Source organism: Coptis chinensis, chromosome 4, assembly GCF_015680905.1.
Source record: "Coptis chinensis isolate HL-2020 chromosome 4, ASM1568090v1, whole genome shotgun sequence".
Classification (NCBI taxonomy): Eukaryota; Viridiplantae; Streptophyta; class Magnoliopsida; order Ranunculales; family Ranunculaceae; genus Coptis; species Coptis chinensis.
The window spans coordinates 6,567,192-6,683,019 of NC_141459.1; the positions used below are offsets into that span (position 1 = coordinate 6,567,192).

Genomic DNA, 115,828 nt, shown 5'->3' on the forward strand with positions numbered 1-115,828 from the left:
ACTGACGTGGGTCACTGGGAGCATTCTCAACTACTCAGTATTAATGGTCTTTGATTATTTCTTAGAACACTTTTGGCTAGTTTAGGCTGTTCGTATTGTTTATTTCCTTCCCAATTGCAACAAGAGTTGGGTTGCTACATTTTCCAATTCCTGAGGTAAAAAAACAAAACTAAAAGTCTAAAACCCAATTAAAGTGTCTATGCTACTTAGTTAATCACAATGACCTACTCATCCTGTGGGCTTAAGTTGTGTGGCCTGCGCTTAAGTTGGACAGTCTTGTTAACTACAGTAACTAAACTTTTAAGATGGTGTAAGTACCTGACCAAATGGCAATATAAAATGGAAGTGAATTCACGGTTCAATCTTTCCTTATGTTTCGTAGCACAAAAATGTGGTTGGGGCTTGGTACGTATATACAAAACATAAGAGTAATACTATACGTACCAACAACTCCACCAACAAATTATACCAACAGACACGTGGATATCCATTTCACCTTTGGTTACAATTCTCTCTCATTTTAGTTTCAAATTACGAAAATAACCTTAGATAAGCAATCAAGCTCTGAAATTCTAATCCCCAAAATGAATTAGTCCCGTCTTCTATATTTTTTTGCCGCTGAACCATTTTCTATATTCTTCACCTATCTTTTCTTGCTTCTTTTATTTTAGCATCCCAAATCAATTGTTAAGAACTAATTAGCATATATGCAATTGTTAAATTTGATTGTACAATATTCCATTAGTTGATTTGTGATTTAGTGAGATAGTTTGAACCAAGGACCAAAATATCGAATTCGGACAATATATCGTGTACCCCAAAAAACGAGATATATCGGAAATATCTTTTTTTTTTACCAGTCAAAATTTTGTTTTGTATGTCAATATATTAGAAAATATCATAAATATCATTGATTATATTATAAATATAGTCGATCATATCAGAAATATCGTTGATATATTAATAAAAATAAGTCGAAGTCAACAATTTATAACGGATATATCGTATATATCGGTCGATATATCTTGATATATCAGAAATTATGATATATATCGAAACAAACAATATTCAATATTTGGTGGAGATATATCAAATATTTCCATCTCGTGTATCCCAAAAAATGAGATATATCGGCGATATCTTAGATATCTTGGCGATATTTTGGGCCTTGGTTTGAACAAACCCAAAATAACCCAAAAGAAAATAAGAATTGTGAGCCATTGTATACACAAGCACACATTGTATACACATTGTATAAATAATGGAGTAGTTTTTTTAGCAACTGACCATAGTTTTCTCCTACCACGGATGGATGAATTGGTTTTTTGAATTAATCATTTGCATCTCTCAACACATATCTAATAGACTAATAAGAATTGTGAACCAATTCTAAAAATCTATTATATGATTAATTCTGTTTGCCTTGCTATAGTTGTGACTTGTGTCTCTTTAATGCTAGTTTAATAAAACTTTGCTGGTGTAGAAGAAAAAAAATAAAATGTGTTGAAGATTCATTGAAGAGTAAAAAAGCGAGAATTTTTTTGAGAGAAAATAGTAATCATAGGACTAGCATTTTTGGATAATTTCTCAATTAGACCATGATAATGTCACTGTGTTCCCAATTTGAACATTGTCAGCAACTCAGTGCAAAAAATTGCTGACATTACCCCACTAGTTGCTAGCAAAATGCGCCGAGTAGCAATTTATGGTCTAATTGAGAAGGAATTGACATTATATCACCCAGTATTTTTTATATAAACAATTTAAGTTAAAGTGGTAATAGAATTTGCAAGTAAGTGTGTGTTTTAAAACTAAAATGAAAGAGAATTCTAACCAAAGGTAAAATGGATATCCACGTGTTTGTTGGTGTAATTTGTTGGTGGAGTTGTTGGTGTTGGGAGATTTCACTAGAAAGTCACACCTCAATCTAGATACTTTCTATCCCAAATGATTTTAACTTGGAGATCACACCAAGGAAATCACCCACCCAAGACTTTGGTAGTTATCACAACAAACTCAAACAAACAAAGCCACTAATTTATCATCACCCATTACAAACAAACAATAAATAAGAAAGTAAATAATGCAAAGAGACACAAAGATTTAGGTGGTTCGGTAAATGTTACCTACATCCACACAAGAGCCGAGTTTCCTTTATAGCAAAGATTGGAGAGTTTACAAGAGATATCAAGATTCAGAATAAGAGGCCTCACTCAAACCCTAGCTCAATAGAGCTCCCACAATACCCAAGAAATGAATCTCTCAAAGTTGTCTCAAAACCCTATTCTATTTTCTTTATATAGGTACACATAGAAAAAGGTGAGAAAATGGGTTTTGGGCCAAAATATCGAAAATCAGTGAAAATTTCGGAAGGCATGGCTGGTCGGCCCTCGGCCAAAGGCTAATCCGGCGTGGGTCGCGCTGACTTCGATAACTTTTTCACGGCATGGCGGGTGGCGCCTCGGCCCAAAGGCTAATCCGGCGGCGGGTAAGCCCCCAGCTCCGATAACTTCGGTTGCATGGCGCGCCTTGTCCAAAGCATGGTTGAGCGCGGGTCGCGCCCTCTTAAACTGAAAACTAAAGGTAACAGGTCGGACACCGGAGCAAAGCTCGACGGTTCCACAAACCCAACAATCTCCCACTTGGAACCTTCGAGATTCTCCATGCACATCACATCTCAATTATAACAACTCAATCCAAATCCAATTTACTAATGAAACACTCAGCTCATCCATCACGGTCTTCAAGCAAGAAGACCCACCGAAGTTGAACACAACTTCAGTTTCTCAGTAGGCACGGTCTTGGTCAACATATCCGCCGGATTCTCACTCCCTTTGATCTTCTCAAGTGCCAAAATCTCATCCTCCAATAGAGATCGGATAAAATGATACCGGAGACCAATGTGTTTGGTCCTAGAATGAAAGGTGGAATTCTTAGCAAGATGTATAGCACTCTGACTGTCACTGTGTAACACACTCCTCTCTTGCTTCATCCCAAGCTCTTCCATCAATCCCTATAACCAAATCATCTCTTTGTTTGCCTCTGTAACGGCCACATACTCTGCTTCTGTGGTAGACAAAGCAACGATCTTTTGTAACTGAGAAATCCAACTCACTGCAGTAGCACGTACTGTAAAGACATAACCAGTAGTGCTTATTCTGCAATTTACCTCACCTACAAAATCAACATCCACATACCCTTGCAGGTTCACAACACCCCTTCTATAACATAGGCATTTCTCTGGGGTACCTCTCAGATATCTCAATATCCACTTCACGACTTCCCAATGTTGCTTGCCAGGATTAGACATAAATCTACTAACAGCTCCCACTGCTTGGGCTATATCCGGACGCGTGCAAACCATGACATACATAAGACTTCCAATGGCAGAGGCGTATGGTACCTTAGCCATGAAGTTGCTTTCCTCAGTAGTCTTGGGAGAGTGTTCCTTGGACAACTTGAAGTGGACTGCCAAAGGTGTGCAAACTGGTTTCGCACCACCCATGTTGAACCTCTTCAATACCTTCTCAACATACTCAACCTGAGACAACTACATAATACCTTTCTGCCTATCTCTTATGATCCTCATCCCTAGAATCTGTTTCGCTGCACCTAAGTCCTCCATAGAGAACTCACTTGCCAACTTCTCTTTCAATCTCCCAATTTCTGACATATCATAACTCGCTACTAACATATCATCAACATATAACAATAGGATGACGTAGCTGGAGTCGAACCTCTTGAAGTAGCAACAATGGTCAGCGTTGCACTTATAGTAGCTATTTCCTTGCATGAAGTTATCAAACTTCCTGTACCCTTTGCCCTAGGGGGCTTGTTTCAAACCATACAAGCTCTTTCTGAGCCTGCATACCATATTCTCTTTACCCTTCTTGATGAAACCCTCTGGTTGCTGCATGTAAATTTTCTCAACTAGGTCACCATGGAGGAAGGCAATTTTAACATCCAATTGCTCAAGATACAAATCTTCCGCTGCAACAATACTCAACACTGACCGAATAGTATTTAGTTTCACCACTGGGGAGAATATCTCTGTGAAGTCAATGCCTGCTTTCTGCCGAAAACCCTTGACTACTAGCCTCGCTTTGTATCTCTAGGAACCATCATGTTCCTCTTTGACTCTAAACACCCATTTGTTCTGTAGAGCCTTCTTGCCCATGGGTAGTTTGGCTAACTCCCACGTGCCATTAGAGGTGAGGGACTTCATCTCATCTTGCATAGCAAGCTCCCACTTACTTGCATCACTCGCCTCCAATGCTTCATCATAGCATTGAGGCTCGCCACCATCAATAAGTAGCAAGTAATTCACATAGGTGGAGGGCGGATATCTCGTACTCGGTACATGTGGCCTGGATGTCTTCCTTGGGGCACGAGGTGGAGATGGACTCGATGGTGTAGTATCCTCATTATTCTCTGAGTTACTACTACTGTCATCCTCTGACTATGGGGCTCCCACTATACCACGACTTACATCGAAGTCTTCCAACTCAACATATTATGTGCCGCTCTCTGTACCCTGATTCCTTGGTTTGTGCTTCATCTCTGTCCTTGTACATCACCTTCTCATTCAACACAACATCTCTACTACGTATGATTTTCCAATTTTGATCATCCCAAAGCGATACCCAAAATCATCACCGCCATAGTCGATGAAGGTGCACTTTAGTGACTTAGCATCAAGCTTGCTTCTAGCTTGGTCACTAATGTGGAGATAGCCACACAACCAAACACCTTTAAATGGGAAAGGTTCACATCCTTCCCGCTCCACACTCCCTCTGGAATCTTAAAATCCAAAGGTACTGATGGTCCTCTATTGATCAGGTAAGCTGCTGTGCTAACACTTTCTTCCCAGAACTGCTTGGGCAAGCCTGCTAGTGTACGCATACACCTAGCTCTCTCTGTCAGTGTTCTATTCATCCGCTTTGCAACCCCATTCTATTGAGGTGTCCTTGGCAAAATCTTTTCCATCTTGATGCCATTGTCAGCACAGTACTTCTTAAAACCTAAATCCTCATACTCTCCACCGTTGTCGGATCTCAGCTTCTTTACTTTCAAGCTTGTCTCATTCTCAACCATGGCCTTCCAAGTCTTGAACACTTCAAATACTTCTGACTTGTGTCTCAAGAAATAGACTCACACCTTCCTAGTATGGTCATCAATGAAAGTCACAAAATATAACTTTCTGCCAAGTGAAGACACATTAGTTGGCCCCCAGACATCTGTATGAATTAACTCAAGCCTTCTAGCTTTTGGAGTATGACCCATTCTATGAAAACTCACCCACCATACGCTTTCCAAATCGCGGTTCTCCACGAAGTCAATTTCGGTCACCCCATGTAACTTTGGGAGTTTACCGGAAAAGTGAAGGATTTTCATTCCTTTCTCACTCATGTGACCAAGTCTGCGGTGCCAAACATTCGGATCCTCTTTGCCATGTGCCACGGCAATCGACTCACACCCATGTGTAGTCATGTAGAGAGTACCATCTTTCTTACCATTTGCAACAACCAATGAACCCTTTCAGACCTTCCAAGTGTTACCGGTGAAGACTGTAACAAATCCTTCACTCACCAATTGCCCCACAGAAATCAAATTCTTCCTCAAATCCGGAACGTGTCTGACGTCCCTCAATAACCATGACGAGCCATTCATCTTGACATGCACGTTACCCTTGCCGACAATGTCACAAGGTTTGTCATCGCCGAGAAAGATCGTTCCAAGGTTACCTTCGGCGTAGTTCTCAAAGAACTCTCGATGTGAGGTAACATGGAAAGATGCGCCGGAATCAAGTACCCAAGACTCTTTCTTTTGCTCCATCGAACATATTAAGGCATCATCTACCATCTCAACAACATTAGCTTCTTGATTCTTTTTCTTGTTCTTGTTAATGTTGTTGTTGTTTCTTGATGCCGGGCAATTAGGACTATAGTGGTCAGGCCTACCACAGTTGTAGCATACAACTTCACTTAAGTCTCGAGGTTTGTGTTCAACGCTGTGCAATCGGGGGGATTGAGATTTCGATCTCCCCCTCCACTTTTTCTTACCATGACTTATGTTTGAATTTCTTCTTCTACTTTCAGTGCTCAATGCCGACCCCGAAATTGACCCCAAAATGAAGGACAATCCTGTCTCCGGATTTCCTAGGTTAGTATTATACTAACAACGTGCTCAAACTTCAATTTGGTCATTCCACATAGCCACTAATAGCCGCCATCGTCACCTTCCAACTTGGAGGCAATTGTCCAAGTATCGCCAAAGCTAACACCTCATTACTAAATGTAATCTCAACCGACTCCAATTGGTCCTTAATTTGGTTGAATTCATTTAGGTGATCCTTGAAGGAGGTCCCTTCCGACATTCTTAAACTAAATAGCTTGGTGATCAAATAGACTTTGTTCGCGGCCGAGGGTTGTTCATACATCGTAGTAAGTGCCTCCATGAGAGACTTCGTCGTCTTCTCAGTCTTAATGTTGAAGGCTACCGACTTCGAAAAACTCAATCGGATTGTGGCCAAGGCCTTTCTATCTTGCAAATTCCATATGCCTTGCGAAATCTCATCGGGCTTCTCACTTATCAATGTTTCCATCAAATCCTTTTGATAGAGTACGTCGTCCTCGATTTGCATCTTCCAATAGCCGAAGTTTGTTATGTCAAACTTTTCTATCTTATAGCTTTATTTTTCGGTCGTCATGACTTCCACTAAACCAAAACAACAGTGGAGAACCTCTCAGAGGAATTTCTTCAAACACTTAGCTCTCAATGCTAAAGGTGGAGTCTTTCCTCATACACCTTGTTCAATGATTCAAAACCGTGCTCTGATACCACTTGTTGGGAGATTTCACTAGAAAGTCACACCTCAATCTAGCTACTTTCTATCCCAAATAATTTCAACTTGGAGATCACACCAAGAAAATCACTTACCCAAGACTTTGGTAGTTATCACAACAAACTCAAACAAGCAAAGCCACTAATTTATCGTCACCCATTACAAGCAAACAATAAATAAGAAAGTAAATAATACAAAGAGACACAAAGATTTAGATGGTTCGGTAAATGTTACCTACATCCACACAAGAGCCGAGTTTCCTTTATAGCAAAGATTGGAGAGTTTACAAGAGATATCAAGAATCAAGAACAAGAGGCCTCACTCAAACCCTAGCTCAATAGAGCTCCCACAATACCTAAGAAATGAATCTCTCAAAGTTGTCTCAAAACCCTATTCTATTTTCTTTATATAGGTACACATAGAAAAAGGTGAGAAAATACACTTTAGGCCCAAATATCGAAAATTAGTGAAAATTTCGGAAGGCATGAGCGCAGGTTGCGCCTCGGCCAAGGCTAATCCGAGCACCGTCGGCGCTCGTAACTCGATAACTTTCTCCAAAGATGGCGCTGGTCGCTTCCGAAATCGATAACCGGTAGCATGACCGCCTTGTCCAAAACATGGTTGAGCGTGGGTCACACCCTCTTCTCCAAACTGAAAACGGAAGGTAACAGGTCGGACACCGGAGCAAAGCTCGACGGTTCCACAAACCCAACAGTTGGTACGTATAGTATTACTCCTGTTAGTTCTACTACATACATTACAGAAGGTCCGAAACGTGACATAATGATATTTACGTCTAGATCAAACTAGTCAGCTCTAGGGAAGTACTAAGGGGTGCGGCATTGCCAAAAAATTACGAGTCCATATTTCACACGGATAGAAATATATGTAACACAAGTTATTAATATTTAACAGGTACAACACACGAACAATGTGAATGTCAAATGTGTTAATGCAATTCAGCGAATAGTGCACTCCAACTCGAGAACAAGTGCAGGTCTTATCTAAATTAGATAATGACCAACCAAGTTATACAATATCCGACAACATTTTATTATTACATTTATCCATAAAAACAAATATGTGAAAAACTGGAAAAGTAAACATTCCACAGTCAACGGTCAAAGTCAACACATCATGGTCAAGGTCAAAGTCAACATGCCATGGTCAAAGGTCAAAGTCAACCGTCAAAGTCAAAGTCAAAGGTCAAAGTTAAAGGTCAAAGTCAACACGTCATTGTCAAAGTCAAACTGTCGTTCCATGTTCGACAAGTTCAGGGTCATAGCCATGGTTCATGGTTAAGGTCAATGTGCATGGCTCATGGGCTCATGACCAAGGAAATGGTTTGGACCCAACTAGCCAAGCCCAAACCTTAGAACCCGAAAGTCTAAAAGTTTAAAAAACCCAAATAGATCTATTTTAAGTCCTATGGATGGCCCCAAAATATTAGAACTGCCCAAAAACTTTAGATCGAATCGCCTCTTGAACAAACCGAAAAAAAATTGAACTGAAACCGCCCACAAAACAAATGAAACCGCCCAACAAAACAAATGAAGCGGGCCATAGACTACTATTAGAACTGGTCCAACAATTTATAACATAATCGGACCCAAAACAAAAGGTTAAATTCGCCCAAAACAAACCAAATAAGGCCCAACTAATCCTGACTAAAACCGGGCCCAAAGAACCAAGCCCAAGATCGAAATGGGTTCTTGTTCATCTTCTCCAATTTTCCTCCACCACCAAAAAACGACCACCACTAATCCCTTTCCCCTCATATCGGTTTGACTCATTGCAACAACCCCTACCACTTTGTCAAACACCAAAAACTCAATTCTTAAATCTAACCTTCCCCAAAACTAGATCTGGACACAAATTTCGGCCACCATTAAAGCTTGTTCCAAGCTCCAATCGACAGCCCCACACAATCCAACATCAACAACCCACCAAATCCAAACAAAAACAGTTCAAACGATTTTAAAAGCGCGTAAACCCCGAGTCCCAAGATCCAAGTAATGGCGTGCGCCATTAACAAGTCTTGGGGAGCTTCCACCGAAGCTTCCCATCACCCATTCGACAGCCATACATACTACACTATCCCACTTCAACCCATCATCACTCAACCAAATGAAACCAACCCAAAAAAAAGCCCAACCGGGCCATTAAGCGCCTCTCGAAGCTTCGAGAATTTCGACACGGCCGACGTCAACCAACGACCCCAAACAAGTTTTAATGTATCCACAGTGTTAAAAACTACAAACACTGAACCACTGCTTGTTGTGGCTCGCCGCCATTAACGAGCTCAGTTCCAACAGTTCAATAAAACTTGGTAATTAAGAACAACAACCAATATACAACAGGTTTTAACAATGCTTCACGGAGGGCCGGAAAATGAGCGGTAAAAATTTAGTGAAAACATTGGACAATAAAACGGTTTCTGTATTCCGGTGAAATAGCAAAATAGCTACTCACCTGTATGAACAGCTCCTACGAATCCTCCTAGCCCGAATCGTCGCGCTCCACTCTCCAGCAAACGAGCTTCTAGCTCTGCCTCCATTTTTAATATTTTATTATCTTCAAAAGCCCTATTCTCTAGAACAATGTGTTTATATACTTGGGTTCGAAACCCAAGCCCAACACAGACTCGGGCCCAAAAACCAGGCCCACATATCCCGAGTCCAATCCAACCAATTTTTTTAAAATAAATTATTTAATTAATTAATAAATAAATAAAAATGTATTTTAAAATCACGAAAAAACGTTCTGATTATACACATCTCAAAAGGATCTCGCGTCGAGATTGAGAAGTAAAAATACTATCTGAACAAATACGTTGGTTATTAACTTAGAACCTATACAAGAATGCCGTTGATTAAACTTAAACAAGATAACATTGATATTAATTATTTTTCGAATATATGTCCTCATGCCATTACAAAACCTATTACAGTTTAATTGTCTATATTAAAACAAATTATTACTGTCACTTAAACGCAATATAAATATATCATTTCTCATGAGCATGCAGTTTCTTAACACGTAGCAAACTCTATGAAAAATAATATTCTACTTAAATTAATCAATAATGTGAGGTAAGTTCATCCATGCATAAAACATTATGGAGTCTTTCATTATCATGCATAAAAGAAAATTAGTGTCCTAACGCACTTAAAACAAAATGTTAAGTTACTCATGTCATTGATACTACAATAAAACTTTATATTTACTTTAGTCATGCTCTCAGAAATATTAAATTTAAAACAACCTTTGAATCCTAATTCATGCTTGCAACTGGATCAAATATAACACGTATTCAAAAAAAAAATTTCATATTCATCTATCAAAACCATATATACTGAAACAAAATAATTCAGAATGAATACTCGACGCTCATTGCTATTATTATTATTACTAATTATTTTAAACGGTGAAAAGATTCAACAATTAATCTCCATATACAATGACAATTAACATAAGACTTGCTACCGTATAACACGAATTTTAAAAAATTTAGGATAATATAAACTCACTTCTAATATATCACCCATAACAAGTTATATTCTCACGGTAATATTTATGAACCATAAATCAAGGTATATATGTAAGAATACTCGAATATGCAAAATCAATGTGAAACTAATTTAATAATATTAAACTATCATGCCATGTTGGTGAAACACTATTATCATCATATACCCGGTAATAGTTTCTCTATATACAATAATATAAAACGTGTATACGCAAGTATACACATCTCAAAAAGAATACTGCGTGTATCATAAGTATACACATCTCAAAAAAATACCGCATATATTTTATTATTATTTTTCTATTTATAATTAATCACATCTAACAAATTAATCTCTTATACTTCAAAATACTATTCATCCATTAAAGTTAATGCGAGTGGTGAGATAGTTCCTCCAACACCGAGGCAATTAGTTCCTTTTCGATCGTCACAAAGCCACCGATGATAATACAACTCATTCAATATAGATAAAATATCTCCTTGTTTCTTAAATAATAACACAACATTCCAATACAAAGTTCACAGACATGTAATTAAATGATCTTAATCCATATTCCACGAAAATGATCACCAACAACAAAACCACACTATAGCGGCACACATCATTTTGATCAAATCCATCAATAATTAACATATTACACATATAACCACTCCTCATATGATAAGAAAAAAATAAAAATCATTCCATATTCACTCCACAAGTAACTAATATAAATATACATTGTTACGTACAAACAAATCAAAGAAAAATATTGACTCTCTTTATTTATATATCTCTTTCATTTTCTTTGTAAAAATAAAACAACTAGCGGAAATAGTTTTGAAAATAAAACTCCTTAAACACTTACTGCCCATAAACCCGCGATCCGAGAATCACCTAGACTCACCTAAGTCTAAGCTAACCAAATGCTCGATACCAAACCATTTTGGTTAGCTTGAAACTTCAGGTGAGTCTAGGTGATTCTCGGATCGTGGTTTATGGGTGTTTTATGAAGTATTTTTTCAAAACTATTTCCTATTTTTTTATTTTTTTAAAAGATAAAGAAAAGAGATACAGAAATAAAGAGAGTCAATATTTTCGTGATTTGTTTATATGTGTAATGTGTATATTTATATTAGTTACTCTTGTGGAGTGGATATGAAATGATTTTTATTTCCTTATTATATGAGGAGTAATTACATTTATTATATATACTTTATCGAAAAAAAAAAAACATTTATTATATATTAATTATTAAGGGATTTGATCAAAATGATGTGTGCTACTATAATGATGTTTTGTTGTTGGTGATCATTTTCACGTAGAGTATGGATTAAGTATGACGACCTGTCTGTGAACTTTGTATTTGGGTGTTATGTGATTGTTCAAGAAGCAAGGAGATATTTTATCTATATTGAATGAGTTAGTTATATCTGGTGGCTTTGTGACGCATCTTGAGTAAGGAACCAATTGCCTCGTGTTGAACTATCTCTACCACCACTGCATTAATTTTAATGGATGAATAGTATTTTGAAGTATAAGAGATTAATTTGTTAGATGTGATTAATAATAATAATAAATAAAATATCACGTGTATTTTTTTTTGAGATGTGTATACTTTATGTATACACGTGTATTCTTTTTTAGAGGTGTATACTTGCGTATACACGTATTTTCCTTTTGAGATGTGTATATTTATGCGATACACGCTTTTCTTATATTATTGTATATGGATGAACTATTACCGTATATATGATGATAATATGATTTCACCAATAAGACATGCATGTGTAGGTTGTTTTCTTAATGCTGCGTTATTAATGATTAATTAAACTAGTCGTGATACTTGGTAGTTGTAAACCATAATTGGATTAATTGTTCTTAATTAATATATTGAACTTTGTTCATGCCGATATAAATTGTTGTTGCTGATATATTAGAAGTGAGTTTATATTATCCTAAAATTTTTAAAAATAGGTGTTATCATGGTAACAAGCCTTATGTTAATTGTCATTGTATATGGAGATTAATTTTTGAATCTTTTCACCGTTTAAAATAATTAGTAATAATAATAATAGCAATGAGCCGCGTCGATATTCATTCTTAATTGTTTTGTTTTGAGTCTATATGATTTTAATAGATGAATATGAAAAATTATTTTTTGGATACGTGCTATATTTGATCCAGTTGCAAGCATGAATTAGGATTCAAGGGTTGTTTTAAATTTAATATTTCTGAGAGCATGACTAAAGTAAATATAAAGTTTTATTGTAGTATCAATGACATGAGTAACCTTTTGTTTTAAGTGTGTTAGGACACTAATTTTCTTTTATGCATGATAATGAAAGACTCCATAATATTTTAGGCAGGGATGAACTTACCCTATATTATTGATTAGTCAAGTAGAATATTTTATTTTCGTAGAGTTTGCTACGTGTCAAAAACTGCATGCTAATGAGAAATGATATGTTTATCTTGCATTTAAGTGACAGTAATAATTTGTTTTAATATAGACAGTTAAATTGTAATAGGTTTTGTAATGGCATGAGGACATATATTCTAGAATTAATTAAAATAATTAATATCAATGTTATCTTGTTTAAGTTTAATCAACGTGCATTCTTGTATAGGTTCTAAGTTAATAACCAACGTATTTGTTCGTATAGCTTTTACTTCCTAATCTCGGGGCCCTGAGATTCTTTTTGAATATGTATAGGCTATGAATAACTCCCGTATTTAAAATACGTATTTATTTTATTTATTTATTAATTAATTAAATTATTTATTTAAAAATCGGTTGGATTGGATTTGGATATGTGGACCTGATTTCTGGGCCCGAGTATGTGTTGGGCTTGGGTTTAGAACCCAAGTATATAAACACATTGTTATGGAAAATAGGGTTTATGGAAAATAAAATATTAAAAAAATGGAGGCAGAGCTAGAAACTCGTTGGCTGGAGCGTGGAGCGCGACGGCTTGGACTATGAGGGAGTTTGTCGGGTTTTAATACAGGTGAGTAGCTATTTTGCTATATCACCGGATTTATAGTTTTCGAATATCGGTGTAAACTGTCTAATGTTTCTTTTTTTTATACTGCTCATTATATTGTTTTTATTCGGCGTCCTAGTGTCGTGTTGTTAAAACTCGAACTCGAAAAGATTAGATATTGAACTGTCGGAACTGTTGGGACTCGGAAGTCGTCAATGGCGGCGTCGCGAGTCCAACAGCAAGGAATCGTCCAGTTTTTCCATTTGAACCTTTATGTTTATGTTTACTGTGATACTGTGGGGGCAGTGAAGCTCGGAGAAGAAGCGTCAATGGCGTCGGACAAATCGTCCTGAGGGATTTGTTTAAACCCTTTTTTTTTTTATACTGTGATGTTAAAATTAATTGGTTGTTGATGTGTGATGGACGTCGGGATTGAAGAGTGGGGCTGATGTAAGAAATCGTTAATGGCAGCTCAAACTCGAAATTCGTTTTATTGGGTGGATCGGTTTGTTGGCTGGAGGCAGATGGAATTGTGTACTGGAAAGGGGGATCGAGTGGTTGGTTTACTGGGCTGTTGGGAGCTTGGGGTAACCATTAATGGCGGCCAGAGAATCGCCAGTAGAACTGTGATGGTTGTGTTTTATTTTGTATTTTGGTTGATTTGTTTTGTTGATTGTTTTGTTGAAGTGTGGTTGGATTAAGGGTGGTTATTGGTTGTGTGTGGGGCTGTCGAGTGAAGCTTGAAACAAGCCATTAATGGCGGCATGAAAACTTCAGATCCAGTTTTGGTTGAGTTTTCGCAGTATGAAGGAATCGGTTTTTGTGGGTATGGGAAGATGGGGTTTTTATGGGGGTTCAAAACCGAACCGTTTTGGGTTAGATTGGAGTGCCGGTGGGTGGTAGCGGTGGCCGGACGCGAGCTGGTGAGCTGAGAGAGAAGGGGGAAGACGACCTGATCTTTCTCTTGGGCTTGGGCCTAATTGGTTGGGCCAAAATGTTATTTGTATGTTGGGCCGGATTCTATTTTAGTTGGGTTGGGCCATTTTTCTTTTAAGTCTTTGGGGCCATTTCATTTTAAGTGTGTTGGGCCCATTTCCTTTTAAGTTGTTTTGGGCCGGTTTCAAATAAATTTTAGGCCGAACCCATTTGTGTTTCGGGCCAGTTCAGTTGAAGTTTTTGGGCCTAAACACTAGTTAGTTATTGGGCCGGATTAATCCTTTGTTTCGGACCAGTTTAGTTTAAGGTGTGGACCAGTTTTAGTTTAAGTGTTGGGGGGTTTTAGTTAAATTCTCCGGAGGCAGATCCTTTGTGTTTTCAACCAGTTTCTAATTTTGGTTTTTGGGCTGGTCATATAACTTAAAATATATCTAATTGGGTCTTTAAATGTTCAGACTTTCGGGTTTTAAGGTTTGGGCTTGGCCAGTTGGGTCCGAACCATTACCTTAGCCATGACATGAACTTTGACCTTAGCCATGAACCATGGTTATGACCCTGAACCAGTCGAACATGGAAACGACAGTTTGACTTTGACCATGCCAGTTTGACTTTGACCGTTGACATTGGACTTTGACTTTGACCATGATGGGTTGACTTTGATTTTGACCATGATGGGTTGACTTTGACTATGATGGGTTGACTTTGATTTTGACCATGATAGGTTGACTTTGACTTTGACCATGATGTGTTGACTTTGACCATGATGGATTGACTTTGATTTTGACCATGATGTGTTAACTTTGACCATGATGGATTTTGACCATGATGTATTGACTTTGACTTTGACCATGATGTGTTGACTTTGACTTTGACCGTCGACTTTGACTTTTGACCGTTGACTGTGGAATGTTGACTTTTTCCAGTTTTTCACATATTTAAGAATATGGACAAATATAGTAATAAAATATAGTCGAACATTATATAACGTTGTTTGTCATTATCTAATTATGATTTGACGTGAGTAGTGTATAAAACATATATATATTGGGCTTTGATTGTGGGTATGTAGATCGCTTAATTGTCTTTTACATTTTATGTTGTAAATTGTATGGACAAATCAAATGTTGAAATCTTTGTGGAAGCCGATATAAATTTGGTTGTCGTTATCTAATTAAGATTTGACGTTGATATTGTGACATTATATAATATATTGGGATATATATATATTAAATCTGATAGTTTTGGATGAATAAATGTATAAACCCTCCATTATTATATATGTGAGATGCTACTTATGAGGTAGATAGTATTGATGAATCACATGCCCACCTGAGTGTGGTGTAGTCTGATAATATATATTAAGACGCGTGAAAAATAATGAAATTGGTTATGAGATATAATTAAGATATTTCTAAATATGGTGGTTTAGTCTTAATAAGGTATTTGACCGCAAGCGTGATATAGTGGAATGTTTATGAGTCATAAATGTATGACACCGAATAAATTACGTAATCGAAAATCAATCATTCACTCCTAATTTTCGACAATTCAAAAACATTATTTGTTTCCGACTCTTCGATCTCCGAGGTGTGACGACTCAACAACTCCAAAACCCATAAACAGTTTTAAATATGGATAATTAAAACCAATAAAAATTTCAATTAAACAAATGTCCTCTTCATTACAAAAAATTTACAAATAAGATTAGGTTACAAATCTCTTTTCAATAACTTTTATTTAAAATTACAAATGAAAGTACAAATACATCGTTATCAGACCGAAAATCTATATCACCTTAAGGAAAACAAAATACATCCCGAAATGCAATGCTAACGCAAACCCAAAGCGGCCACTAACCTTCTTCAACACTAAACTCGGCAAAAACTTATCAACTATGTTCATTGAATGAACACACCCGATAAGCAAAAATGCAAATCGGGTTAAGATTATAAACAATCTTTGGTGTGAGTAGTCCTAAAATACAACATATAATATACATATATATACAATAATCCATAACTAGCTAGTTCCTCCACCGGCGCCTTTAACTTTCAAATCCACTAATACAACATTCTTAAGATATAATCTAGGCAGTAGTTCCTTCCATCGGAGGCTTGACTTCCAACAACTAATAATACAACATACCATACGCATCTTGAAAAGGCATTTAGTTCCTCCACAAGGCGCTTTAGGTTCTAACTAAAAATACTTAACCAAACCCAAATCATATACAATCATCTATCTAAAGATATATCATTTACCAACATATTACCATAATTATATTAATTAAAGCTTTTTTGTGTGTCCCTAAAATCATCGTCAGATCTATGTCTTACCTAGTTTCCCAGCTACTACAATCGCTACCCAACTGCCGAACATGTACATCCACATGTCTCCCTTTACATAATGAACCACTCCGCGGTGCGAACCACCCCGAAGCGGGATGCCGCGACACCGATAAATCCTCTCACGGAAGCCAAATATATCTAAGTATCGCCACTATTCGGAAAAATATTATGCGATCTCGCTCTATATTGCGAACGAATAATAAAGCCACTATTCGGGCTTACGCTTAGAGGGCCATTCAAATTTTTGAAAACACCGGGGGAGGCCAATTACATTACTTATAAACCGGGCCATTCGGATTAACTGAACGCCGGAAGGGGCCAATCACATTACTTACGCCGGGCCATTCGGATTAATCGAATGCCGGGAAGGGCCAATCACATGAGTTCCTGGTAAATTTGGGTTCTGTGGATTTTCGTTCGTAATTTATTCAAATTGTCATACATTAGTGACTCATAATAAAATTCCACTATATCACGTCTTGGTCGATTACCTTATTGCACTAAGCCACAATATTTAGACATATCTCAATTATTTCACATAACCACTTTCATTCTTTCACGTGTCAATATATTATTGCACTTCACCACACTCCCGGGCAAATTTCATCAATACTATACTTACTTCATAAGAAGATCTCACATATATAATAATGGAAAGTTTATATACATTTCTCAAAGATATTGCATTAATATATATACTCCAACATATTATATCATGTCACAATTACTTCAACGTGATCGCATACATTTTAGTATAAATATTAGGAATATAACGCCTCCTAACATCTCAATATCGTCACGTGTCAAAAAATACACAACATCAATGTCCAAACTTTCTTAGATCATCGACAACCAAATTTATACAAACTTCCACAAAGATTTTATTACTACATGTGTCCATATAATATACAACATAAAAACGTAACACAATTAGGGACCACCCAAATCCACAATCAAATCCCAATATATATGTGTTTTACACACTACTCACGTCAAATCTAAATTAGATAATGACCAACCAAATTATACAATATCCGACAACGTTTTATTATTACATTTATCCATAAAAACAAATATGTGAAAAACTGGAAAAGTCAACATTCCACAGTCAACGGTCAAAGGTCAAAGTCAAAGTCAACACATCATGGTCAAGGTCAAAGTCAACATGTCATGGTCAAAGGTCAAAGTCAACCGTCAATGGTCAACGGTCAAAGTCAACCGTCATTGGTCAAAGTCAACGGTCAACGGTCAAAGTCAACACGTCATTGTCAAAGTCAAACTGTCGTTCCATGTTCGACAGGTTCAGGGTCATAGCCATGGTTCATGGTTAAAGGTCGCGTGCGTGGCTCGTGGGCTCATGACCAAGGAAATGGTTTGGACCCAACTAGCCAAGCCCAAACCTTAGAACCCGAAAGTCTAAAAGTTTAAAAAACCCAAATAGATCTATTTTAAGTCCTATGGACTGGCCCCAAGAAATATTAGAACTGGCCCAAAAACTTTAGACTGAACTGGCCCAAAACACAACTGAGTTCGGCCCGAAAATTGAAATGAAATCGGTCCAACAAAACAAATGAAACTGGCCCAACAAAACAAATGAAACGGGTCATAGACTAATATTAGAACTGGTCCAACAATTTAGAACATAATCGGGCCCAAAACAAAAGGTTAAATTCGGCCCAAAACAAACCAAATAAAGCCCAACTAATCACAACTAAAACCGGGCTCAAAGAACCAAGCCCAAGCCCGAAATGGGTTACTGTTCATCTTCTCCAATTTTCCTCCACCAGCCACCAAAACGCCGGCCACCACTAATCCTTTCTCCCTCATATCGGTTTGACTCATTGCAACAACCCCTACCACTTTGTCAAACACCAAAAACTCAATTCTTAAATCTAACCTTCCCCAAAACTAGATCTAGACACAAATTTCGGCCACCATTAAAGCTTGTTCCAAGCTCCAATCGACAGCCCCACACAATCCAACATCAACAACCCACCAAATCCAAACAAAAATCAGTTCAAACGATTTTAAAACGATAAACCCCCGAGTCCCATCCAAGAATGGCGGTGAACGCCATTAACAAGTCTTAGGAGCTTCCACCGAAGCTTCCCAAAGACCCATTCGACAAACCATATAATCATACACTATCCCACTTCAACCCATCATCACTCAACCAAATGAAACCAACCCAAAAATAGCCCAACCGCCGGCTCCATTAACGCCTCTCGAAGCTTCGACAGAGCTTCGACAGCCCGACGTCAACCAACGACCCCAAACAAGTTTTAATGTATCCACAGTGTTAAAAACTACAAACACTGAACCACTGCTTGTTGTGGCTCGCCGCCATTAACGAGCTCAGTTCCAACAGTTCAATAAAACTTGGTAATTAAGAACAACAACCAATATACAACAGGTTTTAACAATGCTACAGGACGTCGAGTAATGAACAATAAAAATTTAGTGAAAACATTGGACAATAAAACGGTTTCTGTATTCCGGTGAAATAGCAAAATAGCTACTCACCTGTATGAACAGCTCCTACGAATCCTCCTAGCCCGAATCGTCATCCACTTCCAAAGAAACGAAGCTTCTAGCCTCCATTTTTAATATTTTATTATCTTCAAAAGCCCTATTCTCTAGAACAATGTGTTTATATACTTGGGTTCGAAACCCAAGCCCAACACAGACTCGGGCCCAAAAACCAGGCCCACATGTCCCGAGTCCAATCCAACCAATTTTTTTAAAATAAATTATTTAATTAATTAATAAATAAATAAAAACGTATTTTAAAAATACGGGCGTTACAGCTATACATTTTTATCTATTTAATTAATTAATTTAATTATTTATTTTCAAAATTCGTTGGATTGGGTTCGGGATACGTGGGCCTGGTTTTTGGGCCCGAGTCTGTGTTGGGCTTGGGTTTCGAACCCAAGTATATAAACACATTGTTCTAGAGAATAGGGCTTTTGAAGATAATAAAATATTAAAAATGGAGGCAGAGCTAGAAGCTCGCTTTTGGAGAGTGAGCCGCCGACGATTCGGCTAGAGGATTCGTAGAGTCGCTCATACAGCGAGTAGCTATTTTGCTATTTCACCTAATACGTAAACCGCTTTATTGTCTAATGTTTTCACTAAATTTTTATTGTTCATTACTCTACGGCCCCTGAAGATTGTTAAAACCTCGTTGTATATTGGTTGTTGTTCTTAATTACCAAGTTTTATTGAATCATTGAACCGAAAGCTCGTTAATGGCGGCGCAGCCACAACAAGCGAAAGTGGTTCGTTTGTAGTTTTTAACATCGTGGATACATTAAAACTTGTTTGGGGTCGCTGGTTGACGTCGGGCGGCCGCCGGGCTCATCCGGCTTCGAAGAGGTTAAAATGCGCTTAATGGGTCGGGCTTTTTTTGTTGGTTTCATTTGGTCGAAAGTGATGACGGGTTGAAGTGGGATAGTGTAGTATGATGAAATCGTCGAACGGGTGCCGGAAGCTCGGGGAAGCTCCTAAGACTTGTTAATGGCGCACATTGCCATTACCGCGGATAATCGACTTCGGGTTTATCGCTTTTAAAATCGTTTGAACTATTTTTGTTTGGATTTGGGCGGGTTGTTGATGTTGATTGTGTGGGTCGTCGATCGAGCTTGGAACAAGCTTTAATAATGGCCAAATTTGTGTCTAGATCTAGTTTTGGAGAAGGTTAGATTTAAGAATCGAGTTTTGGTGTTTGACAAAATGGTAGGGGTTGCAGAATGAGTCAAACCGATACGAGGGGAGAAAGGATTAGTGGTGGCCTGGGCGCCAGGGCCGGTGGAGGAAAATTGAGAAGATGAACAAGAACCCATTTTGGGCTTGGTTGGTTCTTTGGGGCGGCTTTTAGTTGTGATTAGTGGGCCTTATTTGGTTTGTTTTGGGCAATTTAACTTTTTGTTTTGGGTCCGATTATGTTATAAATTGTCGGACTAGTTCTAATATTAGTCTATGACCCGTTTCATTTGTTTTGTTGGGCGATTTTTGTTTTGTTGGCCCTTTCATTTCAATTTTCGGTAACTCTTCGGTGTTGTGTTTTTTGCGATTAGACCTAAAGTTTTGGGCCGCCTAATATTGCTGGGGCGATCCATAGACTTAAAATAGATCTATCTATTCGGTTTTTAAACTTTTAGACTTTCTCGGTTCTAAGGTTTGGCTGGCTAGTTAGGGTCCAAACCATTTCCTGGTCATGAGCCCATGAGCCACGATTATCGACCTTAACCACGAACTACCACACATGAACTTTCGAGCGTAACAAACGAATCCATTTTTTGACTTTGACAATGACGTGTTAACTTTGACCGTTGACTTTGACCACTGACGGTTGACTTTGACCGTTGACCATTGATGGTTGACATTGACCTTTGACCTTTGACCATGGCATGTTGACTTTGACCTTGACCATGATGTGTTGACTTTGACTTTGACCTTTGACCGTTGACTGTGGAATGTTGACTTTTCGGTTTTCACATATTTGTTTTATGGATAAATGTAATAATAAAACGCGTTGTCGGATATTGATAAACTTGGTTGGTCATTATCTAATTTAGATTTGACGTGAGTAGTGTGTAAAATACATATATATTGGGCTTTGATTGTGGATTGCGGACGCCAGAATTGTGCTCACGCTTTATGTTGTATATTATATGGACACATGTAGTAATAAAATGTCGGAAGAAGCTTGTATAAATTTGGTTGTCGATTCTAAGAAAGTTTGGACATTGATGTTGTGTATTTTTGACACGCGTGACGATATTGAGATGTTAGAGACGTTATATTCTAATACGCTATACTAAAAATGTATGCGATACGTTGAAGTAATTGTGACATGATATAATATGTTGGAGTATATATATTAATGCAATATCTTTGAGAAATGTATATAAACGCCCATTATTATATATATATGAGATGCTACTATGAGGTAGTATAGTATTGATGAATATTTACCCACCTGAGTGTGGTGAAGTAAATAATATATTGACACGTGAAAGAATGAAAGTGGTTATGTGAAATAATTGAGATATGTCTAAATATTGTGGCTTAGTCTGATAAGGTAATTGACCGCGACGTGATATAGTGGAATTTTATTATGAGTCATTAATGTATGACACTTGAATAAATTACGAACGAAAATCCTAGAACCTAGCTACCACAACTCATGTGATTGGCCCTTCCGGCGCTTTGCTTAATCCGAATGGCCTTCGGGCATAAGTAATGTGATTGGCCCTCCGGCGTTCAAGAAAGTTGAATGGCCCTCCCCGGCGAATTTAATAGTGGCTTGATTATTCCGCTTTGCAATATAGAACGAGATGCAATATTTTATGCCGAATAGTGGCGATGCCTTTACATATATTTGGCTTCCGTGTGAGGATTTACCTGGTGTGCGGCATCCCACTCAGGGTGGTTACGCACGAAGTGGTTCATTATGTAAGGGGAGGCATGTGGATGTACATGTTCGGCGCCGGGTAATGATTGTGGTAGCCAGGAAAACTAGGTAAGACATAGATACGACGTGATTTTAGGAACACACAAAGAAAGCTTTAATTAATATAATTATGGTAATATGTTGGTAAATGATATATCTTTAGATATATGATTGTATATGATTTGGCTGGTTAATATTTTAGTTAGAACCTAAGACATAGATACGACGTGATTTTAGGAACACACAAAGAAAGCTTTAATTAATATAATTATGGTAATATGTTGGTAAATGATATATCTTTAGATAGATGATTGTATATGATTTGGCTGGTTAATATTTTAGTTAGAACCTAAGGCGCCTTGTGGAGGAACTAAATGCCTTTTTAGTATGCGTATGGTATGTTGTATTAGTTGTTAGAAGTCAAGGCGTCTCAGTGGAGGAACTACCTGCTTAGATTATTGTACTTAAGAATGTTGTATTAGTCGTTGAAAGTTAAAGGCGCCGATTGGAGGAAACTAACTGCCATTATGATTGTGTATATATATATGTATATTATATGTTGTATTTTAGAATTACTCACACCAGCATTGTTTATAATGCTGACCCGATTTGCATGTTTGCTTATCGGTGTAGAGTAACAGACTAACAGGCATAGCACACCTTGCTCCTTAGAATGAAACAGACAATACAAGAGAAACATAACACAGCTTTAAAAAGGTCATAGCCGTGGGAATTCCCTGCCCACAAGTTTGGTTGGCGCCTTGGCTCTTTGGGTAATACAATGCGTGGAACAAAAATAACGCTCCTTATTAACAGATGCAAACCACCCTCAACAAGTCCAAACAAATCGAAGAACAAAGAAACAGAGTTATCTGCACTGCGAAGGAAATAGACAATAAGAGAAGCCTAAACAAGTTTAGTCAACATTATATTACAAAGAGATTCTTTGTCCAAATGCTTGGCTCATGGTACCATATCTGCAATTAATCCCGTCGCAATATATTAGCCTTTAGCACAGGATCCTTCTTCTTTATTAGTTCAAAGACACAGATGTCTCCAATTTTAACATTGCATTCCAACATAAAATGAGCCACGCCATTATTCAATCTCATATGACCACAATTTGGAAAGCATTGTACGAGCCATTTCCTTCTCCCATCAGAAGCTTGGATTCTTATTCGGTCTAACCCTTCTGGCAGATATCTCCTGTAGAATGAGACTGGCATAGGCTGCAAAATAAATAATTGGAATTTTAATGGAAAAAGAAAAGAAGATGAATCAGACAAACTTCACTCATTCTAATCATGTTTACTGTAAATGAGGTGTAGCATATAACTTGAAGTGTACCCAGTCTTAACTGTATACGTACATGGCAGACTAAGAAGAGATGGAATGAATGCTGTTAAAGAAGTCTGTTTTGAGCTCCACATGGAGGGAAGCCAATTTCTCAAAAGACGAGACAGCTAAACAGGCTACTAGAATGCATAATGAAGTACTTTTCCAGTTTGGCAATTTCCCCATGGCCATATGAATGGGAGGGTTGCCTTAGCACCTACTATAGGTTCGACTGAGAAGAGATGTGCACATTATATAGGTTTATTACATTACTATGATGATGCTAGCGTCTAAGAAGTTCTTGTAGGGTACTTCTGGCCAAGCCTTAATCATCGTATCCAACGAGTTTATGGGAAAAATTACAGGGAAACTTTTCTCTATGACTATATTCCTCCGCTATCAAACCAAGCATTATTCTTTTCTCTTATGTTTTTTCCTCCAATCTTTGTTTTTTTTCTACAAAATGAAAACGTTAACTACATACAACTGCGAAGTAAAGAGCTCACCACATATCTACCCTTCATATATGATGGTTGCATTGAAACTTTGAAGAAAGGAAACTTTGACTTGAATGAACTAGCTTTCTGAATAACTCCATCTTTTTCTTCAGTGTTCACAGGTATCCTAGTCACTGAAGCTCTTTTAGATGATCTTCTTTTAGAAATTGAATCATCTCCATCTGCATTGGATCGATACAATATATATAGGTGAAACTCGGAAGCATGTGAACAACAAGTTAGTTGAAGACTCACTAGAAGACACGTCCAGCAATGCCACATCAGTGCCATATTCACCTTGTTTTTCGGGCACACAGCATTTTTCACCATGATTATGAAGTCCTTTAGGTAAGTAGTCTATCTCATTACCGCTCATATCAAATATAAGAACATAAAACTGCAATTTGCCATCATATTTAAAAATGAGAAAGTGCCCAGCACAAATAGAATGATGCTCTATAAATTCTTGCCAGCCACTCCTGATCCAAACATCACCATCAACATTTTTAAGTTCAACATGCCAAACTGCATCACTGGGATCTTTTAGGGCAACAACATCAGGCAGATACTTGCCATACTTGCAGACAAACTTTTTTGGGATCCTCTGCATGGTGCATGTATCAAAGTTAGTTTTCGATGAATAGAATAATCCATAATATAAATCCTCGAAGTTACTCATGAATCCTGAAAGCAAAACTCCAGGTATAATCTTAATCCAACAGATAAATATCGTCCACATTCCTCCTTAATGGTAGTTTCATAATTACGGTTCCTCAATATCCATTTGGAGTTTCATAACACCAAAACAATTCACTATTCAAACCCCCTACTAGCAACGATTTCAAGTTTCATTAATACCGAAAATTCAAAGCCATGTGTACAAATTATTGCAGAACAGTTAAAATTGCAGCATCATCTTTCTGCTCTCTTGGATTCACAGCAAGTAAATATAAGTTAATGCTACCCAAACAAATTTTACTGACGCTCAAAATGCCACTTATTATTAAGCTTCAATTTCTTATACAATCATACTACATACACTTAATTCACAAATTACATTTTCTGTTAATCAAATGCACTTGGGAATCACGTGCATGTAAATTGGACTATTCAAAAATTAATGGAAATGTACTAACTACCAAAACACTTTAATAACTAACAAAAAAATAAAAGGTAATACGAGGAAGGGGTCATTATTTCTTACTATTTGCTGACTTTGAAGTATGGTGGTGTTGATTATTTTGAAGAATGAGTAGGATTTCTCCTTTTTAAGGCGCCGCATTCTCTCTCGAGAGAGTGGGAAACATAACAGAATGCCCAACTGTATATCAGTTACTACTTTTTTTTATGGACTTACTAGGCCTATAACTGAAATAGTGGATAAGTAACTAGTGAGTGTGCATGGGGGTACTTTAGACATTTTCACTTTGCATTATTCTGAACTGCGTTCTCATTTGACAACTTAAGAACGGACAACTTCAGTTTGATGTTCTCCTCATCGATGAGCTCAAAGGAACATATGTCATTAGGTTTCAAACCAGCTTGTGACACTACTGTACTCCAACCATTATGAAAGTAAGCTCTGCTGCTATTGATGCTGTACTTCACAAACCATGTTCTTTGCTTCTTTGAATCCACAATTCTGGCGTCACACCTTTTCTTTGTTGGAAGATATGTCCGGGCAAAGCTTGTCGGCAGAAACTGCAAAATTTGGCAGTAGGAAAATGAGCTAGGAATATAATGGTGTAAACAAAAAGGTCCTCTGGTAGAAAATTTATTCGGGAGAACTGTACTTAGTATTAGAATATGTCCTATATAAAGTCTCACGTTTCTATAAGCGTGGACATCCATATCTAATAGTTTCTATTATCATGTTTTGGGTTATTTCACAACCCAAAGTAGATTAATATAAATATGTAATTTTGGATAAAGAACAAAAATACTCTAATCACTCTAATCCTAATCTCTCCAACCCAAGTCTCTCAATCAATCAATTTTTCTATTGTTCTTCATCTTGGTTTCTCTTAATATATCAATATCACAACTCTCCTAGCATCACCACTAACATAGAATTTAACAGTTAGTTAGATATGTAGTGAAGTTCTACTTAGTTTTTAGAAGATTACCATAAATCCACTCTGCACTTTACTTAGTTTTTTAGAAGATTACCATAAATCCACTCTGCAAAGAGGTTTTCGCCATCGTAACTATGAACAAAGGATAATCAGACTTTGATTGTAGTTCTGCTTCAAACAATCTTTTTTCTTTGAATGTCACAGGCCTCCTCTTTATCATAACAGAACTCAAACATCCTTTACTTGATTGCTTGCCTGACCACCCCTTTTTATTGGAACAACCAGATCCAGCTGCATGTATTCATGTTAATATGGGTAAGATATAACAAATTTCATAAAAAGCATTACAATTACATACGTTGCCTGATTTTCAAGCATAACCATATTTCTACAAAAGATAATAGTAGTGTTAGTGTTCAAAAGCCTTATACTCTAAAGCAACTCACTGTCACGGGGTTCAGCACTTTGACACTTACTATCAACTGAAACTTCATCTACTCCATGACCCTGTTGTTCAAAACCCTGTGACTGAACCTCATGGGATTCACTGTTATCACTGCCTGTCACTGTTTTTTCATTTGCAGTAGCACATTTACCTGCAACATGAATTAGAAAAAATTAATTTGATAGATAAATTATTTGTTTTGATCAAGAGAATAGCTAGAAGTTTGCCTTTGTGATGCTTGGGCAGAGCAGACTTCTCCGTAACGTTTTCTTGTTTTTCTTTACGCTCACAAGAAATGGACTCACCGATACTTCTCCTACCAATAATTGTCTCCTTTTCACAGGCAGTTTTTTCGTATATTCTCACATACAACTTTGCATCATCAATTAGTCTAAAAACTAAAAGGTCTCCAATTTCTATAGAATTATCATTCAAAAAGCCATCCCAACCTTTACCGAAAAACAAATACTCGTTAACCTTTTCCAGTTTTACAATCCAACGGGCGGCACTGCTAGAAGTTTTGAGGATTAGTTTTTTAGGCAATGTCACATTGAAGTGCTTTACAAAGGCTGGTGGTATTCGCTACAAAATAAAAATAATAATAGACACGAGTTAAAAGGTATAAAAGATTAAGAAAAAAACATATGTTAAGTACTTAGACTTACGAGTTTGTCTGTACTAATCATGATCTTGAAGAATGAGGGTTTGTGCTTTGGCTTTCTACCCATTTGGATTTTGTAATTGTAAATAAAAAATTGAAACAGAATGATACGTATATGTATGAGATCAAAGCCAATTACATATGAAAGCATGTTGAGAAGCTTCATGGCTTTTAAATGCAGCTCTAGACGTTACTGTGGAATATTGAGCGCACAAGCCACTAGCTTAATTCATAAGTAACAGGCGAGACACTTGACCTTCAACTTAATCATATCTTAAGAGACTATTTGCTTCCAATCAACGTTCATAATTTATTGATTCATGTAGATGTTTTCCAATTAATCCATTAACTACTGGGCGAAGTAACAGTAATTGTTTTGGAGAAACGGCTGATCAAAAGTTAAGAAGGAATCCAAAGAAAGAAAATACCATATATATATATGCTTACGTCAGTGAATGTCCCGTAATTGAGTTGATGGTATATTCTGCCACCAGTTTAACTGTTACGAATCATGATAAGTCATAGATAGACATAAGGGCAGTAAGCTACAGAGTTGCACGAAATAAGGTGCCAAGCTTAGCACCAACACTGCACCCATATATATCAACGTGATTCAAACCAGAACGAGTTTTACATACACTTGGACTACTCTGCTGCTTGAAGTGACTTTGCTAAACTCAGGTGGGGTGATGACAGACTCAACGTGAAATTTAATTATTGGTAATAAGAACGATTATACATAAAAGTGATGTACGTCCATCGGTCTATGTTTATTGAGTGTTGTCAGGTTAGTTTGGAGGAAGGGAGGGGGTCTACTGGTCCTCTAGTTCTCTCCAATTTACACTAGTAGTGTGGAAGCCAGATGCTCCCCCTCCCTTAAGCCTACTTCGATCCACAACGGTTTACTGTTTCCAGGTTCATAGCATATGTAGTCTTACTGCAGGACATTTTGTTTATCACTCAAGATGTCGATCAATCTGAAGGTTCTGTTGCTAAATGATCTGAAAGATATACAGTCAATTAGAGCTACGAATTTAAAACTAGTATTTACAGATACTTACAAACACAACAGCAGTATACCTCAACAGAGTGAGAACCTACATTTACCCTGTAAGTACATTTTGACCAACATGAAATTTAAGAAAACGAACCAGACTCACACATGCAAAGTTTTGTCATTTAACTTTTTAAGAAAAAAAAAGGAAAAAAGTGATTATCATTGTAGGTGATGTAATGTGATATACAACAATGTGCATATACGTGATTACAGACTCACATACTAGACAAGATCACTGCACTTCAGTTCAAAACAACTAAAATGCACATATTTGTGAGGGAAAGAACTCAATTCAGTCCTATAAACATCTTTATATCTTTCCAGGAACCAAAAAGTATGATAACATTTTAAAAATGACAAGCTTAAACCAGCTTGCTAAAAAAAATTCCACACTCCACAGCTTAAATAACTAAATTGAGTGGATATAAACACATAATTCAAGACCCCAAGCTTGAATACGTACCATTTCATATAATCAAAACCATCTTAGGAAGGATCATCCCAAGATAGTGAAGGAAATCATGACTAGGAAGTAGGATTTTTGTCTCTACTTTCTTAGGTTCTATTGTGGCATGACTAGTGTGTTATCGATCTCATACATGTTAGGCTTGAAGTTTGTCAATCTTGTGTCTTTGTGTGCCTCCTTTTAATGATCCAACTCTTAGGGAGGCCTGTAAGGTTTACCTTTTTGCTATAAAAACAGGTGGAGGTCTGCCTTAATTAACCCCAATAACCTTTTCAAAAAAACACAAACATCCAAGTACTAAACCATCTAAGGAAAGAACTTTTCATCAGTTAAGTCTTCAGAAGAAATGAAAGAAAAGAGGTTGAAGCTAAGGAGTGGCTAATAAGTAGAAGAAGTACAGGGAGTTCATGTGGCATTGAACTCTTTCAGATGTTACGCACACCCCAAAAGATAAAAGTGAAAAGAGCAGAAGCAAAGAACAGGTGAGAATTCAACACTCTCACTTTTCCAAAACAAAGTAACAAGCAAGTGATTGTTATTGATATTGTCGAAATACATCACAATTTTTCATAATAGATTGCGGAATATTGTAAGATGGATACCAGTGAACAATTCTTGGTGCAATCGATGGCAAACCTGGTCTCAGATTCTCAGAACATTAAAACGAATTCTCAAGAGAGCAGCAGGTCAATGTCGGATATACTTTGAAAGGAATATATACTGTTCTGATTAGCAATGGAGGAAGGCAGTGAACATAGTCACATAGACGACACAAAATGTGTACTGTCCCCAAGGGCAAGGCCACCGTCTCATCAAAGACCATTAATACTGAGTAGTTGAGAATGTTCCCAGTGACCCACGTCAGCCCCCCTTTTTTCTCTCAGACTGACACATCAGATTTTATCTAAAAAAATGAATTCTACGCCCTTTTTTGGCGATTTCAATTGTTCGTAGTCCAAAATACATAAAAACCCAAAATAGATAAGTAGATAAAAACCTCATTCTTAAATCTTATCTCCATTCTTCTTATATCTTATCTCCATTCTTAAAACCTGGAATTTTTATATCATCGGGCGATCATCGAGAATGAGCAGATGGTTCCCAACAGCGTCCGCACATGGCTCAAGCGAGCGAATCCCATGGGTATCAACCGTTACCTCTCCATTATATACATCGACTTCAACCCCTAATGATTCGAGAACTAATATCATAGTTCTAATGTCAGAAACATTAGGAATGTTATGAAGTTTTGAATTTCCAGAACAACAAAGAGTTCCGGCAAGAACTGCCAATGCTGAGTTCATCACAAAGAAACTACCAGCCCCAAGCAAGCCTAACAGCAAGAGAAGGTAAGATAGCTGAATACCCAATTCAAATAATTCACCAATCTCAAAACCGGTCGAATCTGATCTTTTCACTTGACTGTGCAGTTTGTGCAGAACCCAACCACGACATTGCTCCCCAAGAGAGTGCAGATACCCAAGGTAATGGCTCATTGACTTTAATACTATCCTCAATAGTCAACATATTCAAAGAAAATTCTGCAATAAGATGACAATAATCATTAGTATCATTGTCTGTCCCTTTAAGCATTCGAGAAAATTCGCACTTTCGGAATACTAAAGTATAAAGCATTGCTTTGAGAACCAAGCTATGAGACTATGGCATTAAAATTACAACGAATGTGTCTATGACAGAAACGCTATGGAATCTCAGAATTTCCATTAAGGTTGTGCCTATGTCTTTGCTTTTGGAAGATAGTAATGCTAAGTCTTATTTGTGTAATGTTATGGATACTCTTGGTCATGTTAATTTCTCGGATGAGATGACTGCTGCTTTACGACTTGCTGATGGTGCGGTTTTGGTTGATGATGCTGCTGAAGGAGTTATGGTGAGTGGAGTTTTATCTGTTTATGTTATACACACACACGCCACTTTTGTGTTTAGCAACTTAAACAGGAAGAGTAAGTAGGTATTTGCAGTTGTAAACATGGAATACGCAGAAGCAAAAACTTTGGGGGGTTTGCAAATGGGTGAGACAACTCCAACTTCCACCACCAAACGGCTTATAGTGAGATTAAAACTTCGGAAGAAGAGTGTGAACAATGGTAATCCTCAAGAAGAAAATGGTTCGGTTAAGGATGTTTATGAGCGTGTGAAACCGTCGTCAAACAAGGGAAAAGGCTGTGAAGGGGGTTCCATTGATCATAGAAAAAGAGGTAAAGAAGAGGATGAAGAAATAAAGGATCTATTTAACATGGGTAAGAAACAAAAAAAAAGTTGAGAAGACGGCTGGGGAGATAGCTTTGTGGGTGGAGAAAGTGATGGCCGAGCTTGAACTTACAGTCAAAGAAGATGGAGAATTGAACAGAAAGTCGATGCCTGCTGTGAATAAACTTATGAAGCTACCACTACTAAAGCAAGTTCTTTCAAAGAAACAGTACCAACTTGAGTTCTTAGATCATGGAGTGTTGGCGCTTCTAAAATATTGGCTTGAACCCTTACCCGATGGAAGTCTACCCAACATCGCCATCTGAACTGCGATACTGGAGATATTATCTGATTATCCAATAGGTCTAGAGGAATCCCATAAAAGGGAGGAACTGAGGAAAAGTAGTATTGGCAAGGTTATTATGTTTCTCTCCAAGTATAACGAAGAGAGTACTGGAAACAAAATGCTTGCGCGGAATCTGGTTTACAAGTGGAGTCGGTTCATATTCTGTAATAGTACACGTTATGATGACATGATACATGATGATAATGAGGAAAGACTACTCTACAAGAAGCCAGTGAAAAGACCAGCAACCGGACCTGCTAGATTGGAATACAGAGATGATGATTTTGGCTTGGCTAATTTCCAGCAGAGGCGAAAATCTAGCCAACCTTCCTCAACGCAATGCGTTGTGAGGCCAGAAGCATTGCCACTGGACTTTGTTGAGCGTCCTGAATCCAAGATAAACCCAGCAGAATTTTGAGCAAGGGCAGCACAAATGGTCCATGACCAGATGCGCCTCAGAGTGGGTAAGAAGCTGCAGAATTTGAAAGCTAAAAACAAAAGGCCGCTCCAAGCTATGAATCTCAGCGTTGAAGGTCGGCACAGCTTGCTTTGCATCTAATTAGGCAATTTAGGAAATCTGTACTTTTTGATCATGCTGGGAAAAAATGTTGTAAGCAACCTTCATTGGATCAATTTATATACAGTTATGTTTTATCAACTTAAATTTGTCTTCAGCCAAGTTTTATATATCTTTAATATCTTTGAACAGGTTCAGATCAACACTAGAACTGATTTAGATATATATATCTAAAAGGATCAACGAAGTGGTGCATACCTCCAGAGTCCTCCAAAGTATTATCTGCTCTGTACCACTCTGTAACTGAGAACCAAATCATCGGGTTTCTTCCATATATAAGCTCGAACTGTGGCTAAGCTCATTTCTGGGGACAAGACCTGGAGAAGCAAAATGAGACACATATGACCTTCAGCTTACAGACAGTGAATGTCCAGATACACGGCAGCTAGATAATATTTACTAGCAACAAACAAACCTAAAACTGTCTATCAATACTGAAGTCTGCTTTCAACAGTTACCTATTAAAGTAAACTCAGAGGTTTTCTGCAGCAGCGAACTACTTAAAATTTTCATTTAGACATTAAAAATCAGAAATGAAGTCTCATACACATCATATAGCACACAAAAAGGTGAACTCATATACAAGAGGTCAACTGTTTTTTTTTCCGGATCCCACCCTACATTGCTCTCAGTCGTTACCCATAGAAACATTTTGCAACAAACATTGGTGCAGCTTCAGCACACCCTGCACCATATGCACATGAGTATGTCACTTCAGCATGGCTCTGGCATGTATATTCGTATTTTAGATTATGGTAGTAAGGTCTCAACCGCACACTACGTATCTGCAGTCTATGGGAGTGGGCGAGTGAGCACAACCACAAAGTTTTAAGATCACACTTTTTTCTTCGAGAATCTAACCCTATTTCGTGCATATCAATTTCGATTTACTCCTTTACCTCAGCTGTAAACAACCTTTTAGCAAAATTGTGCCCTTCCTTGACTTCACTATTGATTTTTTTTTTTTTTTTTTTCAAGTGTAGCTCTGAGTGTTTTATATTTCTACAACTCCTCAGATTCCTTCTGTTGGAGTATTAGACACTCATACAGTGAACATACAAAAAAAAAAAGGTGTGGGATTGAACACAATTAGGTTTTGATGTTCAATCTTCAGTGACGTACAAAATTGCACCTATATCGTGTTAAGATTTCATTTTGCAGTGAAATCTTAACACGAGCTAGCACAAACATGAACAGAGCTATTATATAGGATCTAGGAATAGGATCCTGTTTTATCTTGATGAAACTAGGAATTTGATTTTGTTTCACACTCTTTATTCAAATAAGTAAATAACCTAATAAATTACTACAACTCAAATGTCCAAGGATAAATTTAAGAAGTCTTATACAATTAAAATTCTAAAGCTAACTCAGTTCTTACACAATTACAAATCCTATACAATTAAAAGTTTAAAGGTAACACAACACTAACAAAAGCTGTAAGCAAATTGTTTTTTCTGCCGCTCAAGATCCTCTTCAGTGTCACATATCTTACGGTAAACAAATTGCCTGCCGAAGTAGTAAACTCCCCAACGCCCTTAGCACCTCCAAGAGTTTTAACACCCCAAGCACAGCTGTCAATATAAATAATTCCCCCAAACACCTGCAACTTAATCATAGCACTGATTATATCCTAAGGCTTCCAATATAATATTTATACTAACACCATAAAATCAGCAAGAAGGGCACTAGAAGCCAACCCAAACTTAAAACAAATCAGCGTCAAAATCGGCAAAGCAACACAACAAGCAATCACTCTACAGTAACAAAGTAATCCATCGGGTCAAGCACCAAGAACTCTCAATGTATCGGGCCACCGCTCCAAAACCTACATTGTTCCCAACCCCGATGCAAATGCACTTCCTATAATGCCCAAAGGAGGCCATCCAAGAAGACAATTTCTAAATCATTATTAGCTGCAGTGAATAAGAGCAAAGAGCTATAAGAAGAGTTAAAGCTTTAGCCAAAGAGAGGAAGGATTGTTCAGTTTACCTTATGGATGACGAAAAAATATATACCTCCGCATTGCTCGGTACAATAGACGATGTATTCTTGCACCTTGAAAAGAATAATGGTACAAAGTGTTAATTTTATTTTACACACTTGATAAATATTCTAACAAAATAATATATTGAAGGGTCTAACCTTATGCGAATATATTGAAGGTTCTAACCTTATCGTCATAGAAGAATTATGATGTCCGCAAATACAAAGAGCAACCATAGAGAAAAAGTGTTAAAAGAGCATAGAAGAAAACATCCACAACTAATGGAATATCAAAGTCACACCGGGTATGTAACTTGAGAAATAAAAAAATACCGCTTTTATACTCTCATTTGATTTTAAGATATTGTATAGATGTAAGTAACTCGATATCTATATTTTTCTTTATGCCTTTATTACAGAGGAATTGATACACGCATTGTGAATTAAATGAGCAACAGAGCAATCATTTAAGCAATAGTACTGGTATGAACTTACTGATTTTATAATGACACAACAATTTTAATCTCTTTTCCACAAGAAATGGCTAAAGTTGACCCTTTTTGGTAAAATTCTCAAACAAATAATGTTGAATCTACAAAGGAACAGATCGCTAAAATAGCTCGCCTTTAATCAAGTCGCTTGTTGGCTTTAAAGAAACGTAATCGTTTGTTGGCATCCAAGGAAAACAACTTGCATTCAAATAAAGGTAAAATTGTATTTTATATTCCGTTGAGGATTAATTAGAGTTTTTGAAATTTCATATTTTTTATTACACAGGCCAAATAGGTACTTTGAATCTTACAGATGCTATGCGCCGTATAATGACTTCAATATCTCAAATCACAAATATCAGTGAAAGGAATAAACATTTGCAAAAGCAAAAAAAAAATTCATCGCGGATCTAAGCAAGTATACTAACAATGATGGTATGTGTTTTCTTCTTCAATTTTGATATTTTATTCAAAATGTTTGCCAAATTCACAACAACTTTTTATATTTTAGGAGTTCATGACTTTGGACCACCAATTGAAGAGTGTATGTACTGTGGAGCAATTCTTTGGGAAGAAGAAAGAAATAACAAAGGAAAATCATCCTGCTCCAACATTCTCTATATGTTGTGGAGAAGGAAAAGTTCAACTTCCACTATTTGAGACTGCTCCTGAGTTTCTTAATAAACTCTTAGACTTGCAAGGAGGAATAAGATCTACTAAATTTAAAAGATATATACGGACATACAACTCCATGTTTCAATTTACTTCTGCAGGAGGGAAGATAGATAAGACTATCAATGATGGAGGAGGTCCTTTCGTTTTCAGAATAAGTGGGCAAAATCATCATAAAATTGGATCTCTTCTTCCATTCGAAAATAAGCCTCCTCAATTTGCCCAGTTATATGTATACGATACTCAAAATGAATTGAAGAATATGATGCAAATATTCAATAAATATAATGAACTTCCTGATCCTGCAATTGTTGATGGATTGATCAAAATGTTTGATCAACACAATAAAGTTGTACAGTCTTTTAGGATGGCTAGAGACAGATTTAAAGAAGATGAAATGATTGATGTCCGCCTAAGACTTATTAATTCTCGGCAGAGTGATGGAAGACAATACAATCTGCCAACTGGCAATGAAGTTGCAGCTTTAATTGAAGGGGATGGGTTTAATGTTAATGATTTTAGGGACATAATTGTTGAAACTAGAGGAGGTTTGGAGAGAATAAATGAATTGCATCCTAAATTCATGGCTTTGCAATATCCTTTAATGTTTCCCCGTGGTGAAGATGGCTATAGACACAGGATTCCTTATAGAAGATTTCCTAATAGTGAGGAAAATGAAAGAGTTTTTAATATAGATGATCATAAAAGAGATACGGTTAGTATGAGACAATATTGGGCTTTTAGACTGCAAAGAAGGACACTAGAAAGTCGCCTACTCTGGATAGGTGGACGTTTACGCCAAACAGTCATTGTTGATGGTTATACATGTATAGAAGATCAAAGAATGTGTTGGTATCGAACACACCAAGAAGAAATTAGGGCTGATTTATACAAAGAATGTGATGGATGCAAAGGGTCGCGAGGTATATAAGTAATATTATTTAATTTTTAAATTTTATTTCCATTAGCTTATAATTTGTTTTAATCTATCAATAACCCGCTTTAAAATAAACACAGGTGATACTACAAAGAAGAGATCAATTGGTAAACGCTTGATCCTTCCATCAACATTTACAGGAGGCCCTAGATACATGATACGCACCTACCAATATGCTATTGCCATATATGGGCGGACCACCGATCTTTTTATTACCGTGACTTGCAATCCAAATTGGAATGAAATTCTTAGTTATCTACAAAAAGACCCTGGACTATTGCCTAATGATGTTCCTGACGTTGTGTGTCGAGTATTCAAAATGAAGTTGGAGTGCATTATGAAAAGATTGCATTATGGAAATCATTTCGGCAGAGTCATTGTAGGTTATAATCACATACCTTTTTTTTTTTTTTTAGAATAGATAATGTCCAGTAAGACTATAAATTGACGTAGAGGAAAAACCTACAAAATGTGAAACAATAGTTAATAATTTATTCATAAATGTGGAATTCATGTTTGCTATTAACTGTAAAATGTAAATTTATGTGTTTTAACATCCTATATTTAGACAGGGGAGAACACACATACTTTGAAGTCCGAAAGCACCAATTGAGCTATGTGTTTTTATGGAAAACAGTGCATTGTGGCTAAGATAATATATAGTCAAAGTTGTTAGAAACCGATAATGTAATGAAGAGGAGATGGGAGGAAAAAAGAAGGAAGCTACCTTCACCGTGAAAAAACACACTAATCAAGTATTATTTTGAAGTCCAAGCACCAAATTTTAGAAGTAAGAAGTCCGAGCACCCACTCTGGGCATAGTTGGTAAATGCTTCAGAGATACTCAAGAATAACTCCCCAATGAAATGAAAACTGTCCTCATAGAACTCAGCCACAAAAGCAGAACTAGCATTCATCTAACATAAAACTACCCATTTTTTTGTTGTGTCCAGTGTCATTTACTTAGTTAATGTACTTTTAGTACCCTTTTAAATTCAATTTGTTAAGATTGATGCTTACGGTTTGTCTCATTTTCTCGAAAGTGATCCATCTATTTCACTTCTTAATAGGAAGATATATTTCTTACTTATTGATAAGATCATATACCTTTATAATTATTTAAAGACTGCTACTAAATAAATTTTTCTTTGTTGTGTATAGTATTGTATGTTATTGAATTTCAAAAACGAGGGACTGCCACATGCTCACATTTTATTGTTTTACATCCGGAAGATAAATAAATTTTTCTTTTTGTGTGCAGTATTGTATGTTATTGAATTTCAAAAACGAGGACTGCCACATGCTCACATTTTATTGTTTTACATCCGAAGATAAAGCTAAAAGTGCTTCGATATAGACAAGATGATATCACCTGAATTGCCGGACAAAGCCGCTGAACCTCTCTTCAGATGATATTGTAGTCCAAACAATGATTCACGGTCCGTGTGGTGAGAAGAAAAAGGGTTCTCCATGTATGGACACTAAGAAGAAGAAATGTACAAGGAAATTTCCAAAGGATTTTTGCAGTGAAACGACATTTGATGAGAAAGGTTTTGCAGTTTATCGAAGGCGAGATAATAAAAGAACTGCAGTGGTGGGCCGTCAAAATCCGGTTGAAATTGACAATCAGTGGGTTGTTCCTTAAAACCCTGAACTTACCAAAGAATTTCAGTGTCACATCAATGTTGAACATTGTAACCGCTCACGGATGATTAAGTACTTATTCAAGTACATTTCAAAAGGGCAAGATTGAGCTACAGGTATTGTTGAAGAAAATAATGTCTATGACCAAGATAACCGTAAGCCGGGTCGCATACATTAAGTTGATGAGATTAAGCACTATCTAGACTTCAGCTTATGTATCTGCATCGGGCAAGTTGGAGGATTTATGAATTTGACATCCAAGAGAGATCCTTCCGTTGAAAGAATGAGTTTCCATCTTGAAAATCAACGTAATATTGTTTTTCGTGCAAATGGGGATCCAAATGAAAAAGACAAAAACTATGTTCACCGAAAGTGGATGCGATTAATGAAAAAGACCCGAAAGGAAGACATCTTACATATGTTGACTTCCCTTTACAATTTGTGTGGGACGAAATGCAAAGGTTTCAATACATTACAATTTCCAAAGAAAAATTTATATTTGAAATTACATATAAAATTTATATTTATTCATAACATACATATTTTTAATTTTTTCAGGAATGGAAAAGAAGAAGCCAAGGATTGAAGATTGGAAGAATATTCTATGCTCACCAACACAAGGGGAAAGATATTATATCGTATGCTTCTAAACATTGTAAAGGGAGCTAGAAATTTTGAAGAAATCGAACATTAATGGTACTCTCTATGATGATTACAAGTCACTTTGCCGCGGCGCTTTGGTCTTTTACAAGATGACAATGAATGGCATCTTGCCATTAAAGAAGCAAATTGAATGGTCTTCCAAATCATTATTACGCCAGTTATTTGTAACACTCTTAGTGTTTTGTGAGTTATCCAATGCTATTGATATGTGGAACTGCCATTGGGAGTTACTATCGATGATATCTTAAGGGCTAATCCAAATTTATCCTAATCGAACCGGAAAGGAAAACACTTCTTGAAGTTGAAATTCTAATGAACGAGAATGGGTGGAGTCTAAAAGATTATAAGTTTGATATCCCAGAAGCAGATGAAGCTGAGAACATAATGATACAAGAGGAACTAAATTATAATTGCAATTTACTTTCCTCACAAAGATTTACAAAATTTCATGGTGGATTGAATGTCGAACAAAAAACTGTTTTTGATGCTGTCATTAGCGCTGTTGAAAGTAATGTTGGAAGTCTCTTCTTTGTATATGGAAGTGGAGGAACAGGAAAAACTTATCTATGGAATACAATAATTGCAAAGTTGCGCTCTGAAAGAAAAATAGTTCTACCTGTAGCATCATCAGGCATAGCATCTCTTTTATTACCAGGTGGTCGAACTGCCCACTCGAGGTTCAAAATTCCCATTCGATCAGATGAATCTACAACTTGCAATGTTACACTAAAGATGCACTTGGCAAAACTCATTCAGAAAACATATTTGGTCATATGGGACGAAGCACCAATGAGTAAGAAAAATGACTTTGAGTCTGTTGACAAGACATTTAGAGACATAATGTCCGTGGATTGATAAAAGCTTGAAAGATAAACCATTTGGCGGAAAACAGTTGTTTTGGGAGGTGACTTCAAAGCAGACGCCGAGTTATAGAAAAAGGCTCAAGAGAAGCTATTGTATCGCCTTCGATAAACGATCCTACTTATGGCGCCACTTCAAGGTTTTTCGTCTTTCCATAAACATGCGTTTGAGTATAATAGATTCTACATCACCAAGTACCCAATCCGATGTAGAATTTAACAATTGGATATTAGCTATTGGTGAAGGAAAACTGCCCGACCAATCATTATGCGAAGGGGAAGAACCATCATGGATTGAAATACCGAAGATCTAATTATTCGCTTCGTATGAGATGGGATAGAAGAGATTGTAAATACTGTTTATACGAACTTTCAAGGAACTACAAAGATGTAGAATACTTGAGAAGTCGATGCATTCGACACCTACGAATGCTTCGCAGATGAGTTAAACAAATACGTTCTCTCATTAATTCCGTGAAATACATGAATACTTGAGTGCATTACACATTAAGTCGCGCATCCGATAAAATCGCAGATCAAGACATTTTGTATCCTACGAGTTCCTTAACACTCTTCAAATATCGTGGGATTGCAAATCATCAAATTCAACTAAAAGAGGGAGCTCTTATCATGCTTATTAGAAACATAAACCGAGTAAAGGGACTTTGCAATGGTACTCGGATGAAAGTGACAAAAATAACAGATTATGGATTAGAAACCCAGATAAAGGAACCATTTATTGCAGTTGTTGCAACAGGGAGAAGGGGAAGTAATCCGTCTATCCATTCCAGTCACACAACGCAGCAAGATTTCACACAGGAGTCGGGTTCTCTTCTTGAAGGCTTCTTTGATGGCATGGATATCGATGCAACAACTATTGATGGTTCTAATGTCAAGCAAATGGAGAGAACTCTTCCTGATGGTTACTTTGCCAATATGGATTTTGTGACTTACCAAAAGGTGGATGGTTCAGAAATCAAGCAAGTGAAGGATCCTCTTCCGAAGGTTTCTTTGAGAAGGATGATGCCCACACAAAGAGGGGCGTTGTTGGTTCGTAAGTCAAGCAAGTGAAGGGTGCTCTTCCCGAAGGCTTCTTTGATAACAAAGATGCAGATCAACATGCACGCGGCATTGAGCCCATTAAAATTGATATCAATGAAGTTCTTCTTCTTAGTCTCGAATCTCCTACATGCGTGTCCGATGTTTGTAATTACAATTTGCTCATTCAATTGTGTAGCACTTTGAAGTAACAAAGACTTATTGTAACGCGGTAAAAAGTCGAATATTAACTTCCATTAATAATTTTACTTGTGATCATGAGTTTTAGCCCGGCTTAAAGCCTTTAGGACTATTTTTAAAGGTTAAGTATTTATGTATCTTATTTTGTATAGTCATGTCTTTTTTTTTTCGTTATTCTATCCGGTATTATTTTTAGAATTGTAGTTCATTTGATTCTCTATTGCACTTTGTGTTTGTGTGTGTATGTGTATGTGTATGTGTATCTCACCGAATATTCACCCGATTATGTATGCACTATGTTAACTTTAAAAGGGCGATCTGTTACATAGTGTCTTGATCTGTTTTCATTTAGTATATATCGTTGTTATTTGCTTAACTGTATAATGCCATTAACTTTGGAACTATTTGGTGTCTAACATTGTGTCTCTATAATATTATTATATTGATATCAATATATCAAATTAGCAAAGTCTGCCTTTCCGCTTCAATTAGTTGCTTCCCTGAATCCCTAAGCTTTGACACTTCAATTTTTATTAGTTACTTTATTCTCTTTTTTCTTAGTTACTCTATTCTCTTTTTAAAAAAATGTTTTGCAAATAAGTGCATCCAATCTATGTATGTAAGGTATCGTGTTGAAGTCGATCATATTTTATATTGTGTTAATTTATCTGGCATTGAACTTTTATATCTGTTTCTTCTTAACTTTATCATGTTCTCAATGAGTTGGGCGTTTATGTGTTTGTCAAATTAATTGTGGTATAAGTTATCAATTTCTTTTTCTATTAGCCTTTTTAGATCCTCAGCTTTTCCTTTGAACAACATGAGAAGTCCATATTAGATATAGTCATGTCTCAAATAAATATTGAAATTTTCTAATGTTTCCCATCTTTTTTAAACCTCATATGCAAGTTCAACCATTGCTTTCATTATAATAGATATATACATTTCAAAAAAAAAATCCTCATGTAGGATTGAACAACAATTCTACAAATCCTATCAGGATGCGTCTTTCACATATTCGCCGGCAAGCAAGGAATAAGAGTTCTCAAGCTACAAACATATTACACAATGTTAATATTGTGTAGCAAAACAATTTATTCACGAAACATAAATTTGTTGTTCTAAAGATAGAATAAATCTTCCAAGCCCAACAACACCTAATGAACTAAAATAGTTGTTTCTTGATCAAGATGAATGTGGACAACATTTTAGAGAAAATATACGTTCTTTATCAGGTATTTGATGATTTTGAAAAACCAATAATTCTCAAGTTTGGTGAGAATGCTCCCAAGAAGCCATATTACCCCACATTACCCCGTTTTATCAATATAAATATATTATTTATTCAAGTGGATTTTAGGCTTTTGAGTTTTTAGCTATCTATGTAGCAAGTCCGGCCATAGGCCGGGCCAAATGGCTAGTCAAATCAGATTATACACACTTACTTCACTCTCCAAGCAACTACAAGCTGCCTCGAGACACGCTTCAAGCGGGACGAATTCAAAAGGGAGAACCTTAGGCCCATCTTTATTTTCAATGCCATTCTTCCCATCCAACTTAACGACTACTTCAGTCTGCTGAGTCTGTGGAAACCCACTAGTCTGACTCGGTGAATGATCCAGTCTAACGGGCCTTTCTTCCGAGTAGTACAAATTAGTCGAGTCAACATCATCACCACTACTTAGTCTACTTTCATGGTTAGTGGTAGTAGCGTGATGGAAATGCAAAAGGCGGCATTGAAGTTCATCACCGAAAAGAGTAACAGAAGGATCTTTAGAATTAAGAAGAAGAACTTCGTGAGCAGTTATAATTGCTTTTATATGTTCCAGATTGATAACAATTGCTTTCTCTCTACCCAGAACTGTTGATGGGTAAGATAGAATAGGATCGAGAATACGTAAGTCACGCCCCGGGACCTCAGACGGGCGATGATTGAGTGTTTTCCTACTTCTACTACTTGTGCTTGACCTGCTGAATCTAGGAGAAGCCATGCTCTGACGCCTGCCCCTTTTTTCCTAATTCCACTAGGCGTGGTTCGAACTGGGTCTGATTCTTCTTCGACCGGACTAGTCACCCCTAGTTTCGGTGATGGACAAGGTGCTCTCATTGTTCGCTGCTAGTATAACCAGTTATGGAATGAATTTGCAGATGAGAAATCACCCGTGGTTGACTACAAAGTAGATATATTGCTGAGAGTGGATGACTTTTTTTATCACTTAGTGGGGAAGAATTGGTGCATACTTGCATTTAAATAGTTGAGTTGAGAATCGGGACTTGGGAAGGCTGGACTGGTGATACACTTGTACCGGGAAGAGTGATATTTGGGTGGTACATGCGGTCACGTCGTTGCCCAACTTACCGAAAAGTCGAAAACAACCATAGCATATCAGCAGATTCTATCAATACGTTGGAATTTAGACTATAAAAACCTCATAGTAGTGGTGGCGTGAGCGGAGCAAAAAGTGTGTTGAGAGAGGAGTTATATGAGGAGAACGTGAGAGATAATAGGAAAATAGGAGTTATGTGAGGAAAGTTTTATTTTGGTGAAGAGATAAGAGGTTGGAGAAAAAGAGAGAGAGAGAGAAGTGAAACGTACGTCGCATCAATTGACACTCTAGACCTGTACACCCTGGCGCACCTCGCTTCTAGAGAAAAAAATAATGATGTGCTCGAAAGTCGAAACCGAAAAAACCGTTCCGTAACCTTAGCATACATCGTCGCATTGGTAACGTCCGTGGCCAATTTAACCCGTTAGTCGCAAAACTATTGAAAATAGAGTCGATATGAAGAATTCGTATTCAAAACCTCCTCCTCCACTTGCGAATTCAGCATATTTCAATCCATTTAACGGTGACTTTGAGGACCCTAAGGAGTACCTTAGTGAAGAAAGAAAATTTAATATAAAAAGGAGTTTGCAATTTTTTTTTCCTGTGTTAGATGTATATCAATCACCTGAAGATGGATCAATTAGTTTGAAGGAATTAGATGGTTGGAATGTACAACTAGCAATTGACCAATTATTTTATAGGACTCAAAAGGAGATAAATGAACACAATAAGGATAACGATGGAGCCATTATTTTCACTGAATATTTCTCACGTTTTCCGATAAAGATATAGGTAGGTACTAGGTGCATTTGCGTGCTCTATTATTTGTAAAATTTATCTTAGAATCCATGGTAAATGACCCATTAGATGGTAGAAGAGAAACTGATAAAAATTGTAATTAGTGTATTTTTGCCTAAATGAATTTTTTGGAAACCAACTAGTTAAAAAAAAAAAAGATTTTTTTTTTTTTTTTTATATATTTGGTTGTGGGGGTTGGCTCACCTTCACTCAATTTTCTGGCTGATCGTACTCTTTATTAGGGCTGTCAATAGATCGGTTTGGGTCGGATTTTGGAAAATTCGAACACAAACTGATAAAAAAATTAGAAACCCGAAACCAAACCGAACCAATAATATTATATTTAATCCGAAACCGAATCGAACCAATAAGATATATTGCAAACTAAATCCAAACCAAAAAATATAAAACCAATTAAATTTTAAATTAAATTAATTAATTTTAACTACACAATTGATAAATATATACAAAATTAATCATAAATATTATTAAAATGCTATCTAATCGGTTCGATGGATGGCAAATCCAAACCAAACCAATATCAGTTCGGTTTTGGATAGGTAGAGGGCAAACTAAATTATCAAAATCCAAACTGTTTTTTATCGATTTGGTTCGGATTGGTTATCGGATTATCGAAACCCATTAACAGCCCTACTCATTATACCCAACTCAGTGAATAAGACTAATGATGCACCATTTCACAAAAATAATCAAATAAAATTACGGTGATACCGAACGCCTCTCAAAGTTTGCATATAAGTTATAACAACGCATATATTTTAGAAACATACAATGGGATTGTCTTTGTCTCTTTGAATTAGTAATTATCAAGTGATGCCAAAAAATAAATATCCACAATTTTGATAGCCGCCGTATTTTGTTTTTTTGGATATTTTGAAACATCGCCCGTATACATGCAAACACTGGATTGTACAAAGTACAAACACTGTAAAACACTAAACATAAATCCACAAATTCGGAGTGTGACAATTCGTGGGAATGTGTAAAGTTCCTGCAAAATTTCGAGTTCGATCCAATCTGAATGTTACACATTAAAATATAACTTTTTTTTTTTTCACGAAATGAATCACACCTTCAGCGAACGTACTCCATTGCGTACTCACTCATCAAACTCTCAGGGCTCTCTCGCAAACTGAAATTTTGCGCACCAAACTCGTGCCCACTGCCCAGCTACTCACGCAATTTACACATATATCCCCGAATCAGTTCATATATTCGTCGAAACGTGAAGGTACCGCAAAGTGCGCGCCGTTAAAGTTGGTAAAAACAAAGTTTGTATTTATTATTATTAAACAGTCAACAAGATTCACTCTCTCTCTATCTGTGTAACAAAATTCTATGGAAGACGCTTATGCTCGATCCGTTACAGAAGTACGTGCTCATTTTTTCAAATTATTGACGATCTTGGTAATTAGATATCAGTTCCTAACGTTTGATTGTTTTTTTTTATTAGGTTTTGGATTTCTTTAGAGTGGACCCGACTAGAGGACTCGATGATTCTCAGGTGCGAACTCTTTTTTTTTTTATAGCTTTCAATCAAAATGTTAATTGGTTGGTCAATGTAGCTTGATTTTCACTTTTTTATTTTCAGGTCGCGGAAAATGCTAGAATATATGGAAGAAATGGCATGCTTCTTGTTTTTTTTATCCATCGTTAATTATGTAGTTGGACTTTTATTTTAGAATTAATTGAAACAACATGATGACTATAACTATTACTGTATTGTTCCATATTTGATTTGCAACGAACGTAATCATCTTTTGTGGAAGTGTCTGTGTTCAATTTAAATGCCTGATCCTCTTTTCTTTTGCTGTGCATAATTTGCTTGGAATATGCAGTTCTGCCTCAAGAGGAAAGTAAGTAACTTGTGAACCTTTTTATTATACATAATCATCAAGTTTTTCTTATTTGACTAAACGTCATCATAGTTATAGCAGTTTTGGCGTTTTGTGAGTCTGTGTTATTGCCTTAATAATGGCCTCGATGCATACATGTGGTAAATGTTTCAGTGTGCTTGCACAGGGAGTTATTATATATACAAACCTGAGGTTTCATCGGAAGGCCCCAGGCTTTCAGTAGCAATTCACTTGAACTATTTGATGTACTTGATTTGTAGATTGGATTATTCTTCAAGTACACCTATATATTTTCTTTTTTTCTGGGATTGAGATATTGATAGAACTCACAGAAGAGATGTGTGATCCCAACGTTGCTCAGAAATAGAGCCTAAGTCTCTTTCAGGACAACCTCACACAGCTACGTTTGTAGTGTCCCACTTCAACCAGGGAAAGGGACATTTTCTCTCTCTTTTTTGTTTTGTTTTTATTGATTCAAGAGGTGTGGGTGTGAGTGAGGTTTTTGAACATATTTCACAGAAGATAGGAGTTAGGTAGTAGGATATGATCAGCAACGTACACAAGCACATTGTCCACATAATAGATAGATAGAAGAAAACTTTAACCAGTTAATACATGAAATTATAGCCTTACAATGAAGTTTATCAGGACCACACAGGCATATTATCTGCATTATACGTACAGCATCCCATTCGAAGTTTTCTAGGTTACTTGGCTTCTTCTGTTCGAACAGTTCACACACATAACTTCGAATATGATGTCATGTCAGAACTCATTTTACTTTTACAGAATTACAGCACAAACAGATTTTTATTTACATACCAGAACACTGACGCAGGTTCCATGTCCCAAACAGTAAATCCGTGGGCCTAAGACCAGAAGGCACCTGGAAAACTGGAGTGACCAGCTTCTTTCCCTGTTTAGAGGAAGCCTTGCTACAGTCGATTGCATACCAGTTGTGAAATTTTTCTTTCCCACTCAGGACGAGTATATACGTGCCAAAACCTTTGGTGGCATTTGCTCATTATCCCTATCCATCCTCCTATTGCTTGCTTGCTTGCTTCTCCTGTACCTCTTATCAAGAAAACTTAGAAAGTTAGAACAACATTTAAACCTTACTTGCTAATCAAGTAATTACACAATTACTGAATAATAAATATGCCAAGTATATTGATGTGCTAGAATTATTGGTAGACTTCACGAGTGCAGTTTCCCATGTTAACTTGGCACGACTTCTTAATCTCATTTTCTGGAAAAAAAAAAACTTGGTTCTGTACTTCTGTGAGTCTGACACTTCCAGATATAGTCTGAAACCAAAAACACTGAGCAAAACACAAGACAAAATCTTCCACTCCAGTAAATTGTAAGGTTAAAATGGTAGCTCCCGAGCAGTAAAGAGAAATCAAACAGAACTTTTCTGTTATTCATGTGTATTACTCCCTCACCCTAAATGTAGTAACGGCCAAAATTTAGTCTGTAGCTGACAGGCTATGAAAGGGCCATATAATTCTGGATTTTGGCTGAAATAGTCACAAGGAAGATTTCTACCCATGTTACCCCACCCCAATACTCTGCAACATTTATCTATCACTCTCTCTTTCTTCTATCTCATTTATCTTCTACACCCTTCTCTTTCTTATGAAATTAGCATGCCTCAAACATCCATCCAGAGGAAAGAATATCCAGGCTGCAGAGTTCTGAAAGAATGCTTCAAGTTCCAGCACTGGTTGAAGAACACGGCAGCACAGGAGGGATTCAAAACCAATACCTGATTTGCTGCTCCTACTTTTACCTCTCCCACGAACCACAAGATGGGAGGAAAAAAGAAGGAAGCTACCTTCACCAATTAAAAAACACACTAACTGTTATTATTTTGAAGTCCGAGCACCAAATTTTAGAAGTAAAAAGTCCGAGCACCCACTCAAGAATAACTCCCCAATGAAATGAAAACTGTCCTCATAGAACTCAGCCACAAAAGCAGAACTAGCATCCATCTAACAGAAAACTACCCATTTTTTTTGTTGTGTCCAGGTGTCATTTACTTAGTTAATGTACTTTAGTACCCTTTTAAATTCAATTTGTTAAGATTGATGCTTACGGTTTGTACTTGATTTGTAGATTGGATTATTCTTCAAGTACACCTATATATTTTCTTTTTTTCTGGGATTGAGATATTGATAGAACTCACAGAAGAGATGTGTGATCCCAACGTTGCTCAGAAATAGAGCCTAAGTCTCTTTCAGGACAACCTCGCAAGATGACGATGATTCAATCACAGCAGATTTGGTAAGAAAATGGTCTTCGCTCTTTTTTATGTACGTATTTATGTTTTCTCTCTATTAACACGTGCATTTAGTTAGGTCTTATGTTTGGAATTTGTAATGTGCAGATTGCGAGAAATATTTGTTATACTCTGAGCTCTCAATGGTCAAGTAAATATTTACTTATTGTTGATATGTTGAAGTGTTTGATGGACTTTATTAGAAATGACTGCGAGGTAACCTGGCATTTTATTTAACTACTCTATCTCTTGAAGTGTGCAAAGTTTCAACCGTTTTATGGATGCAGAACATGAAGCATAACATTTTCTTACAATTTTTCAGGTTGGGGTGGAAGACAGTGTAAATGAATGAGTTGATATTGTAGATTATTGTCTAAGAAGGTGTCGATTTGCAAGCATAGATTATTGTAAAGATGTTGGTAGCAGTCTTCACAAAATAGCAAGTGATTTTAGTAAGGTAAATGATCCTGATATCTGAATGTTTTATCTTCTTTATGTATATGCATGTGCAACAGAGTCCAGAATTGCAACCATATTTGACGTTTATAGACTGGAGGGTGGTGTACCGTTGTGATTACCTCCCCCCTTTCAAAATGCAAACAGTATTTCCAACCGTTGGGTGAAAATCATATGCAGTTAGGATTTTGGGTGAATAGTAAAAGGTTGATTTTTTTTTAGTGCTCGATCCCATCTTAGGAAACGATTAGATTCTTCATTTTTGTTTCTATAGGTGGATAATTATGCAGCTCGAATCTAATCTAATCTGTAAAACTATCAGCCAGGTTTTGGTACCTGTTGATTAAATTCCCCGAGGCTTTATGCAGTTGGCATGTGTTTTATGGAGACAAATTTTCATCCGAAATGTAACAAATCTGAAAGTTCAGGCTTACTAATTCACCGCTCCAACTTTCAACCGGTAGTGCGGATCTGCTATACTTAGCTGACGTGCTTCATCGTTTGGAAACTTATTTGCACAAGTGTTCTAGAAGTTGCAAAAGTGAGCAGGCGAGGTCTTCTTTCCCATCATACTTGAATGCTTTAGCATTCGTCTGTCATCCATTGGCCGAAATAGTCAATAAAGCAAGCCAACTTATTCTTGCTGAAGAGAAATTCAATCCGCTTTCGACTAAGCTAATGTTTATTCTGGATGCATTCCAACAATTTTGTGACGTGTTCTTTATTTGTTACAGGTAGTCTCATTCAATCAGTTTCCACTAAGTACTGTAGTTTGTACTTTTATTTTAACAGTGGCGACCTTTGTTAATGAATCCATGCTCATAGGCTAAATGTGTGAATGCAAAATATTTTTATTCTTGGTGAATAATTGCAGCTGTGCATCTGAAAAGGAGAGAGAGAAGTTTAGAGAGAGTAGAAACACATTGGTGCTGCCCATAAAAAAAAAACACATTGCTGCTTTCACAATATCCCTCAGGACAGATAAAAAACTTGAGGTTGTTCTTATTTTGTTAATTGAAATGCTTTGTAAGTAGAAATTCAGTTGTTATCGGTTGGTCATATGTGTAATTCTATTTCATTTATTTCATAAAAGTGTACGTCAGGCTAAACTCATTAGACAATACCCCGAGTACTTCCGGATCAGTAGAAGATGTTCCTTCACTTGAAAGTACCTCTCCGAGATCTGAGGATTGTTCACTTCTTTCTGATGTTAAATCGTTGGCGTGGGGCCATTATGGGGATGCAAACGATCGGCACAAGGATGCTTCTTTTAGAGAATTTCTATTTGTTTATGGAGACCGTGGCATCCCAGTCCATGTCTTTTGTCATATGGATGGAACTCATAAACGAAATTAGAATGTTAAGTCTTTGCCTGAGGACGAGGTTGGACAAGGGAGATGGGTGGGGAGTGGGGTCCTGAAACACTTCACAAGACACATGCAAATAGAAGGACCAACTTTTATAGAAATGATTCTGATAATTTCTTGAAAGGGAAAACAACTCCTAAAAGTGAGGGAAGGTCTCATGACCTTATTAAGATTAATTGATGAGACAGATAAAAAAAAAAATAGAAGAGAAGGTATCATCAATTTTGCTCCAGTAAAGTGGCAGAGTGATATAAATCTTTTAACCATTTTGTTAGGTAATATACAACACACGGAAGCGTAATGTGCTTAGGTCTGTAGGTTGACTAGCAAGTTCACTATTTTTAATTAGTTGTTTTTATTTAGTGCTTCACAGGTAAGGTGTTAGCTAGAATCGTCGAATATAGGGGCTACTGGTAACATGTCTTTTCTCCAAGAGTAGTGAATGTACGGTCTGATCAATAACTATTTAATTTCCTTTCTAAATATTCATTGTCTATTTCCTTTTTAACTTTGGTTATGTTGCAGATTGGCATTTTAAAGTGGATATTTAGCTCAATGGAAGAGCACTTGAATGTGAAATACATCCCAAGAGATGGTGGTTCAAATCCACCAAGGTCCTGTACTATTGTCTATAATTTGAGTAGTATATTAAGTAAGATTTGTCAGTGGTTTTTAACGGATATTATGTTGCAGTGTGTATAGTATTTTGATTGCAATCTCTTAAAAAAAAAAAAAAAAAAACCATTCAAACAAAGTATGTAGTGAATTATTAGCTATCAATATACATATATTATTTATTCAAATGGACTTTAAGCTTTTGAGTCATTAGCTATCCATGTAGCAAGTCCGGAAAAATACATAAAAACCCAAAATAGATAAGTAGATAAAAACCTCATTCTTAAATCTTATCTCCATTCTTCTTATATCTTATCTCCATTCTTAAAACCTGGAATTTTTATATCATCGAATTGGACGAAAGAAAATCTCCGCGCGATCATCGAGAATGAGCGGATGGTTCCCAACAAACCGCCACATGGCTCAAGCGAGCCCGAATCCCATGGGTATCAACCGTTACCTCTCCATTATATACATCGACTTCAACCCCTAATGATTCGAGAACTAATATCATAGTTCTAATGTCAAAACATTAGGAATGTTATGAAGTTTTGAATTTCCGAACAACAAAGAGTTCCTCCGCAAGAACCGCCAATGCCGAAGTTCATCACAAAGAAACTACCAGCCCCAAGCAAGCCTAAAGAAGAGAAGGTAAGATAGCTGAATACCCAATTCAAATCATTCACCAATCTCAAAAACCGGTCGAATCGATCTTTTCACTTGATCATGGCAGTTTTGTGTAACCCAACCACCGACATTGCTCCCCAAGAGAGTGCAGATACCCAAGGTAATGGCTCATTGACTTTTAATACTATCCTCAATAGTCAACATATTCAAAGAAAATTCTGCAATAAGATGACAATAATCATTAGTATCATTGTTCCGTCCCTTAAGCATTCGAAAAATTCGCGACTTTCGAATACTAAAGTATAAAGCATTGCTTTGAGAACCAAGCTATGAGACTATGGCATTAAAATTACAACTAATGTGTCTATGACGTAAACGCTTATGGAATCTCGAAAGGCATGTTTTTTTAATCGAGTGCATAGCTACAAAACAAAGACAAGTAGCCAACCGAACCATAATTTTTGATCGAGAACCAAACTTAGAATGACCAAACTCATAATACAAGGATTCGTTAGCATCTTACATCTAAAATATTCTTATTCATTCTCCGTCATTGATATTCCGACCATCAACGCTACATTATGTACTCTATAAGAAATTACTAATATATGCTCCTCATCCAACTCAAGATTCAAACTATTAAGATTAATAATACGTAGATCATGTGTGTTATGCATTATGTATTATATAAACTAATGTAATTGAGATCCTCCAAGTAGCAAAAAGATAAACAAGACAAGATGGCTTATATAGGCATTAACACCACGTTAAACCAAAATGAAAGAAAACCATGAATTATTATTACCTTCATGGTGTCTTGATATCAAGCCTTTCATCTTAATTTCCTTCAATATCCGCCTTCCTCCAAATGAAAACAAAAAGTAAATTAGTGACTATCTTTGCCAATAAAACAATCGAGACTCAACATTTTCAGTTTTACTAACAACTACAACAAGATATATATAATGAAGAAAATTATGCATGAAGACTTACATGAGAAGTGAAACTCTTATTAAACAATCCTTTCCTTTTAAGATGGGGAAAGAAAATGTCATTTGGAAAGTTGAAGAAGAAACAGTAACATTGTATTCTTTGAAGAAAATGAAGAGAAGAGAATTACAGAGTTGGTATTGAGGTTTCGTGGACCGGATAGCTTGGAACCACCAACGATAATGAACTTGTCATCCGAGCTTTGGGTTTGATTTGGGGACCGGGGAAGCCGAAGCAGGATATTGAGTGTTCGGATGAACTTCCTGAGGTCCTTTTGTTACCACCAGCTATGATTATGATGCTCCCATAGATGAATATGGTGAGATAAGATTCTTCCCGAGAAGTCCGCATGCATTGGTTGCTCATGAATTTTTGGTTTTGATTGCTTTAAACTTCACGACTTGCGGTTTGGTAAGGCAACCTAAATTTGGGCATCCAAAAATCTTCATATGGGCTATTAAGCTCGTGAGGGTGCTTTAATTTTTGTCAACCCCGTGCTACTACTTCTTTAGGAAGCTTCCAACAGTAACAATTTTTCTAATATCACGAAGTTTTCCACCTGTTCTATCTTGGTAACTCAGTTGCCTTAATCAATCATATATATATTTCAGGAAAGTGTATTCTCTTCCAACTCCGGAGGTTGTGCAGCCTTTCTCGCGAACTACAATTCCAAGTCTGCTGCCAAAGTTGTGTTCAGTAACAAGCACTATAACTTGCTTCCTTGGTCAATCAGCATCCTTCCTGATGGTGAGAATGTAGTCTGTAAGTAGTGTAAGCTATAAAGAAGCTCTGTATAAACCTATTTTAATATCTTAACCAATCAATATATATATATATAACATAATCAGAAGGTAACTAAATCCTAGCTGTTTAAAGATGTATTTTTGGCAGGCTTTTCCACCTGCTCCGATGCCCTTGGCGGCTTGGCCCCTATCTTTCTCTCTTCGGTAGATTGACCGGATATTTCCTTTAAGTTCTTTCCCTTCTCTTTATATGGTAGATGTATAATGATTTTAAGTATATGTCTTTCCCCTTTTCTTTCAATTCTATATATATATATTTTTTAAACCCATGATGGCATGATATACCCTTGCTTCTCTTGCATTTAATTCTTTTACCTACTTGAATGTTTATTCTTTTGGAATAGCTCCATCTCCTTTTGAGGCGCAAACTCTGTTTTTCCGAAGCAAAGACAATTGCAACCAAGGCAGTCCACCAAAGACACCTTTTAGTGCTTCAGCAAAGTATCATTGAGTTTTGATACCGGTTTCCACTTCCCACGGACTACTCAAAACCAGACACGGACCTACTGTTTTAGTAGCCACAAGTGGAGAAACCAACAAACAACAATTGAATTAATCTACTTCACTTTTGATTTTATGCTTTGACCATGAATTGATCTTGATGCTTTCTTGCCAAAAACACAGTTTTGATCCATTTTCTTAGAGATTTCCCCATTCCAAGAAGTAAAGATCCAGATAACCAAGTTGTTTCGAAAGCAACAAGCTCGCCCATAAGAGTGTTGTAATGACTTTGATCCAATTGCAATAGCGGTTTGAGAGTCCCGGTTTTCATACACGATACCATGAATCAAGAAAGTCCATACTTAACTACTTTTAAAAGTAGAAATGTTGACCATCTTCATTCTTAGATATGGAACAAACTTCATCAGTGAAGCAGAGTAAACCTTTTTTCTTTTTTTGGGGGCAACCTTGGTAAACGAGGAAGCCTATGTATAATATTATCCAAAGAATAAGTAGACAATGCACAAGTTGCAATATGTGCATGCATCATAAAACATAAATGTAGATTTGATTGTCATCAAATAGAGGTATTGAGAAAATGCATACTACAACAATAAAAATATTCAAGTATAATATAGATGCTCAGCATGAACCAGTATGTTACATACTCACATCTTCCTTTTTCGGTTCCAAAAAAACTAAAATGTGCTTGCATCGCAATTGTAAAAAGTTACAAACACACTCATAACTTTTCAAGGACATAGAACATACTAAAACACCTATGAAGGGTTGGAACTATACCCGCACTAAACAAAGATTTTTGAAGATTATAGATCATCATATGCAGGCCAAACCCCATTTCGATAAGACATCAAAAACAAAATGGCTTTGAGCTTTTCAGTTAGAAAATTCCGTACAAGCAGAATTTTTCGCATTTTTCAGCCCAATTTCAGGTTTGTGACCCTCCACATCGAGCTATACCACTCTCATGCCCCTCTTGTTTCTCTCAATATTTTTAATAATCAACTGAGATGAGTTTAAGGTAGCCACATGGATCAACTCATCGATACCTCATCGACAAACAATTTTCCAAATATAGTATTTTCTATGTCCAAAGAAGAGATATATGTACAAGATATTACTAAAAATTGACTTTTGCCCAATTGGTGAAGTATGAGTACCACATGCTAGGACCCGAAACCCAGAATCACATGGACCATCCCAATTGCATGTTTGTGCCCCCCACGTTGAGCAACACCATTCTAATGCCCTACTGTTTTTTAGCAATCAATTGAGATAGGCTTGATGTAGGTACCAAAAAAAAAAAAAAATCGATGGCTATAAATTTCCCAATGTTGTAATTTGGTTTGTATGTTCCCCAAAGGATTTATGTACAGTATACTACTAAAAATGACTTTTGCCCAGTTGGTGAAGTACGAGTACCACATGCCTGGATTCAATGCTTTACAACATCAGCATCATCAAACAAGTTATCTAGCAATGTAACGAAAGAAATAGCTTGATGGAAGGCAAGAAAAAAAAACGATTATGCACTTGAACTCATCTTGCTTAATCAGGGATTTACTAACTACTCACCTTTACTAAGGTGGTATTAGAAGCAACATTTAGTAGAAGTGCTGAAGTAATTTACAATAATAAGTTTACACTGATTCGGAAAATGATACACCAAATAGAAAGGATTGGTGCGAGAAGAGTAGTAAAATCTATATCTCAGTGTTTCACAAATTTTACTTGAGTAGTTGAGTCCATTTTTTTTTTTTTTTTCATGGGGAGGTGTGACCCATGACCCAAGGCCGTATCCCCACTATATGACTAATAATTTCATCATTTGTTGGAAGATGAATAGAAGAAGAAGATACTACGAGGGTCATGAAACATGCATGATAATATCAAGTTACCAAAGAGAGCAATAACAATAACCGTGAAAGGAAGGTGATCCTGATGAAATAAAGTTTACCAAACAAAATAGAAAAATAATAATAGTAATTTAGAACAAGGCAACTTCCCAAGAACCGTTCATTTTCCTACTTATTAGAAGCTCCAAACTATTGAAGTAAATGGTGAAATCCAACACTATATCTCTGGCAAGATAGAAAATTTTGGAAGCAATAAACAACATTTACTGAAAAACAAATTTCAGATTGAGAAAAATAGTCGTCTTGGTGAAAATCTTTCATTACTTATCTTTGTTTACTGTAAATAATCTCTGAAAGGCAATACTTAATTATTTTGATAGAATCTACTCTATTCATCTTCTTAGGCACCAATTCATCTAAAAAGATATGGTAGAAACTGCATGACCCCACAAATGAATGAAGATATTAGTAGTACTTGTGAACGAGAAGATAATGGACGATGGGGGGCGTGTCCAATGTGCAAGAGCAAGGGATTGTTGAGTCCCACAATCGGGGTACTTTTGGTTCTTCTTCTTACTTTTAATGTCATTTACAAGTTTATATTGCATGATGTGGCTATGTGTAGTTGTGGAAATTTAAGTTAGTGAGGCCATGGCCAGTGAATGGCCTCTAGACGGTTGGAACACAATATTTCCAACTGTACTAGATACCTGGATGGGTGAGATTCCCAAGTAAAGATAGGATAAGGTCAATGAGTGCAAGTTTTACTATTGGAGAATATTGCTCAATCCCTGGGCTTCCGTTTTACGTTCATTGTGTTGTGCGAGACATACTTTTTATCAGAGCATCACTGCGAGACAAAGAGGGTTTATATGTCGAATTCACAACTTATGAGTATTTGGCAATTAAAGTAAGTGCAATTATCTTTAGTGTCTGTGTTAGGTTTAAATATATATTTTTTTTTTGAATTTCAGACATGAAGATTATTCCAACTATTAAATTAGAACACGTTCTAAGATAGTAGTGTCAAATTTACTGTTTGTCGATTTTCTCTTCAATTCAAAGTCACATTGGGAAGGTACTCGGTTTATGCTTTATATGAGATTTTCAGGGTGTCAGCCCGAACAGTTTTGATGGGCATGGAAATACGGGGTTGAGTGGTGTTGATGCGAGGCGGAGAGACTCCGCTTTCTCCGAAGTTGAGTTCTCACCCCTCGTGGGGTCAAGGTAGAGTGATTCTAGCTTACTTCTTATTAATTAAAGGGATCCATGTCATTTCACTGAAAACCAAAGACCGCTTATTCTTCTTTTCCTCTTCCCATTTTTTTGCCTTTGAAACCATTCTGATTGTGACTTTAGTGACCGGCAAGGGAAGAGAGTTCCTTTAGGCAATGATTGTATTTTCTTCAAATTCCTGCTTAACAAGTCGTGGTTCTACCGAAAATTTGTAAATCATGTCATGCACAGGCTTTGTAGTTAGATTTAAAAGATACTCCAAGCCTTTGGCAATTTTGCTTTTGTCTTTTGTCTTGGTCAGTGTTGTTGTAAGAGGAATTTTAAGTGTTGGAGGTGTTAGTTCTACATTGAAATTATAGATGAAAGAGAGAAGGCATCACTACGTTAGATGTCAGTATTAGTATCTCGGGGTACTACAACAACAGCCAATGTGGGTCTTTCATTAGCACGTCTAGGTTTCTCAGTTGTTGTCATAGATGCTGACGTGGGTCTTCGAAATCTCGATTTTATGTATTTCGAAACCGAGATAAGCAAGATATGGGTGCTAATATGCGAGATGAGAGTGGGAATGATACAGGAATAGCTAGCAGAGAGCTAATAACAGTTGTTAGAGACAAGGCATGGCATAAAATGCCTTTGATGGAGGTAGGTGATAATATTGGATTACCAACTGAAGTTCAACATGCTGGGGCGATTGAGGAGAAAGAATGACTTTTCAGAGCACTTCTGCCTTTGTCAACTGACAAGGAGAAGGTTGAGATTGATGGTTTTTTTATTGTCCAAGGAGTATCTGCCACTATATAACTAGGTTCGGGAGAAATATGGTTTGATGGCTTCTAATTCAGCTTTAGTAGATCCAGTTCTGCAGGGCGATACAGTGAAGAGGTTGCTGCAAACAATAGTGGAGATGAACCAATCAGTAGGTAGGGTCTAGGAAATAGGAGCAGTCTTTAATGTCTGCTAAAAATGTGAATTTCAATGTGGCCTGGTTGCGCAATGTGCTGATTATTGTGAAGGCCCAACATGAAATCAGTCGGTGCAGAACTTGATGCAGCTAAGGATGCAGCTATGGCAATTAAAGATGCAGCACAGAATCAACTGAATATAGCTCAGACAACACTGAACTAGCTTAATCATAAGATCATCCACTGAAATTGCCGGAGGAGCAAGAGCTATCGCAGAGGAGAGAAGAAGAGATGAAGACAAAAGAAAAAGCCAACAAGATCGTCAACGTAGTCGCGGGAAATAAGTCATGAGCCACGATAAGGAAACATGTCCGTGGTAAGTTTATGAGTGGACCGGGTAGTCTCAACAACTCCTACTTCTGATGGCAATGCGCCATTGATTCATTAGCATCACCATCGCTTGCGACTCCAAGAGCGAATCCGTGCCTTAGTGTTTTCACTCCCTCACTTTTTTTTTATTTTCAATACATCTGGGTCATCATATGGGATTGAAAACACGACTCCTGCCTTTCAGTTCATGGATAAGATTCATCTCTGTCCTATCCTCATTGGGCATCCAAACTGCACAATTCTAAAGATCCAAAGTATTGGATGTAATCAATCATTGTGGTGTCCAAGATACTATGCCTGTCAAGAGACTTCCGAATCTCATGAGTCAACATTCGTACATGCGAACTTGCTTCCTTTTGTTTCTTCATCATCCCAACTTCCCATCAAGCTCCCAAGCTTTCTTCTTCAAGAAGAGCTCTCTTACCTTTAACTGAAGAAGAAGGCGTATCAAAGTTATGAGAGTAATTGCAGTTGCACACGAGACCAAAGCAGTGAGGATTTTGAAAATAGTAAGCGCCAACATCAGCTGAAACGTATGAGGCGCATAAGTCCATCCATTTAGTAAATGCGTCATTCCACAAAGCACAATAAACGCTATAAACTGAGCCATAACCCATTTGAATGGGATGTTAGTGCAACTTATTATGAAGTAGACGAGCTCGAGAGGGATTGAGAAATATGCAACCGCAATGAGAAAATCACTAACTAGCTGGCATTGCATAATGCTCTCAATGCTCCAAAATCCTTCCTCATCGCAATTAACCCGCGGGAATTCATCATCTTCAGCAGTAACCAATACAAGTAGACACAAGATCAAAAGCACAGTAGCTATTCCTTTTGACATTACATCCAAATACTTCTTCTCTCAATCCATTCCTGCAATAATATTGAATTTCTGATAAGCCTAATTGTAAAAGAATAACTAAAAGAACATATCTTTGGTACAGCATTGGATAGAAACTTAATATTATCAGTAACCGTTGGATGGAAACCACAAGATTTCGACACGTGTAAATTTTATTTGTTTTCAATAAAATCAGTATGTGTGTCACGTGTGATGGGTATTTATGCCATTACGAAAATGTGAGTAGGAAAACATACGATGGAGTTAAAGTTGACTAATTCAACTAACAGAACTGGGGCCAAAAACGAATTTAGCAACTTAGGAGAGCCAAACGCTAATATCCATAAATAAAGTGGGGCCAAAAGCTAAATAACCCTAAAAAATTTTATACATACTAATAAAATAAAAAAATTATATAAAAATGGTCATAATGTTGTGTGTATAGTATTTTGATTGGTAGTTGTCTTTGATATGATTGCCTAAGCATTTGCAACAATGGGAATTCGCATGTAAGTCCTTGGCTCCCATTTGATTAGGATTCGAGCCAATGCTCTGTAGTAGATTTCGGTTTTAAACAATTAATATATTTGCTACGTATTACTTCCGCCCCGTCCTCCAATTCGCTTTATGGTGCTGATATGGGAATGCCACCTAATGAGCTTACTTAGGTGGTTTTGCTCATGGTGCGAGAGGAATGGACATCGAAATGCTAATAATCAGCTTTACACAAAGGGATTCATCCAAGATGTTTACACAATTTTTTTTTACTACCGCTATCATATCGCCATTTGCTCCCATTTTATGGGGAATCGAGCCAATCGTCAGTAGTAGATTTCGGTTTTAAACAATTAATATATTTTCTAACGATTACTTCCTCGCCCCTTTGTCCTCAAATTCGTTTATGATGCTGATATGGGAATGCCACCTAATGAGCTTCCTTATGTTAACTAGGTTTTGCCCATGGTGTGAGGGGAATGGACATATGGAGTGTTAATAATCAGCTTACATAGAGGGATCCATCTGAAGATGATTACACAAAAAAAACTTTTACTACCGCTATCATAAACAAAAGCATAGCTTAGGTTGCAAAATCTGTTTAAGTGTCGAAACATAGTATATCTTCCACTCTAAATTCTATGGGGGACTGAACAAAATACATCTTAGGCTATACAAGTATTTTTGAACCTACAGGACCCTGTTTCAGACTTACACAATGGGTTGGTGGTAGTTTTACATTGGTGGTGGCCTGATTTTGTAATTCAAATTGTGTTTAGAGTTTGTCCCTTTGGATCTGAGCAAGGTATAATGATAGCTTAGTGCACAATTTAGAAATTGCTCCTACTCAATTTTCTTTTAACCGAAACCGTTCTCGCTGCAGAGAAAGTAATGGCACCTGATGACCGTGACTTCAAGTCCTTAATCATGGTTCCTTCGTGGCATTCCTTCCCAACTCGGAAAATATTTTCTATTACTATTAAAGTTGTTGGCGCTACACCATGGTATAGTTGGTTGGTACTGTTCTCTAATTTGAATTAGCTGGAGGCACATCTCATTTTTATTTCATTTGTTTAGTTGATAAGTGTATAATCTAATTTGCTTTAAATGATATGAGCAGTGTTCGTTTTGCTACACACGATTGTGTTGTACATCATAAAGAAAGAAAAAAAAAAATTGATTGAATTTGCATATATGTTTTTTGGTTTTTGTTTTTGATTTTACAGAAAATATATATGCCTAAACTGTGTCTAGCTTTTGATCCTTTCCAGAAGAATATTTCATATCAAGTACTTTTCTTAATTTAGCACTAAATTTTGGAATGAATTTGCATACTTGATAAAATTTACTGAATTCAAGCAAGATGGGGAGTACAATGCTTTTTCACTTTGAATTTATGTTGATTGTTTTAGTATATATACATATACGCAAGAAAATGGTTTTACTTCTAATAGGGATGACCTGTTAAAATGTACCTGCAATGCATATAATTTAAAAAGGTATGAAGAACAATGCAGTTCTGTGAAGCGTCATTAGGCAAAGTGCATTTCTTTGATAGTGTATTTGTTTCATTCCAAATTGGATATAAGACAAAACTTACTTAGTTATGCTACTTGGAATAAATGTGTTGCAATCAGATAAGTCGTGTTAGGGTTTTCGTGGATGTTTGTATATTTATAGTTTTCTTTATAGATTTGTCACCTATATCATGATATTCATCTAGATTTGAGATTGACATCGATTTGTCTTTCGCTACTGCTGATGCATCAGCCAGAAAAAATGTACGCATTACACATACTAGATCAAAGTTTGAGAGCTTGCAATCTCTTAAAGAAAATAGAAAAACATAAACTCTTCAAACAAAGTATGCAATGAATCATTAGCTATCAATATGCATATATTATTTATTCAATTGGACTTTAGGCTTTTGAGTCATTAGTTATCTATGTAGCAAGTCCGGCCATAGGCCGGGCCAAATGGCTAGTACTCTCCTGTAGATAGGAATTCCCAAGAACAAACTTTTAAGCATGGGTTAAGGAGACCGTCTGCCACCTTTAGTATGAATAAACTTGAATCAGGGGAAAAATGAAGAAGATTTGAAAAAGAGCGAGGGACCAACATTGTTTTCTGGATATACAGAGAAAGTGAAAAAACAACAATAGATGATGTACGTGATACACAAATAACCAAACGCGAAGAAAATAAAATAAAATATCAGTCACTTCTGCTCCTCAGTTCCATGTTCACGACACTTCGATCCTCTTTTGAACCCAAATACTGGGAATGGGCATAATTTGTCACCAGGTCTTCACATATGAGCAGAGCACTACTATCAACAAAAAAACTTGTAGCAGCATTATTGTACAGTAGCAAAAATCAACCTTACACTGCGTTCAAATTGCAAAGCATGCCTAGCTTCTTTCTCATCATTTACTCCCTCTGTGAACTTATTGGATAGATGTGATGCTGTCCCATGTAACAGTCGTACAGCAGGCCTAACTCATGACTAAGTCACTAAATCTCACCACTAGCAAATTGAATGCTACAAGCATATGGAGCTTAGTTTCTTCCAAAAAAGTCTCAATGCCATGAAATCTGCATTTAGTTATACTCCATTGTCTTACCTGGGACAGGAATGAAGAGGTGACAAGAAGCGTTTAACAACTCCTCAGTAATTAACTGCACGCATTTGACCTTGCAGGAGTGACTGTGGCTTCGCATCTGGAAACTTTGATATCAAGTGTCCCTCTTTTAATCATCTCAAAGAAGCATATTTCTCCTTCTCTCAATTTATTTTCCTCCACAAACTTACCCCAACCGGTAGAAAAGTATGCTTTATTTCTTCTACAAGTTAACGTAACCAGCCACATTCTCCCATCAGAAACCAGTAGGCGAACGTTCAGCTTTCTCTTAATCCTACGATCATTGAAAGATGTCCTTGTAAAAGATCTCACAAATTTGCATGGCAAGTTCTGCACAAGTTGGAACATGTGAAATTAGACGAGAAGTGTCTTCAAGAACCTCATATTCCAATAATCTTTCTTAAATTTAACAACTATAATGAAACTACGGAATACAATTCCATACTATTCGACAAAAAGTTGTACCACTCGGCAACCTCATCTGACAATTGGGGAGACTTTGCAGTTTCACCAAAATCCAATTAGAGAAAGCATTTAACGGAACTGCAATATGTGAAAGCTAGCTATAAGTCAAATGAAGATATGAGAACTCACCATGAAGGCCTTAGTAATGTAGGTCTCTCCCATAACAACTCTGCAAAATGGATTCTCAGACTCAAACTCATTTCCTGCTTGGATTGCTTTTGTCTGCCTAGTACGGGCGGTAACAAGCTGCCTCCATTCTGCATATGTTCTGGAGTGTCGATGCTTCTCAACAATTGGCAAGCCAACACTCTCTTTTTCGGAAGACGAATCAAGCGCATCTGTATTGACTTACAGAAACAATAAACAAAATCAGTGTCAACTCTTAAATCATCTCAAGCACTGTTACTATTTGAAGACTTACTAGTTCATTTTTTTCAAGTACCTTGATGGTCTAAAAGTTCTTCACTTCCACATCCGATCTCAAGGTCACGCGATTTAACTTCCTCATCAATTGAGTATGCGAGGTTTCTTCCACTGAAATCATCTACCATATCATCACAAGAAGGAACAGATGCATCTAGACTATTCACCACATCTTCGCTTTCAGTATTTGAGTATACTGAAATTACTTCATTCTCTGAATCCATTGAAACATCACTTTCGGCCCGTTCACATTGAATAAGTTTGTTTCTTTTAGATAATTCTCCTGTTTCTCTTTGATTCAGATGTCTCTCGGATTTACTTCTTCTCTGCTTTTCAAATGGAGAATCTTTCCCAGAAGTTGATTTTCTTCTTTTAATGGTGCTTGAACCCACAATAAAATGACATTCATCTCCTCCATTTCTTCTTTTGGTTGTTTGCTGATCTTCAAGGTCAACCATGACATGCTTTTCAGGTACATGACATGCTCCTTCAAGACTAAGCTCTTCGCTGTCATCAAAAGATGACGTTTCACTTCGTAAGTTCCTAGCATAGTTTCTTGGGTCTATTTGTCGGTTAGCTGTCATTTAAAAAAGGATACGAGTTAGTTTGATATGCTTATATGTACTAAGCTCCACAGAACGATAAGCTTTGAGTTTAAACACTAGGAAATTTATAAGTTTCTCTGATCTCTTTGTTCAGATAGATTGAAATTATATATCAAGCCTTGCTTTGCCACTAGAGCACAAGAAATTCAACAAAAACTTGAACCCCTACTAAGGTCCATACCTTATTTGATGTGCAAAGAGTAGGAATTATTACCCGGAGAACCGCTACGATGACATTCTGTATGACATTTTGGTCTAAGAACACAAGGAAAGTTTTCGTGAATGTTTGTCTAACATTCTTGTTGTCCCCCAAAAATACTTCCATTAGTCTTCCATCAAGTGACCAACTACTACCCGAGTGAAGGAAGAACTACTAAGACAGTAACTTCCACAGAAGACTGTATATCTCCCTCTCTTTGGGGTGTATTTGGGATGATAGGACCTTCTGCTTCAGGGTCGGGAGATAGTGTGACAACCACAAGTCAACTAATGCATAATAGTTGTTTGGGAGGGAGGGGTCAAGAACCTTTTGATTCTCCAACAGCCTCTAACCTGTAAAATGGTGTTGCAAGAGCTCTGGCAGAGGTCAGGGTAGCGTCCTATCTGTATCCTTCGCTATTCACTAGACATTTATTAATCATGTTCTTCTTTGATCTTCTTCTTTTTTCATGATAATCTATCTGGACTATGTTTCATAGGCAGTCACATTATTTAAGTTGCAAATAAGGATGTGAGGTGGCACCAGATCGGCCTCCAGGAAAATGGGTTGTCTATACATGTAATCTATTTGGCTAAACAAATGGTGTTCAAGGGGAACTCTAAATTCCGCACACTTAACTACAGTACCTAGCAACTATCTTATGGTTACTTATCCAAACAGAAAGGTAGAGGTCTTATAACTATGAAGTTTTATAAAACTATCCAGGAATCTCAATTTACTCATTACAAAGTCTTTGTAATAATCATTTAAATCACATATACATACTTTCTACAAATTATTAGGGCAATCATATGTAATGCTCCCTCAGTGCAAAGAACATATAGAAAAAGGAAATACCAGAAATTATATTCACAATCATAACTCATACCCTTCCTCTTAACCCTCTTAGTTAAGGTAGTATAGGTATGCCCATTATTCGACAACAGATCTTCTCTAAGCACAATGGCCAGCGCATTTTTCTTCTTTCCTTCAACACGCCCTCCTATTGACATGACGCACAATTAAAATACAATACTGAAAAACAGTAATCAATGTCAACTCAAAACCTAAAAACACAGAATTGGAAAGAAGGCAACTTACTATTTCTTTTCTTGCCACTATCTTTCTCTTGTTCAGTAACAGAGCTTTTCTTGGCTAAACTCAAATTTTTCTCACACCCAGTTTTGTCATATATTTTAACATTAAATATTGAATAACCAGCATAAGTAAAAACTAATAAATCACCAAACTCTATAAAATTATACTTCACAAAACGTGGCCATCCACATTGAAAAAACAAGTTAGTCTCAGTCTTCTTCAATGTAACCACCCACGTACCCCCAGTAGGATCTTCAAGTATTGCTTTGGTGTCAAGTTTTGTTTCCAAACGCTTCGTAAAAGCCACTGGCAATCTCTACACAGTATAAAAAAAAGACCAAACAGTTAAAAAATAGTAAACAAAAAAAAAAAACAGTAGGATGAATGTGAACTTGTGTAGTAGACTTACAAGGGTGTTGGTGAAGTCACCAATCATGATCTTGAAGAACGAAGCCATTGTAGTAAAGAGTCCTGGCAACTTTTGTGTCTTTTGAGAAAACGAGACTAGAACTCAAAAAGGCGTGTGAAGATTTAGAAACAAGATTTTATAGTAGCTATATATACTGAAACTGCCAACTTTATTTTCCATGATACTCGGGGTTGCCTTGAACATTAGAAAACGAGTAGTGCTACACGGACCTACTTTGGGCCATATGGACCAACCCAAATAACAACATGAAACCGAAATATCGGTTCCTACTATATTGAGTTATCGACAATGGGACCCAAAATATCAGTATCATGGTCATATATTGGATATGCATAACCGGATAACCCATATCCAATATTGAATGGATATATATATATATATATATATATATATCTACACTATATAATAGCCGGATCTTTAGGAGGAAAATTTCTCAACCTAACTATGTATTTGTAATCTCTCTATTTTATGATTTTAGAACTACCTCCCTTAATTATTCTAATCATCTCCCTCCCAATCCTCCTTTTAAACAATTTACCAAAACTCTCTCATTTTTTTTGAAATTAGAATTAGCTTCATATTATTTAAAATAATTTAGAAAATCTCATTCACGTCACTCAAATTATATTCAACCCCTCCTAATGTTTTTATATTATTTTTTAGATTATAACTAGAATTCAAAAAATCATACTATCAAAGAGATGTTAGAGCGACAGGTTTAAAGATTTGAAAAAACACTGATGCGTAGCACCATATATGATAGCCGGGTCTTTAGGAGGCACCAGAAAATCCTGAATTGCATGAGTTGGAGGGTTTGTCATTCTCTTAGAGATATGGTTTTATGAGTATTTTTGTGCTGCAAATCCTATCCTCATAGAGTACACCGTACTGATGAGAGGCTTAGGCTCAGGGTTTGGCACGGACCTCGTCAAGCTCGTCTGACCAGTGAGATCAGTCATAACATAAATTATGTCTGAACCCAGAACGAGCTTAGCACACAGGCTTCTATTGTTTGGAGACCTTGATGGCACGGACATTTGTGCACGTCGACGCGAATGACTACAGATATACATAATTCATTTATCATAGGAGGATGGTATTCACTTGCGGGAGCGATATGTAGTGCTATTTAGGGGATATATGTTACAGGCAGCTAGCTCACACCATGTTTTGGTATCCCCCCTGATCCGCCTGCCCATGTATTAGAGGCTAAGGACATGACCTTATATAAAGTCATCGAAAGAAACGTTGATTGGAGTTGGCTAGTAGCTTTTGACCTAGTTACATTGCAGACTTATGAGCAGTATTACTGTTATTGGTTTATATCTATTGGTCATTTGCTCCCAGATGTGGGTCGTACAGGCAACGTTCATACGGTTAACAGAATGGGTGTCAGACATGAATATCACAATTGTCAGCCGTCACAGCCGACGTTTCAACAGGGACTTGTACACACATTTGTTCTAGTGCCATATCCCCCTCAGTTAGAGTGGCCTTGGGTTTTCAGTTTGAGTGATCCGAGTGGCCAGACGATTTACCATCCCATTCCTTCTTGCGTCGTACAATTAGAGCCTGACATTGGACATCTACCTCTGGTAATTATTTTTATTAGCTTTGGTTTATTTTTGTTTATTATGAAAATGTCATAAATTATTAATGAATAATTATTTCAGGATGAGCTGCGCAAGAGATATGAGACAAGCATTCGTGTAAATGATGGCATGCGCTCCTCAGTATTCACCTACAGTGCTGAGAGAGAGAGACTTCTTTCCCAGACTCATGTGGATTATGACAATTTGCAACGCCAGGTTAATAAGTTACAGGCTCAGTTTGATCACATTACTGTACATCATGAGAGTTCATCACATGGACAGGCGGAGAGTTCAACACAAGGACAATCGAGGAGGGGTTCACGGTAGAGGAGGCGTACGTAAGAAGTGAAGGACTTGATGATTTATAATATTAAGTTTGTATGACGATTATTATTATGTTGTGTGATTTAGAATTGTTCATTTGATCATTTTGACAAGTTCTAATTTACTTTCTTTGATCAATTTGATTTAGCAAATGAATTGCACTTTTTTATTAATAGAACGACAACTAATACATGATTGCAAAAACATAAAATAAAAATAAATAAATAAAAGACAACTATTACATATCATCCTTATTACATACTACTAGAGTTACTCTAATTATCAAGCCAGTCATCATTGGCTCCTTCGTCCTCAGAAGCTTCATTTATGCTACTTGATTTAGCCTTTCTTTCATATTTAGCTGCAATTGCTTCTTGTTTTAGCTCTAAAATCATTCGCGCACGAGGATTGAGTTTGTCGAGTGATATTGCCAACAACCTAGTCCCATTTTCCTCCTCTCTAACACGGAGTTTTTCTTGCTTCAAAAATAACTTTTTTTGTGTCTTCTCTTGCTTCAATTTCATCATAGCTTGAAATTGCCCATCTAGAATCTCATCTTTATGTCTTCGGCTCTCTTTAAAAGCCTGAACAAATTCATATATATTTTTAGCAGTGGATGCAATATTACCCTTGATAGTATAAATAATTTTCTTGTTTTTCTCGATTTATTTGTTTTGCTTCCTACCAATCAACCTCTCCAAGAAACATACGGTACTGCTAGGGTCGTATTCCGAGTGCAGTGAAGGTGAAGGGTTAGAATGAGGCGTTGAAGGGGTTGATGGTGAATAATCGAAACCTTCAAGATCTTCAGATCTTGCTTTCTTCTTTGGTCTTGGAGCAAGCATTTCGTTGCGTAATTGAGTTATTTGCCACTTTGGCTAGATTATAACAATTTTGTCATATCCATGGTTTAATTTTCAGTGGTAGTTATATAAGTTGTTGCCGCGTCTATAAGCTATGTTTATAAAAAAAACAAAAACAAAATCAATATAAAGTAGTCTATAGTAAAAACATAAAGAAAACGAAGTATAAATTAAACAACTTTGACGAATCTTACAATGTCCTCGCATCCCCACTCGCTTGGAGATTGTTCTTCAAGCTTTCTTAGTATAGCATGCATTTGTTCAAGAATGGTAAAAGAAGTGACCAACGTTGCGATTTTGGTTAAAACCTTGAATTTGATTCATCCTAGCCATAATTTGTTCCTAATAAATTTGTCCCGATTTATAATTTCCTATTATAGGATTTTCTCCAATCTCAATCCACGCTCTAATAAAAGCAATGTTTTCTTCATTTATCCAACTTGACCCCTACCTTGTTTTGGTTATGACATTGAGAGTGTTGTGTGTAAAATGGTTGGGTTGTTTGATTAGAATGTTTGGGTTGAATGTATGTAAAATAAAGAAGGAAATAATTGTAAATATATAGATGTAGAATTATGGCCATTTTTGCTCGTTGGAGCACGCGACAGTGATAGTGTCGCGCTACAGTAAAAATGTCGCGGGACATTAGTAATGGCGTAATGTGTTGTGGTCAAAGCCAAAAAAATGTTTAGGCAACATTAGGAGTGACGCATGACGTTACTACTGTCGCATTGCATCCCCATCCGAAATCACAAATTTGCATCTAAAGATGCGGCTAGACAGGTGATAACTCTATATTTGCTTCCACCTAGAAATGGGTTTTCGTAAAATTCCGAATTGTGAAGGCAAATGTGGATGTGATACTTCCACCTAGAGATGTTTTAAGTCATTTGCTCTGACCTTTACTTTCTCGCTGACAAAAGTGTAAAGTTTCTCCACACACTCTAATGTCTAATCTGGTTCGTTAACCTTCTATGTTCAAAGCACAACTAAAATGCCTTTGGATATAGATATATGTTTCTATTACGCACCTGAAACATCTAGGGTTGAATGGAAGCTCCTTTCTGAGTTCTACGCACCACATTATCAACCACATCAATCCAAAGTTGTACCCGATAGCCCATATCAGCTTGTACTGCATAACTTAACATGTCATTTAAAATGGTATTTGTTACTGACGCCCCCATATTGTGTTGGGCAGACCTAAAAAAAAAAATTATTACAAGTGTGTCATTAGTCCCAAAAAGTCCAAAAAAATAATAATTATTACAAGTGTGTCATTGGTCCCAAAAAGTTGAATTTGAAAACCCCAAGCTTAAACGACCCGGCTAGGTCGCTCGTCAGGTAAAACCAAACGGTATTGTCACACCGTCTGGACTAAGTCCAAAACGATGTAGCCATGTCGTTTGGGATTTGGACTTAGAAAAAAACTTACCGGTGTGGTCACATTGTTTGGACTAAGTCCCAAACGACTTGGCCACACCGTTTAGGACTTAGTCCAAACGATGTACCCACACCGGTTAAGAGGCCAAAAAACAGAATTTTATATTTTTTCAAAGTTCAAATCCCAAACGGTGTGGTCATATAGTTGGAGACTTAGTCCAAACGGTGTGGCCATATCGTTGGGGATTTTTCTAAGTCCAAATCTCAAATGACATGGCCACATCGTTTTGGACTCAAATCCGGGACGGTGTGACCCGTGACTTTTTAATTGTGCACAACGAATCCACCTAACCGGTCGCTTAAGCTTGGGTTTTTCGATTTTCTCATTCAGTGCATCGTGACACATGCATTTCAGTGTTTTAATGTTAGTGTTAGGATATAGTTTTTATAGTTTAAGATTTAGGATGGTGGAAGAGAAGAGAAGAGAATAAAAAAGAAGGGCTGAAAAGGGAAAATTCACGTTGATTTGAGAGTTGCCCAACAAGCCCAACACAAAACAATTTTTTGAGACCAATAATACACTTGTAATAATTGTTTTTTTTTCGGAGTCTGCCCAACACAACATGGAGTCAGTAACAGGACCCTTCAAAATTAAAGGTATCTGTATTTTTCGCACATGCATCACCGGTGATCATTTCACTCATTGAACTGATTGAAACAAGATTCCCCATCTACAGCACTGCCGATCAGTATAACCTTTTTTTCAATCTTACTACAGGAATACATATTAGCATTTTCAGTGAACACCACATTAGCTAGCCATTAGTTGAGATGAATGCTATATGCGTTATAGACCAGAGAAAGATGAGAAGATTATAAGTTCATATACATATCCTAACTTGTTTTATTATGCTGTTTACCGACAGTTAGAGTACAAAATCACCGTCCATGAACACCAGACACCTGCTAGTGCATGTGCCGTAATTTCAAAATATGCATAGATTACTCAACACGTACTCTAGCAGAAAGCCACCAAAAATTACGAAGTGCACCCTTGTCTTTCAATAGTTCATTATATGGCATTCCAAAGAAGATCATGCTCATTATATAGTTATATATGTTTTTCATATTCTTTATCAACTTTGGATGATTACTGGAGTAATAGACGGGGAAAGAAATGTATGTTGACTCTTGAAGCTAAATAAGATTCACTTCTTACACTTCTGATTTACTTAATAATAATCTAGCAAGGAATAAGATTAACACTTGAGAAAAGTTGATGAATTAAATTCAAACTATCTCAAGAACTAGCAAAAGACTTGATAAGAGTTACAAATTAAATCACCACTAACCCTGATGACATATCGTTGTCCAAGATATCTTCTCTGCATCTAGCACTCTAGCTCTAATTAAAACCTAATTAACCATTTAGAAACAACACAGCTTAAGAATACAAAATGATGGAAAAGTACAAATTAATGTATGTTAAGCTACTCAATACTCATGCAACGAGTTGCAAAGGACGTTCACGGAAAATGAAAACCTTCAGCTCAATATTTTTGGTGTCAACAATCTCAAAGATGAAGACATCATCTTCTTTGTGTAAAGTCAGAACTCCTCAAGTCAACTTCATCAATCATATCAAACCTAAATTAAGATTCTTCATTTGGGATCGGTTCATATCCGTCCTTTTCCTTCAAATCAGATAGTTTTATTTTCTTCCCAGTATCTTCACCTTGTTTTCCTTTTATTCTTACCAGAGACATGTCATCAACTCCTTTCCTCTGTTTGGGATCTTGGTGGACTCGAAAGATGCAACTTTCAGTTCCCTCTGTCTCTCGTCAACAAGCTCAAAGATGCAGATATCATCTTCTTCCAAGCTGTTATCTAAAACAAATTTCTTCCAGCCCTGGCAAAATCTAGCCTTATACTTCTTGGAATACTTCTTGCAAGAGTATAGGAGCTTCCACATTCTCCCATCTGAAGCCCGAAGAGTGACTTCCTGAACTCCTTTCAGATATGTCCTGGCAAAGAAAATGGGTAGGTTCTGCACATATTGGAAGAAAGAAATGCATCATCATGAGTTATTTCTTACTCCAACAAACGGAAATGTATAGAGTATTAGTGGAGTTAGCCTTGAATCACTATTTCATCCTATTATCTGTCCTCCCTTACAAGTCCAAAAAAAAAAAAAAAAAACACACCAACTTGACCATTATAGTTAAAAATATTCATGGAACCACAAAAAAGAAGCTCGTGTTCTGAAGGGCCCTCACCAGTTTAAAGGGTCCACGCACATACGATAGTCGCATAGTAACCGTACAAAATGGATACCTAGAACTGAATGCTCTGGCTTGTATAATAGCTGTTTCCTTATCCTGGAATAACGCAGGGCTCTCAGCTTCGGACACTGCAAGTTATCATTGAATTAATTTTTTTATGGATGAAAAGAATAAGGAGAATAAAGTTACTTTCAATTAGCATTACCAAGTTTAGATTGCAGTTTCTCTGGAATGCTTGAAAAATCTCTGGTTCTAGTTTCTTGCGTGGGACAATGTTAAATCTATTTCAACTGCCTTAGACTTTGCAGGGTTTCTTCCATTGGAAGAACTGAGTCGATAAAGAACAGATGAAGACGGTTCCAATGAACTCATTGTGTTTTTCATTAGACCTTGTAATGTTTCATTACTTTCCTTCATATAAGAATATCTTCTCTTCATGCTAAAATCTTCGTTTTGCTTTTGCATGTTTCTTTCAAGACAGCTAGGTTCACAGATTGGAATCTTCAATTCTTTTAAATTCTCATTTCCTTGCTTGGTATCTTGATGGATCCGAAATATGGAAACTTTCAGCTCCCGAAGTTTCTTGTCAACAAGCTCAAAGATGCAGATATCATCTACTTCCAAGTGATTATCAAAAACAAATGCCTTCCATCCCCTGACTAGCCTAGCCTGACCCTCTCCAGAAGTGCATTGAGCCTGCCACGTTCTCCCATCTGGAACGCAGAGCATGACGTCATGAGCGTCTTTTTCCATATATGTTTTGGCAAAGCCAATTGGTAGCTTCTGCAAAAATAGGAAGAAAGAAATACATCATATTTTACGAAGACATTATCCCATTTTTATAATGTATAAGAAGAAATATTTATTGATTGAGCTTAATCCCTATAACAAGAACGCATTAAACTTGATCAGAATACTATAAAGCGTGACTCACCAGAACAAACCACTGCATGGTAACAGTGCAACAGGGATTTTCAGAAGTAAATGCTCCGACTACGGCAATGGCTCGTTCTGTTTTCTGGAAAGACAAAGGCCTGCTAGGTTTGGACACTGCAAGATGCAAAAACTATGACTAAATACTACAAGTGCTATTAATTTAAGGATGAAACTGTAAAACTACGATCCTGAGATAAACTTGTGACTTTCTTCTACTTACCATGTTCAGCTTCTTGTTTCTGTAGGGACTAGCTCTACATCCTGGGTTCTTTGATTGACCCAGAATCTTTTTTCTCAGTTTGTTAAATCCTGAGCTAGAAGTTGTCTCAGCTTTCTTTTCTGCAATGGACCGTAGAGAGAACTGAGGTCGTTGGAATGTCGTAGTATAGTTACTGTGTATCTTCTGGCTTTCAGATGCATCGCTTGCCTTCTCTATAGGGAAAACTTCCAGGATCTCCACAGGAGCATCTTCTCGTTGTTCATCTGATGCATGCGATCCAACTTCATTACAGGTTTCCTCTGAATCAACTCCTTCCCATGGATACTCTATCTCAGAAGCACTCATATCAAATATAACAACATTAAATCGTGAATTGCCATCGTACTGGAAAAGTAAGAAGTGGCCAATACGTATGGAGTGATATTCTACAAATTCTTGCCAGCCACTATGAAACCAAACTTGACCTTCCACTTCCCTCAATTCCACATGCCATTCTTTACTACTAGGAACTTTCATCATTACAAAATCAGGAAGCTCCATCCCGAAGTTCCTTAAAAATTTCATTGGGATAGCCTGTCAATATCAACTCAGTTCTATGAAAGTCACCGAAAATGAAACATGTTTCACATGAAGAATTACTTCTCTACTTGGTTGGACATTAAAATGGGATTTCGAATTTCCAACATTAAATACATTTTTCTTTTCAGTAATAATATTAATCGTAAGAAAAAATAAATAACCTTTTGTGCTAACAGATCAATCTGAATCCTGTACATAATTCCAGGGCTGTGACCTACTTGTCTAGCTGCAGGTACTAAATTTTAAATGGAATCCACTAAGATATAAATGCGGCAGTTTTGTAAAAATATATACTGTGATTCATTATGTCATAACTTATAAGGTCCAACACTACAACTAAGGGAAACAAAATGTATAGGTAGCTTAGGTAATTTGGGATTCATTACAAAAACAACATATGGAAATACTAGAAGAAAACAAAAAATGAGCTTCAATAATCTTTAAAAAAAAATCAGTGAAAAGAAAGGAGTTTGGTTATTCTATTTTCTTCCACTCTGCATGCATTCCTATGCACATATATATACTAGTTATATTGCGCAGTAATTATTGACAAATTATGCATGTTAAATTCATAAGAGAATAGGGAAAGAATAATTACGAGGCGTCGATGTTGAAAACAGGAAGATCGGATTATCTTCTAGAAATGCAATCCCTTTTCCTCCCTCCTCTTGTGACATACTTCTTTTTTCTCTCCGGGCTCTGCATTGTTACAACGTTGGGTAGGTTTTGTGACTAGTCCACACTCCACACCAAAAGAAAACCAGACTTAAAATATAAGAGCAGTGCGGAAGAAGTGAGTATAATATACAGTTGGAAGGAGTACTAGATTCTTATTTGTCTTGTAACTGATGATGATGTGGTGCATTGATGATGATGACACAAATCACCAATCATTCTCATTTGCTCTGTCCCCTCATATTCGCCAGCAATAATTTCACTCATTGAAGCAACTCAAGCAAGTGCCCTGTACCCCAGAGAAAGATGACTTGATTACTGATGAACACCAGCTATGCATGTGAATTTGCTACTGAAAAGTGAAAACCACCCCATGGAATGACTAACTGATAACAACCGAAAAAGTAGAAACAAAATAAAATAAACAAAAAGGGATTAAGAACCCTCGAATGACAAACGCCAAACACAAAGGTTTTTAGCACTCATCCATACAAGCACTCCAAATATGCATCTGCAGGGAGGTAGAGTAAAACTGGAGGAATACTCCTTTAGGATGATTTCAAACCGGTAGGTGATTTGGTCAAGTACAAAATTTAATCAAGAGAATAAAATGACCAGTAAATAGCAAAAGGAATTATTTCATACAAAAAGTCAATAAGATCCGAGAGGTACCACATAAAAAACAAGTGGTCCTAATGACACTAGTCTAGATATCCATATCCATATGTTTAACAGCACAACATAGCCAATGCATGCTTTACAAAGTACTTTAAGATATATATCAGTTACTCATCCAGTTGTAGCGAATGTTTAAGGGTACGCAAGATGGACACTTTCAGCTGAATATGGTTCCTGTCAGCAAGCTCAAAGATGCAAACATCGTCTTCATTCACGTGATTATCTAAAGCAAACTCCTTCCAGCTCTTGGCTACTATATGAAGATCTTGGCCAGCATCACATCTGGCATTCGCTATTCCCCTATTTGAAAGTTGAAGTCTGAATCCAAAGGTGTTGTTTAGATACTTGTTGGCCAAGCTGCTTGGTATTTTCTGCACAATTAGGAAAGGTACAACTGTTACCCACGGTAAATGTAAGTGTGCAGGATTTCATATAAGAGAACAATGGGTGATCAGTAGTTGTTCTGAATAAGACTAAAGCTTCCCTCTGAAAAACATTCCTGTGTTTGTTCAGCAATTTGACGCTTTGGTGTGCGACTCTAATCGAAAGTCAGTGTAACTTTGTTAAGATTGCAATTGTATTCAAGCCAAGGGCTCACCAGTTTAAACTTCCCATGCACATATGTGGGTTGGACAGAAACAGCACGTACAGGATTGTTGGATGTGAATGCTCTGGCTGCTATAATAGATTTTCCCGTCTTCTGAGTTGGCACATGCCTTCTTGCCACACAAGCTGAATGATGCAAAAAACTTGGAACAAGTATGATAAAAATCAAAACCTGAATATTGCAAATTATAATATACTTACAGACATCAGTTTGTACTTTCACAATAACTAATGAATCTTTTCGAATAGATTCTTGCTTGGTTAGAAGTGAATCATCCTCAGCTGTTTCTGACAATTTACTGTTATTTTCCTTGGGCTGAACACGTGTGTAAAGAGGTGATGAAGATGACTCCAATGGAGATTTTGTATTCTCAAAAGCACGAGCTGTGTCACGAGTGGGCCTAATTACTGTAGCATTACATAAAGACATGGTTGTTCCATAATTAACCGGACAATACAAACCAAGTGCGCCTCCTTGTTCATCGTTGAAAATGTTGGTTTTATTCCAGTTTTCATCATCAATCCTATCAGATGTCATCTTGAGGGGAGTGGGCATGATACTTTCACTAGGGTCAAAACGACCAGAATTCGACAAATAAACTTCACCGTTCTTATCAACCATGAAGATGATTTCTCCATTTTCAATCTGTTCAAATCCATTCTCTCCTATGGAATCAATGGAATCAAATAATTTTTTTTCCTTTCCAGCATCTTCATTGTCCTTTCCTTCGTTCCTAACTAAAAGGCTAGAACTACAGATTTGACAATTTGACTTCGGCAAATTCACAACATCATCGGTATAAAACATGAAGTGACCTTCCTCATTTCCTATCTGTTCAGACCTGTTATTTTCATTTGGATTAAGTGAACTTCTCTTCTCACCAGCATCTTCAATTTGCCGTTCTTCCTTTCTAACCAGGCAATTAAACTCAGGAAACCTATTCTTTGATTGTGCTGAAATTCTTGTATACTGGTTGGGATCCCGACATAGTCGAAAGATGGTAACTTCTAGGTTCTTATGTGTCTTGTCAACAAGTTCAAAGAAGCAAATATCATCTTGTTTCAAGTGATTATCTAAAACAAAATTTTCCCAGCCCTTCATTAGTATATACTCCCTGTTTACAGAAGAACACATGACTGGCCACGTCCGCCCATCGGAAACTTGAAGAGTGAGATGCTGAACCCCTTCTTTCAGATATTTCTTGCCAAATCTAGTTTGTAGTCTCTGCACAAATAGGAGAACGTAAAATACATCATCTTAACTACTACAAGAATGAACCTGCAAAGATAGAGAGACCCTCCAATCAGAATTTGTTACTGTTATATGTTCTCCCTGGATTCAATATTAATCTCAAAATACAAAAGAAGAGAAGAAAAAATAATTTAATCAATAAGCTTAGGATATATAACCAGAAAATATAGCAGGACTTCATCAGTATTTGATTTTACGGAGCTCACCAGCTTAAGCCACCCACGGACATATGAAGGCCGCATTATAACCCAGCAGAAGGGGTTTTTAGATGTGAAATTTGTGGCCTCTAAAATGTCTCTTTCTTTTTCGCGGAATGAGACTGATCTTCTAGTCACAGACTCTGTGGGATGCAAACAACTACTGGAGTCAAATAGGCTTCTTTTCTTTCCAGCATCATCTTTTTGCTTCCCTCTGTTTGTAACAAGAGAGCTAGACTTGCAGCTTTGACTTTTTGAGTCAGCTGAAATTCTTTTACTCTGTTTGGGATTCCGAGATACTCGATCAATAAAAACTTTTAGAATCTGATGTGTCTTGTCAACAAGCTCAAAGATGCATTTATCGTCTTCTTCCAAGTGATTATCTAAAACAAATTCCTTCCAGCCCTTGATTAGCCTACTTCTGTGTTGTTTTGAGGAGGACACGACAGGCCATGTCCGCCCATCTGAAGTTTCAATTGTGAGATGCTGAACCCCTTTTTTTAGATATGTCTTGGCAAAGTCTTTCGGTAGATGCTGCACACATGAAGATAGAAATACAACATATAAATGACTACAAGTAGTGCAACTGAGAGGAGGTGTACTGAGTGATCCTCTCAACCAAATTTCCGCTGTCTCCCTGACTTCTACAATTATCTGGTAGACTATGACAGAAAAACAAATTAAGCTCAGGTGTTAGATATAGTACATACTCATCAATATCTGTAGCAGAAAATTATCTGGAAGTGAGGAGTAGGGGGAACTACTTTATTCCTTAAACTAATAAGGTCAGGTTTATATACTGTGTTCATTTGTTAAGAACTAACCAGAATTCGCCGGCCATGCACATAAGAAGGTCGCATTGTAACAGAACAACTGGGATTTTCAGAATTGGATGCCCTGACTGCTACATTAGCTCTTTCCTTTCCCCGGACTGTCAAAAGTCTCACAGGATTGCTCACTGCAAGGTTAAAGAGAGTATTTGAAAATTTTGGATGAAAATAATAAGCCAGTGCAAGAACGTACTTATGATTTTAGCATACTTACCAAGTTCAACTTGCTGTTTCTCTCGAAGGCCTGAAAACACTCTGGTTGCAGTTTCTTGTCTGGTGCAGTGTATCTCATCAGATGGTTTTCTTTTCTTTCCTGAATGTTTACCTTCCTTTTGCTTGTTTCTCGCAGGCCAGCCTGCAATATCCAATTCAGCTGAAACCCTTTTTGTTAATTTAGTATTTTGATTAGGATCTAAGATTGAAATTTTCAGCTCTATATGGTTCCTGTCAACAAGCTCAAAGACGCAGGTATGATTTTCTTCCAAATGATTATCTAAAACAAATGTCTTCCAGCCCCTGCCAACCAGCTTAACATTAAACTTATCTTTTCTATAAGCACACCGGACTTGCCAAGTTCTCCCATCTAAACCCCGTAGAGTGACAAAGGCAACATTTTCTTTCAGATATCTCCTGGCAAACCAATTAGGTAAATTCTGCACAAAGAGGAAGGAAGAAAGAAATACATCATACTAGAAATCTTGTTCAAACTTTGCTGTGACGGAGAAATTGATTGGAGGGAGCCTCAAATCAAAATTTTCTACTAAGATATATATTCCTTGGACTTTATACGAGAGAAAAGTGGGAAAAAGGAAAAATGTTAGTCGTCACTGAGCTCGAGTTTAGCTGTTATAACTCTCACACATACAGAAGCTTTGGTTATTTTTGTAAAGTTAGGTACTGTGCTCACCAAAATAAAAGGTTCATGCACATATGAGTGTCGCATAGGAATTTCACAGAAAGGATTTTCAGATTTGAATGCTCCGTCTTCCATAACAGCTCCTTTTTTGCAAATTGGCACAGGTTCGCCAGTCACAGTCACAGTCACTGCAGAGCGCAAACAAATATTAGTTTCTTGTCTGGTGCAATGTGTAATATCAGATAAATTTTATTTCCTGTACGTTCACCTTCCTTTTGCTTGTTTCTCGCAGGCCAGGCTGGAATATCTGATTCAGCTGTAGCCCTTTTTCTTATTTTCGGATTGTGATTGTGATCGAAGATGGAAACTTTCAGCCCCATATGCTTCCTGTCAACAAGCTCAAAGATACAGATATCCTCTTCTTCCAAGTGATTATCTAAAACAAATGTCTTCCAGCCCTTGGACAGCTTAACATTAGCACCACCTATTGTAAAAACAGGCTGAACTTGCCATGTTCTCCCATCTAAAACCCGTAGACTAACAAAGGGAGCATCTCCTTTCAGATATCTCCTGGCAAACCGATTTGATATATTCTGCAAAAAATAGGAAGGAACAAAGAAATGCATCATACTAAAATTTTCAAAATTAGATGAGTGGATAAATAAAATGAAGGGACCCTCAAATCAGGTTGATACTAAGATATGTGTTCCCTGTACTTCCAAGTAATTATCTATTGTACAGAATGTACCAAATAAATGAGTTTGTCAGAAAACATCTAAAACAAGTTCTGTGGAGTGTCACTCTACCTGGTTCAGATCGAGAGACCGTGGAAAATAGGATGTGCTTTTCAAAAAAACAAAGTTAAGCTAATCAAGTGATGGTGGATATTTGCGTTAGATAATCAATTAACTTACTATAGGGTGTGAATAGAAGCTATATAGTCTACCAAAAAATAAAAGATAAAAATAGAAGCTATACTGGAGGATTTGAATGGAATGAGTCTCAAATCATAATTGGCTACTAAAATTATGTTTTCCAGGACTTGACAGGAAAGAAAAAAACAGAAGAATTTCTCACTCAGCAAAAGAGTAACTATAATGGTAACATATTACAGACATTATTTGCTTTATACTGTTCCCTAGGTGCTCACCAGAAGATACCTTCCACGCACATATGTGGGTTGCATAATAACAATGCAGAAGGGGTTCTTAGATGTGAATTTTGTGGCTGCTATGATGGCTCTTTCTTTTTTGCTGAATGAAAATGGTCTTCTAGTCCCAGACACTGCAGGATGCAAACAATTATTAGTGACAAGCGTGTTGATGCAAATTATATTAGAAAGTAATTTGATTGATTAACCAAATAAGCATTAGAGCATGAAATAATTTATGGTTTGGTGATTACCAAGCTCAGCACTTGGTTCCAAGCCAAGGATTGAAGATCCACCAGTCTTCTTTTCTTGCATAGTACAATGTGAATTCACTCCAAGTCCTTTATTATTTCTAGTGCCTTCACCATTCGACTGAACACCTCTAGAAAGAAAATATGAAGATGATTCTTGTGGTGATTCCTTGTTCTTCACATGAAACGTGTCATCACCTCTAGGCCCACCAAATGTTAAGTTAATAGGTGGGGGAGATATGTTTAGTTCATTTATTATTGGACAAAAATCACTATCAAGAGTGTCTCTTTCAGAAACTCTAGTAAAAATAGACCCAAATACGTCACATTCCTCTTGTTTGAATCTATCAGTTTGTCTATTATCAACAAACATCCTTGCCAATCCTGTATAACAAACACGAGGATCAAATTCTTGCTCCCTATCCATACTTTCGACCAAACTGGATGCAAACTTTGGTGAGGTAAATACTGTATGCTCACCATTGCCGAGACAGTCAGGATTCGACAAACCATCTTTAGCATTCATATCATCAACAAACTGAACTTTATTCCTTTCCCTTTCATTTCCGTTTGTTTCATTCCCAACATATAACTTTCTTCTTTTCCCAGTATGGTTATCTTGCTTCATTTTGTTTCTTATAGCACTGCCTGGACTCTTAGATGGAGATAAACTCCTTTTTCTCTGTTTGAGAGATCCCAAGCCAGAATCGGAATTTATCTTGGCTCTCTTTGTTACAATGGACCGGGTAGAGAAATCCGGTTCCGGTGCTGAAAATAATGCTTTAGTACAGTGTGTGCATGTCTTCCGGTCCTCCCCTTCAATTTCATACTTGCGTTCCTCCAAATCATCAGTATCACATGGATAGTCTATCTCAAAAGCAGTCTCATCATCACATATAACAACACTAAACAGCGAATTCCCAAGATATCTGAAAACCAAGAAATACCCAGCACAGATAGAGTAATATTCAACAAAATCATCCCAACCTTTCTGAAACCAAAGACGACCTTCTTCTTCTTTTAATTCCACATGCCACTTTCTAGCAGTAGGAACCTTGAGAACTACTGTACTGGACAGTTCCTTCCCAAATTTCTTAGTAAACTTTTTTGGAATCGCCTGCAAAATAATTGGGGTTACATAAATTTCAAATTAGCATAATACATTTTATTTTACAAAATTGGAACCTGATTGATCAATGCAAAAGTGGTTTATTTCATATTCTAATTCCAAAAAAAAATCCATTATCTCCACAAAGTCACAGCATTATTATAACATATATAAAACTCACTTTTTGTTTGTAAAGCCAGTAAAATTTAGCCCTTCTACCAAATATTTTACCTACAGAGAAACCTTAGGTTTTTCTTTTCCATCCTCTCATCTGATATATATCATCTAAGTATATAAAAAATGGCTGTGAAAGACTGCAAACTTAATCAGAGCTAGTTCATATTCTTATTCTCTTTTAAAAGTAATTAATAGGCCTCATTAGCAAGCCATGCATGCAATATATAATATCACAAAACATTTGTTACCAGGCGTCCATCTCGAATACATGAAGATTCGATAGACTTGTAGAAACGCCGCCCACCTTTCTTCTTCTTTCTCTGGTTGCATTGCGCTTCTTGTTTTCTCTTTGTTTTATGCATTGTTACGAAGTTGTCTTTGTCTTGTTAATTACTCTACAGTCTTACACTCTAAATCTCCACATTTCCATACCCACCACAAAGCAGAGAGAAAACAGAGGAGAAAAGAAAATGAACTAGGAATCTAGTCTAGTAATAATAGATTTAGACATTTAGTTGCATGCATGTTGGAACTTGAGATACATTCGTACTGGATACGTTGCTCGAGGTGAAATAAGCATGCGTATTGCATGGGACAAATAAACTGACCCACCAATAATACATCATTAGCTGCCTGTTCCAAGTCAAACAATCCAATTACAGTAGCAGACTCATTTTCTTCCCCCATTCTCTCTCTCTCTTGGTGTTAATTTGGCAGGCCCAAAATATCGGCAAATCAACAACTGTATTCCACGAGTCATGACTTCATGCTCAAGGCAAAATATCGAAATAAAGTATTAGTCGCAACTCTCAAGTTGAATGTATATTGCTGATATTTACCACGTAATACACTTGACTTTGAAGCCAGCCCTCCAGGAGTCCAGCGTAGTTATTTTTTTTAAGGGTAAGGAACTCAATGTCTGGGCCATGGTGTAAATCTAGGTGTTTTAATCATGTAGAAGAACCCAGGAGAAGAAAAGGAAACTTCATTTTTAACTGCCAAACTCCATCTAAGCACATAATATGACCGCACAAAAAGGATCTATAAGGAGGTACCATATCAAAACTAACTGTTCCTCATGAAGTAAGTCTAGATATCCACATTTTTATCCGCAGAATGTAACCAACACAAAAGATACGAAGTACTGCAAGATATGTAAGTAACTCATCGAGTTGTAATGAATGTTCAAAGTAATGGAAGAAGCAAACATTCAGCCCCATCTGGTTCCTGGTCAGCGAGTCCAAAGATGCAAACATCATCTTCTCTCAAGTGATTATCTAAAGAAAACTCCTTCCAACCCTTGGCCACTTTATGAAGATCTCCAACATTCCCCTATTTGAAAGTCCTAAGTGTGAATCCAAAAGCGTCTTTCAGACATTTGTTGGCCAAGCTGCTTGGTATTTTCTGCACAGTTAGGAAAAGTACAACTGTTAACTCCGATAAATGTAAGTAACTTTGCAGAATTCTAAAGAAGAGAACAATGGATGATAAGCATTCGTTATAAATAGAAGTACATTTTCCTGTCGGAAATAGATTTGTTTCCTCCAAGAGACCGCCCAAGGGGTGATCAACATATTAGGGTCACCTAGTAACAGCAGATTTGTTAAAATTCCACATATGGGCTCATCAGTTGAAATTTCCCACGCACATATTAGGGTCACCTAGTAACAGCAGATATGTGTTTGGTAGATGTGAATGCTCAGGCTGCTATACTTGATCTTTCCGATTTCTGACTTGGCACAGGCCTCCTGGCCACAGAAGCTGTATGATGCAACAACTTAAAACAAGCTCAACAAGTCCCATGACCTGAAATGGTAAACAAGTATAGTATACTTACAGACATCAGTTTGTACTTCCACAGGAATTAATGATTCTTTTCTACGAGATTCATGCTTGGTGCGACGTGAATCATCCTCAGCTGTTTCAGACATTTTAATGTTAGTTTCCTTGGACTGAACACCTATGTAAAGAAATGATGAAGATGACTCCAATGGAGTTTTCGTATTTTAAAAAGGATGAGGGTTACCACTGATGGGCCAAATTGATGTAGCATTATCTAAAGACATGGTTGATTCATAGTTATCCGGATAATAAAAACCAAGTGTGCCTCCTTGTCCTTTGTCGAATATGTTGGTAATATTCCAAAGTTCATCATCAATCCAATCAGATGGGAACTTGAGGGAAGTGGATATGATAGGTTCACTAGTGCAAAGACAACCAAAACTTGGCAAATTAACTTCATTATTCTTATCAATCAAGAAGCGAGTCTCTCCGTTCCCAATCTGTCCAAAACTGTTTTTTCCCATGGCATCAAATAATCTTTCCTTTCCAGCATCTTCATTTTCCTTCACTCCGTCCATCACAAGACGGCTAGACCTAAAGCTTTGGCAATCAAAGTCCAGCAAATCAACCTCAGCATCATTGATATCAACCATGAAGTGACCTTCCTCATTTCCTATAAGTTCGAATCCATTCATTTCCTTTGAATTTAATAAACTTGGCTGAGCCGAAATTCTTGTTTTCTTTTTAAGATCCTGAGATACTCGAAAGATAGCAACTTTTAGAATCTTATGTCTCTTGTCAACAAGCTCAAAGATGCAAATATCATCTTCTTCCAAGTGATTATCTGAAACAAATTCTTTCCAGCCCTTCACTATCCTATATTCCTGGTTTACAGTAGTACACATGACTGGCCACGTCCGCCCATCTGAAACTTTAAGAGTGAGATGCTGACTTCCTTCTTTTAGATGTTTCTTGGCAAATCTAGTTGGTAGTCTCTGCACAAATAGGAAAGAAAGACATAACAGTATTTACTACAAGAAATGCAACTGTGAAGAACTTTAACAGAGAAATATACTTTAATCCGAAGTTGTTAGCCTTAAATGCTCCCCTGGCAACAACTGGAATTCATTAGATGGAGATAGAGAGTCATTCATTAAGCTCAGGTTAACCCCTATAACTAGAACATATTGGAACTTAATCAACCTCAGTAGTTCATTGTTTAAGAGCTCACCAGAATAAGCCAATTACGCACGTATGAGGCTCGCATAATAACAGAGCAAAAGGGGTACTCAGAAGTAAATTCTCTGGCAGCTTTACTAGCTCTTTCTCTATTTTGTACTGACAAAGGTCTCATAGGCTTGGGCACTGCAAATTGTTTTAAAATAGGATATTGTAAAATAAAATATGAACGTATAACAAGCTCTAGTGGATGAATAAACCTATAATTTAGCATGCTTACCAGACTCATCTTGCTGTTTCTCTGGAAGACTTGAAAACACTGTGGGTCCAGTCTCTTGTCTTCTGGTACAATGTGTGGCACCAGATAATTTTGTTTTCTTTCCTGTATTTTCATCACCTTCGTTTTGCTTGTTTCTTACTGGATGGCTGTGCTTGCAGTTTGGAGTATTTGATTCTGCTGGAATCCCTTTATGGTGTTTAAGATCCCGAGAGACACGAAAGATGCTGACTTTCAGCTCCTTATGTTTCTTGTCAACAAGTTCAAAGATGCAGACATCATCTTCTTCCAAGTGGTTATCTAAGACAAATGTCCGCCAGCCCTTGACTAGCTTAACATGATTTTTTCGAAAAGCACATTGGACTTGCCATCTTCTCTCATCTGAAACACATAGAGTGACACTCGGAACACCACGTTTCAAATATTTGCTGGCAAACCAATGTGGTATATTCTGCACAATAGGAAGAAAGGAATAAATCTTACTATTTGCTGCAACGGTGGCTATATTGGGGGATTTGAATGGCGTGAGCCTTTAATTATAGTTTCACATGAAATATGTTTTCCCTGAACTTGACAGAAGAAAAAACAAGAAAGAAGACAAATATATTTTACCACTGAGCTAAGTGTAATGTTGATGATCACATATTAGTGGTATTTTAATTAATGTTTTACTGTTTGCTAAGAGCTTACCAGATTCGAAGTTCTGCCCACATATGAGGATCGCATAGTAATACTGCAGAAGGGATTTTCAGATGTGAATTCAGTGGCTGCTAGGATGACCCTTTCTTTATCGCAGACTAACACAGGTCTATTAGGCAGAGACTCTGCGGGGTACAAACAACTATTAGTCACGTTAAAACAATCTCCTTTCACAAAGAGACATGATTGATTAACCCAATAAGCACTAGAGCATAAAATAATTAATGATTTGGAATTACCAAGTTCAACTCGTTGTTTCAAGCGATGGATCGAAGATCCACTGGTTCTAGTTTCTTGCTTACTACAATGTAAATTCAATCCAACACTCTTATTCTTACTAGTACCTTTGCCGTTGGACTGACCACCTCTAGAGACACAAGCTAAGAATGATTCTGGTCGACTTTCCATGTTCTTTATTTGAAGCATGTCATCACCGCTAGGCAAACAAACACATGGATCAAATCCTTGTTCACTCTCAATTTTTTTGGTTAAATACATGTCTTCATCCTCGATCCAAGTGGTTGTAAACTTCGACGGGGTAAATGTAAGGCCATCATTGCCACGACAATCAAGACTCGACAAACTATCTTTAGAATTCTTATCATCCACAAACTGAGCTTCAAACCCTTCCCAAGCATTTCCATTCTCTTCATTCCCAGCAAATGACTTTCTTCTTTTCCCAGTATCATTCTTTTTCTTCATTTTACTTCTTACAGGACCACTTGGGATCTTAAATGGAGATGAATTCCTTTTACTCTGGGATCCAATTTCAGAACTGGATTCCTCCAAATCAAAAAAATCACATGGAGACTCTATCTCAAAACCCGTCTTATCGCATATAACAACATTAAACAACGAATTCCCATCATATTTGAAAACCAAGAAATACCAAGCACATATATAGTTACACTCTACGAAAGCAGCCCACCCTTTCTGAAACCAAACTTGACCACCTTCTTCCTTTAATTCTACATTCCATTCTTTAGTACCTGGAACCTTGAGAACTACTGTACCGTATAGTTCCTCCCCAAATTTCCTTACAAACTTCTCAGGTATCGCCTGCGAAACAAAATTAGATTTTTTTTTCCCCCTCTGGAACCTGGTTTCATTATTATGCAGCACAAAACAAAAAGTAGTAGTTTTCATGCTATGTAAGTTACTCATAAAAACTCCATTTTGATGCTACAGAAAAACAACTAGATATTAACAACTACATTACTTTTATATACCCTCCACAGTCTATAAAAACCCCCCATTTCATATCATCACATTATATGATATATATCAGGTACAGTAGAACATTAGAAATAATTATATTTACCATTTCAGTCTATGGGTAACCTGCCTAGCTATATATATAATAATGCATTTAAAGTAAATGAAATGAGTTAAGCATTTGTTACCAGGCGTCCATCTCGTATACAGGACGGAAGTATAATCACTACGAAATGTGCCCCCTTTTTTCTCTGCTCTTCTTCTTGTTTTCTCTTTGGTTTCTTCATTGTGTCAAAGTTGGATTTTTTTTTTTTTCCAAGCCTACACTCTCTACATACACTCTACAGTCTACACTCCACAAGCAAAGCAGATGATGTAATTAAAATCTTCTTGTTTAGAATTTTTTTTACGTAACTGATGATGTAAATATGTAATTAGTTTATGTGTTTTTTGGTTAAAACTGAAAAACATGCGTTGCATGGTACAACAGTAGTCGTACGTATTGGAATATTGGTTTCTTGAAATTGTGATATGTATATTACGTATATGTCGGCATATAGTATTCAACCGTGATATTTACTGATAAATTGAAATATATTTGGAATGCAACGTATACATTTTGGATTTTGCACCCTACCCTAGCTGATAGAACAACATTTTCCAATAACTAACAATGTTTATTGTAAGAGTTGTCAAGGAATGGATGATCAACTAACAATGTAATACGCAAACTAAGGTGTTTTCATTATTGTGAGAAGAACTCTAGTGACATTATTGCCTTGTTGGAGGATATGTTTAGGGACAAAATGAAAGAACAAAGGATGACATTAGAAAGCAACAAAACATTGCAAATCCTACTTCATGAAGAAAATGATCAGATCAACTTCACTGACAAAGGTGAAATCCAAACTTCCACATATTCATATGTAAACTGCAAAAACCACCAAAGCACAAAATCACAACACCGAAAATGAAAAGAAAATCCAGGAGGTACCACATCAAAACTAACTGTTCCTGATCAGTAACCAATGCAAAATTATCTTCAGAACATAACCAACACAAAATTTACAAGGTACTTTAACTCATCCAGATTTAGTGAATGTTGAAGGAAACGGAAGATGGAAACTTTAAGCTCGATATGGTTCCTGTGATCCTGTCAGCAAGCTCAAAGGTGCAAACATTATCTTCTTTCGAAATGCAAACTCCTTCCAACTCTTTCTACTGTAAGAAGGTCTCCAATATTGGATCCAGCCTGCACGACTCCCCTATATGAAAGTCGAAGTCTGAATCCAAAAGCGAATTTTATATACTTGTCGGCCAAGCTGGTTGGTATTTTCTGCACAGTTGGGAAAAGTACATCTGTTAACAACGATTAATGTAACTTCGCAGAATTCCAAACAAGAGAACAATAGGTGATCAACATTTTTTATAAATAGAAGCCCCTATTCCTATCTGAAATATAATTAGTTTCCTTCTTAAGAGAACAATGGATGTTCAACAAGTATTTATGTGATAAAATTTCACATATAAACTTCCCATGAACATATGAGACTTATATAGTAACATCAGAAATAGGATTTTTTTTTTTTTTGATACGCAGAACTTTTTAATATGAAGCAAAAATATGAGATAGTGTACATATAAGGTTAATATATAGAAATGGTATCGTTGGATGTTAAAAAAAAAATCTTCAGGCACGGTATAGGGGCCAACACTCCCACCATTTTACTAGAGACACTAAATAAAATAAAATTACAAAGAAGAAAGAGAAATGAAAAAAGCATGTGAAGGCAACTGCAATAAATCTACCTAAGAAGCTAAAAATTAAGCCGACCTGGATGGCTGTTCTTATTAGAATACCTCTTACTCCCTCTTAGCTTCTCATCAAAAAAGTTCTTTCGCTGTCAATGCTCTGGCTGCTAAAATTGATCTTTCCGTCTTCTGAGTTGGCACAGGCCTCCTGGGATGGTCACAGAAGCTGTATGATGCAACAACTTAAAACAAGAATGACAAGGCTCATGACCAGGAATGAACAAAAAATTATGACATACTTACAGACATCAGTTTGTAGTTTCCCAAGAATTGATGATTCTTTTCTACTGGGTTAAAGCTTGGTACGAATCATTCTCAGCTGTTTCAGACATTTTAATGTTGTTTTCATTGAACTGAACACGGTATGGAAATGACGAAAATGACTCCAATGGATTTCTTGTATTTATAAATGGATGAGGGTTATCACTGATGGCCCTAATTGGCGTAGGACTATCTAAAGACATGGTTGGTTCATGGTTATCCGGATAATACAAACCAAGTGCCCCCCCTTCTTGTTCTTTATCGAATATGTCGGTAAAATCCCATATTTCATCATCAATCCAATCAGATGTGAACTCCAGGGAAGTGGATATTATAGGTTCACTGGTGTAAAGACAACCAAAACTCAGCAAATCAACTTCATCGTTCTTATCAACCAAGAAGTGATTTTCTCCTTTTGCAATATGTTTGAAACTGTTTTCTTCCATGGAATCAAATAATCTTTCATTTCCAGCATCTTCATTTCCCTTCCCTTCCTTCCTAACAAGAGAACTAGACCTACAGCATTGATAATTAGAGTTAAGCAAATCATCTTCATCATTGGCATCAACCATGAAGTGACCTTCCTCATTTCCTATTAATTCGGATCCATTCTTTTCCTTTGAATCAAGTATCTCACCAGCATCTTCATTTTGCTTTCCTTTCCTTCTAACAAGACAACTAGACTTATAGATTTGACTTTTTGGTTGAGCTGAAATCCTTGTTTTCTGCTTTGGATCCTGAGAAACTTCGAAAGATAGTAACTTTTAGCTTCTTATGTTTCCTGTCAACAAGCTCAAACACGCAAATATCATCTTCGACCAAGTGATTATCTGAAACAAATTCTTTCCAGCCTTTCGTCACCAAATAGTACTGGTTGTAAAAAGAACCCGAGACTGGCCATGTCCGCCCATCTGAAACTTGAAGTGTGAGATGCTGAACCTCTTTTTCCAGATGTTTCTTGACAAAGCTAGTTGGTAGTCCCTGCACAAACAGGAAGAAAGAAAGATATCATACTAATTACTACAAGAACCGCAACTGTGAAGAACTTCAACAGAAAGATATCCTTTAAGCTGAAATTGATAGCATTAAATGCTCCCCCTGGGTAGAACCCTAATTTTTAGCTTAAAATGGTCTACCAGGCTTCAACATTTTGGAAGAAGAATATGAGAAAAAAAAAATGGAACAGAGAGATTACAGAGACAAGAGAGAGAGAGAGAGAGAGAGAGAGAGAGAGAGTTACTAAATAAGCTCAGGTAAACCCCTGTGACTAGAACATAATGGAACTTAATCAACATTTTGAGTTTGTTGTTTAAGAGCTCAGCAGCTTGAACCACACACGCACATATGAGGCTCGCATTATAACAGAACAAAAGGGGTATTCAGAAGTGAATTCTCTGGCTGCTTTAGTAGCTCTTTCTCTATTTTGGACTGACAAACGTCTCGTAGACTTGGGCACTGGAAATTGTTTCAGAGAGAATAATGTAAAAACAAAAGATGGACATAATAACCTCAAGTAGATGAATAAACATATGATGTAGCATGTTTACCAGGTTCATCTTGCTGTTTCTCTGGAAGGCTTAAACTCACTCTGGGTCTAGTCTTTCGTCGGTAAAATGGATTCTCGGGCTTAAACTCATTGCCTGCTAGGATTGCCAAAACAAATAAGAAGACAGTAAAGAAAAAAATTCAGTGTCAACTTTTAAATTATCTCAAGCACTGTTACTATTGGAAGACTTTACTGATTCATTTCTTTCAAATACCTTGAGGATCTAAAAATTCTTCACTTCCACATTTGAGCTCAAGGTCAGATTCAACTTCCTGATCTGCGAGTTTTCTTCCATTGTTATCATCTACCATATCATCGCGAGAACGAACAGATGCAACTCGACTATTCACCATACCTTCACTTTCAGTATCTGAGTATACTGAAATTACTTCATCCTCCGATTCCATTGAAATATCGCTTTGGTCCTGTTCACATTGAATAAAAGTCTTTCTTCTAGATATTTCCCCTGTTTCTCTTTGATCCAGATGTGTCTCATATTTACTTAAAGTCTGATCATGCCAAAATTTAGGTCTCTCTGAGCTAGTTGTACTTCTTCTCTGCTTTTCAAATAGAGAATCTTTCCCAGAAGTTGGTTTTCTTCTTCTAATGGTGCTCGACCCTACAATGAAACGACCATTAGCTCCTCTATTTCTTCTTTTGGATGTTTGCTGACCTTCAAAGTCATCCATGATTTCTACTGAGTCTTCTTCCATTTCATCCTTTTCAGGTACCTGACATGCTCCTTCTAGACTAAGCTCTTCACTTTTATCAAGAGATGATGTTTCACCTTGTAAGTTCCTAGCATAGTTTCTTGGATCTATTTTTCGGTTAGCTATCATTTGAGAGAGGATACAAGTGAGTTTAGAGATAATATTGAAGAACAAATTCAAATGTATATTAATTGACAATAAAGGAAACTTTCATTAATGAGATACAAGTAAGTGCAACGGAATTTCAAAAAGAGAGAGAGAAAAGGAAGAAAGTTGGGAAGAACTTAACCACCAAAGCAACATATAAAATCTGCCAAAAACACCTTTTCTGGGTATCCAACCTAATGAGATGAAATGCAGAACAAAATAGTCTTGGCCCTATCTTGGTTTACACTTTGATATGTTTGAAGGTCCTAAGCTACACAGCAATAAGCTTTCAGTTTAAGCACTATGAAATTACTCAAATTAAGATGTAATTTTCTCTGATCTCTTTGATCTAGTAGACTAAAAATATATCTGGAACCGCGGTTTGCCACTAGAGCACTAGCTATTCAGCAAAAACTTGAACTCCTGCTAAGGTCAGTTTCTTATTTGATGTGCAAAGAGTAGGAGTTATTACTTAGAGAACTGCTACTATGACAGTCTATATGCATTTTGGTCGAAGAAAATAAGGACTCTTTTCATTAATATTTGTCTAACATTATTGGTTCACACTACTGATTGGAAGGTTAAAGTAATTTGGAACCGGTACAGAAAGCAAGCTGATTGGTCACATCTCATCAACTTGGAGAGAAACAAACTTTGGTGCTGACGTATGTGCCCGAAAGGATGTCTTACTTCCCAAAGGCGATGGCCAACGGTGGAGTGGCATTTAAGAAAAATACCTTTCTCTATTCTGTACTGACCAAGGTCTCAAAGGCTTGGGCACTGCAAATTATTTTAAAGAAAATAATATAAAAAATAAAGGATGAAGACAATAAGCTCTAGTGGATGAACAAACATATGGTTTAGCATGCTTACCAGGTTCATCTTTCTTTTTCTCTGGAAGGCTTGAAACCACTCTGGGTCTAGTCTCTTGTCTGGTACAATGTGTCGTATCATATAACTTTCTTTTCGTTCCTGTAACTTCAATTTCGTTTTGCTTGTTCCTTACAGAGTAGCTGGGATTGAAGCTTGTAGCATTTGATTCTGCTGCAATCCCTTTATCATGTTTAGGATCTTGAAGACAACGAAAGATGCCAACTTTCAGCTCCTTATGTTTCTTGTCAACAAGCTCAAAGATGCAGACATCATGTTCTTCCAAGTGGTTATCTAAAACAAATACCCGCCAGCCCTTGCCTAGTGTAACTCCATAGTTTTTAATAGAACATCGGACCTGCCATCTTCTCTTATCAGAAACACGTAGAGTGACACTCCGAAGATCATTTTTCAGATATTTTATGGCGAACCGAAGTGGCAGATTCTGCACAATAAGAGGAAAGAAATAGATCTTACTAGTTTCTGCAACAGAAGCTATATGTTGGAAAATTGAATGGCGTGAGCTTTTAATCATAATTTCTATGAAAATCTGTTTTCCTTGGATATGACAGAAGAAAATAGAGAAAGAAGAAAAATATCTTTTACCACTGAGCAAGAGTGTAAAGGTGATGCTCACATATTACCGGCATTTAATTAACTTTCTACTGTTCTCTAGGAGCTTACCAGAATAAAATTTCCACTCACATATGAGGATCGCATAACAACAATGCAGAAGGGATTCTCAGATGTGAATTCAGTGGCTGCTACTATGGCCCTTTCTTTTTCGCAGACCAACACAGGTCTTTTAGTCACAGACTCTGATGGATGCCAACAAATATTCATAATGTCAAAACAATCTCCGTTTATAAAATTAAATTTGAATGATTAAGCGAATAAGTACTAGAGCACAAAAATTGAAAATTTGGAATTACCAAGTCCAGTTTGATGTTTCAACCGACGGATCAAAGATCCACTGGTTCTACTTTCTTGCTTACTGCAATGTAATTCCAATCCAACACAGTTATTCTTACTAGTACCTACGCCATTGGACTCACCACCTCTAGAGATACAAGACGAAGATGATTCTTGTCGACTTTCCATGTTCTCCATCTGAAGCGGGCCACCACCGCTACGCATCATGGCTGTTAAGTTAGGTGGGAATGCTATGGTAAATTCATTAAGTTTTGGGCAATCACTATTAAGTGAACCTCTTCCAGGAACCCTATTAAAGATAGCTCCAAATACATCACACTCCTCTTGCATGATAATAGTATCTGTTTCTATGTTATCAAAAAATTCCCTTGGCCTGTGCATATAATGAACACATGGATAAAATTCTTGTTCGCACTCAATTTTTTTTGTGAAATGCACATCGAACAAACCATCTTTAGAATACGTATCATTCATAAACTGAGCTTTGTTCCCTTCCCATGCATTTCCATTATTTTCATTCCCAGAAAATATCTTTCTTCTTTTCCCAGTATCATTCTTTTCCATTGTTTTACTTATTACAGGACCACCAGGGCTCTTAGATGGAGATAAACTCCTTTTTCTCTGTTGGTGACATCCCAAGGCGGAATCAAAATTTGTCTCGGCTCTCTTTCTTGCAATGGATTGAAGAGAATAATCCGATGGTGGCAATCCTTTTGTGTAGAGCGTCCATATCTCCATAGGGTCATTGCACTCAATAACCTGTTCTGTTGCAGGGATATCCAAGATTTCGATACAGTCTTCTTCGTTTTCCAGGTCAAAAGATGTCTGGAATCCAATTTCAGAACTGGGTTCCTCCAAATCAATGATATCACATGGATACTCTACCTCAGAACCAGTCTTATCACATATAACAACATTAAACCAATAGTTCCCATCATTTCTGAAAACCAAGGAATACCAAGGACGGATGGAGTTGTCCTTTACAAAAGCATTCCAACCTCTCTGAAGCCAAAATTTACCACCTTCTTCCCTTAATCCAACACGCCATTCTTTAGTGTTACGAACCTTGAGAACAACTGTACTGGGCAGTTCCTTCCCAAGTTTCATTACAAACTTCTTTGGAATCGCCTGCGAAACAAAATTAGATTTTCTTTTACGTTCTAAAGTGAGCTGGAACATCTTTTCAATCTTATAACTTAAAACTCATTTTTTGCTGCTAATTATTGGTGTTTTCCTTCCTTCTCCAAAAAGCACCTACACAATATGTCTACAAAACCCCCATCTCCCATTTCCCATCATCATATTCGTATTATAAAACAACTAACATAAACAGATAAATACCATACAAAGTATATGTACATATTCTGAGAAGGCAAAACAGAACATCATAGAGAAAAAGCTAACGCATTTAAAGTTCCCTTAGTAAGACATTCATGCATTTAAAGTAACAAACAGTAAATGAAGGCGGAGATAAAGCAAAGCATATTTTACCAGGCGTCCATATTGTATACAGGAAGGATGGATAACTATTGAGCATGAGAAATGTGACCCCTTTTTTTTCTCCTTCTTTCTCTGCGTGCATTCTTCTTCTTTTTTTCTCTTTGGTTTCTGCATTGTCATAAAGCTTGGTTTTTCTTGTCAACTAGTCTACACAGCCTACAGTCCTACACACTCCACAGCAACAGCAGCAAAGTAAAGTAGAAAATGAGTAAGGTGATGATAAGTACTTGGAACTGGGAATGACATGACGTTGTTGGCACGAGGTGAAAAGCATGCGTTGTTACATCATGGTACAGTTCGTCCGTACATTAGGACATTATAAGACTCCACATATTTGACTCTTGAAATTGTCGCATATTACGTATATATTATACTGGTCTTTACATCAAAGACGACATTGGGTGTGCTGCACGCCTGCACACAGTTTTGTGAATTGGTGGCTGTTGTGTTCACTTCTCTATGGAATATGGAATATGGAATATTGAGTTTGTTTATTTCTGTACACGTCTTACTTTGGACATGGAGATTGTCCTTCTCGTCTAAAAACATGAAATAAGGTAACGCAAACGCAGGTGTTTTCAATCATGTGAAACGTTATTGGAGATTTTGTGTGGGGAGAAAATGAAAGAACTAAGTATGATATTTGTGCGGTGTAGTACTGCAGTTCATCCACTACAAATCCTACTTCACCAAGCAAGTGATCATGTCAACTTGTTGACGATGGTGAACCCAAACTTCCGTTCATAAGTAACTGCAAACTCCACCAAAGCACATAGTTACCACACGAAAAAGAAAAAAATATCTAAGAGTACCAAATCAAAAGTCACTGTTCCTGATGAGTAATAAGTCTGGATATCCATATCTTTATATGCAGAACCTACCGAACACAAAATTTACATTGTACTTCAAGATAGGCAAGTTACTCATCCAGTTGTAGTGAATGTTCAAGGAATCTGTGGATGGACACTTTCAGCTCATTCTGGTTCCTGTCTGAAAGCTCAAAGATGCAAACATCGTCTTCTTTCAAGTGATTATCTAAGGCAAAATCCTTCCAACCCTTGGCTACTTTATGAAGATCTCCAACATTACATCCCGCATGTGATATTCCCCCATTTGAAAGTTGAAGTTCGAACCCAAAAGCATCTTTCAGGTATTTGTAGGCAAAGCTGCTAGGTATATTCTGCATAGGAAAAGTATAAGTTTTTACAACCATAAACGTAACTCTGCAGGGATTTCAAACGAGAAAACAACAGGCAGAAAACAAAATTATGGGTGATAAGCATTTTTCTAATGAGCAGAAGCACATTTCCCTGTCTGAAAACAAATAGTAGTTTCATATATTAAGCTATTTGACAAATTGGTGGTTTGTTCATATTGAAATCACGGTGTAACTTTGTTAAAATTTCTGTTGTTTGGAGACCAAGGGCTCACCAGTTTAAACTTCCCAAGCACATATGAGGGTCTCATAGTATCAACGCAAACGGGATTGTTGTGTGTGGAGAACCTAGCTGCTATAATTGATCTTTCCATCTCCCGAGTTGGCACAGTCCTCCGGAATGCAGAAGCTATAAGACGCAACAACTTAATACAAGCACGATAAGGCTCATGGCTGAAATGAATAAAAAATTATAGTACTTACAGGCATCATTTTGTAGTTTCACAACAATTGATGATTCTTTTCCACTAGGTTCTTGATTGGTACAATGTGACTCATCCTCAGCTGTTTCAGATATTATAATGTCATTTTCCTCGGACAGAACACCTGAGTAGAGAAATGATGAAGATGACTCCAATGATATTTCTGACTTCTCAAACGGATGAGGCCTAATTAAAGACATGGTTTGATCATGATTATCGGGACAACAAAAGCCAAGGGCACCTCCTTCTTGGTCATTGCCGGAAATGCTGGTCATATTCCAGTTTTCATTATCAATCCAATCAGATGTGAACTCCGGGGAAGTAGATATGATAGGGTCACTGATGCTAAGACAACCAAAACTCGGCAAATTAATCTTCTTATCAGCCACAAAGTGAATCTCACCGTTTCCAATTTGTTCAAATCCATTCTTTTCCATGGAATTAAATAATCTTCTTTCCTTCCCAGTATGTTTATTTTCCTCTCCTTTCCTAACAAGACAATGAGACTTAAAGGTTTCACAATCAGACTTCGGCAAATCAACTTCATTTCCTATCTGTTCGAGTCCAATCTTTTCTTTCGGATCAAATAAACTTCTTTTCATTCCAGTATCTTCATTTTGTAATTCTTTGTTTCTGACAGGACAACCAGAGTTGCAGCTTTGACTGTTCGATTGAGCTGAACTTCTTTTACTCTGCAGAAATAAGAAGAAAGAAACACATCATATTGAAATCTTATTCAAGATTTGCTATGAAGGAGAAATATAAAGGAGAGAGCCTCAAATCAAAATTCACTTATAATATATATACTCCCTGGACTTCATAGAGGGAAAAGGTGGGGAGAAAACTGTTGAACTCGAGTCTGACTGTTATAACTCTCACATATACCAAAGATTTGGTAATTTTTGTAATACTTAGGAGCTCACCAGAATGAAAGGTTCACGCACATACGAGGGTCGCTGAGTAATGGTGCAGAAAGGATTTTCTGATTCGAATGCTCCGTCTTCCATAACTACTCTTTCTTTTTGGCATAATGGCATAGGTTCACTAGTCACAGTGACTGCAGGACACAAAACAAATATTAGTCACAAGCACAAATACACTCTAGAGCATTAAATAATTGGTGAATTAGGAATTACCAATTTCATCTTGTTGTTTCAAACAAAGCATTGATGATCCACCAGTTCTAGTTTCCAGCTTATTCAGATGTGAATCCACCCCAACTGTCTCATCCTCTGTAGTATTGCCCCCACCGGACTGAACTCTTTCTTTTTCACAGTGTGGCACAGGTTCACTAGTCACAGTGACTGCAACACACAAACAAATGTTAGTGGCAAAGCACGGATATGCTCTAGAGCAAGAAATAATTTGTGAATTAGGAATTACCAATTTCATCTTGTTGTTTCAAGCAAAGCTTTGATGATCCACCAGTTCTACTTACCAGCTTGTTCAGATGTGAATCCACCTCAACTGTATCATCTTTTGTAGTATTGCCCCCACTGGACTGAACTCTTTGGTTTTCACAGAATGGCACAGGTCCACTGGTCACAGTGACTGCAGGACACAAACAAATATTAGTGACAAGCACAAATACGCTATAGAGCATAAAATAATATGTGAATTGGGAATTACCAATTTCATCTTGTTGTTTCAAGCAGAGCATTAACGATCCACCAGTTCTAGTTTCCAGCTTGTTCAGATGTGAATCCACCTCAACCGTCTCATTTTTTGTAGTATTGGCCCCACTGGACTGAACTCTTTCCTTTTCACAGAATGGTACAGGTTGACTAGTCACAGTGACTGCACGACACAAACAAATATTGGTGACAAGCACAAATACGATCTAGAGCATTATATAATTTGTAAATTAGGAATTACCAATTCCATCATTTTGTTCCAAACAAAGGATTGATGATCCACCAGTTCTAGTTTCCACCTTGTTCAGATGTGAATCCACCACAGTTGTCTCATCATTTGTTGTAATGCCCACACTGGACTGAACACCTTTACAAAGAGAAGATGAAAGTGATTCTTGTGGAGCTTCCATTTTCTTCATTCTATATGTGTCATCACTGCTGGGACTAATTGATGTTAAATTAGGTCGGGTGGGCATTGTTAGTTCATTATTGTTTGGACAATTACTTTCGAGAGCACCCCTTTCAGCAATTCCTTTAAAAATATATCCGAATACATCACACTCTTCCTGTTTGTTACTTTCTGATTCTGTATCATCAACATACTCCGTTGGCCTTCCCATATAATGTGCACATGGATCAAATTCTTGTTCATTATTTCTTACATGCACGTCTTTATTGTCAACCCAATTGGATATAAACTTTGGCTGGGAAAGTATTGTTTGCTCATCATTGTCATTGAAATCAGGTTTGGACAAACTATCTTTTGTGTACTCATCAGTCACAAACTGAACTTCGATCCCTTCCTGTTCCATTCCATTATTCTCATTCCCAACAAATAACTTTCTTCTTTTACCAGTATCATTATCTTGATTCAAGTTGTTTCTTACAGGACCAGCTGGGCTCTTAGATGGAGATAAACTCCTTTTTCTCTGTTTATGACATCCCAAGCCAGAATCAAAAGTTGTCTCAGCTCTCTTTGTTATATTGGGTCGAAAAGAGAAACCTGGTGGCGGTGATGCAGTAGTAAAGTATTTGCGAGTGTCCGGGTCCTCACTTTGGATATCTAAGAATACTTCCATAGGGTCCTGGTCTTCGTTTTTCTGTTCCAATGATGTCTCTGATCCAATTTCATAATCATGCTCCTCCAAATTATCAATATCACATGGATACTCTATCTCAGAACCAGTCTTGTCAAATATAACAACATTAAACAGCGAATGCCCATCATATTTGAAACTCAAGAAATACCAAGCAGATATAGAGTGATAATCTACAAAAGCATCCCAACCTGTCTGAAACCAAACTTGACCACCTTCTTCCTTTAGTTCAACACACCATTCTTTAGTACTAGGAACCTTGAGAACTACTGTACCGGATAGCTCCTTCCCACATTTCCTTAAAAACTTCTTTGGTATCGCCTGCGAAACCAAATGACATTTTATTTGATTTTTCAAAAATTAACTAGAACCTGGTTTCACTTTTATGGGGCAAAAAATAAAGTTGGTATTTTTATATTACATCACATTATTCTTATAACTTAAAACTCCTTTTTGGTGCTTTAATTCCATCTACAAAATATTAACAGTTCAACACCGGCCTACAATGGTTTTTTTCCATCTTTGTTGTGAAATATACCTCCACAAAAAGTCTATAAAAGCCCCACTTCATATAATCAAATTATATCATATCATACCCAGTAAAATAACAGAAACAATTCTTTAAAAAAAAAAAGAGAACATTTTAGTCCGTGAAGTTCCAAATGCTATAATAGAGAAAAAGCCAACTCAAAGCTGGGAAAGATAGCAAATTTAGTCCATGGCTATCAAGTTGACTATGTTCTTCACCTAAGCCCCTTAGCAAAACATTAATGCATTTTAAGGAACAAGCAAAAATGAAGGAGAAAAGTAAAGCATTTGTTACCAGGCGTCCATCTTGTATACAGGAAGGAAGTATGAATGCGAAGAAATGTGACCCCTTTTTCTCCTTCTTTCTCTGCTTGCATTCTTCTTCTTCTTCATGTTTTCTCTTTGACTTCTGCATTGTCACAAAGTAAGGTTCTTTTCTCCACACTCTCAGCCCTCTACACTTCACAGTCTACTCGCACAGTGACACAGATAGCAAATGAGTAAATATTGTCGTTGGAAACTTGGAACTAGAAATGAATATGTTCTTTGTTATAATTTTCATGGTGGCAATAAATTTATGTGTTTCGACCATGAGTTGCAGAGCACGGCCCGTACATGTAAGTATGTAACAAATACTCACTGAACTCTCTCTTCCAGTTTGGTAGTTGGGATTTAAGGCCAGCCCAAAATATCCATATGGCCCCACATATCGGTTGAGGACTGAGGCAAATTTCATAAAAATTGAAAGTACATAAATTCTGTGAAGTGCATAATGTTCATCGTTCAACATGTGCAAAAACTTCAATCAACAAATGCATGACCATCCTTCATTTACTGCTAATTAATATGATCAATGGGTAGTAGAGCACATTCAACATTCAAATAACATTTACAAAACAAAGTACCAAGCAAAAGGATAACAGGTTAACAATATGTTCATCCAAGACATGAAGGAATGTTTGTATGTCGGATGATGGAAACTTTCATTGTGATATGTTTCTGATCAATAAGCTCAAATATACAGACATCATTTTCTTTCAAGTCATTGTCTAAAGCAAAAGCACTCCAACCCCTCTGAATTACATGGTGAAATCCAGCAGAATATTGAGCATGCCATGTGTCGCCATTTGAAACTCGAAGAGTGACCTCTCTAGGAGCATATTTCAGAAACTTCTTGGCAAAGGCACTAGGCAGTACCTGCAAAAACATCACATCATGTCACGAAGTTAAATGCAACAGATGATATTATAAACTGAAATAGCTAGCATTGGGTAAGAATTTACGTCGAAGATAAGTTCTTCACCGTTTTTCAACAAAAAAGAAGAAAAAAAACACTCATTGCTTTACTTAAGCTACTGGAGCTGTCACATGCTGCAGAACATTACAAAGCAAATATGTGCACTATCTTCATGTTAAGAGCTCACCACGAGTTTTCTATCCACATAAGAGGGATGCAGAGTAACAGAGCAGAAGGGATTATCAGAAGTGAATGCTGCTGTTGCATCCACTGCTCTTTCTTTTCTCTGGGCAATCGCAACGCTTTTAGCCACATACTTTTCATCATACGAGCGACTACTAGTTACGCTTGTTCGGAAAATGTCGACTCTTATGGCATTATTGCCCACATCTTCAACAAAACGAAAGCAACAAGTGTCATTTGTTTTTAATCTGTTTGATCTGCAAAACTTAGACAGTCCAGCGCCCAGAATTGTTCGCCCATCTTGTCTGTGATAGATGTTTACAGGCCATGACCTGCCAATTGGATCCAAAAGCACCGTGCTGTCTTTTTCTGTGAGGCCTTTATCTATTGCCAACTGCTTTGGAACTATCTGCCATTCAGAAAACAACCATACATGTATACGTGGATAACTTCAATCACAACAAAATACCAAAAGAGAACCACAATTCGTATTACCTACTTCAACAGTTCTTCACATCATACAATTATTAGTGACTTTTCTAAAGAGAGTGTCATTAAGTATACAATCGAGCTTTAAAAGTAGAATAATTAATTTGAGAGATTTGAAAGGGTGACATATATATTAGTTTGTAACGCAATTTACATCTTCTGATACACTCTGTTCAACTTTCCAATTTAAACCTAATGAAACATATGTACTTAAGAAGAAAAGAAGGAAATGAATGAGAGGAAATGCAAATAAGCAGCCTGAAGAGTGATAAAGATGAACGATACCAGAAAGGCACACCATTTAGCAAACCACTAAAGACCCGGAGAGGAAAGGGTGAATTACAAAAGATGAATACAGACCAACAGGGACTACTTGGAACCAGCTGCCATGACTACGTTGTTCCAATTAAACACAAACTTTTCGAATTTGAAACTGCCATCTTTTCATCCTTGATTAACGGTATATATTATCCACTAACATGTTTAGATCGCCTCTGAAAATTACGTCAATCATGCATTTCCATCATATGAGTGTCTTTTCCCATTTCCAAAATGTAGCCTAAAGCACTAGAAAAAACGAATAGATGCATGCTGACTCCGGCCAGTTCATAACTTGCAAATTATTGAGACCTCCATGCCTCTCCTCTTTAAATGCACCATACAGATTGGAGTCAGTGATGCAAATTTTGGCAGAAATATTACACATCATGGCAATCACCTCCAAGTGATAATAAAGGACATAAGCGTGTAGACAAACCGTTCTGGCTCTTTCAAAAATCTTTCACTATTGTTTTTATCATGTCATGACTCAGATGAGCTTCCAAATAACAACATCATAAAAGATTTCTGAAAATTTAACCACACCGTATCTTCTTCTTCTATTTTATTTTTATCATGTTTATGATTGATGAAGTTCGCACCTTATAGTAAGTAAATAAAATAATCGTGCAAGAATCTATTACGCCCAAGTAACTCCAAATACCAAACATTTGATGCAAGAAAAAAGAGCTAATGACACAACGTAAGAAATGTACCATTCTGCGTTCATGATGCGGCCTAAAATTTGCAGTGAATGAATTGACTACATCCAGAGCTGCACTTCTTTTAAACACTACAGGTTTTGTGTTGGGCCTACCTGGTAGAAGAAGAAAAATTCAATATATAACAATTTTAATCTGAACAGACAATAACGAAAACAAACAAGTGATCCCAACAACTCACTTGTCACTTTTCTCGTTTCAGTATTCTTCTTCTTAGATAAAGGCAGCTCCTTTACACACCCGTCTCGACGAAATATCTTAACACTAAATTCTGAATTACCATAGTATCTGAAAACTAAAAATTCACCACATTCTAAACCATGATCTTGTACAAATATCCTCCACTCATTGCATAGAAACAAATCATCCTCAATTCTTTTGACAGATACCCTCCATGATCTTCTAGTACTACTTCTGAGAACAAAATTTTTGGGGACATTGTCTTTCATGTTCTTGATTACAAAGGCTTTCGGTAGGAGCTTCACAGTGTTTTGTTAGTTTACCCAACAACACAAGGAGAAACATTATTATGGTCAGTAAACAAATAAAATGTGATAAGTTACAAACTTACAATACAAAGAAACGTGCTAAAAAGTAATACCAGTTTGTTATGGAAATCGCCTATCATAACTTTGAAGAACCTACAAGTAGTAGTGCTTCTTCTGCTCTTCAGTATTCTACCCATTCCCTGCTTTGCTTTGAAATTTACTTCTCTACTTTTCTGCTCATTTCTTGTCTTTTTGGACAACTTGTTTGGTCAAGGGACTGTCCTCAAAAAATATGGGTTAACTAGTATTAACAGTTGCCAGTTGACCGACACAGTGACCTAACACTACACTATAAAAACCATTGTTGTCTCAATAAATACTATTCAATATCAATGTGGTACCAAGAAAACCACTGCAACATTAATATTACACCAAAAAATACAATTGCAACATCAATATTGTATCACGAAAACTAATACAACATCAATGTTGCACTATAAAAAATTAATGGAATAAATAGTTTGTTATGAAGAAAAAATGAGAATGGAAAAATAATATAGGAAATAAAATAAGTGTTTTGAGAGGAAAAAAAAAAAATTTTTTGCTCATATATTTTCTGCAACACCAACGTTGAAACACCATTGATTGACCGTGTCATTTTTTCTGTGGTCAGTGCAGTATTATTCGGGGTATTTAAATAATAACTTTTCTAATATTCAAACAAGCTGAAATATCCATGACCGAAATTTTGGTGATTTCAACACATTTTTAGAAAATAGAAAGGAGCACTAATGCGTTTCAGATCACATTCAATTAACAATTACAAAACGAAATATGAAGCGAAAGAAAGCATGTTAATGTTGTGAAATTTAAGAAATCCATCCAGGACTCTAGTCATGAAACAAGCTTAGGTTGTATGTCGGATGATTCTAACTTTCAACGTGATATGATTCTGATCAACAAGCTCAAATATGCACACATCATCTACTTTCAAGTCATTGTCTAAAGCAAAGGCCTTCCAACCCCTCGTTAGCTTGTGGCGAGGTCCAGTATATTGAGCATGCCACGTAGCACCATTTGAAGCTAGAAGAGTGACCTCTCTAGGAGCATATTTGAAATGCTTCCTAGCAAAGGCACATGGTAGTTGCTGCAAATACATCAAATCATCACATTGGGTGAGAAGTTACTACAAACATAAGCTTTTCACTGTTAAAAAACAAGAGAAAGAACTCGTGTATCAACAATGATTGAGCTACTTAAGCTACTGAAGATGTAATATGTTGCAGAATTTTACAAAGCAAAATAGTTGTATTACTTTCGGGTTATGAACTCACCACAAAAATTTCCCTACGCAAATAACATGGATGCATAGTAACAGTGCAAAAGGGATTATCGGAAGTGAATACTGCGGTTGCTAACATTTCTCTTTGTTTTTTCTTAGCTGCCACAACCCTGTTAGCCAAATGCTTTGCATCATGCAAGCGACTATTACTAACACTTGTTCGCATAATATTGACTCGTATGGCATTGCCCATCCCTTCAATAAATCTAAAGCAACAACGGTCATTGGTTTTTAATCTATTTGATCTGAAAAAGTTATACAACCCAGCAGTTAGAATTGTCCGCCCATCTCTTTTGTGGTGGACTTTTACTGGCCATGACCTTCCAATTGGATCCAAAAGCACCGTACTATCTCTTGCCATAAGGCCTGTTTTTATTGCCAACTGCTTCGGAACTAGCTGCCAGTCAGAAAACAACAGTACATGTAAAGCATAAATATCTTCATTCGCTAGAAATTACGCAAAGAGAACTCCGAATCATAATTACTTGGGTCAACATTTATTTACACCCAATACTTACATCATATGTGACTCACTAAACTGAGTTTCATTACGTGTATGAGCGGTTTTAAAAGCACAATAATAAATTTCCGAGATTTGAAAGTTAGTTATAGTTCTTTGTTAGTCAACTTACATCTTCCAACAAGCTTTGTTCAAATTTCCATACCCAACCAAACATTTGATAAAAACAACAATTGGACCATATGTTTATCTTAAGAAGAAAAGTTCAAGAAGACAATAGTATTTGACAAATGTCAGGAGCCAGGAGGTGCAATAAGCACTCCTGAAGAGTGATGAAGATGAAAGGGACACGGTCATCTAGCAGGGACCAACAAGCCAGAAAGGTATACGCAAGTTACACAAGAAGAATGCAGACCAACAGTGACTACTTAGAACCAGCAGCCATTATTACGTTTGGCCCAATTAAACACAAAACAACTCCATCTTTTCATCCTTGTTTTACACCATAATTTTTTCACCGACATGTCTTCACCTCTAAAAAATTTATGTCATTCTATTTATATATACAGGGGCCCCTTATATACATATACTATGTTTTCATCGGTAAAATAGAATTTTGTTAAACAAGTTCAGTTAAAAAGAATATAGGATGAGAAATCCTATAGACACAAGAAACTGAAGAAAGCATAACAGGAAAACAAAGAGAACAACAAAAAGGACCGTGCCTTCTACACACAATGAGTCCAAATCAGAACATAATGGTATCCCATATACAGACAAAGTACTGAAATGGAATACCTTGCATCGCCTCATGCACCTTAGACCAAAAGAACAAGAGGCCTTTAATCTCCATAATAAGAGGCCACCAGTACTCTCTGAAAATGTCTTTTATTTCTCTCCAACTACACTCCCCACACAATCGCAAATAATATCGCATTCCATATACGCCTCCCTTCCCGTGAATGAACTGACAAGTTCCAAGAGGAAAGCTAGGAAAGGAGGACACTGGGCTCGACCAAGGAAGAAGACGAGAGGAGAAAAGACAGAACTAAAGGATAATGCCCTTCCTTTCTTGTCTATAGACCAAAGCCATTTATCTCTAGCCGATTTCTAAGTGTATATTGACATCTCCAAAAACTAGGCAGAAACCATTAATAGATTATATATATGCAATGCTGACTCCTGTTCATTACGTGTGATCTATTGGGACCTCCATGCCTCTCCTTTTTAATTGGACCATATTAGAAATTTCACCTTAGACAAAATTTGAGCCGGTGATACAATTTTTGGCAGGAAAGTTGAGCATAGAAATCACCTCCAAGTGATAACAAAGGAAAAATTGCAGACAAACCTTTCTGGCTCCGTCAAAAATAATTTGTCAATGTACTTTCATTCTTCCATGACTGAGTAGAGCTTCTAAGTAAAAAGCATGCTAACAAATTTCAGAAAATCTAACCATATTGTTTTCTTCTTCTTCTTTATCTATTTTGTACTTTTTTTTTTTTTTTTTGAGCTCATAGTAAGTAGTAATTGTGCAAAAATTAATTCTGCCCAAGTACCTGCATCCATGGAACTCCAACCCTTTCTTGAATATCATCGACTCATGCTTTGAACTCTTACTAAACAAATCTTTAGCAAAAAAAATTACTAAATATATGTATATAGCAAAAACAGAAGGGTGCGGGCCAACCATATTTACAAGCACCTCTGACACCTACATCTCTCTTTGCCTACTTGTAAGTTGTAACATACTATTTATAACTCAGATTCAAAATGATTTGATGGATAAAATTCAATGCATATGGTTATTACACTGCAGAATGAGTATACAGTCCAAAAATAAGATAGGTTTAGAGATTGTCAAAATGGGGGGGAACACCTACAGTCTGGAAGCCTGGAACATGCAATGTATCTCAAACGCCTTAGAGTAACAATAAATATCAAACATTTGATGCAAGCAAATTAAAAGGAAGTTAAGGAACTAATGACATGCCGGGAGAAATATTACCATTTCGTGTTCACGATATGGCCTAAAACTTGCAGTAAAGGAATGTGCTCCACTTCTTTCAGGCACTATAGATTTTGTGTTGGGCCTAGAAGACATACCTGTTACAGATTAAAAATAAGTGTTGGCAACGTTATCATAAATATTATATAACAACTTTAACCTGAACCAACTACGGGAAAACTGAGATAAAATGCCAGTGTAAATAGTCAATTAAAATAGTGTTCCCAAGAACTCACTAGTCACTTTTTCTCTTACAGCGGCATCAGGATTCCTGATTGTCTCCGGACATCTATGTGTGACCTGAGGACGGAGCTTCCTTAAGCTTGCTGTTTCCTTGCTATTAATTCTCCCTTTATCTGAGTATGACTCAGATTCAGTTTTTTTCATCTTAGCTAAACGCACCTGTTTTTCACAACCATCTTTACCAAATATCTTAACACCAAGTTCTGAAATACCATTGTATCTGAACACTATAAAATCTCCAAATTCTACAGAATGGTCTTGTACAAAGGTCCGCCATTCATCGCATAGAACCAAACCATTGCGAACTTTTTTGACAGATACCACCCGTGATCTTCTAGTAGAACTTCTAAGAACAACACTTTTGGGGACAATGCCATCAACTTTCTTGATTATAAAAGGTTTTGGTAAAAGCTACAGAGTAAAGACTGTCAATTAATCGTATATCTAACAAACAAAACAAAATAAAACAGAAGTACAGGACCTATATATTATATCACAACTACACAAAATGCAACTGCAAATAGTGCAAAGAAACGTCTCCTAGTTACTCAGGTCTACAAATAAAGAGATTGAACAAAAAACAAAAACAAAAAAACTTTATGGTTAAAGAACTTTGCTTGTGTACCCATAAAGAAACTCATGCACTCAAAATAAAGAAAATGGAGTTTGAAACAAAGACAAGAAGAGTCTTTCACCCAAAAAAAAGATAAAAATAAAAAAAAAAAAAAAAAATTATAATCTGTTTAAGCATCCCTTTTTTTAGATCTATTTAAGCACCTTGCTTGTGTACCACTACCAAACACACTGTTCTACATTTTTGTAGTGACAACCCCAGTTTGGAGTTTTTCAAGGTACAATGCTGCATGCCCACCGTTAGAGAGCAATAGAAAATCTCAATATAAAAAAAATGAAAATATGAAAAAGAAACAGATGGTCTAAGACTATTACCAAGTTGTTCTGAAAATCACCGAGCATAACCTTGAAGAAACTAGTAGTAGTAGTTCCACTGCTTCTTCTCTTTAGTATTCTACCCATTTTTGGCTTACTTTCAGTCCAGTGAAACTTTTGACTTTGTAGCACACCACAAATCCTTGTTTAGAAACGTGTGGACCCCAATGAATCTATAATTCTATATATAGTTCTCGAGTTCTTTTCATTTCTTTGACATTTCGACACGTCAACTTCTCAGGTACGTCAAAACATTAAATTGGACGGAAATTGTAATCCAATGGTACGTTAAAACACTAACAGCTAACAAACAGCTAACATTATCAGTATAATTTTATCTATCTATACAGTTAGTTTTAACCAAGGTTCAAAATATCGCCGATATATATCGGTATTTTGGTACACCGACATCGATATTTCCGATATATATCCAGCGAATATAGTATATTTTTTTCGATATATATCGTCATTTTTAGGGTTTATATATATAATCGATATATCCGATATTTACGATATATATCGATTGACTTTTTTGACCATTTTAAATATAAATCCGATATTTCCAATATATTTCCGATATATTTCCGATATTTCTGATATTATATTTCGATATATCCAATATTTTCGAATTTTAAATAGTTTGATTATCAAAAAATAGATATATTTACTTATATATCGGTTTTAGTACATCTATATTGATCGATAAGTTTTTGAACCTTGGTTTTAACAATATAGTTTATGGTCTGCGTCCCACTTTTAAACATTATCAGTATAAATTTACCTATCTATATCACCAGTTTTAATAAAATAGCGTATAGTCTGCACGCCAATAGAAACGGCGGCAAGAAAATTTGTTTGATCAAATTTATTTTTAAAATCTTTAGTTCTTATAAATTATATTTGTATCCTTATTATTTTATTTATTTATATAAAATTTCATACCCCATTGGGAATGGTGGTTAGAGAGTGTTTTTAGTGGTGGTTAGAAAGTTTTTTTTTTTTGTTTGTTTACACACCATTGTCAAAGGCAGCTAGGAAGGTGTTTTTTTTTTTTTTTTTTTTTTAAACCATTGGATTTTAAAATGAACTATTCTATTATGGTTTGGTGGGATGGCGCCCCAAACTATTGGAGTTAGCCTTACAGTTTTTTTTTGGTAAGATCGAGCCATTCAAGTCTCAAGCAGTGCAGTTTAAGCGGCGATAAACCGGTGATTAATCGGTCAGTATGCGCTACTTCACTGATACAATTAGGAAAAAATATACATATCTGGGCGGGATCCAAAATTGGGCGATTTAGTCCGATTATTTGGACGATTTTCGCAAAGTCAATTTTGAAAAAGTGTCGCTTTTATCATTCAACACCAAACTTCTCGCGGAGAAGAGAAAAAGTTCCTCACTTACCTTTCATGACTTTGCTCAATTGTTCTCCTAAATATCTTAAGAATTCTGATTTCACCAAACAACTCAATAACCCATTTTTCTTTACACCTTGATCTTAATTGCACATTTGGGCTTCTTATGGTTTACTTGTTTTAGTTGGACAGGGAGACGAACTGAAGAACTATACTTCAATGTTTGACGTCACATCCTTCTTTGATGGTATAAAATCCTTACAACCACATGTTTATCCAAAAAATATATATTTTATCAAAAACTAATACCAAACAATCAAAAAATATATATAATATTATAAAATTATTTCATGTATGCTATTTTTATTTTGGATATACATATCCTCCGATTAGTTTCCAATTAATTCTGATTACTACGATTAATCGCTATAAATTTTTGGACCGATTTGCTGCCGATAAACTTCACAGGTCTCAAGGAGGATCACAAATTTCAACAAAAATACATGTTGTCTCGTGATCACAAGATTTCATATTCTTGAAATTTCGACAAAAGTACAGGTTGCCTCGTGATTCTTAGAAGTTACTGGCTTTCTTACCGCTGTGAGACGGCAATGATTAAAGGGATATACTTATTACAATTTGCATTTCCAAGAATTACCATTGCAGTGATGTTGAGGCACTTTGACGTCATAAGAATCTAGATTTGGACGGGATTTTCCTATCCAAATCTTTACTATAACTAATTTAAAACGTAGGGTGAATTAGCGATACCCACTTTTGAAGATAACTTTTGTGATACCCCACTTTCAAAGATGAACATATTTCTAAATGCAAAAATTCGAAGTAATGATTCCATCATGTAGAAACAATTTTGTGCGGTGCGAAAATATGATTAGAGCTGGTGGTATCTGGAACATTACAACTGGTTCATCAATTAATGCATGAGAGAATGTTTGGATCTTAAATGACAATGAACGTCTGTCGATACCTTTAAAACCACAGGCATGTGATTTAGAGTTAGTTACTGATTTTATAAACCATTATAATAACACATGGAATCTGGAGTTACTTCGTCAATTTTGGCCTGTTGTTTTGTTAATAAAATTGCTTCCATTTCGTTGTTTCGCACAATTGATAGTGATAAACTGGAATGGAAATGGACCAATTCGAGTGTTTTTCTGTTAAGTCAGCATATAATGGATGTTTTCAATTGGTGAATTCCAAGAGTAGTATGGTGTGTGAACAAAGTTTTTTGTTCAAATTTGTATGGGGACAAGTTACCTTTTCGAATCAGATTTTTCTTGTGGCAATGTTTGCAGGGTGTCATCCTGTAACGCCCGTATTTAAAATACGTAATTATTTATTAATTAATTAATTTAATTATTTATATAAAATTTGATTAGATTGGATTTGGGATACGCTGGCCCTTTGGTTTCCTAGGCCCGAAGTCTATTGGCTGTCGAGTTTCAAACTCAAGATATAATCACATCGTTCAGAAATAAGGTTTTGGATAATAAAAAATAATAAAAAAATGGAGCGAGATTAAAAACGCACCTTGACTCAAGGAATTTTAGGAGTCGCTAATACAACATGAATTTTTGCTATTTTATAGTTTTTCGGTGATTCGGTATATACATCCCTAAGATTTTCCTATTGATACGGTTAATTATCCTGTTTTATTCAACGTCGTGCGTGTCGTATTTATTAAACTTTGTTAAATATCAGAATTTTATTAAACTGTTGGAACAGTTCAAGCTTTGGAGTTTCGTTAATGGCGGCGAGCCAAAACAACATGCGCCTTGTATACGATTTGGACTGTTTGTATATGATTGGAAACTGTTAGATATTAAATCTTGTTGGTTGATGTCGGGTTTAGAATCGGTTGTGAGGAACTGTTCAAGCTCTGACGGTGCGTCAATGGCGTCGCCTGTCCATTTTTATGTTGAACTATGGTGGTTGTAGTGATGTTTAATTGGTTGGTTTGAGTTTGGGTATTGAGGTTGGAATGAGGGTGAGAATAGGTGCTTTGGAAAGTGGTTGTTGAATCTTAATGGAGGCACGGTTCGGCCTCGAAGAAATTAATTCTAACCGCTTTTGGTTGATTTTGGTTGGTGGATTGATAATGGGTTGATGGGGTAGTGTAGTGTGTGTGTGGGATGTTAATGGTGTCACTTAGCTTAGAGAAGTCGCTAATGGCGGCGTAATATTTCCCGACCTAGTTTTGGTCAAAATTGGGAATTCAATAATGGAAGTTGTCGCTTTTGTTAAAGTGGTTGGGGTTTTCCCCCCATCATTTTTTAATTGGGTTGTGTGGAGGTTTGAAAATTTGGTGGTCGGTGGTGGAGGAGAGAGTGAGGGAGAAGACGACACTTTGGGTCAATTGGGTCGGTTTCCCTTAGGGCCTTGGTTGGTTTCCCTTGGGGCCTTGGTTGGTTTCTTTGGGCCGGCTATTTTGGTTTAGTTTGGGCCCAGTTTATGTTAAGTTGTTTGGGCCAAAACTAATTAGTTTTCTTTGGGCCGGTTTCAGTTCAATTTTTAGGCCGAACCCATTTGTGTTTCGGGTCAGTTCAGTTGAAGTTTTTGGGCCTAAACACTAGTTAGTTATTGGGCCGGATTAATCCTTTGTTTCGGACCAGTTTAGTTTAAGTTGTGGACCCGCTTTTAGTTTAAGTGTTGGGCGGTTTGGTTAAATTCTCCGGCCGAACCCATTGGTGTTTTGAGCTAGTTTCTAATTTTGGTTTTGGTTTGTCATATAACTTAAAATATATCTAATTGGGTCTTTAAATGTTTAAACTTTTGGGGGGGTATTTAGGTTTGGGCTTGGCCAGTTGGGTCCGAACCATTTCCTTAGTCATGAGCCCTTGAGCCATGCATCTTTGCCCTTAGCCATGAACTATGGCTATGACCCTGAACATGTCGAACATGGAAATGATAGTTTGATTTTGACCATTGATCGTTGACTTTGATCGTTGACTTTGACCGTTGACTGTGGAATGTTGACTTTTTCCAGTTTTTCTCATATTTAAGAATATGGACAAATGTAGTAATAAAATATTATCGATATTGTATAACCTTGTTTGTCATTATCTAATTAAGATTTGACGTGAACATATAATGTTTGACACGAAACAAAAGGGGAATTTTTATAGGACTAAGATATATACGTTTTTACGATAATTAAATTATATACGGATTTAGATTCATAGACTTTGATTGTGGACTGTTGATTGTTTAATCGTGTTACGTTTTTATATATTAAATTGTATGGACAAATCAAATGCTAAAATGCTGTGGAAGCTTGTATAAGTTTGGTTGTCATTAATTATCTAATTAAGATTTGACGTTAATATTGTGACATTATATAATATGTTGGGTTATATATATTAAATGCAATGATTTTGGAGAAATAAATGTATAAACACTCCATTATTATATATGTGAGATGCTACTATGAGGTAGTATAGTATTGGTGAATATTTGCCCATAAATTGTGGCTTAGTGCAATAATATATTGCACGTTGAAGAATGAAAATGGATATGAGATATATTGAGATATTTCTAAATATTGTGGCTTAGTGCAATAAGGTATTTGACCCTGACGCGATATATTGAATTTTATGAGTCATAAATGTATGACATTTGAATAAATTTCGTGAATCGAAAATCCTAGAACCTAGCTACCACAACTCATGTGATTTGCCCCCTGTGTGGGTAAATTGGCCCTTCTAGCGTTTCTTACGTGAATCTGAATGACTTTTCGGGGTGAGTAGTGTGATTGGCCCTTTTCGCTTCAAGAAAGTTGAATGGCCTTTCTAAAAAATAAAATAGTGGCTTGATTATTCCGTTCGCAAAATAGAACGAAACGCTATATATTTTATGCCAATAGTGGCGATTACATAATGGCTTCCGTAAGGGTTACCTGGTAGTCGCGCATCCCGAATCGTGGTAGTTACGCAATTGAGTGGTTCATTATGTTAGGGGAGGCATGTGGATGTACATGTTAGTTTTTAAGCGATTGTGGTAGCCAGGAAACTAGGTAAGACATATATAATACGTGATTTTAGGGACACACAAAGAAAGTCGTAAAATAAATTATAATTATGGTAATATGTTGGTTAACTATATATCTTTAAATATATTATTGTATATGGCTTTGCAAAAGTGTGGGTCAAACTAATTACTTGGGCGAGACGACCCACTCAGAATTGAGCATGAAATGCGTACGGATATAATATGCTTGGTTGGTTATTTGTTTAGTTAGAACCTAAAGTTTCGATAGAGGAACTACATGCCTTATTTATTATGAGTATAGTTTGTTGTGTGGTTAGCCATAAAAGGGATCGGTGGATGAACTACCGCCTTTAGTTATTGAACTTAAGGATGTTGTATTAGTCGTGGAAAGTTAAAAGTTTCGGTGGAGGAACTAACGGCCTTATGGATTGTGGTATGTATATGTATAAGTATATGTTGTATTTTAGAGCTACTCACACCAACATTTTTATAATCTTTTGGACCCGATTTGCATGTTTGTTTATCGGTGTGTTCATTAAATGAACATAGTTGATAAGTCTTGACAGGTTTAGTGTTGAAGAAGATTGGTTGTTGCTTGTGGGTCATACAGCATCGTGGATTTCAAGATAGGTTTTGTTTTCCTTTGAGGTGATATAAATTTTCAGTTAAGATAAGGTTATTTGCATTTTCATTTGTTAATTTTTGTAATGAAGAGGATTTTTGTTAATTCGAAATTTTTATTGGTTTTTAATTATCTGCATATTTAAACTGTTTATGGGTTTTTGGAAGTTGAGAGTGCGTCACACCTCGGAGATCGAAGAGTCGGGAACAAATATGGTTTTTCCGAATTCTGTCGAAATTCGGGGTGTGACACATCCCAACAGTGGATCTTTTGGCATCCCTTCATTTTCAAGTTTATACGCGGTGTACTCTATGTGAGACTACTTCCGAGACTCCATTTCATGTTTTCTTCGAGTGTAGTTTTGCAAAGGCCGTTTGGTGTGGTACAAATATAATTGCATGTCAATGATCAACGACGTCATCTACTCTTATGTTAGTTCAGGATTTCAAACAAAGAGTTTTCCAGATGTTTAATACAATAAAGAAGCAGCCTAAAGGGGATATTCAAGTTTGCCTGCTAGGACTGGGTTTGTGGTTCATTTGGCTTGCAAGAAATGATTCACGCTTCAACCACAACGCTCCAAATCCTATTTTTTACATCAGAAAGATTCATGGACAGCTGAAAATTCTTAAGGACATCCTTGATGAAAAAGAACATAAGGAGCTCATCACTATATACATTAAGTGGCATCCACCTATTGAAGGATGGGCAAAACTCAACACAGATGGAGAGGCTCTTGTGAATTTGGGATTCGGAGGTGTTGGATGTGTTTTATGAATGGCTAATGGGTAGTTTATCATGGGTGCCACAATCCCAATACTTCACACCTCTAACAATTTGGCTGAGTTTTTGGCTATGTTATATGGAATCCAATTGGTGGTGAGACTTTGCATCCGCAAGATCGTATTGGAAACTAATTTTCAATTGCTATACAAATCCATGACTGCTACTGCGATTGATTCAAATTGGATGTTGAAGAAAATTAATAGGAAAATCATTTCTTTGTTACACAATTTTGAAGAGAGTATTCAATGGTGCTACAGGGAAGGGAACTCATGTGCTGACTGCTTTGCTTCTCATGCTGTTGGTTTGGCATCGAAGGATACGTGGAGACAACACCCAGACGCAGAAAACACTTCATGGTCTTTAGATGACTTAAAAATTTTACCTCATTTCTCTTCTGTATGGTTGCATCGTTCACTTATTTTTGCTGCTTCAGTCCTAGCTTTTGATGCTTGGGGCTTTTGTAAATATAGACTTATAAGTAAATAAATGAATTTAGTTTTCAATAAAAAAAATGAACACATTTTCATTTTCCGTTAGTCAAATGTCACGACTTCGTTAAATCGGGGACATGACCAATATACCCATACTAGCAATATGCACGTGCGATGCACGTAACTAGTACGGACAAATATGAAATCCCAAACTTTGCATTTATACCTTAAAACTTAAATTAAACATAGATGGTAGAGAGTTATATACCCAACAAGGGGGGGACAACTTCCAGCATATATATCTATTAGCCAATTTAGCTAAACTATGAGCATTATAATTACATTTATCTAGAATACAAAAAAAACTTAAAACCGGCTAAAAAATCACTTGAAAAATACTCTTTAAAACCTTTTTGAATCTTATTACGGTGGTCTTCTAATCTCCATATTAGCATGTTTTCCAATAAGGCAAAAGCCTTCATGAGTTGTTGGTTGTCACTTATTAGTTATTACCACTATATTTGCTATCTGTAATTTGTATGCTAACACTGCTGCTAATTCTTCTCCTTTACACTTCTTGCATAGCATTTTGACACAAACTTGTCATAAATTGCATCTAGAAGTCATCCATAATGTCTTTTACATAAGGTTGCCGATGCTCTGCTATTTGTACCCCTATCATAAGATTAATGCCAAATTCAAAAGAATACTCACTTGAGACACTCAAAGGTTAATATCTTATATATGCAAAGTTTGGGAATTTATAAGCAAGTTTTTCACTTATCATTGCTCTGTTCCATGATCGGGTGGGCATAGATAATTCCAATTTTGGGTTAGGTACGGTAACTGTTAGTTTTTCTCATACAGGTGAAGGCAGTCTATGTTAAAAGATTGTAGAAAAATGTAAATCAAGATCAATTAAGGGAGTTGAAAAACGACGTATACAAAAGCCATTGAGATTGGAGTACAGGCGCAGTAGTCACTTGCTCTATTGCTTTACTACACACAATCAAAAAATTCCTTGATGGAGTTGAATCTATAATCGAGAATAGATGATGGTAAATAAGAATTGCAACATGATATTATCTACAGTAAATGCATTTTTTTTTTAAATAGTAGAAAGCTGAAATTAAAATACCTTATTAGAAATAACAAAACTGCAAAGACTTCACGTGTCAAACAAAAATACTACTAACTTTTTTCAGCAATAATAATGGATAAGTTTTATTGTACAACTCCTATTCTAAACTTGGCATGCAAAACACTTGTAGTGCTTATGCCAAATAAACAATGAAACCCAACGGATTTGATTGACTATGCATACCTAATTACCTATGTTGGGTACTTGGGTATATCTAATTATTACATAAATATTTGTAAGGATACTTATTAGTTTTTACAGATTGTCATCATAGTTCATAACCAAATGCCATTTTCCTTGACTAATTTCAAGAAATCTGATTTCCTATAGAGGTAAAATAAATTTCATATGCCTCTAGCACATAGTTACCTTCTAACATTATTCTAGGATCTTAAAATAACAACATGGCAAAGCTACAGTAATCAATCCACAGTTCAACACAGTAGGTCATTGACTGAACCACACATTCATAAATGTCAACAACCTTGTCTACAATGCATAAAAGTGCTTTGTGACCAAATAATCGAGCAGTAACACTTTATATAGGTTTTGTTCATCGTATAAGCAGAAGTTGCAAAAAGCATAACTCAAAAAAAATAGAAGGAGGTAGGTAGTAAGCACCTGCTTGAAATTCAACCAAAGAATATATTGAATAGAGACCAAACACACATATGCAAACATTCTTAAATAGAGTTTGATAGCTACAGATCCAGTGCTAAAAAAATAAAAATAATAAAAAAGGTCATAAATGAGAATCAAGATATATAGATTTTAGATTTTACTCAATCTCGTAATATGGACATAAAAGAATAGTATCAAAAGGTG

At 36.6% G+C, this 115,828-nt stretch overlaps 8 protein-coding genes, 3 long non-coding RNA genes and 1 pseudogene across 21 annotated transcripts; 5 read left to right on the forward strand and 7 right to left on the reverse strand.

The window, feature by feature from the left end:
* Positions 1 to 22,772: 22,772 nt before the first annotated feature.
* Positions 22,773 to 25,278, reverse strand: LOC147501513 (B3 domain-containing transcription factor VRN1-like). 2 transcript variants are annotated; one of them, XM_086606582.1, is made up of 4 exons: positions 25,119 to 25,278; positions 24,212 to 24,518; positions 23,924 to 24,096; positions 22,773 to 23,311 (listed from the first exon to the last, which is right to left on the reverse strand). In XM_086606582.1, the coding sequence occupies exons 1-4, from the start codon at positions 25,194 to 25,196 to the stop codon at positions 23,066 to 23,068; spliced, it is 804 nt and encodes a 267-aa protein (XP_086462708.1). In that variant the 5' UTR covers positions 25,197 to 25,278; the 3' UTR covers positions 22,773 to 23,065. The 2 variants fall into 2 exon arrangements, with proteins under 2 accessions (XP_086462708.1, XP_086462707.1); XM_086606581.1 differs by having other exon boundaries at positions 24,170 to 24,518.
* Positions 25,279 to 26,421: 1,143 nt separating this feature from the next.
* Positions 26,422 to 27,162, reverse strand: LOC147501514 (B3 domain-containing protein Os01g0723500-like). The gene is made up of 3 exons (XM_086604325.1): positions 27,100 to 27,162; positions 26,740 to 27,016; positions 26,422 to 26,585 (listed from the first exon to the last, which is right to left on the reverse strand). The coding sequence occupies exons 1-3, from the start codon at positions 27,160 to 27,162 to the stop codon at positions 26,422 to 26,424; spliced, it is 504 nt and encodes a 167-aa protein (XP_086460451.1).
* Positions 27,163 to 29,440: 2,278 nt separating this feature from the next.
* Positions 29,441 to 31,849, forward strand: LOC147501515 (protein IWS1 homolog 1-like; annotated as a pseudogene). Its single transcript, XR_015221395.1, has 4 exons — positions 29,441 to 29,967; positions 30,049 to 30,102; positions 30,316 to 30,509; positions 30,591 to 31,849. The product of XR_015221395.1 is annotated as a protein IWS1 homolog 1-like (transcript).
* Positions 31,850 to 34,746: 2,897 nt separating this feature from the next.
* Positions 34,747 to 38,151, forward strand: LOC147501516 (uncharacterized). The gene is made up of 3 exons (XM_086604326.1): positions 34,747 to 35,824; positions 35,919 to 36,148; positions 38,041 to 38,151. The coding sequence occupies exons 1-3, from the start codon at positions 34,747 to 34,749 to the stop codon at positions 38,149 to 38,151; spliced, it is 1,419 nt and encodes a 472-aa protein (XP_086460452.1).
* A 306-nt stretch (positions 38,152 to 38,457) lies between these two features.
* LOC147501517 (uncharacterized) lies at positions 38,458 to 39,000 on the forward strand. The gene has a single exon (XM_086604327.1). It carries the CDS (start codon positions 38,458 to 38,460, stop codon positions 38,998 to 39,000), a length of 543 nt encoding a protein of 180 aa, XP_086460453.1.
* Positions 39,001 to 44,263: 5,263 nt separating this feature from the next.
* On the forward strand, positions 44,264 to 45,270 carry LOC147501518 (uncharacterized). The gene is made up of 4 exons (XR_015221403.1): positions 44,264 to 44,761; positions 44,844 to 44,894; positions 44,982 to 45,015; positions 45,229 to 45,270. It is a non-coding gene; the product is annotated as an uncharacterized LOC147501518 (long non-coding RNA).
* Positions 45,271 to 45,301: 31 nt separating this feature from the next.
* On the forward strand, positions 45,302 to 50,100 carry LOC147501519 (uncharacterized). Of its 7 annotated transcripts, none has more exons than XR_015221398.1 (6): positions 45,302 to 47,532; positions 47,636 to 47,743; positions 47,850 to 47,984; positions 48,448 to 48,717; positions 49,714 to 49,794; positions 49,876 to 50,100. It is a non-coding gene; the product is annotated as an uncharacterized LOC147501519 (long non-coding RNA). The 7 variants fall into 7 exon arrangements; XR_015221400.1 differs by having other exon boundaries at positions 49,724 to 49,794; XR_015221399.1 differs by lacking the exon at positions 49,714 to 49,794 and having other exon boundaries at positions 49,876 to 50,094.
* Positions 50,101 to 60,581: 10,481 nt separating this feature from the next.
* On the reverse strand, positions 60,582 to 64,509 carry LOC147501520 (uncharacterized). 2 transcript variants are annotated; one of them, XM_086606580.1, is made up of 6 exons: positions 64,415 to 64,509; positions 64,009 to 64,321; positions 63,797 to 63,910; positions 62,123 to 62,680; positions 61,810 to 62,018; positions 60,582 to 61,545 (listed from the first exon to the last, which is right to left on the reverse strand). In XM_086606580.1, the coding sequence occupies exons 1-6, from the start codon at positions 64,460 to 64,462 to the stop codon at positions 61,249 to 61,251; spliced, it is 1,539 nt and encodes a 512-aa protein (XP_086462706.1). In that variant the 5' UTR covers positions 64,463 to 64,509; the 3' UTR covers positions 60,582 to 61,248. The 2 variants fall into 2 exon arrangements, with proteins under 2 accessions (XP_086462706.1, XP_086462705.1); XM_086606579.1 differs by having other exon boundaries at positions 61,810 to 62,027.
* A 6,364-nt stretch (positions 64,510 to 70,873) lies between these two features.
* On the reverse strand, positions 70,874 to 99,038 carry LOC147501521 (uncharacterized). Its single transcript, XM_086604328.1, has 40 exons — positions 98,518 to 99,038; positions 96,839 to 98,015; positions 96,593 to 96,760; positions 96,347 to 96,514; positions 96,100 to 96,267; positions 95,887 to 96,020; positions 94,965 to 95,655; positions 94,757 to 94,890; positions 94,249 to 94,505; positions 93,486 to 93,489; positions 91,825 to 92,953; positions 91,577 to 91,710; positions 90,896 to 91,337; positions 89,380 to 89,997; positions 89,167 to 89,262; positions 88,937 to 89,074; positions 88,650 to 88,717; positions 88,382 to 88,600; positions 84,571 to 85,513; positions 84,323 to 84,456; positions 83,636 to 84,083; positions 83,408 to 83,541; positions 82,421 to 83,171; positions 82,232 to 82,312; positions 82,096 to 82,155; positions 80,643 to 80,776; positions 79,113 to 80,226; positions 78,859 to 78,992; positions 77,977 to 78,301; positions 77,760 to 77,896; positions 77,067 to 77,505; positions 76,843 to 76,980; positions 76,787 to 76,793; positions 76,032 to 76,707; positions 74,775 to 75,798; positions 74,566 to 74,699; positions 74,079 to 74,338; positions 71,814 to 71,825; positions 71,085 to 71,681; positions 70,874 to 71,007 (listed from the first exon to the last, which is right to left on the reverse strand). Exons 1-39 carry the CDS (start codon positions 98,635 to 98,637, stop codon positions 71,132 to 71,134), a joined length of 13,500 nt encoding a protein of 4,499 aa, XP_086460454.1. The 5' UTR covers positions 98,638 to 99,038; the 3' UTR covers positions 70,874 to 71,007; positions 71,085 to 71,131.
* LOC147501522 (uncharacterized) lies at positions 71,237 to 74,068 on the reverse strand. Of its 2 annotated transcripts, XM_086606586.1 has the most exons (5): positions 73,423 to 74,068; positions 73,213 to 73,313; positions 72,036 to 72,585; positions 71,814 to 71,929; positions 71,237 to 71,662 (listed from the first exon to the last, which is right to left on the reverse strand). In XM_086606586.1, exons 3-4 carry the CDS (start codon positions 72,573 to 72,575, stop codon positions 71,873 to 71,875), a joined length of 597 nt encoding a protein of 198 aa, XP_086462712.1. In that variant the 5' UTR covers positions 72,576 to 72,585; positions 73,213 to 73,313; positions 73,423 to 74,068; the 3' UTR covers positions 71,237 to 71,662; positions 71,814 to 71,872. The 2 variants fall into 2 exon arrangements, with proteins under 2 accessions (XP_086462712.1, XP_086462711.1); XM_086606585.1 differs by having other exon boundaries at positions 72,036 to 72,608; positions 73,213 to 74,068.
* Positions 86,447 to 88,307, reverse strand: LOC147501523 (uncharacterized). Its single transcript, XR_015221404.1, has 3 exons — positions 87,602 to 88,307; positions 87,407 to 87,506; positions 86,447 to 86,882 (listed from the first exon to the last, which is right to left on the reverse strand). It is a non-coding gene; the product is annotated as an uncharacterized LOC147501523 (long non-coding RNA).
* Positions 99,039 to 99,052: 14 nt separating the features above from the next.
* Positions 99,053 to 106,815, reverse strand: LOC147501524 (putative B3 domain-containing protein Os03g0621600). Its single transcript, XM_086604329.1, has 10 exons — positions 106,661 to 106,815; positions 105,706 to 106,123; positions 105,470 to 105,567; positions 102,994 to 103,398; positions 102,573 to 102,806; positions 101,773 to 101,919; positions 101,353 to 101,650; positions 101,166 to 101,266; positions 99,647 to 100,051; positions 99,053 to 99,419 (listed from the first exon to the last, which is right to left on the reverse strand). Exons 1-10 carry the CDS (start codon positions 106,745 to 106,747, stop codon positions 99,159 to 99,161), a joined length of 2,454 nt encoding a protein of 817 aa, XP_086460455.1. The 5' UTR covers positions 106,748 to 106,815; the 3' UTR covers positions 99,053 to 99,158.
* Between the last annotated feature and the right edge of the window lie 9,013 nt (positions 106,816 to 115,828).

Excerpts from the sequence above, each read along its gene's own strand:
- LOC147501522 (XM_086606585.1), bottom strand. The coding sequence starts at position 72,599 with ATGAAATTTTTAAGGAACTTCGGGATGGAGCTTCCTGATTTTGTAATG. Across the intron at positions 71,930-72,035 it reads GAAACAAGAAGCTGAACATG|TGTCCAAACCTAGCAGGCCT; the intron begins GTAAGTAGAAGA and ends TGCATCTTGCAG.
- LOC147501520 (XM_086606579.1), bottom strand. The coding sequence starts at position 64,462 with ATGGCTTCGTTCTTCAAGATCATGATTGGTGACTTCACCAACACCCTT. Across the intron at positions 62,681-63,796 it reads TAAGAGGGTTAAGAGGAAGG|CTAACCGACAAATAGACCCA; the intron begins GTATGAGTTATG and ends TTTAAATGACAG. Across the intron at positions 62,028-62,122 it reads AGAACTTTTAGACCATCAAG|TCAATACAGATGCGCTTGAT; the intron begins GTACTTGAAAAA and ends TGTTTCTGTAAG.
- LOC147501513 (XM_086606581.1), bottom strand. The coding sequence starts at position 25,196 with ATGCGGCGCCTTAAAAAGGAGAAATCCTACTCATTCTTCAAAATAATC. Across the intron at positions 24,519-25,118 it reads TACTTCAAAGTCAGCAAATA|AGGATCCCAAAAAAGTTTGT; the intron begins GTAAGAAATAAT and ends TGCACCATGCAG. Across the intron at positions 24,097-24,169 it reads ATTGCTGGACGTGTCTTCTA|ATGGAGATGATTCAATTTCT; the intron begins GTGAGTCTTCAA and ends GATCCAATGCAG.
- LOC147501517 (XM_086604327.1), top strand. The coding sequence starts at position 38,458 with ATGAACGAGAATGGGTGGAGTCTAAAAGATTATAAGTTTGATATCCCA.
- LOC147501524 (XM_086604329.1), bottom strand. The coding sequence starts at position 106,747 with ATGGGTAGAATACTAAAGAGAAGAAGCAGTGGAACTACTACTACTAGT. Across the intron at positions 106,124-106,660 it reads GTGATTTTCAGAACAACTTG|CTTTTACCAAAACCTTTTAT; the intron begins GTAATAGTCTTA and ends TTTACTCTGTAG. Across the intron at positions 103,399-105,469 it reads CATATCGTGAACACGAAATG|CTAGTTCCGAAGCAGTTGGC; the intron begins GTAATATTTCTC and ends TCTGACTGGCAG.
- LOC147501514 (XM_086604325.1), bottom strand. The coding sequence starts at position 27,162 with ATGGGTAGAAAGCCAAAGCACAAACCCTCATTCTTCAAGATCATGATT. Across the intron at positions 27,017-27,099 it reads TGATTAGTACAGACAAACTC|CGAATACCACCAGCCTTTGT; the intron begins GTAAGTCTAAGT and ends TTTATTTTGTAG. Across the intron at positions 26,586-26,739 it reads TATTGGTAGGAGAAGTATCG|GTAAATGTGCTACTGCAAAT; the intron begins GTGAGTCCATTT and ends TTCATGTTGCAG.
- LOC147501516 (XM_086604326.1), top strand. The coding sequence starts at position 34,747 with ATGACTTTGGACCACCAATTGAAGAGTGTATGTACTGTGGAGCAATTC. Across the intron at positions 35,825-35,918 it reads TGGATGCAAAGGGTCGCGAG|GTGATACTACAAAGAAGAGA; the intron begins GTATATAAGTAA and ends AAATAAACACAG. Across the intron at positions 36,149-38,040 it reads TTCCTGACGTTGTGTGTCGA|GAATGGAAAAGAAGAAGCCA; the intron begins GTATTCAAAATG and ends TAATTTTTTCAG.
- LOC147501521 (XM_086604328.1), bottom strand. The coding sequence starts at position 98,637 with ATGCAGAAGTCAAAGAGAAAACATGAAGAAGAAGAAGAATGCAAGCAG. Across the intron at positions 91,711-91,824 it reads GAAACATCAAACTGGACTTG|AGTCTGTGACTAAAAGACCT; the intron begins GTAATTCCAAAT and ends GGCATCCATCAG. Across the intron at positions 78,993-79,112 it reads GGAACCAAGTGCTGAGCTTG|TGTCTGGGACTAGAAGACCA; the intron begins GTAATCACCAAA and ends TGCATCCTGCAG.